The sequence below is a fragment of the Agelaius phoeniceus genome (genome assembly GCF_051311805.1).
Source record: "Agelaius phoeniceus isolate bAgePho1 chromosome W unlocalized genomic scaffold, bAgePho1.hap1 SUPER_W_unloc_2, whole genome shotgun sequence".
Classification (NCBI taxonomy): domain Eukaryota; kingdom Metazoa; phylum Chordata; class Aves; order Passeriformes; family Icteridae; genus Agelaius; species Agelaius phoeniceus.
The window spans coordinates 10,332,962-10,460,827 of NW_027509867.1; the positions used below are offsets into that span (position 1 = coordinate 10,332,962).

The 127,866-nt window shown below is 53.4% G+C and overlaps 2 protein-coding genes across 2 annotated transcripts; both read left to right on the forward strand.

Moving 5' to 3' along the window:
* The first annotated feature begins 7,930 nt into the window (after window positions 1-7,930).
* Window positions 7,931-8,863, forward strand: LOC143692749 (olfactory receptor 14J1-like). Its single transcript, XM_077172991.1, has one exon. It carries the CDS (start codon window positions 7,931-7,933, stop codon window positions 8,861-8,863), a length of 933 nt encoding a protein of 310 aa, XP_077029106.1.
* A 33,616-nt stretch (window positions 8,864-42,479) lies between these two features.
* Window positions 42,480-120,774, forward strand: LOC143692750 (serine/threonine-protein kinase pim-1-like). Its single transcript, XM_077172993.1, has 6 exons — window positions 42,480-42,531; window positions 106,150-106,256; window positions 106,370-106,420; window positions 106,525-106,891; window positions 107,537-107,713; window positions 120,677-120,774. Exons 1-6 carry the CDS (start codon window positions 42,480-42,482, stop codon window positions 120,772-120,774), a joined length of 852 nt encoding a protein of 283 aa, XP_077029108.1.
* Window positions 120,775-127,866: the final 7,092 nt, after the last annotated feature.

The window sequence follows — 127,866 nt, forward strand, 5'->3', positions numbered from 1 at the left end:
CTGGCACATTCTGATAAAAGAAACGTGGAAATTCGGCCCAATACATTGCGATACCTCTTTTATGAAAAGATTATGAAAAGGAAGGGAAAGCTCTGTGTAGATGCCACAAAGGTGACAGGGAAAGAGAAAAAATTATTCTTAGATTTGGCAAAGCCCCCGGCCTGTGAAAGAGAAAAGGGGGGAGAGCAAGGGAGTGACAGGGACAGAGACCTCCCCTGGAGCAGGGCAAGTGTGACATTGTCCCCTGTGTGCGTGGCCTTCCCGGGGTGGGGGTTTTACACCTGAGCCAGTTTGGGTAAGGGGGGTGGTGTTCACCCCCTGAGCAGGGGTTCCCCCACTGTTTCAGGCTGCAATGTAAGATGGAACCAAATGCATGTTTTCAATCCCCATCTTCATCAACTGCTATAAACAGGTGGGGCAGTGTTCTTGATCTCTTCCATGACTCAGCCCTGATAACGCCCTCCAGGGGAGATATCTTCTGGGAATGGGCCATTGAGTGTCACTGCAGGACTGATCAAATTCCATCCTCCCATTGTGGGATGCTCCGCCCAGGGGGAGGATCCAAGCATTCCTACCTGGATATAAGCTGAGCCTTGCAACACCAGGAGCAGCTTGCCTACTGGATTCCCAGAGGACAAGAGCTCCAGAACCACCCCTGGACCTTCAGAGGAAGACCAGACCCTTCTACAGGATCACTGCTTGGACAGAATCACGTTCATCACTCCACAGGACTGCAGCCACCATTTAATGGGACTGCTGCCACCACCCTGAGCAGCAACAGGGTATCAGGTTATATCCTGACTCTGTCAGTTTAAGGCAGTGTTTCTGCATCATTGCCTTGATCTTCATTTTCTTATTAAATTGTAATCCTGGTTTAGACCCTGCCCAGGTTTGCCTTCAAACCAGTACAAAATTCAATGTACTTATCCCTTGTTTTCTTCTCAAAACAGGATTTTCCATCCCATAATCTTGGCCAGATGGAGGAGGAGGCTGTGAGGAAGAAGAAGGTGCCCCAGGAGCCCCGGGCAGGTGAGGAGGAAGTCAATGCCCATTTCCCCCTCTCTCCTGCTCCATCTCCCTGCCCAGCACAGCCCCCGGCTGCAGGACAACCCTGCTGCCAACCCCGTCCTGCTGGGGATGCACTGGGGGGATCTCCTTCCCCTTCCCTCTGGCACGGAGGCAAATCCCATCCTCTCCTTGGCCTTCCTCCCCCAGAGAAGGAGCTGAGGATGGAGACTAGGGAGGGCAAATCCCTGTGGCAGAACCTTATGGAAGAGGCCATTTTAAATGGCTCCACAGTGCAGAATTCCAACGTGGAGGACAAGTCCCAGAGATCCCACAGGAGAAGGGGCTCCAAATCCAGCCCAGGGTGCTCTGAGGAGGAAAGACCCAGCCTGAGGCAGGAGGGTGGACAGAGCTTCAGCCAGAGCTCAGAGCTGGTGGTCCATGGGCAGCTTCATGATGGGGAGAAGCCCCACAAGTGCTTGGAGTGTGGGAAGAGCTTCAGGCAGAGCAGCACCCTGATCAGCCACCAGATGATCCACACTGGGGAATGGCCCTACGAGTGTGGGGAGTGTGGGAAGGGCTTCAGCTGCAGCTCTGCCCTCATCATCCACCAACGCATCCACACTGGGGAGAGGCCCTACGAGTGTCCTGAGTGCCAGAAGAGGTTTCACACCAGCTCCAGTCTCCTCTGCCACGAGCGAATTCACTCAGAGGCGAGGCCCTTCCGCTGCCCTGACTGTGGGAAGGGCTTCAAGCACAACTCCACCCTCCTCACCCACCGGAGCATCCACAATGGGGAGAGGCCCTACGAGTGTCCCCAGTGTGGGAAGAGCTTCACCAGCAGCTCTCATTTGACCAGACACCAACGGAGCCACCAGTAAGGGAAGCCTTGCAAACGCCTCGATTGCAGGAACAACTTCATGAACCAGCTTCATCCCCCATTAGAGGACCCACATTGGGCAGAGTCCTGGGGATCCGTGTTCCCCACGATCCATGCTGGGAAGACACCTTCCCTTTTCCTGCCCATGACATGATGTGGGATTGAAGAACGTGAGGGTCTGGCCATGGCTATGATATTACATTCACTCCCACCTCAGGCCATTGCCAGGGGCAGGAAAGGGACTCTCTCTCTCGCTCTCCCTGAGGAGAAGGGTGTCCTTTCCAGACAGGGGAAATTGTGGATGGGAAGAGACAGTCAGTTGTGTTGTAGTTTTTTCTGTAAACAGTTTTATTTATCCCTTCTGTTATCAATTTTGTTTCTGTTCCATTTTTTCCATATCTCATTGCTGTTCCCAATAAATTGTTCTTATCCCAGCCCGGGATCTTTGCCTTTTGTCCTTTCCATGGGAGGCGGGAGGGCAGCGAGGGCAGCGCGGTTTTAGCGGGAGCAGGAAATTGGGGAATCCCATTCCTGAAGCCCGGCCCGTGGAAACCGAGCATCCCAGCTGGTGCCAGCCCTGATGGCCATGGCAACCACCCTGGCATGGGGTCTCCATGGAGTTGCCAACAGACTGAACACAGCAACAGGGGGCTGGTGATGGTTGCCATGGAAACTGACCATAGCAACAGGCTCTTGGTGATGGTTGCCTGCTAAGGATCAGATTTGTCACAGGCCCTCAGAGGGGCTCCATGGAGACCTCCCAGGGCTTTCTGGGATGGTAAAGAGCCCTGATGTCAGAGGCAGTCACAGGCATTCCATGGTGACGTCCCAGGGCACCTTGGGCTGCAAAGGCACCCATCTGTCACAGGCACTCACGGGGGCTCCACAGTGACATCCCAGGAGTCCCCAGGCTGCCAAAGAGCCGGGATGTCCCAGACACTCACAGGGGTTCCTGTGATGGGCACAGTGGGAGCTTCAGGCAACATTTATTAGAGAAGCTCCTGTTGGGTCACAAGGTGCAAAAAGGATCCCCAATAGGCCCCACATATCCCCAAATGTCACCGTTGAATCAGTGTTCCGTGGTTTCTTTCCAATGGAAAACAACCATCCTTATCCTCCAGGTGTCCATGTCTGAAATTGGGATTCCACCTCCAAAATTCTGGATATCCAAGGGTTGCTCCCAGGCACAATCTGCTGTACCATCAAGCCTGGCTGGCCTTGACCTCTGGTGGCTGCCCCTGCAACACTGGGGCTGGGTCCTTCCCTTCCTATGGAGATCACTGGGACACTGTGGGGACCCCATGGAACCAAGGGGATCATTGTGGCACCACTGGAGCCCATGGAACCAAGGGGCCATGGTGACCCAGCGGGGCTTCATGGAACCCAGAGACCATTATGGCTCTGTGGGGCCTGATGGAACCATGGAGACCATTGGGACCCTTCAGGGCCTGGTGTCACCAAGGGGGCATTATGACACCTCAGGGCCTCTTGGAAGCAAGGGACCATTGGGACACTGTGGGGCCCCATGGAACTGAGGGAACATGGAATAGGTCTGGCTGGCTTGGCCTCCCAGGGGTCCCCTGAGAGGTCTGGCTGATGTTTTGATGTTAAGGGCTGCCTCTCATCAGCTCCTGGAAAACTGGGGCTCTGTGCTTTTCTTGCTATGGAAAAGAACTGTCCCCCTTTTCCGATGCCCATTGCCAAAATTGGAACTCTCCCTAAAGCAATTCCTATATGCAAGGATTTCACTCAGAACAAAATTCTGCTTGCTCTGGCTGGCCTTGGACTCTGGTGGCCACCTCTCATCTGCCCCTGAAACTCTGGGGCTCTGTTCCTTCCTTCCTATGGAAAGGAACCGGCTTTCATGTCCAGGGACCATGGCCAAAGTTAGAATTTGGCCTCTCAATTCTGTTTATCCAAGGACTGATCTCAGACAAAAGTAGCCAGGACAGACAGGTCACCCTTGCCCTGTCCTCTCGTGATTTTCTTAGACCTTGAGCTGAATGTTTTCATTTGAAAACATCTTGGATAGGGCACAGAGATCTCCCAAGGAGGTATTTTGAAACCTCGGGCACATGAGCACTACATATGGACAAAGGAGCTCTGTGCTCTGTGCTGTTGTGGTGGTTTTGCATCACAGAAGTGATGTCCTAAAAGAAGTTGCTAGCAGTTTTCTTCCATGTCTGACAAAAAAACAATCAGTAATTATCTTTGAGAATTGACAATCTGTTAAACCACTAAGGGAACTGTACACGCCTCTGTGAAGACACATGTTAAAGATGGGAAAGCCTGGGAGGGTCTCTTTCCCTTCTGGCTGGCCCAGAGGTAACAAGGCTGACCCGGCCCCGTCTCAGCCAGGCCGGGCCGGGCGGCTCCTGCCGTGGGGCCGGGCCCCTTCCCAGGGACCCCGCCAGGCCCCATCGGCTGCCGGGCAGGGCAGGGGAGGCCGCGGGGCCGAGGCCGGGCCGGGCCATGGCTGCAGTTGGGAACATCTGGGCCCTGCTGAGCCCTGCCCCGCCGCCTGCCCGGGCCCAGCCAGGATCCGCCGGGCCCCAGGAGCAGCCCCGGGCCGGGCCGGCTCGGCCAAGATTCTGCCACCCTTGGGGCTTCAGCCGCAAGCCCCGGGCAGGGGCAGGAGAAGCCATCGGCCCCGGCCGTGCTGCTGCTGTGCTCTGGCCTGGCTGCTGAGATCCTGGCCCTGCCCCAGCGTGGCCCATCCTGACACAGCCCCAGCGCAGCCGCTGCAGAAACCTCCATCGTAAAACAGCTCCGGCCGCAAGCACCGAGCCCGGCCGGGGGCACGGAACCATCTGCAGGCCCCAGGTGAGATATGAACTCTTTCAGTGCTTCCATCCTCCCTCCAGTGAGAGAAAAGGACAAACTGCAGGCACACAGAGGAACAACATGAAGACACCGAGGTCACTGAAGGGGAAGTTGAGCCTCAGATGGGAGGGATGAGGAGATGCCTTGATCTTGCAGCCTGAAATCCTCTTGAAAAGCTATGGAGAAGGATGTAATTAATATGTCAGACTCTCTTTTTCCCTATAACTAATTGAAAATATGGGGAGATGACCTGTTCAGCAAAAACCTCCATGCTAAAGTAGGCAAATGTTGAAGTAGCTGTGATCCCATCAGAAGTTTAAAGAGAGAAAGAGAGAAGAGTGGTGAGATCCTATGCCCTCAGGGAGAGACGAAGAAGATCTCTGTTCTCAGAGATGAAGATGATTTCAGAAATAGATGAAGAGAATCTTTGCTCTTGAACAGCTCATCTTTAAACTAATACCCCATAAGCTGACATGGCCCATAAAAACAGCTGTGGGAAAAGCTGTGAAAAATGGGAGGGACTTCACAATTGCAGATTTTCTGGGCAGCTGCTCTTCGTGGCAATTGAGAGCCACGAGCGAACTTTTTCCTTATGGAGAAGTCTCCATAGCATGAGAGACTCCTCTCCCTAAGCGAACTGAAGAAAGACTGTTCTAGATGGTGTAAAGTGACTGAAACTTTCAGGTTTTGTCTCCTTGCATTGTCAGTAAGAAAGAAAAGGTTGTAGGGAGAGGAGAAGTGTTCAGATTCTTATTAATCTTTCTCCTATTTACTGGTAATAAACTTTTCTATATACCCTTTTAAAATTTTGAGCCTACTTTTCTTTTCTCCTAATCCTATCTCACAGCAGGAAATGAGTAAATATATTCCAGTGAGTGCAATGGTAATTAGCCAACATTGATCCCACTGCACTAATAGATGCATTGGCTGAGAAATCTCAAATTAGCAAACCAAAATCACTCCAGATAGGTTCCTGATAAACTGCATTAGAGCAGAGGGAAATCAAGGCAGAGCCATGGTTTGTCAGGACTTGCTGCATCCTGATGAGCCCTGTGGTGCATTTGGAGCTGAGCCCTGGAACCTCAGGGCCTGAGAGGAGATTGCACAAACCTTTCCAGGAGTCAAAGTCAGAAGAAAACCCCAAAGTGTCTCAAAGCATGAATGGGTCCCACTGAGGTCCATCCCCAACAGAGGCTTCTCATGGACATCTTGGAGGAGAGAATTGGAGGCCAGGATTAACCAAAAACCTCTAAGAGTCTCAATATGGAAAGGAAATTCCAAACTACCTTTAAAATTTTGAGCATCTCAAAGCATTAATGAGCCCCACTGAGTGGCAGTGCAAAGCTCTCAAGGGACTCGTTAAAGCCGTTAATTGGGGCCATGATTGCACAAACCTCTCACAGAGTCTGTATCAAAAGGGAAACACCAAGTACCTTCAAATAACTGGAGTACCTTGAAGCATTAATGAGCCCCACTAAGTGTTGTTAATGACAAAGCCTCTCCAGGGACTAATTACAGCAGATAATTGGAGCCATGATTGCACAAACCTCTCAGAGACTCCAAGGCAAAAGCCAAAGCCAAAGTCCTTTGAAAAACCTGCAGCCCCTGCAGGGAGCATGAAGGAGCCCCCAGGGCCATTGCTGAGCAAGGCTCCCCAGGGACTCCTTGCAGCAGATCCTTGAGGCCACTGAGATGTGGGCTAGGGGGGGATGCTGAGGGCAGCACAAGGGGCTGCCAGTGCCCAGCCTGGCTGGGGCTGTGCCAGGAGGCCCCAGGGCCTCAGGACAAGGTGTCTCCTCCCAGCCCTTGCTGGCACAGACCCTGCTGTGCCCCAGGGCACCAAGACTTGGCTTCTCTTTGTCCCCACCTGTCATCACTGCCTGCAGTTCTCTGCTCTGCCTGGGGTCTGGGGACACTTGCTCAGTCGTGTCCCTCTCTGGGACCCATTAAAAGTCCAAGAAACTTTGGAGTTGGATTCTGCCTTGGAGTTCTGGAGAGGTTTCTTCAGCTCCCTCTCAGGGACTGATGTTCAGGGCCTGAGCACAAAGCCCCAGAGGCTGATTAAAGTCCTTGTGCTGTGTCTGTGCTGCTGAGCTGGGCTGGGCTCCTGGCACAGAGGCAGCTCCTGGTCACCAAGAAGAGCTTCAAAAGCAAATTTCTCTTGATGAGCAGCTCTTGTGCCAGCCCAGCAGGGCTGGGGCACTGCCTGCAGCCAGCCCGGGCACAGCCCAGAGGCACAGAGAGCTTCAATCAGTCAGGGCTGGGAAGGGACTGAGAAGTGCCTGGGGCACAATCACTGCCAGCCCTTGGCACAGGAACCTCTGGCTGCAGGACAATGCAGCTGCAGCTCCTGGAGCCATCTCCTCAAGCTGGAACATCCCAATGCCTGCAGGGCCTGTGAGTACATTCTCTGCTTGTCTCTTGTGCAGAGCAGCCAGGGGTGCCCAGGGCTGTCCTGCAGAGCAGGGTCCTGCAGCCCAGGGCGCTGTGCTGGGGCAGGGACTCTGCTGCCTGCCAGGGACAGCTCTCAGCCAGCCCTGGCAGCTGCTGCCAGCACTGGGGGACAAGATCTGGCTGGGAGGAGACAGATGGTGAGGCTTGGGAGTGTTCTCCTTGTGTGGGGAGGATGCTGCATTGTTCAGGAGTGCTTCCAGCATGGCATTTAACTGCAGAACATTTTCAGGTAGATTATACAGGGAGCACAGTAAGGCAGGGGCTGCATAAAAGGGAAAATCCTGCTTTTTATTTTACTGCTGTGGGTTGCCTGGATGGGAAACTGCACATAGATATTCATTGCTGAGTTCAGGTGGAAAAAAAAAATAATTTCTCTCTGATCTGAATAAAGCAGGCAATGACAGAAATCAGAACAGAGCCCCTTTAGAGGCTGCATCAGTGTCACTTTTCCAGCCTCCTCAGGTTTCCTCTGACGTTGCCATCAGAGCCTGCAGAGCCAGAGCTGCCCCTGGGCAGTGCCTGAGCTGGGAGGGCTCTGCAGGGCAGAGCTGAGCCCCCAGGGCTGGGCTGGGCTCTGGCAGCACTGGCAGGGCCCAGCCCTGGGCACAGGGAAGCAGCTGCTGGCAGGGACAGCTCCAGGCAGCAGAGCCCTGGGCAGGCAGTGGGGGGAAAGTGCCCCCAGCCTCTGCTGGGATATTTAAATTCTTTTCCAAGCCAAACTATTTTATGATTACTTTTCTAACATATCCCCATGCCAAGACAGAAGAAATGTCCAACAGCAGCTGCATCAGGCACTTCCTCCTGCTGGCATTGGCAGACACGCGGCAGCTGCAGCTCCTGCACTTCTGCCTCTTGCTGGGCATCTCCCTGGCTGCCCTCCTGGGCAACGGCCTCATCATCAGCGCCGTAGCCTGCGGCCACCACCTGCACACGCCCATGTTCTTCTTCCTGCTCAACCTGGCCCTCGCTGACCTGGGCTCCATCTGCACCACTGTCCCCAAAGCCATGCACAATTCCCTCTGGGACACCAGCAACATCTCCTACACAGGATGTGCTCCTCAGCTCTTTTTCTTTATGTTCTTCATCTCAGCAGAGCTTTTCCTCCTGACCATCATGTGCTACGACCGCTACGTGTCCATCTGCAAACCCCTGCACTACGGGACCCTCCTGGGCAGCAGAGCTTGTGCCCACATGGCAGCAGCTGCCTGGGCCAGTGCCTTTCTCAATGCTCTCATGCACACGGCCAATACATTTTCCCTGCCCCTGTGCCATGCCAATGCCCTGGGCCAGTTCTTCTGTGAAATCCCTCAGATCCTCAAGCTCTCCTGCTCACACTCAAACCTCAGGGAACTGGGGCTCATTGCTGTCAGTGTCTCTTTAGGTTTGGTCTGTTTTGTGTTCATTGTTTTCTCCTATGTGCAGATCTTCAGAGCCGTGCTGAGGATCCCCTCTGAGCAGGGACGGCACAGAGCCTTTTCCACCTGCCTCCCTCACCTGGCCGTGCTCTCCCTGTTCCTCAGCACTATTATCTTTGCTCACCTAAAGCCCCCCTCTATCTCCTCTCCATCCCTGGATCTAGCCCTGTCAGTTTTGTATTCGGTGGTGCCTCCAGCCCTGAACCCCCTCATCTACAGCCTGAGGAACCAGGAGCTCAAGGCTGCAGTATTGAGTCTGATGACTGGATGGTTTCAGAAACATTAAACTGCTGGCCAATTTCTGTAAATCACTTGTAATAAAAGGCATCTTGGATACTTCTTCTCGGCTTCATTTTGGAGGTTCTTTTTCTTTATTTTACTTTTTTTTAAATGTTGTCCACCAGGTATGTCAGTGTTTGTGCCATTTCTCATTTTGTTTCTCTCCACCTTCCCTGTGGCCAGAGACTGCGTCAATGAGGGGCTGCGCTCTTGGTGCCTTTAAAGGAGCTAAAGGATCTCCCAGCAGAGTTTTCTGCAGAGATGCCCTTTTGTTCTCTTCTGTAGAGCTGCAGCAGCAATGTCTGTGTGCAGAGCTGGGGCAGATCAGTGCTGGCCCAGCAGCTGTGCCCAGCAGCAGCAGCAGCAGCAGCACTTGGTGTTGCCAGTGCTGCTGCCGTGGCCCTGCCCCGCTGCCCTGGTGGCCCTGGTGTTGCTGCAGGGCCTGAGTGCTCTCGGGGCCGGGCACAGCCCTGCGGGTGGCAGTGCCGGGGCTGCAGCAGGGACAGGCCATGGGCACTGCTGGGGCAGCGCTGACGCCTCAGGCCAGGCCCTGGGGGCTCCAGGCTCCTTGCCCAGGCTCTCTCAAGAACACGGCCAGGCCAATGCTCAGCACAGAAACCCCCGTCAGCAGCCCCAGGCTGGCCGTGGGCGGGCTGGGGGCAAACAGCATGGCTGGGGCTCTGCACGGGCCCTGGGCCAGACGGCAAGGAGCAGCAGAGCAGGGGCTGATCCATGCCCAGTGCGCTGCACAGCCCAGGGCAGCGTCCCAGAGCGTCCTCATGCAGCTGCCAACAACATCCCCCCTCTGCAGCCCTGGCCTCTCCCCCAGCTCACACAGGTGCCCCATCCTTGCAGGCACAGGCACGGCAGCACTGCCTCAGCAGCCCCTGTTTGCATTGCACACAGCAGGGCCAGCACCCCCATGCTGTTGCTGTGGGGACATGAGCCTGAGGGAGCACAAATGCCATCAGCCCCTGGGGCCAACAAGGCCTGCGGGACACCAGGGAAACCACTCAGCTTTGTCCTGGCCTCTGCACTCAGCCAGAAAGTTTGTTCCCATCAGCTGGGAGTTTCCTGTGCCACTGCAGACGCTGTTGCTCAGAGCCAGGGCTGCCTGGCAGCCACCCCCAAACTGCCCTGACCATTTCCTTGGCTTCTCTTTGCTTTCTTTACTATTCACTTGTACAAATTTCTTCTTCCTTCCCAGCCCTGTTCCCTGCCCTGCAAACAGCCCATCCCTGTTTGCCCTTTCCTCTCTGGCCCCACTCCCCATTGCAGTTCCTGACTTGGCCCCATGGGAACGTCCCTTGGGCAGCAGGATCATCCTACAAGTGCTGCAGGAATTGTCTGCAGGCTCCTGCAGTGCCTGCTGCTGCTCCCTTGCCAGAGGCACCCCAGGCCAGCGGGGCACATCTGGGCTGCTGTGTCTGGCTCTGGGGCTCCCTGTTCTGGGCAATGAGGAGGAGCTGCAGAGGCTCTGCAGGACTGACAGGATGGGCTTTGGGGCTGCCAGGAGAAGCTGAGGGACCTGGGCTGCTGTAGCTGCTGAAGAGGAGGCCCAGGGCTCATCCTGCAACTGCTCCAAGGGTGCTTTCAGAGAATTCAGAATCAGCAAGGCTGGAAAAGACCTTGGAGATCATCAAGTCCAACCTGTGCCCTGACACTGCCTTGTCTCCCCTGAGCCTCCTCTTCTCCAGGATAAACAACCCCAGCTCCCTCAGCCACTCCTCACAGGACTTGTGTTCCAGACCCCTCCCCAGCCTTGTTGCCCTTCTCTGGACACACTCCAGCCCCTCCATGTCCTTCCAAAATCGGGGTGCCCAGAACTGGACACAGCACTCGAGGTGCTGCCCAATCATTGCCGAGCAGAGGGGAAGAATCCCTGCCCTGCTCCTGCTGGCCGCACCATTCCTGAGGCAGGCCAGGAGCCATTGGCCTTCTTGCCCACCTGGGCACGCTGCTGCCTCATGTCCAGCCTGCTGTCCATCAGTCCCTGCAGGTCCCTTTCTGCCTGGCTGCTCTCCAGCCACTCTGTCCCCAGCCTGTAGAGCTGCAGGGGTTGTTGTGGCCAAAGTGCAGGCCCCAGTACTTGGACTGGTTAAACCTCATCTTGTTTGGATTTGGGCCCTGGATCCAGCCTGTCCAGGGCCCTGTGCAGAGCCCTCCTACCCTCCAGCAGATGCACACTCCCAGACAACTTGGTGTCACCCCGGTTCCATGAGGCCCCAGAGTGTCCCAATGCTCTCCATGATTCCATGAGGCCTGCCAGTGTCACAATGTCCCTTTGGTTCCATGAGACCCCTTGGAGTCACAAAGTCCCTTGGATCCTTGGGCCCTGCAGTGTCACAGTGGATCCTTGGTTCCATGATGTCTGGCAGTGCGGCAATGCTCTCCTTGGTTCCACAGTGTCCCAATGGCCTCTTGGTCCCAAGGGCCACCATGGTGTCAAACATGTTTCCTTCATTCCAGGAGTCCCTGAGGAGCAGCCCTGGCCCCTTGGTTCCATGGGGCCCTGCAGTGTCACAATGGCCCCATCATGACACCAGGTCCTGCTCTGTCACAATGCTCTGCATGGTTCCACAGGGCCCTGCAGGGTCACAGTGGCCTCTGTGGTTCCATGAGGCCTCAGAGTGCCCCAATGAATTCCTTGGTGCTGCAGTGTCACAATGGAGCCCTGGTGACACAAGATCCTGCAGTGTCACCAGGGACCCTTGGTTCCATCAGGCTCCACAGTGTCACAATTGTTCCCTCCTTTCCCGGAGTCCTTGCAATGGAGCAATGGCCCCTTGATTCCATTGTCCCCAGGCTCTCCCAAGGCTCTCCTTGGTTCCGCAGAGGCACAATGGCCCCTTGGTTCCACAAGGCCCTGCAGTGTCACAGTGGCCTCTGTGGTTCCACTTGGACCCAGACTCACCATGGACTCCTTGCTTCCATTCAGCCCCACAGTGTCACAGTGGCCCCTTGGCTCTGTGCTACCGTGTCATACACAGTGTCACCATGGTCCTCTTAGATCAGCCAGACCTGTCAGGTGATCCCTGGGAGACCAAGGCAGCCATACCTATTTTGTGTTCCCTTGCTTCCAAAGGGCCCTGCAGTGTCACAATGGCTCCTTGCTCCCATGATGTCCTAATGTGTCATAATGTCCGCTTGGTTACACAAGTCCTTAAGGATCTTAATGATCTCCATGGTTCCACAAGGCCCCACAGTGTCCTAATGGTCTTTGGGTTCCATGAAGCTTCGCTGTGTCACCATGGCCCCTTGGTTCCATATGGGTCCAGTAGTGCAACAATGATCCCCTTGTTTCCAGAAATTCCCGTAGTGTCACAATGTCTCCTTGCTTCCATGAGGCCCTGCAGGGTCACAATGTTCCTTTGGTTCTGTGGGGCCCCACAGTGTCACAGTGGTCTCCATGATTCCATGGGGCCTTGCACTGCCACAATGCTCTCCATGGATCCATGGTGCCCCGCAGGATCACAACGGCCATTTCGCTCCACGAGGCCCTGAAATGCAGCAATGGCCTCTTGGTTCCACAAAGCCCTGCTGCTTCACACTGGCCCCTTGGGACCATGTGGCCCAACAGAACCACAATGATGACCTTGGTTCCACGAGGCCCCACAGTGTCAGAGTGGCCCCTTAGATCCATGGTACCCTGCAGGGTCACAATGGTTGCATGAGGCCCTGAAGTGTCACCATGGTTCCACAGAAAGGAAAGCACGGAGCCCCAGTGTTTCAGGGGCTGATGAACAGCAGCCACCAGAGGCCAAGACCAGCCAGATCTGTCTGTCCTGGCAGCTTTCATCTAGGAGCAACATAACAATAAATATCTTGGATACCGTATCTTGGATATACAAATTTTGGGGGCACAATCCCGATTTTAGCCATGATCATCTGGATGAGACATCCAGTTCTTTCCCATAGGATGGAAAACACAGAGCCCCAGTGTTTCCAGGGCAGATTAGAGGCGGCCACCAGAGGCCAAGGTGAGCCAGGCCTGTCTGTCCTGGCAGCTTTTGTCTGGGAGAAACTCTTGCATACAGGGTATTTTTGTGAAGTACCAATTTTGGCCATGGGTGCCTGGGCAGGACAGATGGTTCTTTTCTATCTGAATGAAATCTCAGAGCCCCAGTGTTTTGGGGACACATGAGAAGTGACCTTCAACATGTTCAGGTCAGTTAAGCTAGTCTGGCTAGGCGAACCAAACCTGTTACCTGTTCCCTTGGATCCACAAGGCCCCTCAGTGTCATAATGGTGGTGTCATATTGGATCCTTGGTACCATGAGGCTCCACTGTATCACACTGGCCCCTTGTTTCCATGGGGCCCTGCAGTGTCAAAATGGTTTCCTTGTTTCCATGGAGCTGCACAATGACACAATGGCCCCCTTGGTTCCATGAGGCTGCAGAGTGTCTCAATGGCCTCTTGATTCTTTTGCGGTCCTCAGGATCCCAGGGGCCCCTTGGCTGCAGGAGGCCCAGCTGTGTCACACTGGCCCCTTGCTTCCATTGGGCCCCAAAGCATCACAATTGTCCCACTTTTGCTTCCATAAGACCTCACCGTGTCACAGGGGTCTCCTTGGTACCACAATATCACAATGGACCCTTGGTTCAACAAGACCCTGCAGTGTCAAAATTATTTCCTTGGTTCCACTTGGTCCTGCAGAGCCCCTTGGTTCAATGAGGCCTTGAAGTGTCACAATGGGCTTCAGTATTCCATGAGGCCCTGCAATGTCACAATGAAATTTTGGTTCCATGGGGTCCTGCACTGTTCCATGAATCCTTAGTTCCATTGGGCCCTGTAGTGTCACAATGGACTCCTCGTTCCATAGTGCCACACAGTTTGACAACTGCCCCTTGGCCTGCCAAGACTCCACATTGCCACAATGGTTCCTTGCTTCAATGAGGTCTTGTAGTGTCACAATGGACTCCTTGGTTCCATGGGGACACAAAGTGCCACGATGGCTCTTTGGCTTCATAAGGCCTCAAAGTAAAAATGGCCCCCATGGTTTCACAATGCCATGCTGTTTCACAATGGACCCTCCACTCCATGATGCCCCAGAGTGTCACAACAGCCTCCTTGGTTCTGCACTTTAAGAATGCCCCCTTGTTCCCTTGGAGCCCCACAGTGTCACTATTGTGCCCTTGGTTCCATGAGGCCCTGCAGTGCCACAATGGTCCTTTGGTTCCACGAGGTCGCATGTGACACAATGGTCTCCTTGGTTCCATGATGCCCCGGGGATAGCATAGCAGTGGTCTCCTTGGTTCCATGAGACCTTGCAGTGCCATGATGGTTCTTTGGTTCCATGGGCCCCCATGTGTCATAATGGCCTCCTTGGTTCCATGATGCCCCGTAGCACAGCAATGATCTCCTTGGTTCCATGATGTCCTGTAGCACAGCAATGGCCTCCTTGATTCCACGGTGTCAGATTGGCCCCTTTGTTCCATGGAGCCCCACAGTGTCACTGTGGTCCCCTTGGTTCCATGAGGCCCTGCCGTGCTACAATGGCCCCTTGGTTACAATGGGTTCCAAAGGGTCATAATGTTCTCCGTGGTTCCATGAGAGCCTGCAATATGCATATAGACCCTTGGTTCCAAGGGGGCCCGCAGTGTCACAAGGCTGCCTTAGTTTGACGAGGCCCTGCAGTGTCGTAGTGGCCCCTTGGTTCCATGAGGCAAAGCAGAATCAGAATGGCCCCTTGGTTCCATGGAGCACCACAGTGTCACCATGGTCCCTTGGTTCCATGGAGCACTATGGTGTCACCATGGTCCCACTGGTTCCACAGGGCCCCACAGTGTAACAATGGACCTTTGGTTCCATGAGGTTCCAATGCAACACAATAGACTTTGGTTCCATGAGGTTCCTCAGTGTCTCAGTGGCCCCTTGGCTCCATGTGGCCCCGCTTGTCACAGTGGCAGGTGGTTCCATGAGGCCTCACAGCATCAAAATGGTCTCCTTGGTTCTGTGAAACCTTACAGAACCTCAGTGAACCCTTGGTTCCAAGCAGCCCTGCTGTGCCACAATGGAATTTGATTCCATGAGCTTTCACATTGTCAACAATGATCTGAGTTCCCCAATGTTACCATGGACCCCTTGTTCCATGAGGTTCCAAGTGTCACAGCTGGATCCTTGGTTCTGTCAGCCTCTGCTGTCACCAAATGGCCAAAATATCAGAATAAGACTCCTTAGCACTAACTTTGTGTTTGAGAGAAAATCATTTATTCAGGCCTGAGGTCCAGTGAGTGGACACATGATTCTACAAGTGTATAGCTTATATAGAGTCACTATGTGTATATTAAAATGTACCCATTTCCATAAAACCCACCCCAAGTTTCCAGATTCAGCTCTTGCTTTTTCTATCACTGCATTCTTGAGCCAGATGTCTTCATCTTCTCTTCCACCCATTCTTGCTGGGAAAGCAGCCCCTGCATGCCTGGTTTCTCTGTGAAAGTTCACAGGCACAGTAAAAATTGAATTAACCCTTTTGATATTAAGGCCAAGGCTTTGTGTGGGCAGGCAGAGGCAGGCAGGAGGCAGAGCTGTCAGCAAAGGAAGGGCCCAGCCAGGTGGGGCAGCCGGGGGATGCCGACAGCCTGCAGGGACAGAGGTGCAGGGCATGGACACCGTAGGACAGCCTGGGCTGCACAGGGCACAGGGATGGGTAGCAGCTGCAAGACAGCCCTGCCAGAGCCAACTTGGGCAGCACTTTGGCCATGGCAGACACAAAGAGCACCAAAGCCCCAGAGGGTCATTACAGTCCTCATGCTGTGTCTGTGCTGCCGAGCTGGGGCGGGCTCCTGGCCCAGAGGCAGCTCCTGGCAAGGGCAGCAGAGCTGCAGAGAGACAGCTCTGGCCAGGAGCAGCTCCTGTGCACAGCCCAGCAGGGCTGAGGCACTACCAGGGCCCCTCAGGGACAGCAGCAGGGCACAGACAGAGCTCCCAGGGGCTCAGCACTGGCAGGGGCTGTGGCATGTCCCAGAGGGGGCTGTGTCACAGCAGCTCCTCTGTGGCTGTGTCATGGAGGCACAGAGCAGCTGTGATGTCAGCAAGGGGCTGTGTGACAGCACAGAGTGGGCTGTGTGAGGTCACAGATTGGGCTATGACATGACAGAGTTTGTTGTGTGTGGTCATTGAGCAGCTATGGCATCATAGAGGGGATTCTGTGACATCACAGAGCAGGCTGTGACATCATGGCATGGCTGTATGATATCATAGAGCTAGCTGTGAGGTCAAAGTGTGTACTGTGACCTTACAAAGTGGCAATATGACATCACAGAGAGGGTTTTGTGACATCACTGAGAGGGTTGTGACATCACACAGCTGTCTGTGACATCATAGTGTAGGGTGTGAGGCCATAGAGCAGATCCTGCATTCATAGAGGGTGGCTCTGTGACATCAGAGAGAGGGTTGTGACATCACTGGCTGGCTGTGTAACATCATAGAGCAGGCTATGACATCACAGAACAGATTGTGGAATCACAGGGTGACTTTCTGACATCACAGAGTCTTCTGTGACATCACAGTGCAGCTGCATGACATTCCAGGGTGATATCCCAGAGTTGGCTCTGTGACATCAAAGGTTGCTGTGTGACGTCACAGATGGCTGTGTGACATCACAGTAGCTATGTGATATCACAGGGGCTGTGTGACATCACAGGGGCTGTGTGAGGTCACTGGGGAAGTCACTCTGCCCCGGCCCCCCTCACAGTTCCCCCAGAGCAGTCCAACCCTGCTCGTGCACAGCGGGGTCCCCTGTCCCCCCGGGTCCCCCCGCCCCCGGCGCCGCAGCCTCCCCCAGAGGATGTTCCACGAGATCGACCCCAGAGCCTGACACGGGGACGGGGGCTGGGGCCTGGGAGTGACACAGGGGGACAGGGACCCCCCGGCAGCGTCCCCGTGTCCCCCAGGGCCAGAGCCTGGGCCAGGGCTCCTTCACCCTGGTACCAACGAGGCCTTGAGAGCGCTGAAAAAATCCCCAGCAAGGGATCAGCAAAAACCAGATTGAATATTAAGGGATTGCCCCACAAAGTTCCTTGGCAAGAGTCCCTCTGCTCCTGACTGGACGCTTCAGGCACACCAAGGAAACAAAGCAACAACAAAACCAAACAAAATCCAGGCAATCAAACCAGAAATGAACAGAGAACTGTCCCTCTGTGTTTGTGTATGACAAAAGGAGAGTGAGGGCAAGGATAAAAGGAATACGGTTTAAAAGCTTAAAAGAGCTCAAACTCAACAGGACTTAACTGATACTTTAACCTTAACTGATACCTTCAACTTCACAATTTAGCCAATGAACAGCACTTAACAGTACTTAACCTAACTTACAACCTATGACTTAATGATTTAACAGTGGAATAATACGTAACAACATTTTACTTAGCCAATAACTTTTATTAAACATAACAGCTTAGCAAAGGAAAAACTCTTAGCAGCATTTAACTTCGCTTAGACCTCATGACTTAATCTCACTTACAGGCCTGACTGTCTCAGCTGTCCAAGGCACTCAAAGCCCTCAGAGAGCAGCATTTCTGCCACATTTCCCCAGCACAGGCACTCCTGTGTGCACACAGACACAAAGAGTCAGTGCAAGGCACCTGGGAGAAATTCCCCTCAGGGCAGGAAATGCTCCCTGTGGATCCTTTGGCATCTCCCCAGCGGGTGAAGGGTTGAGCATGGAGGAGTGGGGGGATCAGCCCAGGCTCCGTCGTTGTTGGGGATCCCCGAGTGCAGCAAACGGGAGAGTTCCCGGCTGGGAGAGGCCCCACTCAGAGGGAGTCGCTGGCCCAGGAGAGCTCCAAGGGCTCCTTTTGGAGCGCTGTTTGCAGGGCCCCAAGAGAGGGGCTTCAGTCCCAGCAATGGTTCATCCTGGCCACACTTGGCACCAACAGCTTTCTTTGGCAGTGTGAGAACAGGGATGTTGTGCCACTGAGGGAACAAAACCAGTTCCCAGGGCTGCTCCTCCAGAAAGCAGGAGCTGGTTGGGCAGCAGCAGTGCCTGGAGCAGACAGTGTTTGTGATGAGCTGCAGAGGAGCTGAGCCCAGGGGCTGTTGGCCAAGGCCGAGCCCCAAGGAGCATTTCTCATCTGGCAGGGTGGCCTGAGAAGGGGAGGGGGGAATGCAGCAGCACAGGGCCCATGGAACCAAGGGAGCATTGTGACACTGTGGGGCCCTGTGAGACCAAGGGACCATTGTGACACTGTGGGGCCTCATGGAATCATGGAGAGCACTGTGACATTGCTGGGCCTCATGGAACCAAGGGGGCCGTACTGACGCTGTGGGGCTCAAAGGAATGTAGGGATCATTGTGACACTGAGAGGCCCCATCAAACCAAGGGTCCATTGTGACACTGTGAGACCCCATGGTCTCATAATGGGGCCAAAGGTCCATTGTGTCATTGCAAGGCCTCATGGAACCATGGAGACACCATCAGGACAATTTACAGCCTCATGGAACCAGTGAGACCATTGTGACCCTGGGGGTCCCCACACAACCAAGAGGACCATTGTGATACTCTGGGTCCTCATGAAACCAAAATGCCTTTGTGACACTGCAGGGCTGCATGGTACCAGAGGTCCATTGTGACATTGTGGAACCTCGTGTCATCAGGGGTCCATTGTGACACTGTAGAGGCAAAGGAGACCATTGTGACATGGCAAGGCTGCATGGAAACTTGGGACCATGGTGACATTGTGGAACCCCATTCAACCAAGGGTTCATTGTGACACTGCAGGGCTACATGAAACCAAAGCTCCAGGGTGACACAGAGGGGCCTCCAGTCATCAATGGTCCATTGTGACACTGGGGACCATTGTCACAACGGACACAAACCCCCAGGGTCCAAAGGTCCATTGTGACCTTGCAGGGCTCATGGAACAGAGGAATCCCATGTCGTTGTGGGGCCTGTGGAACTGTGGAGACCATTGTGACACTGCAAGGTGTTGTGGAATAAGTGGGACCATTGTGAAACTGCAGAGTCTTATGGAACCTTGGGGCCACTGTGACATTGTGGGACCCCATCAAACCAAGGGTCCATTGTGATATTGCAGGACTTTGCCATTGTGACACTGCCGGACACTGGACCCCATAGAAACCAGTCACCATTGTGGCACTGTGGGGCCCACAAAACCAAGGGAGCACAGAACAGGTGTGGCTGGTTTGGCCTCCCATGGGCTGCCTGACTGGTCCAGCTGACCTTGGCATGTTGAGGGTCTCTTCTCATCTGCTGTTGAAGCACTGGGGCTCCGTGCTTTCCTTCCTATGGAAAAGAGCTGTCCTTCTCCTCCAGGCACCCTGGCCAGATTTGGGATTTCACTTCCAAATTCCCTTATATCCAGGGACTATTCCAATAGGAATATTGTCTGGACAGGTCTGGCTGGCAATGGTTTCACAAGGGTCACCTCTCATCTGTCCCCAAAAACACTGGGGAAGGCTCCGTGCTTTCCTTCCTATGGGAAAGAACTGTCCTGCTTCTCCAGGTGCCCATGGCTGAGACTGAGTTTCCACCTTCAAAATTCCCTTAATTGAAAGACTGGTCCAATACAAAATCTGCAATTCTTCAGAAGTCTGCCTGGCCATGGCCTACTTAGGCTCTCACCTGCCTTCCAAACACTGGGGCTCTGTGCTTTCCTTCCTATGGAAAAGAACTGTCCTTCTTGTCCCAGTGCCCGTGGCCAGAATGGAATTCCACCTCCAACATTGCCTTATTGTGAGAGACTGGAGGAGACTGTTGGCTCAAAACATTTTATGTGTAGGGGAGGAAGGGGTAGGTTCAGCCTTGCCCTGCCCTGGAACCCCAGCCCTGCCCTGCCCTGGAAACCCAATCCCCCCAGAGCCTCTATCCCAGCCCAGCAGTGGCTGCCAGTCCCTGGCACAGCACAGGCAATGCTCCACAGCCACCTCTGCAGCCCCAGCCCAGCTCCTGAGGGACCAAATGAGCCCAAGCCCCACCTGGGGGAAGGGCCCAGGAAGACCAAGGGGTATTGAAGGCTGACCACAAGGCAAGCACACATCTTGCCCCTACCTCCTCTTGGAATTTCCATTGGAACACTGCTGGAATCCAGGAGTTGGAAGCTCTGTGTGTGCTTCTCTGAATCTTATTTGTCTTTTTCTTATTCCCTCTTCTTGCAAAACTTGAGTAACTTAAAATAGAACAGGCTTAGAGTTTGTGAAGTTGAATAAGCAAAGTTAATGTTTTGAGAAGTGTTTCTTGTTGATTGAATGTTGTATTAAACCTTTGGCCAAAGTTTCTCTGATTTTCTAAAGTTGCCAGTAAAGTTCCTATTTTGTTGTTTTGGGCACCTGAGAATCTCTTGCTGATATTTCTCCAGTGCGTCCAACTCAGTGTACACAAACAATTGTAATTCCTTTTAAATGTCTTGTTGAGAGAGTGTTTTAGTGGATGTGGGTCAGGGCTTGTGTGTGCTGCTTGGCCCAGCCCAGGCAGGGCTTTCCCAGCCACATTCCACACTCCATTGCCCAGCTGGAGCCGCTGGTGCCTCTGAGTTGTGCTGCCCCAGCCCCAGGGACGCTCTCCTTGTCTGCCCATTCCCCCACGGTCTCTGGGCAGGGATGGCCTCACTGGGGGCTGCTGACATCCTCAGCAACTTGGAGGCTGCTGCTGCATTTCCCTGCTCCAGAGGCTTGTTCAGCCTTCAGCTCTTCAGTGCAGGAATTCAGTGTCCCAGGGCTCATTAACATTCAGAACATCTTAACAAGCCAAGCCTCTGGGAATCATTTAAGTGTTCAAATCTTTTGTGGTTAATTTGACAGACTTCAGTTGTGTGTTCAAAGTTAATGCAATATATTTAAAAAGACAGTGAGAAAACATTTTTTAGGTCCTGTTTAGGATTTTTTCCTGTTCATAAATTGATATGTGCGACCTCCAATTGACACGGAATCCAAGTACCTCCTCATGCAGTTTGAATGGATATGCAAATCAAGACCCTTCATGGCTGACAATCAATCAGACTCTGTCCCTACCCCCAGCCCACCATTTCCCCCATCCAAGCCCTGGCACTCAGAGCAGCCTTGTGCAAATCTCAGCTCCCTCCAGCCCAGGCTGCACCTGCAGCTTTCAGCCCCTTGGCTCCCACTCCCACCTGCTTTCCTTGCAGAAGAAGCTGCCCAAGACACAGAGGGATGTTCATTTCTTGTCAGCCAGCAAAGCCAAGGGAAGGCACAGCTCCATCAAATGCAAAAGTCATTCCTCTGCTGGATATTAAATCCACTTTGCACAGCAGACAGTCTCAGAGCAATGGAAAACACCTTCTGTGCCTAGCACAGATCCCAAGGTCCCCCAAACTCTCCCTGCCCCCATTCTGCCCAGATTTGCTCTTTGCACACACGAGTCACAGGCTGAAGTCAGGAGCTCCCTCCATACCCAGAGGGAGGAAAAGAGAGAAAGGGGATGAAGAGCTCTCCTGTGCAGAGCCAAGGTCCAAGTGCAGCCCCTGCAGTGGGAACCACAACTCATCAGGTTTGTGTCCTTTGGGCTCAGGGCCTGGTGACACTCAGAGGCACAGAAAGGTTTCTTGCTGACAAACACAAGTTGAACATTTGAACAGTTTAAGAACCATCGCAGCAATTCCCTCAGCTCCCTGGGATGTCTCAGCAGCATCTGACATGTCCACCATCCCCAACAGCCTTCTGAACAGGAATAGTTTTTAAGCAAATACATAAGAAATGGAAATTCTGTGATAGGTACAACCACAGTGAGATACTCAATTAATATTTTTTTTTTAACATCAGAAAGATTGGGCCACTTGGTGAAGTTCAAAGTGTGAAAGCAGTCAGTGGAGAGGCACTCAAATGACCAGAGAGCATCTGGAGGAGGAAATCTGAGAGTAGCAGGGAGGACATAGATCCAGCTGATCCAGTGAAGGGATGTCCTTAGACACGGCCATTTAAACAGGAGAGCTGGAAACACCTCAAGGAAGGGGATCATTAAATATTAGAGTGAATGTCAGTGGCAAAGGTAGAGGGGAAGATCAGTATTTCTTCCCTTGCCATCAGTAGGAGAATCCAGTAGATCAAGGAAATTCCTGTTCCTGGTGAGAAAACATTGCCATTTCTTAAAATACTCAAGTGACCCAGATAATAAAGATTTGCTTGTATATTTTAAACTAACAGACATTAAAACCTGTGCCCCTTTCCAGGCAGACATCAGCTGTGTGCCCATGAACAGGCAGTGCCACTTGTTCCCTGAGGTGCCCAGCTGGGATTGGATCTCTCCTAGAGCACCTGAGGGAGAGCAGAGCACCTTGCAAGCTGCAGGTCCCTGACAGCCTCGCAGAGCTCCTGTCCCATCAACATCTGCTCTGCTCCAGTCTGAAACAGGGCCCAGCATGGTGCTGGGATCATCAGAGAGCTGAGGTGTGTGCTGGAATTCAATGGCCTCCCCATCCCACAGCAGCCCTGCATTTCCCTGCTGCAGCCTTGGTCTCCAGCCCAGCCATGGAGGCTCTTTGGGCTCTGGAGTGTTGCTGCAGCCCCCAAGGGCAGCTGAGCTCTGCCTTTGGCACAGTCAGGCCTGGGCAGAGCAGGCCATGCTCAGCAATTGCTTGTGTGTGCCTGGCCTTGCTGTCAGCCCCGGCAGCGTCTGCGTGGCCCCTTTGTGGCCCTGTGCTGGCCCAGCCATGGTGGCCCAGCCCCTGTGCAGGCCCAGCCCAGGCCAGGAGCATTGCGGCTGGGAACGGCCCCTGTGCCGTGGTGCCCACAGCAGCCTTGGGGCTCTGTGCCCCATGGCCTCCCTGCTGGGCAGCCTCTGCCAGCTCCTGCAGAGCCCGTGGCACCTGTGGGGCTGCACAGACAGCCCTGCCCCGGGCTCTGCCGGCCTCTGGGCCAGCAGAGAGGCAGCCAGGGCTGGCCATGGCCGGGAACAGGCCCTGAGCCCCGCTGGAGGATGGAGCTGGGCCACAGCCAAACTCAGCCCAGGCCAAAGCTGGGCTCAGCAGCCAGGGCTGCCAACGCATGGGCACAGAGGCTGGCACTGACAAATGTCCTGGGCCCCCTCCCTGCTCTGTCCCTGCCACCAAGGGCACAGAGAAGCCTCCTCTCTGGGCCACTTGCCTGTTTGCAATGCCTTGCACAGGCGCTGGCCCTGCCCCACAAGGCCTGGCCTGAGTCCTGTCCCTGCACGCTCAGCCAGGCTGAGATGGACACTGATGGTTCCTGGGCCAGGCTCTTGGAGCCCAGCCCAGCTCCCTGCAAGCTCTGCCAGCTGCCCTGAGCTCTGGGCAGCACCAAGGGCCTCTCTGAGCCCAGCCCAGCCCAGCCGGCTCTGGCCCCACAGCTCTGCTCAGGCCAGGCTGCTCTGGCCACTGGCCCCACGGCCTCAGCCCCTGCCAAGGGCACAGCAGCAGCTGCAGCTGCCACAGGACTCAGCCCCAGCCATGGGGGAAGGTGCTTGGCCAAGGCCAAAGGAGGCTCCCTGGCTGCCCTGCTCCCCTGGGGCTGAGGTGCTGAGAGCTCTGCAGCCCCTGCTGCCATCCCATCTGCCCAGGGCAGCACAAGAGCCCCGGCCTTGGGGCCCTCAAGAGCTGCTCCTGCTCCAGGCCCAGGGCCCATGCCAAAGCTGGGACAGCAGCCACAAAGCTGTGCCCATTTCTGTTCATTGCTGCTCTCATGGGGATGGATCCTCAGCCACTTGGAGGTTGCTAATGAATTTTATTACTCCAGAGGCCTCTTCTTTCTTCAGCTCTACAGTTCAGGAATTCAGTGGGAAAAGCTCATAAATATTTGTTCGAAACCCCCAAACAAGAAAATCCCATGGGAATAATTGAAGTTTTCAATTCTTCCTTCGTTAATTAGACATATTTCAGAAGTGTATTCAAAGTGAATATACTATATTGAAAACAATGCGGAGAGAATTGTTTTCCCCGTTTAAGTTTTCTTTTCCTGTTTATAGCAATGGACATCAGCAATGTCCACTTGATAGTGACCACCAGCACCTCCTCATGCACTCTGAACAGATTTGAAAATCAAGACCCTTCATGGCTGACAATCAATCACACTTTGTCCCTTCCCACACCCCACCATTTCCCTCATCCAGCCCCTGGAACTCAGAGCAGCTGAGGAATGGAGTCACATCCAGGGGTGTCCCCAGGGCTCAGGATTGGGGACAGATCAATTCAATCTCTTTATTGCTGATCTGGATGAGGCCTTCAAGGGCACCCTCAGTCAGTTCCCAGGTGAGTCCAGGCTGGGTGGGAGTGTGGTTGTGCTGGAGGGCAGGAAGCTCTGCAGAGGGATCTGGACAGGCTGGAGCCATGGGCCCAGGACAATTGGATGATATTCACCAAGGCCAAGGGCCAGGTCCTGTCCTGGGCTCACAACAACCCCAAATCCCTGACTGTGCTCTGCCCCTGATCCCCTTAGCCTGTCCTGTTTCCTTCATCTCTACATTGCCAGGGACTCTCTGGTACAAGGGAGCTCTGCTCTGGGGATGGAGGGAGGTGCAAGTGCAGCCTCTGGATTGGGAACCACAACTCATCAGGTTTGTGTCCTTTGGGGGTCAGGAACTGGTGAGACTCAGGGGCACAGAAAGTTTCTCCTCATGGCCAACAGACCATGGTTGAACAGGACACAATTTAATAACAATCTCGCTCTTCCCTGAGCTAGGTGCAATGTCCCAGCAGCATCTGAGGAGTCCACCATTGACAAGTGATTTCCATACTAAAATTAATTTCAGACAAAAGTGATTCTGTGATAGATATAAACACAATTAAGTTCTTGTATCAGGATGCTCATCCTGGAGTGGGGGCAAAAGAGCTCCAACAATTCCTGATTTGCAAAGCTGTCAGTGGTGGATGGAGAAGGGAGGTCAGGCTGCTCTTGGTGTTGAGGAAATGCTGAAACCAGCCTGACTCATTTCATCTCCTCCTGTCCTGGCTGATCTCCCCTCTTTCCCCTTCCACCCATTGGCTTTTGTCTCCCACCAGGCCCCCGGTGAAGAGCCTGGCTCTGTGTTCTCCATCCCCTCCTCGCTGGCACTGCCAGGCTGGGATGAGGAGCCCCTCAGCCTTCCCTGCTCTGGGCTGGACAAGCCCAGCTCCCTCAGCCTCTGCTCACAGCCCAAGGGCTCCAGCCCCACCTTGGAGGCCCTTCCCAGACCCTGCTCCAGCTGCCAGACATCTTTCCTGCCCTGGGCAACCCAACCCAGGCCACAGTGACCTGGGTAATGCCCGTCCTTGATGTCCTGGTGACACAGCCCTGGCCCCTTGTCCCCATGTCAGGCTCTGGGGTGGATCCTGTGGAACATCCTTTGGTGGAGGCTGTGGCTCCAGGTGGGCCGGGGGGATCCCGGGGGACAGGGACCCTGCTGGGCATGGACAGCATTGGACTTGTTGGGAGAAACTGTGAGGGGGAGCTGGGGCCGAGTGACCAACCCAGTGACCTGACACAGCCCTGCTGGGATGGCACACAGCCCCTCTGGGATGTCACACAGCCCCTCTGGGATGTCACAGCCCATTCTCTAATGTCACACAGCTGGTCTCTGATGTCACAGCCAACTCAGTGATGTCATAGTCTGCTCTGTGATGTCAAACATCTGCCCTGTGATGTCACAGCTGGCTCTGGGATATCACAGAGGCAGTCTGTGATGTCATTGGTGATCAATGACCTCACATGACCCACTCTGTGATGTCATAGCCCACTCTGTGACCTCATGTTACCAGATGATCAATTGCCTACACCAGGTGAGCTCACACCTGGAGCTTGTTCTCCATATCCCCAGGCCTATGGAAACCACACAAGGCCCATTGTGTGAGAAGGGGAACTGGAAGTTCAGCAGCCTCAGGGTCCTGCCAGCTCAGCCAGGCCCACTGGAACATTGGGGTCCATGACCACCAGGGACCACCAGAGAGACCCCCAGGACAGAAGAACACATGGGTAAAGGGGAGGGGGAATATGCTAATGATTTTGGGGAAATGATTATCAGATGTGTGTTTAGTCCAGGACAATCAATGAACATGTGTGCAAAATACAGAAAATAAAAAGAAACTTTCCTGTACTCAGCCTGCACAGCTTTGGGAGGAGCTCTCCCCCATGCATCCAGCTGAATAAAGAATGCTGCTTCTTAATGCTACACTGGGGTTTAAAAGAGTTTTCTGTTTTACTGAATTTTTGCTAAAACTCCCACTGCCAAGGAAAGCTCTGTCTGCTGCTGTTCACAGACAGAGAAGGGCTGGGGGCAGATGTGGGGCTCAGAGGCTGCCTGGGGCACAGTGACCATGAAATAATCAAGTTTTCAATGTTCTGTGAAAGAAGGAGGGGCAGCAACAAAACCTCTACACTGGAATTAGGAAGGGCAGACTTTGGCCTGTTCAGGATGCTGATTTGGGGAATATAAAATCAGGTACTGATTTTTTTAAAGAGAAGCAGCCCTTTAAATCAAAGGGGTCCAAGAAGGATGGACACATTTCAAGAAAGTAATCTTAAGGGGGAAGAGCAGCCTGTCCCAGTGTGGCAAAAGATGAGCTGGTGATGAAAGTGACTGGCCTGGCTGCCCATGGAGCTTTTGTGGGAAGTCAAGGGAAGGAAGAGTGAGCATCACCTTTGGACAAAAAGTCAGGAAACTTAGGCAGTGTTTAAGGATGTTATTAGGTTATGCAGAAAGAAAAGGAAATACTTCAAAGCTCAGTTACAGCTTAACCTGTGCACTTGTGTGAAAAGTAATAGAAAATGTGTCTATAAATAAATTAATAGCGAAACATGGGATAAGGAGAACCTCTACTCTTTATTGGATAAAGTGGAGAATAGAGTAACTAAAGATAAAGAAAAGGCTGAGCTACTTAACACCTTGTTTGTCTCAATTTTCAATATTGGGACAGGTTTCCTTTCAGGACAAGTGTTCTCCTGAGCTGGTAGATGGGCACAGGGAGCAGAACAGCCCCCTGGAATCCAGGAGGAAGCAGCTGGGGACCTGCTGAGCCACTCAGGTGCTCACAGGTGTATGGGATCAGATGGGATCCATCCCAGGGGGATGAGGGAGCTGTGGATGAGCTCCCCAAGCTGCTCTCCATCATTTACCATCAGTCCTGGCTCAGCAGGGAGGTCCCAGAGCACTGGAGGTGCCAGTGTGAGCCCATCCCCAGGAAGGGCTGGAAGGAGGAGCTGGGGAACTCCAGGCCTGTCAGCCTGACCTGGGTGCCCGTCAAGGTTCTGGAACAGATCACCTTGAGTGCCATCACAGGGCACCCACAGGATGGCCCAGGGATCAGAGCCAGCCAGCATGGATTTCGGGGTGGCAGGTCCTGCCTGACCAACCTGGTCTCCTTTTATGCCCAGGTGACCCACCTGTGGATGGGGGAAAGGCTGTGGATGTTGTGTGCCTGGACTCCAGCAGAGCCTTTGACTCTGTCTCTGACAGCATTCCCTGGAAAAGCTGCAGCCCACGGCTTGGGCAGGTTCCCTCCTGGCTGGGAGATTTAAGAGCTGGCTGGAGGCTGGGCCCAGAGAGTGGTGGGGATGGTGCTGCACCCAGCTGGTGTCCAGGCACTGGTGCTGTCCCCAGGGATCTGTGCTGGGCCCAGTCCTGTTTAATATCTTCACTGATGGTCTGGGTGAGGGGATCGAGTCCAGCATTCACAAACTGCAGATGGCACCAAGCTGGGTGTGAGTGTGGATCTGCTGGAGGGCAGGACAAGAAGACCCAGCCTTAAGGTGCACCAGGGGAGGCTCAGGCTGGACAATAGGAAGGAGTTCTTCACAGAAAGGGTGAGTGGAAACTGGAATGGGCTGGCCAGGGGGAAGGTGGCAGAGTCACTGTCCCTCTGCAGTGGCACTCAGTGGCATGGTCTGGGTGACAAGGCAGTATTAGGGCATTGGTTGGACTTGATGATCCCAAAGTTCTTTTCCAGCCTATTTGATTCTGTCATTCTCTGACGATTGGGACACTCTGGGGCCATTGTGACAATGCAGGGCCTCGTGGAACTAAGAGGACCATGGTGACACCGTGCATCCCCACAGAACCAGGTGTCCATGGTGGTGCTGTGGGGCCAAATGGACCCAGGGAGTGCCCCGTGACACTCTGGGCCCTCGTGGAACCACAGAATCCATTGTGACACTGCAGGGCCTCGTGTAACCAAGGGGTTTCACCATTTTGACACTGCAAAACCAAGGAGACCATTGGGAGACTGCAGGGCCCAGTGGAACCAAGGGGCCGTTCTGACACTGCAGGGCCTCATGGCACTAAGGGGACATTGTGACACTGCAGGATCCTGTGTAACCAAGGGGCCACTGTCACATGATGGGGCCTCAAGGGATCTGGAAGAACGTTGTGACACTTTGTGGCCTTGTGGAAACAAGGAGTCCATTGTGACACTGAGGGGACTTGTGGAACCACAGGGACCATGGTGACAGTGTGGGACCTCATGAGACCATGGGGCCATTGTGACACCCTGGGGTCACATGGAACCAAGGGGCAACTGTGGAACTGCAGCACCAATGAGAACATCGTGACACTGTGAAGTCCCACAGAACCAAGGGGACAATTGTCACATTTTGAGGCCCCATGGAACCAAGGAGACCAGTGTGACACTGCAGGGCCTGGAGTAACCAAGAGGCCATTGTGACACTGAGGGGCCCCATGGAACCAAGGACTTCTTTGCAGATGACACCAAGCTGGATGTGATTGTGGATCTAAGGGGACATAGGAGTGGTCTGCACAGGAACCTTGATAGGCTGGATCCAGAGGATGAATCCAACAAGGTGAGGTTTAACAAATCCAAATGCCAGACCCTGATATTTGGCCCCAGTGCTACAGGCTGGGGACAGAGTGTCTGGAGAGCAGCCAGGCAGAAAGGGACCTGCAGGGACTAAAGGATAGCAGGCTGGACATGAGCCAGGAGTGTGCCCAGGTGGCCAAGAAGGCCAATGTCTCCTGGCCTGGATCAGGAATGGTGTGGCCAGCAGGAGCAGAGCTGCTGTGCCAGCACTGATCTGCCCCCAGCTCTGCACACAGACATTGCTGCTGCTGCTCCAGAGAAGGGAACACAAGGGGATCTCTGCAGAAAACTCTGCTGGGAGATCCTTTAGTTCATTTCAATGCACCAAGAGCGCAGACCCTCATTGACACAGTCTGTGGCCACAGGGAAGGTGAAGAGAAACAAAATGAGAAATGGCACAAGGAGTGACATTTCTTTGTGGACAATATGAAATAACTAAAACAAAGGAAAAAAATCTCCAAAATGAAACCAACAAGAAGTATCAAAAGTAGTTTTATTACAAGTAGTTTGCAGAAATTCTCCAGCAGTTTAATATTCCTGAAAGCTTCCAGTCATCAGTCTTCTCACTGCAGCCTTGAGCTCCTGGTTCCTCAGGCTGTAGATGAGGGGGTTGAGCGCTGGAGGCACCACCGAGTACAGAACTGACAGGGCCAGATCCAGGGATGGGGAGGACATGGAGGGGGGCTTCAGGTAGGAAAATGTGCCAGCGGTGACAAACAGGGAGAGCACAGCCAGGTGAGGGAGGCAGGTGGAAAAGGCTTTGTGCCGTCCCTGCTCAGAGGGGATCCTCAGCACAGCCCTGAAGATCTGCACATAGGAGAAAACAATGAACACAAAACAGCCAAATAGCAAGCAGGCACTAACGGCAATTAGCCCATGGTCCCTGAGGTAGGATTTGGAGCAGGAGAGCTTGAGGACCTGGGGGATTTCACAGAAGAACTGGCCCAGGGCATTGGCATGGCACAAGGGCAGGGAAAATGTATTTGCTGTGTGCAGCAGTGAAAAGAGAAAGGCACTGGCCCAGGCAGCTGCTGCCATGTGGGCACAAGCTCTGCTGCCCAGGAGGGTCCCGTAGTGCAGGGGTTTGCAGATGGACACGTAGCGGTCGTAGCACATCATGGTCAGGAGGAAAAGCTCTGCTGAGATGAAGAAGAGAAAGAAAAAGAGCTGAGAAGCACATCCAGTGTAGGAGATGTTGCTGGTGTCCCAGAGGGAATTGTGCATGGCTTTGGGGACAGTGGTGCAGATGGAGCCCAGGTCAGCGAGGGCCAGGTTGAGCAGGAAGAAGAACATGGGCGTGTGCAGGTGGTGGCCGCAGGCTACGGCGCTGATGATGAGGCCGTTGCCCAGGAGGGCAGCCAGGGAGATGCCCAGCAAGAGGCAGAAGTGCAGGAGCTGCAGCTGCCACGTGTCTGCCAATGCCAGCAGGAGGAAGTGCCTGATGGAGCTGCTGTTGGACATTTGCTGTGCCTTGGCATGTGGATCTGTAAGAAAAGTAATCTTGGAATAGTTGGGTTTGGCGAGGACTTGAAATATCCCAGCACAGCGTGGGGGCACTTTCCCCCCACTGCCTGCCCAGGGCTCTGCTGCCTGGAGCTGTCCCTGCCAGCAGCTGCTTCCCTGTGCCCAGGGCTGGGCCCTGCCAGGGCTGCCAGAGCCCAGCCCAGCCCTGGGGGCTCAGCTCTGCCCTGCAGAGCCCTCCCAGCTCAGGCACTGCCCAGGGGCAGCTCTGGCTCTGCAGGCTCTGTCAGAGCAATGTCAGAGCAACCCTGAGGAGGCTGGAAAAGCAACACTGATGCTGCCTCTAAGGGGCCCTGTGCTGATTTGCTTAAGTGCCTGGTTTACTAACATCTGAGAGAAAATATTTTTATTTTTCTCAACATGATCTGAGAGATGAATATCTATGTGCAATATCCCATCCAGGCAACCCAGAGCAGTAGATTAAGAAAACAGGATTTTCCCTTTTATGCAGCCCCTGCCTTGCTGTGCTCCCTGTATAATCTACTTGGAAATGTTCTGCAGTTCAATGCCATGCTGGGAGCAGTCCTGAACAATGCAGCATCCTCCCCACACAAGGAGAACACTTCCAAGCCTCACCAGCTGTCTCCTCTCAGTCAGATCTTGTCCCCCAGTGCTGGGAGCAGCTGCCAGGGCTGGCTGAGAGCTGTCCCTGGCAGGCAGCAGAGTCCCTGCCCCAGCACAGCGCCCTGGGCTGCAGGACCCTGCTCTGCAGGACAGCCCTGGGCACCCCTGGCTGCTCTGCACAAGAGACAAGCAGAGAATGTACTCACAGGCTCTGCAGGCATTGGCATGTTCCAGCTTGAGGAGATGGCTCCAGGAGCTGCAGCTGCATTGTCCTGCAGCCAGAGGTTCCTGTGCCAAGGGCTGGCAGTGATTGTGCCCCAGGCACTTCTCAGCCCCTTCCCAGCCCTGACTGATTGAAGCTCTCTGTGCCTCTGTGCTGTGCCCGGGCTGGCTGCAGGCAGTGCCCCAGCCCTGCTGGGCTGGCACAAGAGCTGCTCATCCAGAGAAATGTGCTTTTGAAGCTCTTCTTGGTCACCAGGAGCTGCCTCTGGGCCAGCAGCCCAGCCCAGCTCAGCAGCACAGACACAGCACAAGGACTTTAATCAGCCTCTGGGCCTTTGTGCTCAGGCCCTGAACATCAGTCCCTGAGAGGGAGCTGAAGAAACCTCTCGGGAACTCCAAGGCAGAATCCAACTCCAAAGTTTCTTGGACTTTTAATGGGTCCCACTGAGGGACACGACTGAGCAAGTGTCCCCAGGCCCCAGGCAGAGCAGAGAACTGCAGGCAATGATGACAGGTGGGGACAAAGAGAAGCCAAGTCTTGGTGCCCTGGGGCACAGCAGGGTCTGTGCCAGCAAGGGCTGGGAGGAGACACCTTGTCCTGAGGCCCTGGGGCCTCCTGGCACAGCCCCAGCCAGGCTGGGCACTGTCAGCCCCTTGTGCTGCCCTCAGCATCCCCCCCTAGCCCACATCCCAGTGGCCTCAAGGATCTGCTGCAAGGAGTCCCTGGGGAGCCTTGCTCAGCAATGGCCCTGGGGGCTCCTTCATGCTCCCTGCAGGGACTGCAGCTTTTTCAAAGGACTTTGGCTTTGGCTTTTGCCTTGGAGTCTCTGAGAGGTTTGTGCAATCCTGGCCTCCAATTATCTGCTGTAATTAGTCCCTGGAGAGGCTTTATCAGTAACAACACTCAGTGGGACTCATTAATACTTCAGGGTACTTCAGTTATTTTAAGGTACTTGGTGTTTCCCTTTTGATACAGACTCTGTGAGAGGTTTGTGCAATCATGGCCCCAATTATCTGCTTTAACGAGTCCCTGGAGAGCTCTGTACTGACAGTCAGTGGGGCTCATTAATGCCTTGAGATACTCAAGGATTTTTAGGTATTTTATGGATTTAAGAATACTTTTAGGTACTTTCAAGGATTTTCCTTCCCACACTGAGTCTCTGAGAGGTTTTTGTGCCATCCTTGCTTCCAATTCTCTCTTCCAGGGACTCCATGAGGAGCCTGTGTTGGTTATCTTCCCCCTTTCTGTTTTAACACAAAGATGGAACTGAAAGTATTTTGTAAGACATTCTAAAAGCATCCAAACAAACATGGGACAATTAACAATACAACAACAACCTCTAAGATAATTATAGTCCTGTTTCAGCTCGGCATCATCCAACCCTTTAGTCCCTTGGACTGGAAGAGTTTATTGAACCAGTCTTTGTTTTCCTCTTGAAGCTTCTTGCACCCTTCCTTCAGTACCTGAATGCTCTTGTGGATTGACTCGCTGTGGCTGGAGAGGTTCATGCAGCACATGCCCTCAGAGTCTACACAGCCATGCCCATGTGCCCAGAGTAAAAACTCTATCGCTGTTCTGCAAGGTGGCGTGTCTGATGGTCTCTGTGTCTGAGAGCAGCCACTCAATGTGAGGGAGGCAGCATTGGTTTGCTTACTCAACAGGCACCCAGGATGGTCTGATTGTCCTAAAGCTTTAGCTGCAGCCACCCAAGGCAGTCCAAATTGGGGGTGCTACCATCCAATACCTGGATTCAAGCTTTCAAAGCCATCTCTTTGATATCATCCAATACTTCTCTGGGGATACCTGCTGCTTGATCATCTGGTAGCCTGTGTTGTCCTTCTCCAGCTAGATGGTTGGTTGTCAATTCCACCCTTGCCTCATTATTAGCATAGTCTGCTATTAATTGATTTAGTAAACACTTCCATCCCCCTTCCCACAGGGTGTATTCTGTACATGACAACCACCTGGTCATGATATATTTTAAATCATAGGGGGTTAAAGCATGAGCTGTAAACATGGCCCTCATTAGGCCATTAAAACAAGGTAAGTCCTTCCTATGGTCTTTATCTGCCCTACACAGATCCTTGATTTCCCCATAAACCAATGGCTGATACCTGGGATTCTGCCCCCTACTTTCATACCATCCCAGGCAATGTGGAGTTTCAAGACTATTTGCCAGTCTCCTTCCTTAACTGCTTCTTTCTGGATCCTTTCCTAGGGATCTTTTGGGGCTGAGGGGAGAGGTGGCTCTGAGGAATCCAAACTGTCTTCTGGGGAGGAAGAATAACTTGGAGCAGAAACATTTGGATCAGAAATAGTGTGACAGTTGGGCGTAGTATCTGTGATTATGGGGTTATATTGTTGCAAGAGGGTGAGGCAAAGGGCACTGCCATTTTTTCAGGCGCTCCGGGCCTTGATTTAGGATGGCGGACTTCCGGGGTGGAGTTCTGGAGGCATGGCCCAGGGTGGAGGTGGAATGATTGACAGTGGGGGCGTGACCCACAGTCATGGGGGTGGAGTCTGGAAGTTCATTCAGGGCGGAAGAGAAGGTTGTGGTAGCAGGAAATGGAGGAGCCAAGATGGAGGGAGGATGGTCGAGCTCCCGAGCCACATTCCGGCTCCTTTCGTCCTGAGTCTCCAGGGCATGATGCTCCAAGACAACGTGGCCATTGCCATCTTGGACCACCATGGAAGGTCTGAGAAAGGCAGGTTTGAGGGGAGGTCCGAGTTAGGAGTGACCAACGGATTGAGTTTTCAACCCACTGCTTGCTGGTGAATGGTGGTGTGGAAGATGGGGAGCATGTGGGATGCAATGGGGTCCATTTTGATCAAAATGTTGTGTATTTTAACTCCCACTGAGTCCCAAAATTCAGTGGTATGGATTTCATGAGCAGAGGCATATGGAAAATTTTTAATGATCCACCTCATGATTGATTTTAATTTCTTCTTTGAAAATATTTGGTCATGATCAGTGAGAATTAAAGCACCTATATATGCTCCTTTTTACTTTGGACATCTGGCTGCCCATTTTTCTCTTTCTCTGCCTTATGGGGAAGAGCCACCGGAGGACCCCAAGTCAATTATGGGACGTGGGTGCATGTTGTAAAAACACAGTGGCAAAATGGGCAATAAATGTCTTGCATTTCCCCAAACCCACCTGCAATCCTGTGCAGGTGAAGCTGTCGCTGTCCCTGCTGATCCTGTGCAAGGTCCCTCAAAGCAACAATGAATCCACTGAGCCGGGCACAATCCAAAATCCCAGGGAGCGCTGGCCTATCCATCAGCCAACCCCAGCTGACGTGACTGACACAGGGAGCCCTGAGTGTCATGGTCCCTGTTTGGCCACCAAAGGTCACAATGAGGGAGGCTGTGACAAACCTCTCTGGTTCCCTGACTTCAGGGCAAGGGTGGGGAAAATGAAAAGGTGTGGGTTCGATGGAGTTGCCCAAAAAGAACTTTAATAACAGGGTGAAAAACAATAAACATGGAGAAATTGAGCACAGTACAAGGGGCAGGATCCGAAGACCTGAGAAAAAGGGGAAGCAACAACATAGACACTTGGGGGTAGCACACTCTGGAACAATCCTTGTTTCCATATAAGGGAAACAAGTAACCAATAGGAGAATAGAACTTGGACGAGTTAGCATAGAAACACCAAAGGCTTATTGGGGAACTCTCAAGCTCACCCTAAGTTAAACAAATGATTCCCAGGGCTTGAAACTCACGCCCAGTTCTTCCGGGGTAAAATCTGGCTGACTGAGTTACAGCTGGGCTAACTCCCACATTGCTGCTTTGCTCTGGCCCCTTGGTTCCATTGCAGTCCAGTAGTGCAACAATGATTCCCTTGGTTCCACAAGTTCCCATAGTGTCACAATGGCCCCTTCCCTCCATGAGGCCCCACAGTGTCACAATGGTCTCCGTGATTCCATGGGGCCTTGCAATGCCACAATGCTCTCCATGGATCCACAGTGCCCTGCAGGATCACAACGGCCCTTTGGCTCCACGAGGCCCTGAAATGCAGCAATGGCCTCTTGGTTCCACAAAGCCCTGCTGCTTCACACTGGCCCCTTGGGACCATGCGGCCCAACAGAGCCACAGTGATGTCCTTGGTTCCATGAGGCCCCACAGTGTCACAGTGGCCCCTTGGATCCATGGTACCCAAAGTGTCACAATGATCCCCTTGGTTCCACAAGTTCCTACAGTGTCACAGGTTCCACAAGGGCCTGCAGTGTCACCATGGCCCATTGGTTCCACAATGCCCTGCAGTGTCACAATGGTCTCCATAGGAAGGAAACAAGTGAGCCCCAGTGGTGCAGGGGCAGATGAGAGGCAGTCACCAGAGGCCAAGGCTGGCCAGACTTGACTGTACGGGCAGATTTTGTCTGGGAGTAACCCTTGGATATAGGGAATTTTAGATGCAGAATCCCAATTTTGGCCATGGGTGCCTAGACAAGAAAGACAGTTCTTTCCCATAGGAATAAAAGCACAGAGCCCCAGTGCTTCACGGTCAGATGGGAAGTGGCCCTTGACATGTCAAATTCAGTGGGACCTGTCAGACAGCCCCCAGGAAGCCAAACGAGGAATTTTAGAAGTCCAGGGGTCCTGCAGGGGTTTGAGGATCCATGGTGGCTGTTGGGTGTCATTTCTCCATCTTATGTCTCAGCAGGAGTTTCTCCAAAAAAGAAATAAAGCTTTTTCCTGAAGCTCCCACTGTGCCTATGACAGGAACCCCTGTGAGTGTCTGGGACATCCCGGCTCTTTGGCAGCCTGGGGACTCCTGGGATGTCACCATGGAGCCCCCGTGAGTGCCTGTGACAGATGGGTGCCTTTGCAGCCCAAGGTGCCCTGGGATGTCACCATGGAATGGCTGTGACTGCCTCTGACCACAGAGCCTTTACCATCCCCAGAAAGCCCTGGGAGGTCTCCATGGAGGCCCTGTCCATGCCTGTGACATTCCAGCTCTGGAACAGCCTGGAGACTCTTGGAAAGTCCCCATGGAACCCCTCTGAGGGCCTGTGACAAATCTGATCCTGAGCAGTCAACCATCCCCAGCCCCCTGTTGCTATGGTCAGTTTCCATGGCAACCATCCCCAGCCCCCTGTTGCTATGGTCAGTTTCCATGGCAACCATCACCAGCCCTCTGTTGCTATGCTCAGTCCCTTGGCAGCTCCATGGATACCCCATGCCAGGGGTGGTTGCCATGGACACCAGCTCAGGCCTGCAGCCAGAGCCCGTTGCCATGGCAACCATCGGCGGCCCCATCCCCAGGCTGATGGGATCCCAGAAGCACAGAATTGGCTGAGCTGGGAGGGACCCATCAGGATCCTCCAGTCCAACTGCTGGCCCTGCACAGGACACCCCAACAATGCCAGCCTGGGCCCGGCAGCGCTGGCCAAACGCTGCTGCAGCTCAGAGAGCCCTGGAGCTGGGACCCTGCCCTGGGGAGCCTGGCCAGGGCCCCAGCAGCCTCTGGCCAAAAACCTTGTCCTGACATCCAAGCTGAGCCTGCCCCGACTCAGCTGCAGCCGCTCCCTCCACTCCTGTCCCTGGGCACCAGAGGGAAGAGGTTCCCACAGCCCCAGCCAGGGACCCGCTCCCAAGGCTGCTGCCATGGCCACCAGGGCTGGCACCAGCTGGGATGCTCGGTTTCCACGGGCCGGGCTTCAGGAATGGGATTCCCCAATTTCCTGCTCCCGCTAAAACCGCGCTGCCCTCGCTGCCCTCCCGCCTCCCATGGAAAGCACAAAAGGCAAAGATCCCGGGCTGGGATAAGAACAATTTATTGGGAACAGGAATGAGATAAAGAAGAAACAGGAACAGAAACAATATTGATAACAGAAGGGAAAAATAAAACTGTTTACAGGGAAAACTACAACACAACTCACAGGGTCTGCCTGGCTACAATATTTCCTGCCTGGAAAGGACACCCTTCTCCTCAGGGAGAGAGAGAGAGAGAGAGAGAGTCCCTTTCCTGTCCCAGGCAATGACCTGTGGTGGGAGTGAATGTAATGACAGGGCCATGGCCAGCCCCTCATATTTTTCAAAGCCACATCATGTCACTGGGAGGGGCAGGAAAAGGGACAGGTGTCTTCCTCACATGGATCACAGGGAGTATGGATCACCAGGGCTCTTCCCAATGTGGGACCTCCAATGGAGGACCGAATTTGGAGCAGTGAACGAAGCTCCTCCTGAAACTGGGGAATTTGCAGGGCTTCTCTTACCGCTGACTCTGTTTGTGTCTTGTCAAGTTAGAGCTGAAAGTGAAGCTCTTCCCATACTGGGGACACTCGTAGGGCCTCTCCCCAGTGTGGATGCGCTGGTGGGTGTTGAGTTGGGATGTGCAGCTGAAGCCCTTCCCACACTCCCCACACTCATAGGGCCATTCCCCAGTGTGGATCATCTGGTGGCTGATCAGGGTGCTGCTCTGCCTGAAGCTCTTCCCACACTCCAAGCACTTGTGGGGCTTCTCCCCATCGTGAAGCTTCCCATGGACCAGCAGCTCTGAGCTCTGGCTGAAGCTCTGTCCACCTTCCCGGCTCAGGGTGGGTCTTTCCTCCTCAGAGCACCCGGAGCTGGGTTTGCAAACCCTCCTCCTGCAGGATCTATGAAGATTTTCCTCCCCATTGGAGTTCTGCACTGTGGAGCCACTCAAAACTGCCTCTTCCACGAGGTCCTGCCAAGGAGATTTGTCCTCCCTGGTCTCCATCCTGACCTCCTTCCCTGGGGGAGGAAGGACGAGGATAGGTTGGGATTTGCCTCCGTGCCAGAGGGAAGGGGAAGGAGATCCCCCCAGTGCATCTCTGGCAGGACGGGGTTGGCAGCAGGGTTGTCCTGCAGCCGGGGGCTGTGCTGGGCTGGGAGATGGAGCAGGAGAGAAGGGGAAAGGGGCACTGACTTCCTCCTCACCTGCCTGGGGCTCCTGGGCCATCTTCCTTTTTTGGGCAGCCTCCTCCTCCATCCAATCGAGATTTGGGAATGGGAAATTCTGTTTCAGGGACCAAACAAAGGGTGCACACATTGTCTTTTGTACTGGTTTGAAGGCAAACCTGGGGGAGAGTCTAAGTCAGAATTACAATTTAATAAGAAAATTACAATCAAGGCCATGATGCAGAAACACTGCCTTAAACTGACAGAGTCAGGATATAACCTGACACCCTGCTGGTCAGGGTGGTGGCAGCAGTCCCATTAAATGGTGGCTGCAGTCCTGTTGGAGTGATGAACGTGATTCTGTCCAAGCAGTGATCCTGTAGAAGGGTCTGGTCTTCCTCTGAAGGTCCAGGGGTGGTTCTGGAGCTCTTGTCCTCTGGGAATCCAGTAGGCAAGCTGCTCCTGGTGTTGCAAGGCTCAGCTTATATCCAGGTAGGAATGCTTGGATCCTCCCCCTGGGCGGAGCATCCCACAATGGGAGGATGGAATTTGATCAGTCCTGCAGTGACACTCAATGGCCCATTCCCAGAAGATATCTCCCCTGGAGGGCGTTATCAGGGCTGAGTCATGGAAGAGATCAAGAACACTGCCCCACCTGTTTATAGCAGTTGATGAAGATGGGGATTGAAAACATGCATTTGGTTCCATCTTACATTGCAGCCTGAAACAGTGGGGGAATCCCTGCTCAGGGGATGAACACCACCCCCCTTACCCAAACTGGCTCAGGTGTGAAACCCCCACCCCGGGAAGGCCACACACACAGGGGACAATGTCACACTTGCCCTGCCCCAGAGGAGGTCTCTGTCCCTGTCACTCCGTGGCTGTCATCCCTTTTCTCTTTCACAGGCCGGGGGCTTTGCCAAATCTAAGAATAAGTTTTTTCTCTTTCCCTGTCACCTTTGTGACAGCTACACAGAGCTTTCCCTTCATTTTCATAACAGAGGTATTGCAATGTGTTGGGCTGAATTTCCACTTTTCTTTTATCAGAATGTGCCAGCAGCTGAGCTGGAGCTGGGCAGGACCAATGGATTTTGGAATTGCCACAGAATTGCTTCTACTGTCAGTTTATTAAATTTTGGGATTTGTTTGGGTTTTCACCACAAGTGACTTGTGGGAAGAGCAAATTCAAGGCATTTTCTGTAGGGTTAAGTTTGATTTTTTTCAAGAAACAACTTTACTTTGTCCGGTGCCCAGGGGATGCTCAAGGGGTCACTGAGCCTCTCACACTGGGGGATGCTTGGGAGGGGCTTGGGAGGATTGTGCCTGTCCCTGTCACCCCAGGCCATTCCCCAGGGGTGTCCCTGTCCCTGTCATCCCAGGCCATTCCCCAGGGGTGTCCCTGTCCCTGTCACCCCAGGCCATTCCCCAGGGGTCTCCATCATTCTCACCCAGGGAATGCCTGGGGGGTCTCCCTCCCTCTCTCCCCTGTGCCAGGGGGTGCTCGGGGCAGTCTCTGTCCCTCTCAGCCCAGGGGATGCTCGGGGCTCTCTGTCCCCTGGCCCTGGGGGATGCTCGGGGGGTCTCCATCCCTCTGGCCTCAGGCAATGCCTGTGCAGGGCTGGGCACCAGGGGCTCTGTGTCCCTCTCAGCGCTGAGGCTGCTCGGGGCTGGGGGGGCTCTGCCACCTTCTCACCCCTGGGGAGGCCGGGGGGGTCTCTGTCCCTCTCAGCCCTGCTGGGACCCCACCCAAACATCATCGGGGTCACAGGGACAGAGACACCCCCAAAGCCCCAGAAGGGCTGAACCTGGGATTTGGGTTGGGGCTGAGGATTTAGGAAGGGGCTGGAATTGGGGCTGGGCTTGGAGATGGGGCTGAGATTTGGATTAGAGCTGGGATTGGGGCTAAGGCTAGACATGGGATTGGCTTTAGGGCTGGGTTTGGGATTGGGTCTGGGGCTAGACGAGTCTGGGACTAGGATGTGATTGAATACAGAACTGTGAGTGTGTCTAAACGTGGAGTGAGATTGAGAGCAGGATCAGGGTCAGGTTTGGGACTGAGCTCACCCAGAGCAGGACAGGGGGGATGTCACTGTGGGAAGGTTTGGGGAAAACCCTGGATTGGGGAAAAACAAGGTGTGAATGCCTTTGGTTGGGGATTCCTCCCACCCAAGTCCATTTCTAGAAGTCACCTGATGTCCAAAAATCAAGAGTGAATAAAAGAAGTTCAGCAGGAGTTTCCCATATCCAGTCTCATCCCTATCGGGTTCTGGGGGTCCCCCGTCTCAGGGCTGGAGGGGATCCCATATGTCCTGGGGATCCCCCCTCTCCAGGGTCCTGCTTTTGGATTCTGGGAGGTTTTGGAGTCCCTTGGTCCCCCTCTCCAGCCTCCCCTCAATCCAGCCACTTGGGGTTCCCCCTTCTTTCCACCGCCCTGTCCTGCTTTAGGGCAAATTTGGTTGAAAACCTCCAAAAGGAGTTTCCTCTAGAATGCAGATTCAGCAGCCCCACCCTCAGCCAGTTCGGGAAAATATTTCCTTGGAGAAAAGTGGAAAAAAATGCTTTATTAAACAGGCAAAGCATTCACCAGCACAAAAATTGAACAATATTAAGTAATAAACCTCCAGCTGCTCCAAAATAGATGAGAAACTCTGAAAGTCCTTCCTTGGGCTGTAGCTCGGCTCACTCAGTGTCTTATCAGTCTCTTATCAGTCTCTTATCAGTCCCTCCAGCGCTGGAAATGCCACTTCCAGCGGCCCAGGCTCAGCCTGGTGGGCCACAGGTGGGAGCTGCTGGTGGTGTTCTGGGTGTTCAGTGCAGAGCAGGTTTAAACAGCTCCAAAGAAAAAGAAAAACCACAGTCCAGGGAACTTCTCTGCCTCAGAGAGCTAAAAACTAACTAAAAGCAAAGGAGAGCTCTGTCCCGCCCTCTGTCCATCCAGGAGCCGGAATGTGGAGGAGTGAGTGCAGTGCCTGAAAACAAACTGCAGCTTCTTCCTCCTCCCCTTGGCTCTCAGAACCAGCCTTAAAGGTGCAGAACTCATTTCTGGGCTAAACGGACCGATGGGGCATGAGCATCATGAAGTCACCCCAGGACGCGCCCCTGTCAGGGTCAGGGGGTCCCGTCCCCGCCTCATCTCCGGGCTGCCGGGGGTGCCCCCGCTCCGGTATCGCCCCTTCCCCTCTCCCCGCCCCGGGGGTCCCCCGTTCCACAGCCCCGGCTCTCACGGGGATCCCCAAAACCAATGTCCCGCCCCGTCGGTACCGGGCCATCCCCACGTGGAACCCCCGGGACCCTCCCGAGGGGCGATTGCGGCTCCTCTGCCCCCGAAAAAGCTCCTCTTAGGGAGCCCGGAGATATCCGGGGCTCGAGTCTGGGATCTGCCGGCTCCCAACACTCTCCAAAAAAATCCTCCCGGACACCCCTGGCTGGAGTTATTTGGGAATTGAGCTACTAGAGCTGGGCTTCTTTTGGGACTTTCAGCAGCCTTGTTTTCCTCACCCTGGAGTAAATGAACCTTATCAGTCTCGCTGGTATCATTTGCTCACTCTCCTCCAGTGATTTTAAGAAACTTTTCAAGGAAGGACAACAAAATATTTTCTTTTTCACTGGCCACCAACAACAGCCATTTTCCTCATCAGTTCTCCCATAAGTTCCCCGGGAGGAAGGAGGGACTGTTTCCAAGTTTCCAAGAGATCCCCCAGAGAGAACCACAACCTCCTCAGAGTAGGGAACCGTGCTGTTGTCAAAGGCACTTGGGGTCAGACAGCAGTGCCTAAACTCACAATGCCCGAAAAATGTTGCCATCTGGTTAAGAAAATTGTTACAGAGATGCCTCTGCCCCAATTAAAGTGCCAACGAAATCAAATCCATTGTGGATGTTATTGAACAGTAAATGTGAGGTAGAGAGAGAGTTGGAAAGAATGGGAAGAGGGGGGCGGGCAAGGGAGTGACAGGGACAGAGACCTCCCCTGGGGCAGGGCAAGTGTGACATTGTCCCCTATGTGTGTGGCCTGCCCAGGGTGGGGGTTTTACACCTGAGCCAGTTTGGGTAAGGGGGGTGGTGTTCACCCCCTGAGCAGGGATTCCCCCACTGTTTCAGGCTGCAGTGTAAGATGGAACCAAATGCATGTTTTCAATGCCCATCTTCATCAACTGCTATAAATGGGTGGGGCAGTGTTCTTGATCTCTTCCATGACTCAGCCCTGATAACGCCCTCCAGGGGAGAGATCTTCTGGGAATGGGCCATTGAGTGTCACTGCAGGACTGATAAAATTCCATCATCCCATTGTGGCATGCTCCGCCCAGGGGGAGGATCCAAGCATTCCTACCTGGATATAAGCTGAGCCTTGCAACACCAGGAGCAGCTTGCCTACTGGATTCCCAGAGGACAAGAGCTCCAGAACCACCCCTGGACCTTCAGAGGAAGACCAGACCCTTCTACAGGATCACTGCTTGGACAGAATCACGTTCATCACTCCAACACGACTGCAGCCACCATTTAATGGGACTGCTGCCACCTGCCTGACCAGCAACAGGGTATCAGGTTATATCCTGACTCTGTCAGTTTAAGGCAGTGTTTCTGCAGCATTGCCTTGATCTTCTTTTCTTATTTAATTGTAAATTCTGGTTTAGACTCTCCCCCAGGTTTGCCTTGAAACCAGTACAAAATTCAATGCGCTCATCCCTTGCTTTCCTCCCAAAACAGGATTTTACATCCCCAAACCTGTGCCAGATGGAGGAGGAGCCTGCAAGGAATAGGAAGGAGCCCCGGGACATGCAGGAAGGTGAGGAGGAAGTCAGTGCCCCTTTCCTCCTCTCTCCTGCTCCATCTCCCAGCCCAGCACGGCCCCCGGCTGCAGGACAACCCTGCTGCCAACCCCGTCCTGCCGGGGATGCACTGGGGGGATCTCCTTCCCCTTCCCTGTGGCATGGAGGCAAATCCCATCCTCTCCTTGTCCTTCCTCCCCCCAGGAAGGACCTGAGCATGGAGACCAGAAAGAAGAAATCCCCACAGCAGAAACTCATGGATGAGGCCATTATGAGTGACTCCAGGGCACAGGAATCCAATGGGGAGGAAAATCCCCAGAGATTTTACAGGAAGAGGGGCTCCAAACCCAGCCCAGGGTGCTCTGAGGAGGAAAGACCCACCCTGAGCCAGGAAGGTGGACAGAGCTTCAGCCAGAGCTCAGAGCTGGTGGACCATGGGCAGCTTCACAATGGGGAGAAGCCCCACAAATGCTTGGAGTGTGGGAAGAGCTTCAGGCAGAGCAGCACCCTGATCAGCCACCAGATGATCCACACTGGGGAATGGCCCTACGAGTGTGGGGAGTGTGGGAAGGGCTTCAGCTGCAGCTCTGCTGTCATAAGGCACCAATGCATCCACACTGGGGAGAGGCCCTTCGAGTGTCCCCAGTGTCAGAAGAGGTTTCAGACCAGCTCTGATCTCTGCAAGCACCGCCGGATTCACACAGAGGAGAGGCCCTTCCGCTGCCCTGACTGTGGGAGGGACTTCAAGCGCAACTCCACCCTCATCACCCACCAGCGCATCCACACTGGGGAGAGGGAGAGGCCCTACGAGTGTCCCCAGTGTCAGAAGAGGTTTTACACCAGCTCTGATCTCCTCCTGCATGAGCGGATTCACACGGATGAGAGGCCCTTCCACTGCCCTGACTGTGGGATGGGCTTCAAGCGCAACTCCCACCTCATCAGGCACCAGAGGATGCACACCGGGGAGAAGCCCTACGAGTGTGGGAAATGTGGGATGAGCTTCAGCCAGAACTCTAACCTGATCTCCCACCACAAGACCCACACCAGGGAACGACCCTATGAATGTGGGGAATGTGGGAAGAGCTTTAGGCAGAAGTCTCTCTTGATCTGCCACCAGAGGATCCACACTGGGGAAAGGCCATACAACTGTGGGGAATGTGGAATGACCTTTAGTAGGAAGCCCCAAATGATCATCCACCAAATGATCCACACAGGGGAGCGGCCCTACAAGTGCCCCGATTGTGGGAAGAGGTTTCACACCAACTCTCAGCTCCTCCAGCACCAGCGAATTCACACGGATGAGAGGCCCTTCCTCTGCCCTGACTGCGGGAAGGGCTTCAAGCAGAACTCCACACTCGTCACCCACCGGCGCATCCACACTGGGGAGAGGCCCTACGAGTGTCCCCAGTGTGGGAAGAGCTTCACCAGCAGCTCTCACTTGACCAGACACCAACAGAGGCACCAGTAAATGAAGCCCTGCAAGTGCCTCAACTTCAGGAAGAGCTTCCTGCACTGCTCCAGCTTCATCCCCCATTGGAGATCCCACGTTGGTCAGAGCCCTGGTGATCCATGTTCCCTGTAATCCATGCTGGGAAGACAATTGTACCTTTGGTTGCCCCACCAATGACTTTATGTGGGATTGGAGAACATGAGGGTCTGGCCATGGCCCTGTCATTACATTCACTCCCACCTCAGGTCATTGCCAGGGGCAGGAAAGGGACTCTCTCTCTCTCTCTCCCCAGGGAGAAGGGTGTCCTTTCCAGACAGGAGGAAATACATTGCCAGGAAGACCTAGTTGTTGATGTTGTAGTTTTCTCTGTAAATAGTTTTACTTATCCCTTCTGTTATCAATATTGTTTCTGTTCCTGTTTGTTCCTTATTTCGTTCCTGTTCCCAATAAAATGTTCTTTTCCCAGCCCGGGATCTTTGCCTTTTGTGCTTTCCATGGGAGGCGGGAGGGCAGCGAGGGCAGCGCGGTTTTAGCGGGAGCAGGAAATTGGGGAATCCCATTCCTGAAGCCCGGCCCGTGGAAACCGAGCATCCCAGCTGGTGCCAGCCCTGGTGGCCATGGCAACCACCCCTGGCATGGGGTCTCCATGGAGCTGCCAAGGGACTGAGCATAGCAACAGGGGGCTGGTGATGGTTGCTATGGAAACTGCCCATAGCAACAGTGGACTGGTGATGGTTGCCTACTAAGGATCAGATTTGTCACAGGCCCTCAGAAGGGTTCCATGGGGACATTCCAAGAGTCTCCAGGCTGTTCCAGAGCTGGAATGTCACACACAGAGCCAGGGGCTCCATGGAGACCTCCCAGGGCTTTCTGGGGATGGTAAAGAGCCCTGTGGTCAGAGGCAGTCACAGCCATTCCATGGTGACATCCCAGGAGTCCCCAGGCTGCCAAAGAGCCGGGATGTCCCAGACACTCACATGGGTTCCTGTCATGAGCACAGTGGGAGCTTCAGGCAACATTTATTAGAAAAGCTCCTGTTGGGTCATGAGGTGCAGAAACGATCCCCAATGCTCCCCATAGATCCCCAAATGTCACTGTATCAGTGTTCCGTGCTTTCTTTCCAATGGAAAACAACCATCCTTATCCTCCAGGTGTCCATGTCTGAAATTGGGATTCCACCTCCAAAATTCTGTATATCCAAGGGTTGCTCCCAGGCACAATCTGCCAGTACCATCAAGCCTGGCTGGCCTTGACCTCTGGTGACTGCCCCTGCAACACTGGGGCTGGGTCCTTCCCTTCCCATGGAGATCACTGGGACATTGTGGGGACCTCATGGAACCAAGGGGATCATTGTGGCACCACTCGAGCCCATGGAACCAAGGGGCCATGGTGACCCAGCGGGGCTTTATGGAACCCAGAGACCATTATGGCTCTGTGGGGCCTGATGGAACCATGGAGACCATTGGGACCCTTCAGGGCCTGGTGTCACCAAGGGGGCATTATGACACCTCAGGGCCTCATGGAAGCAAGGGACCATTGGGACACTGTGGGGCCCCATGGAACTGAGGGAACATGGAACAGGCCTGGCTGGCTTGGCCTCCCAGGGGCCACCTGACAGCTCTGGCTGATGTTGCAATGTCAAGGAATGCCTCTCATCAGCTCCTGGAACACTGGGGCTCCGTGCTTTCCTTGCTATAGAAAAGAACCATCCCTTTTTTTAAATGTCCATTGCCAAAATTGGTATTCTCTCTAAAAATTTTCCTATATGCAAGGGTTTCTCTCAGAAAAAAACCTGCCACTTCTGGCTGGCCTTGTCCTCTGGTGGTCACCTCTCTTCTGCCTGGCAAACACTGGGGCTCTGTTCCTTCCTTCCTACAGAAAAGAACCAACCTTCATGTCCATGGTCCATGGCCAAAATTAGAATTTGGCTTCCCAAATTCCATATATCCAAAGATTGCTCCCAGACAAAAGTAGTAAGGCCAGACAGGTCAGGCTGCCCATGTCTGCTGGTGATTTTCTTAGACTCTGAGTTGAATGCTTTCAGTTGAAAAAACCTTGGAAAGGGGCCAGAGATCTCCCAAGAAGGGTTTTTGAGGACTTGGGCACATGACCGATACATATGGACAAAGGAGCTGTTGTGGTGATTTTGCATCACAGAAGTGATGTCCTAAGAGAAGCTGCTAGCAGTTTCATCTGTGTCTGACAAAAAACCAATCAGTAATTAGCTTTGAGATCTGACAATCTGTTAAACCACTAAGGAAACTGTACACGCCTCTGTGAAGACACATGTTAAAGATGGGAAAGCCTGGGAGGGTCTCTTTCCCTTCTGGCTGGCACAGAGGTAACAAGGCTGACCCGGCCCCGTCTCAGCCAGGCCGGGCCGGGCGGCTCCTGCCGTGGGGCCGGGCCCCTTCCCAGGGACCCCGCCAGGCCCCATCGGCTGCCGGGCAGGGCAGGGGAGGCCGCGGGGCCGAGGCCGGGCCGGGCCATGGCTGCAGTTGGGAACATCTGGGCCCTGCTGAGCCCTGCCCCGCCGCCAGCCCGGGCCCAGCCAGGATCTGCCGGGCCCCAGGAGCAGCCCCGGGCTGGGCCGGCTCGGCCAAGCTTCTGCCACCCTTGGGCTTCAGCCGCAAGCCCCGGGCAGGGGCAGGAGAAGCCATCGGCCCCCGGCCGTGCTGCTGCTGCTGTGCTCTGGCCTGGCTGCTGAGATCCTGGCCCTGCCCCAGCGCAGCCCATCCTGACACAGCCCCAGCGCAGCCGCTGCAGAAACCTCCATCGTAAAACAGCTCCGGCCGCAAGCACCGAGCCCGGCCGGGGGCACGGAACCATCTGCAGGCCCCGGGTGAGATATGAACTCTTTCAGTGCTTCCATCCTCCCTCCAGTGAGAGAAAAGGACAAAGTGCAGGCACACAGAGAGGAGCAACATGAAGATACCGAGGTCACTGAATAGGAAGTTGAGTCCCAGATGGAAGGGATGAGGAGATGCCTTGATCTTGGGGCTGAAATCCTCTTGTAAAGCTATGGAGAAGGATGGAATTAATATATCAGACTCTCTTTTCCCTATAACTATTTGAAAATATGGGGAGATGACTTGTTCAGCAAAAAACTCCATGCTAAAGTCGGCAAATGTTGAAGTAGCTGTGATCCTATGAGAAGTTTAAACAGAGAAAGAGAGAAGATCGGTGAGATCCTGTGCCCTCAGGGAGTGAAGAAGAAGATCTCTGTTGTCAGAGATGAAGATGATTTCAGAAATGGATGAAGAGAATCTTTGCTCTTGAACAGCTCATCTTTAAACTCATACCCCATACATTGACATGGCCCATAAAAACAGCTGTGGGAAAAGCTATGAAAAATGGAAGGGACTTCACAATTGCAGATTTTCTGGGCAGCTGCTCTTCGTGGCAATTGAGAGCCACGAGCAAATGTTTTTCTTATGAAGAAGTCTCCATAGCATGAAAGCGAGACTGCTCTCCTTAAGTGAACTGAAGAAAGACTGTTCTAGATGGTGTAAACTGACTGAAACTTTCAGGTTTTGTCTCCTTACGTTGTCAGTAAGAAAGAAAAGGTTGTAGGGAGAGGAGAAGTGTTCAAATTCTTATTACTCTTTCTTCTTTTTACTGGTAATAAACTTTTCTGTATACCCTTTTAAAATTTTGAGCCTACTTGGCCTTTCTCCTAATCCTATCTCACAGCAGGAAATGAGTAAATATATTCCAGTGAATGCAATGGTAATTAGCCAACACTGATCCCACTGCACTAATAGATGCATTGGCTGAGAAATCTCAAATTAGCAAACCAAAAATCACTCCAGATACATTCCTGATAAACTGCATTAGAGCAGAGGGAAATCAAGGCAGAGCCATGGTTTGTCAGGACTTGATGCATCCCAATGAGCCCTGTGGTGCATTTGGAGCTGAGCCCTTGAACCTCAGGGCCTGAGAGGAGATTGCACAAACCTTTCCAGGAGTCAGTCAGAACAAAACCCCAAAGTGTCTCAAAGCATGAATGGGTCTCAGTGAGGTCCATCCCCAACACAGGCTCCTCATGGACTCCTTGGAGGAGAGAATTGGAGGCCAGGATTGACCAAAAACATCTCAGAGACTCAGAGTGGAAAGGAAATTCCAAACTACCTTAAAATTTTTGAGAAGCTCAAAGCATTACTGAGCAGCACTGAGTGTCAGTACAGAGCTCTCAAGGGACTCATTAAAGCAGATAATTGGGGCCATGATTGCACAAACCTCTCACAGAGTCTGTATCAAAAGGGAAACACCAAGTACCTTAAAATAACTGAAGTACCTTGAAGCATTAATGAGCCCACTAAATGTTGTTACTGATAACGGCTCTCCAGGGACTCATTAAGCAGATAATTGGAACCTGTAAATGCACAATCTTTCTCATAGAGTCTGTATCAAAAGGGAAAGAGGAAGTAGCTTAAGAAACTTAAGTACCCTGAAGTATTAATGAGTCCCAATCAATGCTGCAACCGGCAGAGAATCTCCAGGGACTAATTACAGCAGATAATTGGAGGCCATGATTGCACAAACCTCTCAGAGACTCCAAGGCAAAAGCCAAAGCCGAAGTCCATTGAAAAACCTGCAGTCCCTGCAGGGAGCATGAAGGAGCCCCCAGGGCCATTGCTGAGCAAGGCTCCCCAGGGACTCCTTGCAGCAGATCCTTGAGGCCACTGGGATGTGGGCTAGGGGGGGATGCTGAGGGCAGCACAAGGGGCTGACAGTGCCCAGCCTGGCTGGGGCTGTGCCAGGAGGCCCCAGAGCCTCAGGACAAGGTGTCTCCTCCCAGCCCTTGCTGGCACAGACCCTGCTGTGCCCCAGGGCACCAAGACTTGGCTTCTCTTTGTCCCCACCTGTCATCACTGCCTGCAGTTCTCTGCTCTGCCTGGGGACACTTGCTCAGTCGTGTCCCTCAGTGGGACCCATTAAAAGTGCAAGAAACTTTGGAGTTGGATTCTGCCTTGGAGTTCTGGAGAGGTTTCTTCAGCTCCCTCTCAGGGACTGATGTTCAGGGCCTGAGCACAAAGCCCCAGAGGCTGATTAAAATCCTTGTGCTGTGTCTGTGCTGCTGAGCTGGGCTGGGCTGCTGGCCCAGAGGCAGCTCCTGGTGACCAAGAAGAGCTTCAAAAGCACATTTCTCTGGATGAGCAGCTCTTGTGCCAGCCCAGCAGGGCTGGGGCACTGCCTGCAGCCAGCCCGGGCACAGCACAGAGGCACAGAGAGCTTCAATCAGTCAGGGCTGGGAAGGGGCTGAGAAGTGCCTGGGGCACAATCACTGCCAGCCCTTGGCACAGGAACCTCTGGCTGCAGGACAATGCAGCTGCAGCTCCTGGAGCCATCTCCTCAAGCTGGAACATCCCAATGCCTGCAGAGCCTGTGAGTACATTCTCTGCTTGTCTCTTGTGCAGAGCAGCCAGGGGTGCCCAGGGCTGTCCTGCAGAGCAGGGTCCTGCAGCCCAGGGCGCTGTGCTGGGGCAGGGACTCTGCTGCCTGCCAGGGACAGCTCTCAGCCAGCCCTGGCAGCTGCTCCCAGCACTGGGGGACAAGATCTGACTGAGAGGAGACAGCTGGTGAGGCTTGGAAGTGTTCTCCTTGTGTGGGGAGGATGCTGCATTGTTCAGGACTGCTCCCAGCATGGCATTGAACTGCAGAACATTTCCAAGTAGATCATTCAGGGAGCACAGCAAGGCAGGGGCTGCATAAGGGGGATAATCCTGCTTTTTTAATCTACTGCTCTGGGTTGCCTGGAAAAGAAACTGCCCATAGATATTCATCTCTCAGTTAAGGCTGAGAAAAATAAATTTAAAAATTCTCTTAGATCTGAATATACTTTGCAGTTACAGAGATCAACAGAGGGCCCCTGAGCGAAAGCATCAGTGTTGCTTTTTCAGCCTCCTCAGGGTTGCTCTGACATTGCCATCAGAGCCTGCAGAGCCAGAGCTGCCCCTGGGCAGTGCCTGAGCTGGGAGGGCTCTGCAGGGCAGAGCTGAGCCCCCAGGGCTGGGCTGGGCTCTGGCAGCACTGGCAGGGCCCAGCCCTGGGCACAGGGAAGCAGCTGCTGGCAGGGACAGCTCCAGGCAGCAGAGCCCTGGGCAGGCAGTGGGGGGAAAGTGCCCCCAGGCTGTGCTGAGATATTTCAAGTCCTCTCCAAACCCAACTATTCCATGATTACTTTTCTTACAGATCCCTATGTGCAGCCCCAGCAAATGTCCAACAGCAGCTCCATCAGGCACTTCCTCCTGCTGGCATTGGCAGACACGCGGCAGCTGCAGCTCCTGCACTTCTGCCTCTTGCTGGGCATCTCCCTGGCTGCCCTCCTGGGCAACGGCCTCATCATCAGCGCCGTAGCCTGCAGCCACCACCTGCACACGCCCATGTTCTTCTTCCTGCTCAACCTGGCCCTCGCTGACCTGGGCTCCATCTGCACCACTGTCCCCAAAGCCATGCACAATTCCCTCTGCGACACCAGCAACATCTACTACACTGGATGTGCTGCTCAGCTCTTTTTCTTTCTGGTCTTCCTCTCAGCAGAGTATTTCCTCCTGACCATCATGTGCTACGACCGCTACGTGTCCATCTGCAAACCCCTGCACTACGGGACCCTCCTGGGCAGCAGAGCTTGTGCCCACATGGCAGCAGCTGCCTGGGCCAGTGCCTTTCTCACTGCTCTCATGCACACAGCCAATACATTTTCCCTGCCCCTGTGCCATGGCAATGCCCTGGGCCAGTTCTTCTGTGAAATCCCTCAGATCCTCAAGCTCTCCTGCTCTAAATCCTACCTCAGGGAACTTGGTCCTCTTCTGGGTAGTGTTTTTCTGTTTTTTAGCTGTTTTGTGTTCATTGTTTTCTCCTATGTGCGGATCTTCAGGGCTGTGCTGAGGATCCCCTCTGAGCAGGGACGGCACAAAGCCTTTTCCACCTGCCTCCCTCACCTGGCTGTGGTCTCTCTGTTCCTCAGCACTGGCATCTATGCTAACCTGAAGCCCCCCTCCACCTCCACTCCATCCCTTGATGTGGTTGTGTCAGTTCTGTACTCGGTGGTGCCTCCAGCCCTGAACCCCCTCATCTACAGCCTGAGGAACCAGGAGCTCAAGTCTGCAGTGTGGAGACTGATTACTGGATGGTTTCAGAAGTATTAAACTGCTGACCAATTTCTGCAAACCACCTGTAATAAAAATCTTCTTCGATTCTTCTTGTTGGATTGATTATGAATTTTTTCCCCTTTGTTGTAGCTTTTTCATATTGTTCACAAATAATGTCATTGTTTGTGCCATTTCTCATTTTGTTGCTCTCCACCTTCCCTGGGGCCACACACTGTGTCAATGAGGGGCTGCACTCTTGGTGGCATTAAAGGAACTAATGGATCTCCCAGCAGAGTTTTCTGCAGAGATGCCCTTTTGTTGCCTTCTCTGGAGCTGCAGCAGCAATGTCTGTGTGCAGAGCTGGGGCAGATCAGTGCTGGCCCAGCAGCTGTGCCCAGCAGCAGCAGCAGCAGCAGCACTTGGTGTTGCCAGTGCTGCTGCCGGGGCCCTGCCCCGCTGCCCTGGTGGCCCTGGTGTTGCTGCAGGGCCTGAGTGCTCTCGGGGCCGGGCACAGCCCTGGGGGTGGCAGTGCCGGGGCTGCAGCAGGGACAGGCCATGGGCACTGCTGGGGCAGCGCTGAGGCCTCAGGCCAGGCCCTGGGGGCTCCAGGCTCCTTGCCCAGGCTCTCTCAAGAACACGGCCAGGCCAATGCTCAGCACAGAAACCCCCGTCAGCAGCCCCAGGCTGGCCGTGGGCAGGCTGGGGGCAAACAGCATGGCTGGGGCTCTGCAAGGGCCCTGGGGCAGACGGGAAGGAGCAGCAGAGCAGGGGCTGATCCATGCCCAGTGCGCTGCACAGCCCAGGGCAGCGTCCCAGAGCGTCCTCATGCAGCTGCCAACAACATCCCCCCTCTGCAGCCCTGGCCTCTCCCCCAGCTCACACAGGTGCCCCATCCTTGCAGGCACAGACACGGCAGCACTGCCTCAGCAGCCCCTGTTTGCATTGCACACAGCAGGGCCAGCACCCCCATGCTGTTGCTGTGGGGACATGAACCTGAGGGAGCACAAATGCCACCAGCCCCTGGGGCCAGCAAGGCCTGCGGGACACCAGGGAAACTATTCAGCTTTGTCCTGGCCTCTGCACTCAGCCAGAAAGTTTGTTCCCATCAGCTGGGAGTTTCCTGTGCCACTGCAGACGCTGTTGCTCAGAGCCAGGGCTGCCTGGCAGCCACCCCCAAACTGCCCTCAGCATTTCCTTGGCTTCAGCTTTGCTTTCTTTACTCTTTTCTTGAACAAATTTCTTCCTCTTGCCAGGCCCTGTTCCCTGCCCTGCAAACAGCCCATCCCTGTTTGCCCTTTCCTCTCTGGCCCCACTCCCCATTGCAGTTCCTGACTTGGCCCCATGGGAACGTCCCTTGGGCAGCAGGATCATCCTACAAGTGCTGCAGGAATTGTCTGCAGGCTCCTGCAGTGCCTGCTGCTGCTCCCTTGCCAGAGGCACCCCAGGCCAGGGGGGCACATCTGGGCTGCTGTGTCTGCCTCTGGGGCTCCCTGTTCTGGGCAATGAGGAGGAGCTGCAGAGGCTCTGCAGGACTGACAGGATGGGCTTTGGGGCTGCCAGGAGAAGCTGAGGGACCTGGGCTGCTGGAGCTGCTGAAGAGGAGGCCCAGGGCTCATCCTGCAGCTGCTCCAAGGGTGGTTTCAGGGAATCCCAGAATTAGGAAGTTTGGAAAAGGCCTTGGAGATCATCAAGTCCAACCTGTGCCCTGGCGCTGCCTTGTCTCCCCTGAGCCTCCTCTTCTCCAGGATAAACAACCCAATCTCCATCAGCCACTCCTCACAGGACTTGTGTTCCAGATCCCTCCCCAGCCTTGTTGCCCTTCTCTGGACACGCTCCAGCCCCTCCATGGCCTTCCTAAATTGCGGGGGCCAGAACTGGACACAGCACTTGAGGTTATGCCGAACCAGTCCCCAGCACAGGGGAAGAATCCCTGCCCTGCTCCTGCTGGCCACACCATTCTTGATCCAGGCCAGGAGCCATTGGCCTTCTTGCCCACCTGGGCACACTGCTGCCTCATGTCCAGCCTGCTGTCCATCAGTCCCTGCAGGTCCCTTTCTGCCTGGCTGCTCTCCAGCCACTCTGTCCCCAGCCTGTAGTGCTGCAGGGGTTGTTGTGGCCAAAGTGCAGGACCCAGCACTGGGACTTGTTCAACCTCACCTTGTTGGATTTGGGCCCTGGATCCAGCCTGTCCAGCTTGGTATCATCTGCTAATTTGCTGACGATGATGGACTCTATCCCCTCATCCAGATCATCAATGCAGTTCTTGAAATGCATGCTGGCTTTGATCCCTGGGCCATCCTGTGGGTGCCCTGTGATGGCACTCAAGGTGATCTGTTCCATAACTTTGCCAGGCACCCAGGTCAGGCTGACAGGCCTGGAGTTCCCCAGCTCCTCCTTCCAGCCCTTCCTGGGGATGGGCTTACACTGGCACCTCCAGTGCTCTGGGCCCTCCCTGCTGAGCCAGGACTGATGGTAAATGATGGAGAGCAGCTTGGGGAGCTCATCCACAGCTCCCTCATCCCCCTAGGATGGATTCCATCTGATCCCATACACCTGTGAGCATCTGAGTGGCTCAGCAGGTCAGCAGCTGCTTCCTCCTGGATTCCAGGGGGCTGTTCTGCTCCCTGTGCCCATCTACCAGCTCAGGAGAACACTTGTCCTGAGGACAACCTGTCCTAATATTGAAAATTGAGACAAACAAGGTGTTAAGTAGCTCAGCCATTTCCTTGTCTTTAGTTACCATTTTCTCCCCTTTATCCAATAAAGAGTAGAGGTTCTCCTTCTCCCTCCTTTTTGCTATTAAATTTTATATAAAAACTACTTAACATTTTTTTTACAGATGCTGCCAGGTTAATTTCTAATTCAGCTTTCACCTCTCAACTTTTTTTTCTGTATAACCTAACTACATCCTTAAACACTTTCTGAGTTAATGGTCCTTTTATCCTCTGAGTTCCCACAAAAGCTCCATGTGGAGCCAGGACAGTCATTTTCCTCACCAGCTCATCATTTGCCACACTGGGACCGACTGTTCCTTCCCCCTTAAGATTACTTTCTTGAAAGGTGTCCATCCTTCCTGGACCCCTTTTTTTTAATGGCTCTTTCCCTTAAAAGAATCAGTACCTGATTCGGTACTCCCCAAATCAGCATCCTGAACAGGCCAAAGTCTGCCCTTCCTAATTGCAGTGTCAGCAATAAAGAGATTGAACTAACCAGGCCCCAACCCTGAGCCGTGGGGACAACCCTGAATGTGACTCCATTTCTGAGCTGCTCTGAGTGGCAGGGATTGGATGATTGGATGAGGCAAATGGTGGTGTAGGGGTAGGGACAAAGTCTGATTGATTGTAAGCCATGAAGCGTCTGGATTTTCATACCAGTCTGGATTTTCATATCTGTTCAAACTTCATGAGGAGGTGCTAGGGACAAATATCAACTGGACATTGCTGATATCAATCCATAAACCGGAGAAGGTAAAAGGACAGAACAGTTCTCTCTGCATTGTTTTCAATATTTTATTTCACCTTGAATATACTTCTGAAATCTGACTAATTAGCCACAGAAGAATTGAAAACTTAAATTTTTCCCAAGGGCTTTTCTTCTTAAGGCGTTTTGAACAAATGTTTATGAGCTTCTTTCACTGAATTCCTGAACTGAAGAGCTCAAGAAAGACAAGGCCTCTGGAGTAGGAAAATTCTTCAGCAACCTCCAGGTGGCTGCAGATCCATCCCCATCAGAGCAGCAATGAACAGAAATGGGCACAGCTTTGTGGCTGCTGTCCCAGCTTTGGCATGGGCCCTGGGCCTGGAGCAGGAGCAGCTCTTGAGGGTCCCAAGGCCGGGGCTCTTGTGCTGCCCTGGGCAGATGGGATGGCAGCAGGGGCTGCAGAGCTCTCAGCACCTCAGGCCGAGGGGAGCAGGGCAGCCAGGGAGCCTCCTTTGGCCTTGGCCAAGCACCTTCCCCCATGGCTGGGGCTGAGTCCTGTGGCAGCTGCAGCTGCTGCTGTGCCCTTGGCAGGGGCTGAGGCCGTGAGGCCAGTGCCCAGAGCAGCCTGGGCTGAGCAGAGCTGTGGGGCCAGAGCCGGCTGGGCTGGGCTGGGCTCAGAGAGGCCCTTGGTGCTGCCCAGAGCTCAGGGCAGCTGGCAGAGCTTGCAGGGAGCTGGGCTGGGCTCCGAGAGCCTGGCCCAGAAACCATCAGTGTCCATCTCAGCCTGGCTGAGCGTGCAGGGGCAGGACTCAGGCCAGGCCTTGTGGGGCAGGGCCAGCGCCTGTGCAAGGCATTGCAAACAGGCAAGTGGCCCAGAGAGGAGGCTGCTCTGTGCCCTTGGTGGCATGGACAGAGCAGGGAGGGGGCCCAGGACATTTGTCAGCGCCAGCCTCTGTGCCCTTGCGTTGGCAGCCCTGGCTGCTGAGCCCAGCTTTGGCCTGGGCTGAGTTTGGCTGTGGCCCAGCTCCATCCTCCTGCGGGGCTCAGGGCCTGTTCCCGGCCATGGCCAGCCCTGGCTGCCTCTCTGCTGGCCCAGAGGCCGGCAGAGCCCGGGGCAGGGCTGTCTGTGCAGCCCCTCAGGTGCCACGGGCTCTGCAGGAGCTGGCAGAGGCTGCCCAGCAGGGAGGCCATGGGGCACAGAGCCCCAAGGCTGCTGTGGGCACCACGGCACAGGGGCCGTTCCCAGCCGCAATGCTCCTGGCCTGGGCTGGGCCTGCACAGGGGCTGGGCCACCATGGCTGGGCCAGCACAGGGCCACAAAGGGGCCACGCAGCCGCTGCCGGGGCTGACAGCAAGGCCAGGCACACACAAGCAATTGCTGAGCATGGCCTGCGCTGGCCAGGCCTGACTGGGCCAAAGGCAGAGCTCAGCTGCCCTTGGGGGCTGCAGCAACACTCCAGAGCCCAAAGAGCCTCCATGGCTGGGCTGGAGACCAAGGCTGCAGCAGGGAAATGCAGGGCTGCTGCGGGATGGGGAGGGCATTGAATTCCAGCACACACCTCAGCTCTCTGATGATCTCGGCACCATGCTGGGCCCTGTTTCAGACTGGAGCAGAGCAGATGTTGATGGCACAGGAGCCCTGCGGGGCTGTCAGGGACCTGCAGCTTGCAAGGTGCTCTGCTCTCCCCCAGGTGCTCTCGGAGAGATCCAATCCCAGCTCAGCCCCTCAGGGCACAAGTGGGACTGCCTGTTCATGGGCACACAACTGATGTCAGCCTGGAAAGGGGCACAGGTGTCAATGCCTGTTTGTTTCCTAATATACAAGAAAATCGTTATTATGTAGGTAATCTGAGTTCTTTTGAGAAATGCAAAGTTTTCCCATCAGGAACAGGAATTTTCTGGATCTACTGGATTGTTCTACTAATGGCAGGAGAAGAAATGCTGATGATTCCATCTACTTGTGTCACCAATATTCAGTCTATTATTTAATCTCCTTTTTTCATCAGGTGCTTTTAGCTCTCCTGATGAAATGGCCATGTCTAAGTGGCCATCTCTTCACTAGACTGGCTGGATCTATGTCCTTTCCATTTCTCCCAGATTTCGTCCTCCAGATGCTATCTGTCATTCAAGTGCCTCTCAACTGACTGGTTTCATGCTTTAAGCTCTAGGAAGTTGCCCAGTCTTTCTGATGTTAAAATAAATACCATATTAGTCAACATCTTAATTGTGTTTATATCTATCACAGAATTTTGTTTTCTTATGTCCTTGTCTAGAACTTTTCCTTTTCGGAAATGCCTTGGGGACCTGGACATGTCAGATGCTGCTGGGACATCCCAGAGAGCTGAGGGAAGAGCTGTGATGGTTATTAAACTGTTCAAATGTTCAGCTTGTGTTTGCTGGCAAGAAACCTTTCTGTGCCTCTGAGTGTCACCAGTCCCTGAGCCCAAAGGACACAAAACTGATGAGTTGTGGTTCCCACTGCAGGGGCTGCACTTGGACCTTGGCTCTGCACAGGAGAGCTCTTCATGCCCTTTCTCTCTTTTCCTCCCTCTGGGCATGGAGGGAGCTCCTGACTTCAGCCTGTGACTCATGTGTGCAAAGAGCAAATCTGGGCAGAATTGGGGCAGGGAGGGCTTGGGGCGACCTTGGGATCAGTGCTGGGCACAGAAGGTGTTTTCCATTGCTCTGAGACTGTCTGCTGTGCAAAGTGGATTTAATATCCAGCAGAGGAATGACTTTGGCATTTGATGGAGCTGTGCCTTCCCTTGGCTTTGCTGGCTGACAAGAAATGAACATCCCTCTGTGTCTCGAGCAGCTCCTTCTCCAAGGAAAGCAGGTGGGAGTTGGAGCCAAGGAGCTGAAAGCTGCGGGTGCAGCCTGGGCTGGAGGGAGCTGAGATTTGCACAAGGCTGCTCTGAGTGCCAGGGCTTGGATGGGGGAAATGGTGGGGTGGGGGTAGGGACAGGGTCTGATTGATTGTCAGCCATGAAGGGTCTTGATTTTCATATCTATTCAAACTGCATGAGGAGATGCTTGGATTCAATGTCAATTGGAGATTGCACACATCAATGAATTACCAGGAAAAAAACATTAAATTACAGGATCTAAAAATATTTACTTGCTGTCTTTTTAAATATAGTGTATTCACTTTGAATAGTCTTCTTAAATGTGTTGAATTAACCACAAAAGATTTGAACACTTAAATCAAATGATTCCCAGAGGCTTGGCTTGTTCAGGTGTTCTGAATGTTCATGAGCCCTGGGACCCTGAATTCCTGCACTGAAGAGCTGAAGGCTGAACAAGCCTCTGGAGCAGTGAAATTCAGCAGCAGCCTCCAAGTTGCTGAGGATGTCAGCAGCCCCCAGTGAGGCCATCCCTGCCCAGAGACCGTGGGGGAATGGGCAGACAAGGAGAGCGTCCCTGGGGCTGGGGCAGCACAACTCAGAGGCACCAGCGGCTCCAGCTGGGCAATGGAGTGTGGAATGTGGCTGGGAAAGCCCTGCCTGGGCTGGGCCAAGCAGCACACACAAGCCCTGACCCCCATCCACTAAACAACTCTCTCAACAAGACATTTAAAAGGAATTACAATTATTTGTGTCCTCTGAGTTGTATGTACTGGAGAAATACCAACAGGAGATTCTCAGAAGCTGAAAACAACCAAACAGCCTTTACTGGCAACTTTAGAAAATCAGAGAAACTTTGACAAAAGGTTTAATATGATATTCAATCAACAGAAAACACTTCTCAAAGCATTAATTTGTTTCATTCAACTTCACAAACTCTAAGTCTGTTCAATTTTAAGTTGCTCAAAATTTTACAAGAAGTGGGAATAGGAAAGATATAGGGAATCACACACACAGCTACCATCTCCTGGATTCCAGCACTGTTCAGATGGAAATTCCAAGAGGAGGTAGGGTCAAGATGTGTGCTTGCCTTGTGCTCAGCCTTCAATACCCCTTGGTCTCCCTGGGCCCTTCCCCCAGGTGGGGCTTGGGCTCATTTGGTCCCTCAGGAGCTGGGCTGGGGCTGCAGAGGTGGCTGTGGAGCATTGCCTGTGCTGTGCCAGGGACTGGCAGCCACTGCTGGGCTGGGATAGAGGCTCTGGGGGGATTGGGGTTCCAGGGCAGGGCAGGGCTGGGCTTCCAGGGCAGGGCAAGGCTGGACCTTCCTCCCCCAAACACAAACTCCTTTGAGCCACAATCTCCATCAATCTGTCACAACAGGCAGTGTTGGAGGTGAAATCCCAATTCTGGGCATGGGCACCTGGCCAAGAAGGACAGTTCTTTTCCATAGGAAGGAAAGCACTGAGCTCCAGTGTTTGGAAGGCAGGTGAGAGCCTCAGTAGGCCAAGGCCATCCAGACTTGTCAGGAATGACAAATTTTGTCTGGGAGCAGTCTTTGGATGTAGGGAATTATGGAGGTGGAAGTCCAGTCTCAGCCATGGGCACCTGGAGAAGCAGGACAGTTCTTTCCCATGGGAAGGAAAGCTCAGAGCCTTCCCCAATGTTTTGGGGACAGATGGGAGGTGACCCTTGTAATACCACTGCCAGCCAGACTTGTCCTGGCAATAATCCTTTGGGAACAATCCCTGGATATAGGGAAATTTGGAGGTGATATCCCAATTCTGGCCATGGGTACCTGGCGGAGAAGGAGAGTTCTTTTCCATTGGGAAGGAAAGCACAGAGCCCCAGTGTTTCAGCAGCTGATAAGAAGAGACCCCCAACGTGCCAAGGTCAGTTGGACCAGTCAGGCAGTCCATGGGAGGCCAAAAAAGCCAGACCTGTTCCATGTTCCATTGGTTTTATGATGCCCTGCATTATCACTGTGGTCCCCTTGGTTCAATGGGGTCCCAGAGTGTCACAATATCTCCTAGGTTCCAGAAGGCCACCAAGTATCACAAGTGGTTCCCCAGGAACCTACAATGTCACAGGACTCCTCTGTTCCATGAGCCCTGCAATGTCACAATGGACCTTTGGACCCTGGGTGTTTGCAGTGTCACAATGGTCCCCTTTAGCTCCACAGTGTCACAATGGACCATTGGTGAGTGGAGGCTCCTCTGTGTCACCCTGGAGCTTTGGTTCCATGAAGCCCTGCAGTGTCACAATGGTCTCCTTTGGCTCCACAGTGTCACAATGGACCATTGATGACAGGAGGCTCTTCTGTGTCACCCTGGAGCTATAGTTCCATGCAGCCCTGCAGTGTCACAAAGGCCTCTTGGTTTCATGAGGCCCCGCAGAATCACAATGATCCTCTTGGTTCTGTGGGGACCCCCAGGGTCACAATGGTCTCATTGGTTCCATGAGACCTCACAGTGTCACAGTGCTTTGCTTATTCCATGGGACCTCATAGTGTTACAATGGTCTCCATGATCTCACGAGTCCCCTCAGTGTCACAATGGCCCCTTGGTTCCATGAGGCTGTGAAGTGTCTTAATGGTGTCTCCATTGTTCCATGAGGCCTTGCAATGTCACAATGAACCTTTGGCTCCATGGGGTCTCACAGTGTCACAATGGCCCCTTGGTTCCATGACACCTCAAAGCGTCACAATGGTCTCGACAGTTCAATGAGGCCCTGTGGTGTCACAATGGACCCTTGGTTTGATGGGGCCTCCCAGTGTCACAATGATCCCTGCATTCCATGGTGCCAAACAGTGTCAGTACTGTCCCCTTGGTTCCATGAGGCCCAGCAATTTCACAGTGCTCTCCATGATTCCACGAGGCCCCACAGTGTCACAATGGTCCCTTGGTCTCACAGGGCCCCACAGTGTCACAATGGTCCCCGGGTCTCACAGGGCCCCACAGTGTCACAATGCTCCCTTGGTCTCATAGGGCCCCACAGTGTCACAATGCTCCCTTGGTTCCATAGGCCCTGTGCTGCTGCATTCCCCCCTGCCCTTCTCAGGCCGCCCTGCCAGATGAGAAATGCTCCTTGGGGCTCGGCCTTGGCCAACAGCCCCTGGGCTCAGCTCCTCTGCAGCTCATCACAAACACTGTCTGCCCCAGGCACTGCTGCTGCCCAACCAGCTCCTGCTTTCTGTAGGAGCAGCCCTGGGAACTGGTTTTGTTCCCTCAGTGGCACAACATCCCTGTTCTCACCCTGCCAAAGAAAGCTGTTGGTGCCAAGTGCGGCCAGGATGAACCATTGCTGGGACTGAAGCCCCTCTCTTGGGGCCCTGCAAACAGCGCTCCAAAAGGAGCCCTTGGAGCTCTCCTGGGCCAGCGACTCCCTCTGAGTGGGGCCTCTCCCAGCCGGGAACTCTCCCGTTTGCTGCACTCGGGGATCCCCAACAACGACGGAGCCTGGGCCGATCCCCCCACTCCTCCAGGCTCAACCCTTCACCCACTGGGAGATGCCAAAGGATCCCCAGGGAGCATTTCCTGCCCTCAGGGGAATTTCTCCCAGGTGCCTTGCACTGACTCTTTGTGTCTGTGTGCACACAGGAGTGCCTGTGCTGGGGAAATGTGGCAGAAATGCTGCTCTCTGAGGGGTTTGAGAGCCTTGGACAGCTGAGAAACTCAGGCCTGGAAGTGAGGTTAGGTCATGTGGTCTAAGCAAAGTTCAATGCTCCTAAGTGTTGTTCTTTTGCTAAGTTCTTAATATTAATATAAGTTATTAGCTAAGTTGAATATTGGTATGTGTTATTCCACTATTGAATCATTAAGTTATAGGTTAAAAGTTAGGTTAAATAGTGTTAAGTGCTGTTCTTTTGCATAATTGTGAAGTTGAAGGTATCAGTTAAGGTTAAGGTGTAAGTTAAGTCCTGTTAAGTCTGAGCTCTTCTAAGCTTTTATCTCTTTATTCCTTTTATCCTTGTCCTCACTGTTCTTTGTCACACACACAGGGAGAGTTCTCAGTTCATTTCTGGTTTGATTGCCTGGATTTTGTTTCGTTTCGTTGTTGCTTTGTTTCCCTGCTGTGCCTGAAGCGTCCAGTCAGGACCAGAGTGACTCTTGCCAAGGAACTTTGTGCTGCTGTCCCTTAATATTAAATCTGGTTTTTGCTGATCCCTTGCTGGGGATTTTTTCAGTGCTCTCAAGGTCTCATTGGTACCAGGGTGAAGGAGCCCTGGCCCAGGCTCTGGCCCTGGGGGACATGGGGACGCTGCCGGGGGGTCCCTGTCCCCCTGTGCCACTCCCAGGGCCCCGGCCCCCGTCCCCATGTCAGGCTCTGGGGTCGATCTCGTGGAACATCCTCTGGGGGAGGCTGCAGCGCCGGGAGCGGGGGGACCCGGGGGGACAGGGGACCCCGGTGTGCACGAGCAGGGTTGGACTGCTCTGGGGGGAACTGTGAGGGGGGCCGGGGCAGAGTGACCTCCCCAGTGACCTCACACAGCCTCTGGGATGTCACACAGCCCCTCTGATGTCACATACCCCTGTGATGTCACACATCCACCCATAAATGTCAGACACCCCCTTTGATGTCACACAGCCCCCTGTGATGTCACAGTGCACTCTGGCATGTCATACAGCACCCCTGTGATGTCACAGTAATGTGATGTCACTGTGATGTCAGAAAGCCACCCTGTGATGTCACTGTCTGTTCTGTGACATCACAGCCTGCCCTATGATGTTACACAGCCACCCAGTGTTGTCACAACCCACTCTCTGATGTCACAGAGCCACCCTCTATGAACGCCAGATCTACTCTATGGCCTCACACTATGATGTCTCAGACAGCTGTGTGATGTCACAACCCCCTCAGTGATGCCACAAAACCCTCTCTGTGATATCATACTGACACTGTAATGTCACAGCACACACTTTGACCTCACAGCCTGCGCTATGATGTCACACAGCCATGCCATGATGTCACAGCCTGCTCTGTGATGTCACAGAATCCCTGCTATGATGCTGTAGCTGCTTAATGACCTCTCCCCACAAACTCTGTGATGTCATCGCCCAATCTGTGACCTCACACAGCCCACTCTGTGCTGTCACACAGCCCCTTGCTGACATCACAGCTGCTCTGTGCCTCCATGACACAGGCACAGAGGAGCTGCTGTGACACAGCCCCCTCTGGGACATGCCACAGCCCCTGGCAGTGCTGAGCCCCTGGGAGCTCTGTCTGTGCCCTGCTGGTGTCCCTGAGGGGCCCTGGCAGTGCCCCAGCCCTGCTGGGCTGTGCACAGGAGCTGCTCCTGGCCAGAGCTGTCTCTCTGCAGCTCTGCTGCACTTGCCAGGAGCTGCCTCTGGGCCAGGAGCCCGGCCCAGCTCAGCAGCACAGACACAGCACAAGGGCTTTAATGACCCGCTGGGGCTTTGGTGCTCTTTGCATCAGACTCAGTCCCTCAGAGTGTGCTCAAAGAACTTCTCAAGAACTCAAAGTGAGATTGAAACACTGAAGTTTCTCATACAAAAAATAGATCCATCTGAAGGACAGGACTGAGAAAGTGTCCCCAGGTTCCAAGCTGAACAGAACACTGGAGGCAGTGATGACAGCTGGGGACAAGCAAGGCAAAGGTGTCTCTGGTGCTGAGCAAACCTGGGTGTGTTTCAGGATTGCAAAGGGCCAAGGCCTGAGCCCCAGCCCCTGGCAAGGCAGATCCTGTCCCTCCCTCCTTGCTCAGGGCTCTTCCCGGGATGGGCACTGGCATGTGGGGATGGGCAATGCCAAGGGCAGGAGCATGGGGTGGCCCCTGCCAGGCTGCTGAGCAGGGACAAGGAGGCAATGAGGCCCCAGGCCTGCAAGGGTCACTTGTCCCCTCACGGCCTCAGGCCCAGGGCCAGCAGCCATGGCCAAAGTGCTGCCCAAGTTGGCTCTGTCAGGGCTGTCTTGCAGCTGCTGCCCATCTGTGTGCCATGTGCAGCCCAGGCTGTCCTACAGTGTCCCTGCCCTGCGCCTCTGTCCCTGCAGGCTGTGGGCATCCCCCGGCTGCCCACCTGGCTGGGCCCTTCCTTTGCTGCCTCCTGCCTGCCTCTGCCGGCCCACACAAAGCCTTGGGCTGCTCCAGGCTCCTCCTGGGGGATATGCTGCACCACAGCCCTGCCCTGGCAGGGAAATTCCTTTCTCCTGGTGTCCAGCCTGGACCTCCGCAGGTGCCTTTGGAATTAATTCTTTCTTTCTCTGGCTGTTTTCTACTATGTCAAAAGGATACACCATCTCTGAAACCACTCTTCAATCCCTCCCAGGGCTCTCCTCTACTGTCCTCAGTGTCCACCCCACTGAGCACAGAGGTCCTGTGTCCCTATAGAGTGGTCAAGTGCTTGAGGCCAAGAGCACCTGGACAAGAGGGACAGTTCTTTTCTATAGGAAGGAAACCACAGAACCCCAGGGTTTGAAGGCAGATGAGAAGCAGTCACCAGAGGCCAAGGCCAGCGAGACCTATCTGTCCTTGCGGCTTTTGTCTGAAAGCAGCCTTTGGATATATGGGGAGTTTTGGGTGTGGAATTCCATTTCAGCCACGGGTTCCTGGACTGGAATGACAGTTCTCCATAGGAAGGAAAGGAGAGAGCCCCAGTGTTCCAAAGGCTGATTAGAGGCAGCCCCAAGGAGGCCAAGGCAGCCAGATCTGTGGTCAGGGAAGAATCCTTGGAGAGACAGAATTTGGGAGGCCAAACCCCACTTTTGTCTATTGGGCTTTGGACAAGAAGGACAGTTCTTTTCCATAGGAAGGAAAGTGCAGAACCCCAGTGCTTCAAAGGGAGATGAGAGCTGGCCCTTAGGAAGCCGAGGGACCCTAGATAGTCCTGGAAGCTTTTGTTTGGAGCTGTCCTTGGATTTAAGGAGTTCTGGAGGTGAATTTTCGGTTTTGGCCATGGATGCCTGGACTTGAAAGATGTTTTTTTCCATGAGAAGAAAAGCACAGGCCCCCGGTGTTTTGAAGGCAGATGAGAGGTGTCCCCCAAGAGGCCAAGGCCAGCCAGAGCTGTCTGTCCTGACAGGTGACATATGGGAATAATCCTTGGATATAATCAAATTTGGAGGAGGAATCCCAATTTCGGCCATGAACCCCTAGAGGAGAAGGACAGTTCTTTCCCACAGGAAGGAAAGCACAGAACTCCAGGGTTTCAGGGGCTGATGAGAAGCAATCCTCAACATGCCAAGGTCAGCTGGACCAGTCAGGCAGCCCCCAGGAGGCCCAGCCAGCCAGACCTGTTCTATGTTCTTGGATCCTTGGGGTCCTGCAGCATCACAATTGCCTCTTGGTTCCATGAGGCCCTGTAGGATCACAACAGATCTTTGTTTCCATGAGGCTCAGTGATATAACAATGGTCTCCTTGGCTCCACAGTGGCACAATGGCCCCTTGCTTCAATGAGGCCTTGCAGTGTCAAAATGGTTTCCTTGTTTCCATGGGACTGAGAATGCCACAATGGCCCCTTGGTTCCATGAGGATACAGAGTCTCAAAATGGCCCCTTGGTTCTATTGGGTTCCTCAGGGTCACAATGGCCCCTTGTTTCCACCAGGCCTGGATGTGTCAAAATGGTCCCTTGCTTCCATGAGGCTTTGCAGTGTCACAGTGGCTGCTTCAGTTATACGAGACCCTGTGGTGTCACAGTGGCCCCTTGGTTCCAGTGAGGTCCTGAAGTGTCCTAATGGTCTCCATGGTTCAATGAGGCCCCACAATGTCACAATGGACTTTTGGTTCCATGAGCTTTTTTACTGCCAACAACAGTCTCCTTGGTACCACAGTGTCACATTGGACCCTTGGTTCCATGAGGCCCCTGAGTGTCACAATGGTAACCTTGGTTCTATTGGACCCTTCATCCACTGAAGACCCACAGGGATCACTGGAGTCCCCTTGGTTCCATGAGGCCCTGCCATGCTATAATGGCCCTTTGGTTCCAGTGGGTCCCAAAGTGTCAGAACAGTCTCCATTGTTCCATGAGGCCCCACAAAGTCACTGTCATCCCTGTGGTTCCCCTAGACCCCACAGTGTGACAATGGACTCTCGGTTCCATGAGGTTCCTCAGTCATAATGGTCTCCTTGGATCCACAGTTTCACAGTGACCCCTTGGCTCCATGTGGCCACACTGTGTCACAATGGCTCGTGGTTCCATGAGGCCACACAGATTAACAACAGACCCTTGGTTCCACGAGGCCTTGCTGTGTCACAATGCACTTCTGGTTCCATGAGCTTTCACACTGCCCACAGCAGTCTCCTTGGTTCTGCAGGGTCACCATGGACCATTTGTTCCATGAGGTTCCATAGTAGAACACGGTCACCTTGGTTCTGTGAGGTTCTGCAGTGTCACAATGGGCCCATGGTTCCACCAGGCCTTGCTGTGACAGAATGGCCCCGTGTTTTCCAGAGGTTTTTCAGTGTCACAATGGTTTCCTTGGATCTGCAGTTTCACAATGGACCATTCGATCAATGTGGCCCCAATGTGCCAAAATGGATTTTGGTTCCATGGGGTTCCATGGTGCCACAATGGACCATTTGTTCCATGAGTTTGCTCAGTGTCAGCTGACTCCTTGGTTCTGTGAGGCCTTGCCACAATCAAATAGCTGAAATATCAGAACAAGACTCATTAAGACTAAATTGCTGCTTAAGAGGGTATCATTTATTCAGGTCTGAGATCTAGTTGGGGATAACTCCTAACCCTGTGTGGACGTGTAATTCTACCAGCGTCACTAAATGTGTATTACAATTTCCCCATTACCATAAAATCCACCCTAAGTCCCCAGTTTCAGTCCTTCTTTTTTCTGCGACTACATTCCTGAGCCAGATGTCTTCTTGTTTTCCAACCATCCTTGCTCGGAAAGCAGCCCCTGCATGGCTTGTTCCTGTGCTGAAAGTTCACAGGCACAGTAAAAATTGAATGAACCCTTTTGGTCTGTCCTGCTTTGTGTGGGCAGGCAGAGGCAGGCAGGAGGCAGAGCTGTCAGCAAAGGAAGGGCCCAGCCAGGTGGGGCAGCCGGGGGATGCCGACAGCCTGCAGGGACAGAGGCGCAGGACAGGGACACCGTAGGACAGCCTGGGCTGCACAGGGCACAGGGATGGGCAGCAGCTGCAAGACAGCCCTGACAGAGCCAACTTGGGCAGCACTTTGGCCATGGCAGACACAAAGAGCACCAAAGGCCCAGAGGGTCATTAAAGTCCTTGTGCTGTGTCTGTGCTGCTGAGCTGGGCTGGGCTCCTGGCCCAGAGGCAGCTCCTGGTAAGGGCAGCAGAGCTGCAGAGAGACAGCTCTGGCCAGAAGCAGCTCCTGTGCACAGCCCAGCAGGGCTGGGGCACTGCCAGGGCCCCTCAGGGACACCAGCAGGGCACAGACAGAGCTCCCAGGGGCTCAGCACTGGCAGGGGCTGTGGCATGTCCCAGAGGGGGCTGTGTCACAGCATCACCTCTGTGGCTGTGTCATAGAGGCACAGAGCAGCTGTGATGATCAGCAAGGGGCTGTGTGACAGCTGAGCGCGGTCACAGATTGGGCGATGACATCACAGAGTTTGTTGTGTGAGGTCATTGAGCAGCTACAGCAACATAGCGGGGTTCTGTGACATCACAGAGCAGGCTGTGACATCACGGCATGACTGTGTGACATCATAGAGTGATGACAAAGTGTGTGCTGTGACATTCCAGAGTGGCAGTATGACATCACAGAGCGGGTTTTGTGACATCACACAGCTGTCTGTGACATCACAGAGTAGGGTGTGAGACCATAGAGCAGATCCTGCCATCATAGAGGGTGGCTCTGTGACATCATTGAGCAGGCTGTGACATCACAGAACAGACAGTGGCATCACATGGGGGCTGACATCACAGCATCTTCTGTGACATCACAGTGCAGCTGCATGTCATTCTGGGGTGATATCTCAGAGTTGGCTCTGTGACATCACAAGGGTGCTATGTGATGTCACAGGAGGCTTTGTGACATCCCATGGGCTGTGTGAGGTCACTGGGGAGGTCACTCTGCCCCGGCCCCCTCACAGTTCCCCCCAGAGCAGTCCAACCCTGCTCGTGCACAGCGGGGTCCCCTGTCCCCTCGGGCCCCCAGCCCCCGGCGCCGCAGCCTCCCCCAGAGGATGTTCCACGAGATCGACCCCAGAGCCTGACATGGGGACTGGGGCCAGGGCCCTGGGGGTGGCACAGGGGGACAGGGACCCCCCGGCAGCGTCCCTGTGTCCCCCAGGGCCAGAGCCTGGGCCAGGGCTCCTTCACCCTGGTACCAACGAGGCCTTGAGAGCGCTGAAAAAATCCCCAGTAAGGGATCAGCAGAAACCAGATTTAAAATTAAACAACAGCAGCACAAAGTTCCTGGGCAAGAGTCACTCTGCTCCTGACTGGACACTTCAGGCACACCAAGGAAACAAAGCAACAACAAAACTCAACAAAATCCAGACAATCAAACCAGAAATGAACCAAGAACTGTCCCTGTGTGTGTGTGTGACACACGGAGAGTGAGGGCAAGGATAAAAGGAATACAGCCCAAAAGGTTAGCAGAGCTCAAACTTAACAGGACTGAACTTATACCTCAACCTTAACTGCTACCTTCAACTTGACAATTTAGCAAAAGAACAGCACTTAACAGTATTTAACCTAACTTACAACCTATGACTTAATGATTTAACAGTGGAATAACACGTAACAATATTTTACTTAGCCAATAACTTTTATTAAACATAACAGCTTAGAAAAGGAAAAACTCTTAGCAGCATTTAACTTAGCTTAGACCTCATGACTTAACCTCACTTACAGGTCTGACTGACTCAGCTGTCCAAGGCACTCAAGCCCCTCAGAGAGCAGCATTTCTGCCACATTTCCCCAGCACAGGCATTCCTGTGTGCACACAGACACAAAGAGTCAGTGCAAGGCACCTGGGAGAAATTCCCCTGAGGGCAGGAAATGCTCCCTGGGGATCCTTTGGCATCTCCCCAGATGGTGAAGGGTTGAGCCTGGAGGAGTGGGGGGATCGGCCCAGGCTCCGTCGTTGTTGGGGATCCCCGAGTGCAGCAAACGGGAGAGTTCCCGGCTGGGAGAGGCCCCGCTCAGAGGGAGTCGCTGGCCCAGGAGAGCTCCAAGGGCTCCTTTTGGAGCGCTGTTTGTAGGGCCCCAAGAGAGGGGCTTTAGTCCCAGCAATGGTTCATCCTGGCCGCACTGGGCACCAACAGCTTTCTTTGGCAGGGTGAGAACAGGGATGTTGTGCCACTGAGGGATCAAAACCAGTTCCCACGGCTGCTCCTCCAGAAAGCAGGAGCTGGTTGGGCAGCAGCAGTGCCTGGGGCAGACAGTGTTTGTGATGAGCTGCAGAGGAGCTGAGCCCAGGGGCTGTTGGCCAAGGCCGAGCCCCAAGGAGCATTTCTCAGCTGGCAGGGCGGCCTGAGAATGGGAGGGGGGAATGCAGCAGCACAGGGCCCATGGAACCAAGGGAGCATTGTGACACTGTGGGGCCCTGTGAGACCAAGGGAGCATTGTGACACTGTGGGGCCCTGTGAGACCAAGGGACCATTGTGACACTGTGGGGCCCTGTGAGACCAAGGGACCATTGTGACACTGTGAGACCCCATGGTCTCACAATGGTGCCAAAGGTCCATTGTGACATTGCAAGGCCTCATGGAACCATGGAGACACCATCAGGACAATTTACAGCCTCATGGAACTAAGGAGACCATTGTGACACTGTGAAGCCCCATGGAACCAGTGAGACCATTGTGACCCTGGGGGTCCCCACACAACCAAGAGGACCATTGTGATACTCTGGGTCCTCATGAAACCAAAATGCCTTTGTGACAGTGCAGGGCTCCATGGAACCAGAGGTCCATTGTGAACTTGTGGAACCTCGTGTCATCAGGGGTCCATTGTGACACTGTAGAGCCAAAGGAGTCCATTGTGACATGGCAAGGCTGCATGGAAACTTGGGACCATTGTGACATTGTGGAACCCCATTGAACCAAGGGTTCATTGTGACGCTGCAGAGCTTCATGGAACCAAAGCTCCAGGGTGACACAGAGGGACCTCCAGTCATCAATGGTTCATTGTGACACTGTGGAGCCAAATGAGACCATTGTGACGACACAAACCCCCAGGGTCCAAAGGTCCATTGTGACATTGCACAGCTCATGGAACACCGTGTCATTGTGGGGCCTGTGGAACCATGGAGACCATTGTGACACTGCAAGGCCTCATGGAATAAGTGGGACCATTGTGAAACTGCAGGGCCTTATGGAACCAAGGGGCCACTGTGACATTGTGGGACCCCATCAAACCAAGGGTCCATTGTGATACTGCAGGACTTTGCCATTGTGACACTGCTGGACCCCATGGAAACAAGTCACAATTACGGCACTGTGGGGCCTCACGGATCCAAGGCATCATTGTGACACTATGGGGTCCCACAAAACCAATGGAACACAGAACAGGTCTGGCTGGTTTGGCCCCCCAGGGGCAACCTGACTGGTCCAGCTGACCTTGGCATGTTGAGGGTCTCTTCTCATCTGCTGTTGAAGCACTGGGGCTCCATGCTTTCTTTCCTATGGAAAAGAACTGTCCTTCTTCTCCCGGCACCCATGGCTAGACTTGGGATTTCACCTCCAAATTTCCATATATCCAGGGATTGTTCCAATAGGAATATAGCCAGGACAGGTCTGGCTGGCAATGGTTTTACAAGGGTCACCTCTCATCTGTCCACAAAACATTGGGGAAGACTCCATGCTCCCCTTCCTATAGGAAAGAACTGTCCTGCTTCTCCAGGCAGCCATGGGTGAGATTGGGCTTCCACCTCCACAATTCCCTCAATCCAAAGACTCCTCCCAGACAAAATCTGCCATTCCTGACAAGTCTGAATGGCCTTGCCCTACTGAGGCTCTCACCTGCCTTCCAAACACTGGGGCTCTGTGCTTTCCTTCCTATGGAAAAGAACTGCCCTTCTTGTCCAGGTGCCCATGGCCAGAATTGGGATTTCCACCTCCAGCATTCCCTGTTGTGACAGACTGGAGGAGATTGTTGGCTGGAAACATTTCCTGCGTGGGGGAGGAAGGGGCAGGTCCAGCCTTGCCCTGCCCTGGAAGCCCAGCCCTGCCCTGCCCTGGAACCCCAATCCCCCCAGAGCCTCTATCCCAGCCCAGCAGTGGCTGCCAGTCCCTGGCACAGCACAGGCAATGCTCCACAGCCACCTCTGCAGCCCCAGCCCAGCTCCTGAGGGACCAAATGAGCCCAAGCCCCACCTGGGGGAAGGGCCCAGGGAGACCAAGGGGTATTGAAGGCTGACCACAAGGCAAGCACACATCTTGACGTGCCTCCTCTTGGAATTTCCTTCTGAACACTGCTGGAATCCAGGAGTTTGTAGCTGTGTGTGTGCTTCTCTGTATCTTTTTTGTCTTTCTCTCTTTCTGTGTCTTCTTCTTCTGTTTCTGTGCTCCTGCAAATTTTGATTATTATTAAATTGAACAAGCTTAGAGTTTGTGAAGTTGAATGGGCCAAGTCAATGCTTTGAAAAGTGTTTTTTGTTGATTGAATGTCTGTCGTAGTTTGACATGAGAAGAATTTTTAAAAAGTAATACAAAACTTTTTGTGTAACTGACAATCTGTTAAACCACTGAGATACTGAACACGCCTCTGTGAAACACAAATGTTAAAGATTAAAAAATCCAGGAGCCTCCTCTTTCTTTTCCAGTCAACAAAGAAGCAGCGGCCCTGGCCCCGGCCCCATCTCAACCAAACCAAACCAAACCAAACCAAACCAAGCAACCCTGCCATGGGCTGAGCCCCTTCCCCCCTCCCCAGGCTGCCCCCCCACCCCCATCGGCCCCATTCTGACCAAACCAAACCCCAACAACTCCCAAACAGGAAAACAACAGAGGCTACAAAACCCCAACCAGAACAAAGCCAGCCACAGCTGTTAAAATCTCACCATCAAATCCCCTCCCCCCAACACAACTAAAACCAAAAACCCCTAAAACTTACATCCCAAACAAAATAACCCTACAACTAAAATTAAACAAAAAGCCCCCAAAAATGAACCATAAAACCAATCTTAACACAACCCAACCATAACTTCAACCACAAGTTACTGGCAGGTCAGGTGTTAACCCTTTCAATACTTCAATCCTCCATCAAGTAAAAGGGAAAAACAAAATACAAATATAAAAAAATTATAAAACCATCAACGTCAGTAAAGAAGACATGAAATCTCAAATAAAAAAAAAAAGAAAAAGTACCTAAATCTTAAAAATAAAATCCTCTTATAAACTATAAAGAAAAAACTCTTTTTTATAGCACATAAAATTATAAAAAAATAAAAATATTCAAAATATTATCAAACAAAAAACCTGCATCCTAAAACAAACCAAATGTTAAATAACTGTCATTTCATAAAAAGTTAAAACAGGAAAAGATAAAAACATAATCCAGTATCCCCAAGAGAAGATCTCTATTCCCAGAGATAAAAATAATTTTAAAAGTAAATAATAAAAGCTTTTACCTTTAAATGACTCATCTTTAAAACAATACCCCATAAGTTGACATGGCCCATCCACAAGCTATAAAAAAGCTTATGGCAATAAAAACAACTTAACAATACCAAAGTTCCACAGAACTGATATCCTTGACAAAATTAAGAACCACAAAAAACCAATTTTTTCCTTTTGAAAAAAAATCTCCATAACCTTAACAAGAAAAACTTCTCTCCCTAAGTAAAATAAAAAAAGACTATTCTAGAAATAGTAACCTAACTAGAAATTGAATTTTTACTTTCTTTATATTGTCAGTAAAAAGAAAAAGTTATAAAGAAAAATAAAGTGTTCCAAGAATTTAATTCTTACTCCTTTTTTCTTTCTTAATTTACTGTTAATAAAAATTTCTTTATACAGTTTTAAAATTTTGAACCCACTTAACCTTTCTTGTAATCCAATCTCACAACAAAATAAATACATAAATAATTAACCAACACTAAAACCCACAATGCTCATCAAATCATTGGTTAAGAAATCTCAAGATAAGAAAAATCTTAAATTAACAAACCAAAACCACTACAATGTCCTAATAAACCTTTTGCCAAACTTTCCCTGATTTTCTAAAGCTCCCAGTAAAGGCTGTTTTATAGTTTGGAGCTCCCGAGAATCTCTTGTTGGCATTTCTCCAGGGAGTCCAACTCAGGGTACAGAAACAATTTTAATTCCTTTTAAATGTCTCCTTGAGAGAGTTGTTTGAGGGATGGGGGTCAGGGCTTGTCTGTGCTGCTTGGCCCAGCCCAGGCAGGGCTTTCCCAGCCACATTCCACACTCCATTGCCCAGCTGGAGCCGCTGGTGCCTCTGAGTTGTGCTGCCCCAGCCCCAGGGACGCTCTCCTTGTCTGCCCATTCCCCCACGGTCTCTGGGCAGGGATGGCCTCACTGGGGGCTGCTGACATCCTCAGCAACTTGGAGGCTGCTGCTGAATTTCACTGCTCCAGAGGCTTGTTCAGCCTTCAGCTCTTCAGTGCAGGAATTCAGTGTCCCAGGGCTCATGAACATTCAGAACACCTGAACATGCCAAGCCTCTGGGAATCATTTGATTTTAATTTTCAAATCCTTTTTGGTTAAGTAGATCTCAGTAGTGTATTCAAACTGAACACATGACGTTTAAAAAGACAGCGAGGAAAGATTTTTTAGGTCCTGTTTAGTTTTCTTTTCCTGTTAATTCATTGATATGTGCAATCTCCAATTGACACTGAATCCAAGTACCTCCTCATGCAGTTTGAGGGGATATGAAAATCAAGACCCTTCATGGCTGACAATCAATCAGACTCTGTCCCTACCCCCACCCCACCATTTCCCCCATCCAAGCCCTGGCACTCAGAGCAGCCTTGTGCAAATCTGAGCTCCCTCCAGCCCAGGCTGCACCTGCAGCTTTCAGCTCCTTGGCTCCAACTCCCACCTGCTTTCCTTGCAGAAGGAGCTGCCCGAGACACAGAGGGATGTTCATTTCTTGTCAGCCAACAAAGCCAAGGGAAGGCACAGCTCCATCCAATGCAAAAGTCCTGCTTCTCCCTGGCTCTGCCCCTGATCCCCACAGCCTGTCCTGTTTCCTTCATCCCTGCATTGCCAGGGACTCTCTGGGACAAGGGAGCTCTGCTCTGGCTATGGAGGGAGGTGCAAGTGCCACCACTGGAGTGGGAACCACAACTCATCAGGTTTGTGTCCTTTGGGGGTCAGGAACTGATGAGACTCAGAGGCACAGAAAGTTTCTCCTCATGGCCAACAGACCACAGTTGAACAGGACACAATTTAATAACAATCTCACTCTTCCCTGAGCTATGTGCAACATCCCAGCAGCATCTGATGAGTTCCACCATCCACAAGTGATTTACATACTAGAATTAATTTTAGACAAAACATGGTTCTGTGACAGATATAAACAAAATTAAGTTCTTGTATCAGGATGCTCGTCCAGGAGTGGGGGCAAAAGAGCTCCAGCAATTCCTGATTTGCAAAGCTGTCAGTGGTGGATGGAGAAGGGAGGTCAGGCTGCTCTTGGTGTTGAGGAAATGCTGAAACCAGCCTGACTCATTTCATCTCCTCCTGTCCTGGCTGATCTCCCCTCTTTCCCCTTCCACCCATTGGCTTTTGTCTCCCACCAGGCCCCCGGTGAAGAGCCTGGCTCTGTGTTCTCCATCCCCTCCTCGCTGGCACTGCCAGGCTGGGATGAGGAGCCCCTCAGCCTTCCCTGCTCTGGGCTGGACAAGCCCAGCTCCCTCAGCCTCTGCTCACAGCCCAAGGGCTCCAGCCCCACCTTGGAGGCCCTTCCCAGACCCTGCTCCAGCTGCCAGACATCTTTCCTGCCCTGGGCAACCCAACCCAGGCCACAGTGACCTGGATAATCCCCGTCCTTGATGTCCTGGTGACACAGCCCTGGCCCCTTGTCCCCATGTCAGGCTCTGGGGTGGCTCCTGTGGAACATCCTTTGGTGGAGGCTGTGGCTCCAGGTGGGCCGGGGGGATCCCGGGGGACAGGGACCCCACTGGGCATGGACAGCATTGGACTTGTTGGGAGAAACTGTGAGGGGGAGCTGGGGCAGAGTGACCAACCCAGTGACCTGACACAGCCCTGCTGGGATGGCACACAGCCCCTCTGGGATGTCACACAGCCCCTCTGGGATGTCACAGCCCCTTCTCTAATGTCACACAGCTGGTCTCTGATGTCACAGCCAAATCTCTGATGTCATCATCTGCTCTATGATGTCAGAATTCTGCCGTGTGGCGTCACAGATATGGCCTATGATGTCATAGCTTCTCTATGATCTCACATTACCCACTTCGTGATGTCATACCCCACTCTGTCACCTCATGTTACCAGATGATCAATTGTCTACACCAGGTGGGCTGACATCTGGAGCTTGTTCTCCACAACCCCAGGCCTATGGAAACCACACAAGGCCCATTGTGTGAGAAGGGGAACTGGAAGTTCAGCAGCCTCAGGGTCCTGCCAGCTCAGCCAGGCCCACTGGAACTTTGGGGTCCATGACCACCAGGGACCACCAGAGAGACCCCCAGGACAGAAGAACACATGGGTAAAGGGGAGGGGGAATATGCCAATGATTTTGGGGAAATGATTATCATATGCATGTTTAGTCCATGTGTCATGGTTCGACACTGGCACAATGCCAGTGCCCCCATGAAAATACCTTCTCCCTGGTTTCTGCTGTGAGATGTGACCAGGAATAAGCAAAGCAGGCTCCTACTTAGGGAAAAAAGAAAACAAAACTTTATTAACTACACTACAACTACAAAGAAAAAGGAACACACATACACAGGGAAAATGAAAACTTCACAAATGCATTTCCTCCTCCCCCCACCAAATTTCCAGCTCAATACATTTGTTCCTCAAATCACCAACTCTCAGTCCTGCACCACCCTTCAAACAATCAATCCTCAATTCATCAAGAGGAGAGGAGTCCTTCTTGTGCCATGGGCTTCCCCTGGAAACACAGCTGAAGCCTCGTGTGTTTCCGTGTCACTCGTGGCACCGCCCGGAGTACATCTGCCGTCGTGACTTCTTCCTTTTCATGTCCAGTGCTCTCACCACTGAACACGGACCAGAACTGCTTCTAGGGTTGTCTTTTAAGGATGCTCTGTCCCGATCCAAAAAAGGCACAGTCTCTCCTTTGGGACACCTGTCCCCCCCATATTTTTTCACCCCCTGGGGCCAAGGGGCATCAACACTGAACCCTCTTGTCTCTGAGGCCATTGCCTCCCCCTAGAATGCAGTCTCTGTGTCACAAGGAACATGGTTCTGTCCATGGCTATACAAAAAGAGTCCAGCAAAAGCCACTCCATCATCTCTTCCCACTAGGATTCTTCTCTACTCTTCTACTACCTCTCACTCGCCCAGACCTCTCTCACACTGGCCCATTTCCTTTTTCATCTTCCACTCTATCTTCTAGGAAAGGTCAATGTTCTGTAAAGTTCTCATTTTCCAAAAAGGGGTTAAAAGCTCCTACAAGCGGCCGGCTGAACCCCCCCTTCTTCTCCGTCCCAGCCGTGCTGCCGGCACAGGCCCATGTTTATCAAGCTTCAAGGTCACAGTCTCAGGCAGCGGCTCTTTCTCTCTCTCTCTCTCTCTGTCTCTCAGGGGGGGCACCTGATGACTCCCGGGTTCTCTCTCTCTTTCTCTCTTCCACCCTTCCACCCCGGGGCTCAGGCCTACCTCTCTCGGCCACATGGCTTTCCCCTCCCCCTGCCCAGCCAGCAGCTGGGCCGGGGCAGAGACCCGAACTCTTTCCCGCCGGAAACCCAAGAGGGCCCTCCCAGGGGAGAGCTCTGCTTTTAACCCCGTGTTCTCAGAGGCGTGTCCATATCCCAGTGGCCAGGTTAAATGCCAATATTAAAGCCTGAATATCCATTGGCCAAAAACACAGCATCCCAAAAAACACATTTCCTGTCAAACCACCACACCATGACAATCAATGAATATGTGTGCAAAATAGAGAATATAAACAGAAACTTTCCTGTACTCAGCATGCACGGCTTTGAGAGGAGCTCTCCCCTGTACATCCAGCTGAATAAAGAATGCTGCTTCTTAATGCTACACTCGAGTTAAGGAGTTTTATATTTTACCAAATTTTTGGTAACACTCCCACTGCCAAGGAAAGCTCTGTCTGCTGCTGTTCACAGACAGATAAGGGCTGGGGGCAGATGTGGGGCTCAGAGGCTGCCTGGGGCACAGTGACCATGAAATAATCAAGTTTTCAGTGTTCTGTGAAAGAAGGAGGGGCAGCAACAAAACTACACTGGAATTAGGCAGGGCATATTTTGGCCTGTTTAGGACGCTGATTTGGGGAGTACTGAATCAGGTACTGATTTTTTAAAGAGAAAGAGCCCTTAAAATCAAAGGGGTCCAGGAAGGATGACACATTTCAAGAAAGTAATCTCAAGGGGGAAGGAGCAGCCTGTCCCAGTGTGGTAAAAGATGAGCTGGTGAGGAAAAGGACTGGCCTGGCTCCACATGGAGCTTTTGTGGGAACTTAAGGGAAAAAAGAGGATGCATCATTTTGAAAAGAGAAACAGGCAACTCAGGAAGTGTTTAAGGATGTTGTTAGGTTATGCAGAAAGAAGAGGAAAGAGGTGAAACCCAATTAGAGCTTAATCTGGCCACTTGTGTGAGAAATAATAGGAAATGTTTCTATAAATAAATTAGTAGCAAAACACCAGATAAAGAGAACCTCTACTCTTTATTGGATGCAGTGGGGAAGACAGTAACTAAAGAAACGTCTGAACAGTTTAACACCTTGTCTGTCTCAATTTTCAATATTAGGACAGGTTGTCCTCAGGACAAGTGTTCTCCTGAGCTGGTAGATGGGCACAGGGAGCAGAACAGCCCCCTGGAATCCAGGAGGAAGCAGCTGGGGACCTGCTGAGCCACTCAGGTGCTCACAGGTGTATGGGATCAGATGGGATCCATCCTAGGGGGATGAGGGAGCTGTGGATGAGCTCCCCAAGCTGCTCTCCATCATTTACCATCAGTCCTGGCTCAGCAGGGAGGGCCCAGAGCACTGGAGGTGCCAGTGTGAGCCCATCCCCAGGAAGGGCTGGAAGGAGGAGCTGGGGAACTCCAGGCCTGTCAGCCTGACCTGGGTGCCCAGCAAGGTTATGGAACAGATCACCTTGAGTGCCATCAAAGGGCACCCACAGGATGGCCCAGGGATCAGAGCCAGCCAGCGTGGATTTAGGGCTGGCAGGTCCTGCCTGACCAACCTGGTCTCCTTTTATGCCCAGGTGACCCACCTGTGGATGTGGGAAAGGCTGTGGATGTTGTGTGCCTGGACTCCAGCAGAGCCTTTGACTCTGTCTCTGACAGCATTCCCTGGAAAAGCTGCAGCCCACGGCTTGGGCAGGTTCCCTCCTGGCTGGGAGATTTAAGAGCTGGCTGGAGGCTGGGCCCAGAGAGTGGTGGGGATGGTGCTGCACCCAGCTGGTGTCCAGGCACTGGTGCTGTCCCCAGGGATCTGTGCTGGGCCCAGTCCTGTTTAATATCTTCACTGATGATCTGGGTGAGGGGATCGAGTGCAGCATTCACAAATTGCAGATGGCACCAAGCTGGGTGTGAGTGTGGATCTGCTGGAGGGCAGGACAAGAAGACCCAGCCTTAAGCTGCACCAGGGGAGGCTCAGGCTGGACAATAGGAAGGAGTTCTTCACAGAAAGGGTGAGTGGGAACTGGAATGGGCTGGCCAGGGGGGAGGTGGCAGAGTCACTGTCCCTCTGCAGTGGCACTCAGTGGCATGGTCTGGGTGACAAGGCAGTATTAGGGCATGGGTTGGACTTGATGATCCCAAAGGTCTTTTCCAGCCTATTTGATTCTGTCATTCTCTGATGATTGGGACACTCTGGGGCCATTGTGACACTGCAGGGCCTCGTGGAACTAAGAGGACCATGGTGACACCGTGCAGCCCCACAGAACCAGGGGTCCATGGTGGTGCTGTGGGGCCAAATGGAACCAGGGAGTGCCCCGTGACACTCTGGGCCCTCATGGAACCACAGAGGCCATTGTGACACTGTAGGGCCTCGTGTAACCAAGGGGTTTCACCATTTTGACACTGCAAAACCAAGGACACCATTGGGAGACTGCAGGGCCCAGTGGAACCAAGGGGCCGTTCTGACACTGCTGGGCCTCATGGCACCAAGGGGACACTGTGACACTGCAGGATCCTGTGTAACCAAGGGGCCACTGTGACACGATGGGGCCTCAAGGAACCTGGAAGAATGCTGTGACACTGTGTGGCCTTGTGGAAACAAGGAGTCCATTGTGACACTGAGGGGACATGTGGAACGACAGAGACCAAGGTGACAGTGTGGGACCTCATGTGACCATGGGGCCATTGTTACACCCTGGGGCCCCATGGCACCAAGGAGCCACTGTGGAACTGCAGCACCAATGAGAACATTGTGACACTGTGAAGCCCCATGGAACCAAGGGGACGATTGTCACATTTTGGGGCCCCATGGAAGCAAGGAGACCATTGCTGCTCTGCATGGTCTCATGGAACCAAGGAGACCAGTGTGACAGTGCAGGGCCTGGTGTTACCAAGAGGCCATTGTGACACTGAGGGGCCCCATGGAACCAAGGACATCTTTGCAGATGTCACCAAGCTGGATGTGAGCTTTGGTCTGAGGAAACATAGGAGTGGTCTGCACAGGGACCTTGATAGGCTGGATCCAGAGGATGAATCCAACAAGGTGAGGTTTAACAAATCCAAGTGCCAGACCCTGATATTTGGCCCCAGTGCTACAGGCTGGGGACAGAGTGGCTGGAGAGCAGCCAGGCAGAAAGGGACCTGCAGGGACTGATGGACAGCAGGCTGGACATGAGGCAACAGTGTGCCCAGGTGGCCAAGAAGGCCAATGGCTCCTGGCCTGGATCAGGAATGGTGTGGCCAGCAGGACCAGAGCTGCTGGGCCAGCACTGATCTGCCCCAGCTCTGCACACAGACATTGCTGCTGCAGCTCCAGAGAAGGCAACAAAAGGGCATCTCTGCAGAAAATTTTCCTGGGACATCCTTTAGTTCCTTTAAACCCTCCGAGAGCGCAGCCTCTCATTGACACAGTCTATGGCCACAGGATAGGTGGAGGGAAACAAAATGAGAAATGGAACAATAAATGACATTTATTTGTGGACAAGATTAAAACCCTAAAAGAAAAAGTTAAAGAATCTCCAAAATGAAGCCAACAAGGAGTATCAAAGATGATTTTTATTACAAGTCATTTTCAGAAATGTGCGAGCAGTTGAATGTTTCCGAAACCATCCAGTCATCAGTGACCACACTGCAGCCTTGAGCTCCTGGTTCCTCAGGCTGTAGATGAGGGGGTTCAGGGCTGGAGGCACCACCGAGTACAGAACTGACAGGGCCAGATCCAGGGATTGGGAGGACATGGAGGGGGGCTTCAGGTAGGTAAATATGCCAGTACTGACAAGGAGAGAGACCACGGCCAGGTGAGGGAGGCAGGTGGAAAAGGCTTTGTGCCGTCCCTGCTCAGAGGGGATCCTCAGCACAGCCCTGAAGATCTGCACATAGGAGAAAAAAATGAACACACAACAACCAAAACCTAAAGAGGCACTGAGAGCAATGAGTCCCAGTTCCCCGAGGTTTGAGTGTGAGCAGGAGAGTTTGAGGATCTGTGGGATTTCACAGAAGAACTGGCCCAGGCCATTGCCATGGCACAGGGGCAGGGAAAATGTATTGGCTGTGTGGATGAGAGCATTGAGAAAGGCACTGACCCAGGCAGCTGCTGCCATGTGGGCACAAGCTCTGCTGCCCAGGAGGGTCCCGTAGTGCAGGGGTTTGCAGATGGACACGTAGCGGTCATAGCACATGATGGTCAGGAGGGAATACTCTGATCCAAGGAAGAAGAGAAAGAAAAAGAGCTGTGCAGCACATGCAGTGTAGGAGATGTTGCTGGTGTCCCAGAGGGAATTGTGCATGGCTTTGGGGACAGTGGTGCAGATGGAGCCCAGGTCAGCGAGGGCCAGGTTGAGCAGGAAGAAGAACATGGGCGTGTGCAGGTGGTGGCCGCAGGCTACGGCGCTGATGATGAGGCCGTTGCCCAGGAGGGCAGCCAGGGAGATGCCCAGCAAGAGGCAGAAGTGCAGGAGCTGCAGCTGCCGCGTGTCTGCCAATGCCAGCAGGAGGAAGTGACTGATGGAGCTGCTGTTGGACATTTGCTCCGGCTGCACATGGGTACCTGTTCATGGAGAAAGGACAGTGACAAGTCAGCAGAGGCTGCTTTGAGCCAAACCTGGGCCATTCCCTGCAGATTGTCCTGCTGGGACTCACCCAGCCTTGTTCCTGCTCTGGGAAAACCTTCACCCAGGTCCCTGCCTGAGCTCCAGTTGTGCTGGCTGAGTGTGCCAGGAGCAGCCAGGCCTGTGCGTGGGGGCTCTCGAGGAGCCATCCCTGCCCCACTGCCCTGGGTTTGTGGCCATGGGGCAGAGAAACAAGGCTGGATATCCAGGATTTGTCAGGGGAATCACTCCTAATTCAGACAGGCTTGATAGCAACTGAACTCCCACTTTTAAAGGAGGGCAGGAATGGATTTTAGGAATTTTTTTTCCTACCCACACATCATTCCTGGCTCTCTGAGGTTAGAAATCCCCAGCATTTCTGCTTCACTCAGAGTTTTCCACTGAGAGATTTGAGAGGCAAAGGATTCCCCGTGGCTCAGGGAAGGTGAGGGGCTGGATGGGCTTGTTCCCAACTGCCCTGGCTTTGCACCTTTGGCTGCAATCAGAGCCCAATCACACTCCTGGGTCACCCTGGGATAAACCAGACCCTGCCCAGAGCAGAGGGATCCCTGAAGGTCTCACCCTCTCTCAAGGTCTCTGGGCAAGGTCTCAGCACCCCCTTGTGCCAAGGACACTCACGGCTCCCTGGGCAAACCCAGCAGCATTTCCTCAGCTGTGGCAGCTCTGCCCTTCCCCGTGGGACATTCAGGGAACTCCCAGAGGCTCTGGCACAGATTTGCACCCAGGAGAGCAGCTCAGAGCCTGGCAGGGCACAGCAAGGAGATCCCTGGCTGTGCCCATGATGGGATCTCAGGGAGGGGGCTCAGCTCATTCCCCTTTGCCATGGACTGCTTTGCCCACAGCCCCACAGGTGCCAGGCAAGCTTGGACACCCCATTCCCATGGACAGCCCTGGCTGGCAGGAATGCCAAGGGCAGTGCCTGACTCAGCTGCTGCAGATGCCAGAGCCTCCCTGAGAGCAGCAGATAACAGTGCCAATGTCAGGGCAGGGCAGAACCCAGAGCAGATGTTGTGGTGCTGTGCCTGAGAGGGCAGGGCAGAGACAGCCGGGCACTCAGGACAGTGTTCCCGTGCCCAGCTGTGCCCGGCACCTCCCACACACCAACAGTGCCCTCCTGCCCCAGCCCTGCTCTCTTCAGCCCTCTCTGCTTCCCTGAGCATCTCCCTGGGCCTGGACATTCCCTCCTGAGAGGAGCCTTGTCCCTGCCAGCGCTCACAGAGCCCATCCCAGCCTGTGTGCCCTGGCTGGGGCCCTACAGAAACCTGCCTGTGTGCAGGGCCCTGGCTGGGGCAGGCTCTGTGTGCAGCTGGGCAAGGGCAGCTCAGGAGAGCCCTGCTGGGCCCTGCAAAGGTGCTGCTGCTGCTGTGCAGGGCTGAGGAGTGGCTGAGGGCCCTTTGGGAGGCTCCCAGCAGAGACACTGATCAACTTAATTTACAGTTCTGCAGTCCCTGGAAAAGATCAAACATTCCTTTGGTGATCCTGTGTGTCCCTTTCAACTCAGAATGTTCTGTCATTCTGGGATTACAATTCCTGTTCTGCTTCTCTCATCCCCTTTTTTTTTAAAATCAAAAGAGAAAAAAAAAACCCTTGCAACAGTGTTAGAACAGTAAAGTAAAAATCAGATAATAATTGGAATCTTCCAGGTGTCCCAGTGGGGATGGGGCACACCCAGCCCCTGATTTCAGCAATTTATTAAGGTTGATTAATAAGGATATTTAACAGGAACATCCAATAGGAGATTCACTTGCCCCAGTTACACACCCTGGCTCAAACCTTTGGAGTAGGTCCAAGGGCTTCTCTGCCTTCACTTTTTGTAATGACTGCTCATATTCTGGTTAAAAAAAAATGTTCCTATAGGTCCTCTTCCTATAAGACCATACAATATTTCAGGACTATATAAGAGAATAAGACCATACAGTATTTCAGGAGTGTATTTAGACAGTCAGCTTATTGTTCTAAAATCTGAGAGAGGTAAGGAAACATACTAGACTAAATTAAGGATTAGAGTTATATAAGTATATAATAGTACTTTATTAGAGTTAGTTAAGAGTTTAATAGACTTAAGTAAGGATTATAGTTTTATAACTATATAACAGTAATTAACAGAGCTACTAATATATAAAAATATTTAAAAAGCAAAAATCCTTTTCTCATCACCCCAACTTTCCCATCCTTCTTCAAGCAGGAAATGGAAAACACTCTCAGGAAAGCTCGTGATCTTTCCAGCAATCCCAGGCTTACCTTCTTTTGGGAGGTGCCCTGCGGAGCTGTGCCCAGGCTGGTCTGGAGCTGGGAGCAGCCCTGCCCCACCCAGCCCCTCTCAGCAGCAGCCCCTGCCCTGCTCAGGGCGGCTCCTTCCCCCCAGAGCTTCTGCCCAGCGCTGGGAGCAGCTGCCAGGGCTGGCTGAGAGCTGTCCCTGGCAGGCAGCAGAGTCCCTGCCCCAGCACAGCGCCCTGGGCTGCAGGACCCTGCTCTGCAGGACAGCCCTGGGCACCCCTGGCTGCTCTGCACAAGAGACAAGCAGAGAATGTACTCACAGGCTCTGCAGGCATTGGGATGTTGCAGCTTGAGGAGATGGCTCCAGGAGCTGCAGCTGCATTGTCCTGCAGCCAGAGGTTCCTGTGCCAAGGGCTGGCAGTGATTGTGCCCCAGGCACTTCTCAGCCCCTTCCCAGCCCTGACTGATTGAAGCTCTCTGTGCCTCTGTGCTGTGCCCGGGCTGGCTGCAGGCAGTGCCCCAGCCCTGCTGGGCTGGCACAAGAGCTGCTCATCCAGAGAAATGTGCTTATGAAGCTCTTCTTGGTCACCAGGAGCTGCCTCTGTGCCAGGAGCCCAGCCCAGCTCAGCAGCACAGACACAGCACAAGGCCTTTAATCAGCCTCTGGGCCTTTGTGCTCAGGCCCTGAACATCAGTCCCTGAGAGGGAGCTGAAGAAACCTCTCCAGAACTCCAAGGCAGAATCCAATTCCAAAGTTTCTTGGACTTTTAATGGGTCCCAGAGAGGGAAACGACTGAGCAAGTGTCCCTAAACCCCAGGCAGAGCAGAGAACTGCAGGCAGTGATGACAGGTGGGGACAAAGAGAAGCCAAGTCTTGGTGCCCTGGGGCACAGCAGGGTCTGTGCCAGCAAGGGCTGGGAGGAGACACCTTGTGCTGAGGCCCTGGGGCCTCCTGGCACAGCCCCAGCCAGGCTGGGCACTGGCAGCCCCTTGTGCTGCCCTCAGCATCCCCCCCTAGCCCACATCCCAGTGGCCTCAAGGATCTGCTGCAAGGAGTCCCTGGGGAGCCTTGCTCAGCAATGGCCCTGGGGGCTCCTTCATGCTCCCTGCAGGGACTGCAGGTTTTTCAAAGGACTTTGGCTTTGGCTTTTGCCTTGGACTCTCTGAGAGGTTTGTGCAATCATGGCCTCCAATTATCTGCTGTAATTAGTCCCTGGAGAGGCTTTGTCAGTAACAACACTCAGTGGGGCTCATTAATGCTTCAAGGTACTCCAGTTATTTGAAGGTACTTGGTGTTTCCCATTTTGATCCAGACTCTGTGAGAGGTTTGTGCAATCATGGCCCCAATTATCTGCTTTAACGAGTCCCTGGAGAGCTTTGTACTGACACTCAGTGGGGCTCAGTAATGCCTTGAGGTACTTCACATTTTTTAAGGTAGTTTGGAATTTTCTGTCCACACTGAGACTCTGGGAGGTTTTTGGTCAATCCTGGCCTCCAATTGTCTGCTCCAAGGAGTCCATGAGGAGCCTGTGTTGGGGATGGACCTCACTGAGACCCATTCATGCTTTGAGACACTTTGGGGTTTTCTTCTGACTTTGACTCCTGCAAAGGTTTGTGCAATCTCCTCTCTGGCTCTGAGGTTCCACGGCTCAGCTCCAAATGCACCACAGGGCTCATCAGGATGCAGCAAGTCCTGACAAACCATGGCTCTGCCTTGATTTCCCTCTGCTATAATGCAGTTTATCAGGGATGTATCTGGAGTGATTTTGGTTTGTTAATTTGAGATTTCTCAGCCAATGCATCTATTAATGCAGTGGGATCAGTGTTGGCTGATTACCATTGCACTCACTGGAATATATTTACTCATTTCCTGCTGTGAGATAGGATTAGGAGAAAGGCAATGCAGGCTCAAAATTTTAAAAGGGTATATAGAAAAGTTTATTACCAGTAAATAAAAGAAAGAGTAATAAGAATCTGAACACTTCTCCTCTCCCTACAACCTTTTCTTTCTTACTGACAATGTAAGGAGACAAAACCTGAAAGTTTCAGTCAGTTTACACCATCTAGAACAGCCTTTCTTCAGTTCACTTAGGGAGAGGAGTCTCTCTTTCATGCTATGGAGACTTCTCCATAAGAAAAACGTTTGCTCGTGGCTCTCAAATCCCACGAAGAGCAGCTGCCCAGAAAATCTGCAATCGTGAAGTCCTTCCCATTTTTTTTCAGTTTTCCCCACAGTTGTGTTTATGGGCCATGTCAACTTATCGGTTATTAGTTCAAAGATGAGCTGTTCAAGAGCAAAGATTCTCTTCATCTATTTCTGAAATCATCCTCATCTTCGAGAACAGAAATCTTCTTTTCTCTCCCTGAGGGCACAGGATCTCACCACTCTTCTCTCTTTCTCTATTTAAACTTCTCATGGGATCACAGCTACTTCAACATTTGCTTACTTTAGCATGGAGGTTTTTGCTGAACAAGTCATCTACCCATATTTTCAATTACATATTGGGAAAAAGAGAGTCTGACATATTAATTACATCCTTCTCCATAGCTTTACAAGAGGATTTCAGCCCCAAGATCAAGGCATCTCCTCATCCCTCCCATCTGGGCCTCAACTTCCCCTTCAGTGACCTCAGTGTCTTCATGTTGCTCCTCTGTGTGCCTGCACTTTGTCCTTTTCTCTCACTGGAGGGAGGATGGAAGCACTGAAAGAGTTCATATCTCACCCGGGGCCTGCAGATGGTTCCGTGCCCCCGGCCGGGCTCGGTGCTTGCGGCCGGAGCTGTTTTACGATGGAGGTTTCTGCAGCGGCTGCGCTGGGGCTGTGTCAGGATGGGCCGCGCTGGGGCAGGGCCAGGATCTCAGCAGCCAGGCCAGAGCACAGCAGCAGCACGGCCGGGGGCCAATGGCTTCTCCTGCCCCTGCCCGGGGCTTGCGGCTGAAGCCCAAGGGCGGCAGAATCTTGGCCGAGCCGGCCCGGCCCGGGGCTGCTCCTGGGGCCCGGCGGATCCTGGCTGGGCCCGGGCAGGCGGCGGGGCAGGGCTCAGCAGGGCCCAGATGTTCCCAACTGCAGCCATGGCCCGGCCCGGCCTCGGCCCCGTGGCCTCCCCTGCCCTGCCCGGCAGCCGATGGGGCCTGGCGGGGTCCCTGGGAAGGGGCCCGGCCCCACGGCAGGAGCTGCCCGGCCCGGCCTGGCTGAGACGGGGCCGGGTCAGCCTTGTTACCTCTGTGCCAGACAGAAGGGAAAGAGACCCTCCCAGGCTTTCCCATCTTTAACATGTGTCTTCACAGAGCCTTGTACAGTTTCCTTAGTGGTTTAACAGATTGTCAATTCTCAAAGTTAATTACTGATTGGTTTTTTAGTCAGACACGGAGGAAACTGCTAGCAGCTTCTCTTAGAACATCACTTCCATGATGCCAAACCCTCACAACTGCACAGAGCACAGAGTTCCTTTGTCCATATGTAGTAGTCATGTGCCCAAGTCCTCAAAAACTCTTCTTTGGAGATGTCTGGGCCCTTTCCAAGGTTTTTTCAACTGAAAGCATTCAACTCAGAGTCTAAGAAAATCACCAGAAGACGTGGCCAGCCTGACCTGTCTGTCCTTGCTACTTTTTTCTGGGAGCAATCTTTGGATATATGGAATTTGGGAGGCCAAATTCTAATTTTGGCCATGGACCCTGGACATGAAGGTTGGTTCTTTTCCGTAGGAAGGAAGGAACAGAGCCCCAGTGTTTGCCAGGAAGAAGAGAGGTGACCACCAGAGGACAAGGCCAGGCAGAAGTGGCAGGTTTTTTTCTGAGAGAAACCCTTGCAGATAGGAAAATTTTTTGAGAGAATACCAATTTTGGCAATGGACATTTAAAAAGAGGGAGGGTTCTTTTCTATAGCAAGGAAAGCACGGAGCCCCAGTGCTCCAGGAGCTGATGAGAGGCAGCCCTTGACATCCCAACATCAGCCAGAGCTGTCAGGTGGCCCCTGGGAGACCAAACCAGCCAGGCCTGTTCCATGTTCCCTCGGTTCCATGGGGCCCCACAGTGTCCCAATGGTCCTTTGCTTCCCTGAGGCCCTGAGGTGTCATAATGCCCCCTTGGTGACACCAGGCCCTGAAGGGTCCCAATGGTCTCCATGGTTCCATCAGGCCCCACAGAGCCATAATGGTCTCTGGGTTCCATGAAGCCCCGTGGTGTCACCACAGCCCCTTGGTTCCATGGGCTCCAGTGGTGCCACAATGATCCCCATGGTTCCATGAGGTCCCCACAGTTTCCCAGTGTTCTCCATGGGAAGGAAAGAACCCAGCCCCAGTGTGGCAGGGGCAGTCACCAGAGGCCAAGGGCAGCCAGGCTTGCTGGTACGGGCAGATTGTGCCTGGGAGCAACCCTTGGATATACAGAATTTTGGAGGTGGAATCCCAATTTCAGACATGGACACTGGAGGATAAGGATGCTTGTTTTCCATTGGAAAGAAAGCACGGAACACTGATACAACAGTGACATTTGGGGATCTATGGGGAGCATTGGGGATCGTTTCTGCACCTCGTGACCCAACAGGAGCTTCTCTAATAAATGTTGCCTGAAGCTCCCACTGTGCCCATCACAGGAACCCATGTGAGTGTCTGGGACATCCCAGCTCTTTGGCAGCCTGGGCACTCCTGGGATGTCACCATGGAATGGCTGTGACTGCCTCTGACCACAGGGCTCTTTACCATCCTAGAAACCCCTCGGAGGTCTCCATGGAGCCCCTGTCTCTGCCTGTGACATTCCAGCTCTGGAACAGACTCTTGGAAAGATCCCATGGAACCCTTCTGAGGGCCTGTGACAAATCTGATCCTTAGCAGGCAACCATCACCAGCCCCCTGTTGCTATGCTCAGTCCCTTGGCAGCTCCATGGAGACCCCATGCCAGGGGTGGTTGCCATGGCCACCAGGGCTGGCACCAGCTGGGATGCTCGGTTTCCACGATCTGGGCTTCAGGAATGGGATTCCCCAATTTCCTGCTCCCGCAAAAACCGCGCTGCCCTCGCTGACCTCCCGCCTCCCGTGGAAAGCAAAAAAGGCAAAGATCCCAGGCTGGGATAAGAACAATTGATTGGGAACAGCAACGAGATAAAGAACAAACAGGAACAGAAACAATATTGATAACAGAAGGGATAAGTAAAACTATTTACAGAGAAAACTACAACATCAACAACTAGGTCTTCCTGGCAATGTATTTCCTCCTGTCTGGAAAGGACACCCTTCTCCTCAGGGAGAGAGAGAGAGAGAGTCCCTTTCCTGCCCCTGGCAATGACCTGAGGTGGGAGTGAATGTAATGACAAGGCCATGGCCAGACCATCATGTTCTCCAACCCCACATCATGTCATTGGCAGGGGCAGGAAAAGGGACAGGTGTCTTCCCAGCAAGGATCATGGGGAACATAGATCACCAGGACTCTGACCAACGTGGGGTCTCCAATGGGGGATAAAGCTGGAGCAGTGCATTCAACTCTTCCTGCAGTTGGGGCATGTGCAGGGCTTCTTTTACTGGTGCGTCTGTTGGTGTCTGCTCAAGTGAGAGCTGCTGGTGAAGCTCTTCCCACACTGGGGACACTCGTAGGGCCTCTCCCCAGTGTGGATGTGCCGGTGGGTGACGAGGGTGGAGTTGTGCTTGAAGCCCTTCCCGCAGTCAGGGCAGAGGAAGGGCCTCTCATCCGTGTGAATGCGCTGGTGCTGGAGGAGCTGAGAGCTGGTGTGAAACCTCTTCCCACACTCGGGGCTCTGGTAGGGCCTCTCCCCTGTGTGGATCATTTGGTGGATGATCATTTGGGTCTTCCTACTAAAGGTCATCCCACATTCCCCGCAGTTGTATGGCCTTTCCCCAGTGTGGATCCTCTGCTGGCAGATCAAGAGAGACTTCTGCCTAAAGCTCTTCCCACATTCCCCATACTCATAGGGCCGTTCCCTGGTGTGGGTCTTGTGGTGGGAGATCAGGTTAGAGTTCTGGCTGAAGCTCATCACACATTCCCCACACTTGTAGGGCTTCTCCCCGGTGTGGATCCGCTGGTGCCTGATGAGGTGGGAGTTGCGCTTGAAGCCCATCCCACAGTCAGGACAGCGGAAGGGCCTCTCATGCGTGTGAATCCGCTCATGCAGGAGGAGATCAGAGCTGGTGTAAAACCTCTTCTGACACTGGGGACACTTGTAGGGCCTCTCCCTCTCCCCAGCGTGGATGCGCTGGTGGGTGATGAGGGTGGAGTTGCGCTTGAAACCCTTCCCACAGTCAGGGCAGTGGAAGGGCCTCTCCTCTGAGTGAATCTGCTGGTGCTGGAGGAGACTGGAGCTGGTCTGAAACCTCTTCTGACACTGTGGAAACTCGTAGGGCCTCTCCCCAGTGTGGATGTGTTGTTGGTTGATGAGGGCAGAGCTGCAGCTGAAGCCCTTCCCACACTCCCCACACTCGTAGGGCCATTCCCCAGTGTGGATCATCTGGTGGCTGATCAGGGTGCTGCTCTGCCTGAAGCTCTTCCCACACTCCAAGCACTTGTGGGGCTTCTCCCCATCATGAAGCTGCTCATGGGCCACCAGCTCTGAGCTCTGGCTGAAGCTCTGTCCACCTTCCCGGCTCAGGGTGGGTCTTTCCTCCTCAGAGCACCCTGGGCTGGGTTTTGAGCCGCCCCTTCTGTGGGATCTCTGGGGCTTTTCCTCCATGTTGGAATTCTGCACCGTGGAGCCATTTATAATGGCCTCTTCCATGTGGTTCTGCTTTGGGGATTTCTCCTCCCTGGTCTCCATCCTCAGCTCCTTCCCTGGGGGAGGAAGGACAAGGAGAGGATGGGATTTGCCTCCGTGCCAGAGGGAAGGGGAAGGAGATCCCCCCAGTGCATCCCCAGCAGGACGGGGTTGGCCGCAGGGTTGTCCTGCAGCCGGGGGCTGTGCTGGGCTGGGAGATGGAGAAGGAGAGAGGGGGAAAGGGGCACTGACTTCCTCCTCACCTGCCTGGCTGTCCCAGGGCATTGTGTCAGTTTGAAAAGACAGGTGTCTGCTAAGGAAGGCAGGAGACTCCCTTGAAATGGAAAATGTTAATCCCTTCACTTGGAATTATAATTTTCAAAACAAGAGGCTGTCAAGCAAAGTCTATGGGAATAGGAATAACAGTTCTTCAGAAGGAAAATTAAAAATACACATGCAGTAGTACTAAAAACTACTTACAGAGTAAGAATACGTCCTGACACCCTGTGGGTCAGAGTGTTGGTAGCACTCCTGTTAAATGGTGGTTGCAGTGCTCCTGCAGTGACAGGTGTGGTTCTGTTGGAGCAGTGATCCTGTGGAAGGGTGGAGTTTTCCTCTGAAGGTCCAGTTGTGGCGTCGATCGGCCTGGTCTTCCTCTGGGATCCAGTGGAGCTGAAAGCTGCTCTTCTGGGAATCCTGTGGGAGAAGGCTGACTCTGTTGTTCACATTCTCAGATTATATCCAGGTAGGAATGCTTGGCTCCTCCCTCTGGGCAGAGCTTCTCACAATGGGATGATGGAATTTTTATCAGTGACACTCAATGGCCCATTAACAGAAGATATCTCCCTGGAGGGAGGATTCATGTGGAAGAGATAAAGTAAATTGCTCAATCAACAGATGATAATTGCCCCACCTTTAACAAAGGGTGATTGAATACACACCCAGCTAAACCTGAGACACTGTTCCAGCCTTGGAAAGCAGGATTTGGTACCAGGATTCTTTAGGGAATGCAACCCTGATTGAAGGCAGAGATAGAATCTCCAGAGCCTGCAGCCAGAAATGGACAGTTGTGTCATACTCATTTCAACATCTTCTCTTTTGGAATTATTGACTAATGATTATTTGCTTTGCGTACCTAATATTTTTGTAATTTTTTGCAAATTTGCATTATCTAATTACACTTTTCCTTAAGTTAAGTTGGTGTCTGTGTCTTTGGTGCGGGCCCTGCCCACTGGCGAAACAGGGCCCAATCCTGCCTAAGTGTTACCTGGGGAGACAAAACCCTGACTGCAAATGTGCCCCCTTCCTCCTTGTTCCCCACACTTCATGCACTGATCATGATGTCCTATGGTCTGGGGTATCCCTGGGGTCAGCTGGGATCTCCTGTCCTGGCTGTGTCCCCTCCCAAGCTCCCCCACACCCTCAGCCCCTCCCCAGCGTGGCCGAATGAGGGGCAGGACAGGCCTTGGCTCAGTGCAAGCTCAGCAAGAACAAAACCATCTCTGTGTGCTCAGCCCTGTGCTCAGCCCCCGGGCCCGGCATTTCCTCCATTGCCACCCCGGAGCCCCCTTTCCCACCCCTCTGCCCCACGGCCGCCGCAGCACCGGCTGACAATAGAAGCAATTCTGGGGCAATTCCAAGTTTCCTTGGTTCCTGCACAGCTCCAGCTCAGCTGCTGGCAGGTTACAATTAAAGAAAAGTGCAAATTCGGCCCAATACAGATATTATTAAAAGGAAGGGAAAGCTCTGTGTAGCTATCACAAAGGTGACAGGGATGAAGAGAATAATGATTCTCACATTTGGAAAAAACCCAAGCCTGGGAATTCAGTAGTTATTTGGGAATTTAGCTACTTGAGCTGGGCTTCTTGTGGGACTTTTAGCAGCCTTGTGTTCCTCACCATGTGGTGAATGAACCTTGTCAGTCTTGCTGGTATCATTTGCTCCATTTCCTCCAGTGATTTTAACAAACTTTTCAAGTAGGGACAACAAAGTATTTTCTTTACACTCCAGTCCCACAACAGCCATTTTCCTCATCAGTTCTCCCATAGGTCGCTCAGACGAAGCTGCATCCAAGTTTCCAAGAGTTCCTCCAGAGAGACACACAACCTCCTCAGAGGAAGGAACCATGCTGTTGTCAAAGGCAACTGGGGTCAAAGAACAGTTCCCTGAACTCACTGTGCCAAAATAATTTTGCAATCTGGTTAAGAAAATATTAGAGAGATGCCATTTGCCCTGGAGCAGGGCAAGTGTGACATTGTCCCCTGTGTGTGTGGCCTTCCTGGGGTGGGGGTTTTACACCTGAGCCAGTTTGGGTAAGGGGGGTGGTGTTCACCCCCTGAGCAGGGATTCCCCCACTGTTTCAGGTTGCAGTGTAAGATGGAACCCAATGCATGTTTGCAACGCCCATCTTCATCAACTGCTATAAATGGGTGGGGCAGTGTTCTTGATCTCTTCCATGACTCAGCCCTGATAACGCCCTCCAGGGGAGATATCTTCTGGGAATGGGCCATTGAGTGTCACTGCAGGACTGATCAAATTCCATCCTCCCATTGTGGGATGCTCCGCCCAGGGGGAGGATCCAAGCATTCCTACCTGCATATAAGCTGAGCCTTGCAACACCAGGAGCAGCTTGCCTACTGGATTCCCAGAGGACAAGAGCTCCAGAACCACCACTGGACCTTCAGAGGAAGACCAGACCCTTCTACAGGATCACTGCTTGGACAGAATCACGTTCATCTCTCCAACAGGACTGCAGCCACCATTTAATGGGACTGCTGCCACCAGCCTGACCAGCAACAGGGTGTCAGGTTATATCCTGACTCTATCACTTTAAGGAAGTGTTTCTGCATCATTGCCTTGATCTTCATTTCCTTATTAAATTGTAATTCTGGTTTAGACCCTCCCCAGGTTTGCCTTCAAACAAGTACAAAATTCAATGTACTTATCCCTTGTTTTCTTCTCAAAACAGGATTTTCCATCCCTTAAACTTGGCCAGATGGAGGAAGAGGCTGTGAGGAAGAAGAAGGTGCCCCAGGAGCCCCAGGCGGGTGAGGAGGAAGTCAATGCCCCTTTCCCCCTCTCTCCTGCTCCATCTCCCAGCCCAGCACAGCCCCCGGCTCCAGGACAACCCTGCTGCCAACCCCGTCCTGCTGGGGATGCACTGGGGGGATCTCCTTCCCCTTCCCTGTGGCATGGAGGCAAATCCCATCCTCTCCTTGGCCTTCCTCCCCCAGAAAAGGAGCTGAGCATGGAGACCAGAGAGGAGAAATCCCCACAGCAGAAAGTCATGGATGAGGCCATTTTGAGTGATTCCAGGGCACAGGAATCCAATGGGGAGGAAAATTCCCAGAGATCCTACAAGAGGAGGGGCTCCAAACCCAGACCAGGGTGCTCTGAGGAGGAAAGACCCACCCTGAGCCAGGAAGGTGGACAGAGCTTCAGCCAGAGCTCGGAGTTGGTGGTCCATGAGCAGCTTCACGATCGGGAGAAGCCCCACAAGTGCTTGGAGTGTGGGAAGAGGTTCAGGCAGAGCAGCACCCTGATCAGCCACCAGATGATCCACACTGGGGAATGGCCCTACAAGTGTGGGGAGTGTGGGAAGGGCTTCAGCTGCAGCTCTGCCCTCATCACCCACCAGCGCATCCACACTGGGGAGAGGCCCTATGAGTGTCCTGAGTGTCAGAAGAGGTTTCAGACCAGCTCCAGTCTCCTCTGCCACCAGCAGATTCACACTGGGGAGAGGCCCTTCCGCTGCCCCAGCTGTGGGAAGGGCTTCAAGCGCAACTCCACCCTCATCACCCACCAGCGCATCCATGCTGGGGAGAGGGAGAGGCCCTACGAGTGTCCCCAGTGTCAGAAGAGGTTTTACACCAGCTCCGATCTCCTCCTGCATGAGCGGATTCACACGCATGAGAGGCCCTTCCGCTGCCCTGACTGTGGGATGGGCTTCAAGCGCAACTCCCACCTCATCAGGCACCAGCGGATCCACACCGGGGAGAAGCCCTATGAGTGTGGGGAATGTGGGATGAGCTTCAGCCAGAACTCTAACCTGATCTCCCACCAGAAGACCCACACCAGGGAACGGCCCTATGAGTGTGGGGAATGTCAGAAGAGCTTTAGGCAGAAGTCTCTCTTGATCTGCCACCAGAGGATCCACACTGGGGAAAGGCCATACAACTGTGGGGAATGTGGAATGACCTTTAGTAGGAAGACCCAAATGATCATCCACCAAATGATCCACACAGGGGAGAGGTCCTACCAGTGCCCCGATTGTGGGAAGAGGTTTCACACCAGCTCTCAGCTCCTCCAGCACCAGCGAATTCACACGGATGAGAGGCCCTTCCTCTGCCCCGACTGCGGGAAGGGCTTCAAGCACAACTCCACCCTCATCACCCACCGGCGCATCCACACTGGGGAGAGGCCCTACGAGTGTCCCCAGTGTGGGAAGAGCTTCACCAGCAGCTCTCACTTGAGCAGACACCAACGGAGCCACCAGTAAAAGAAGCCCTGCACATGCCCCAACTGCAGGAAGAGTTGAATGCACTGCTCCAGCTTAATCCCCCATTGGAGACACCACGCTGGTCAGAGCCCTGGTGATCCATGTTCCCTGTGATCCATGCTGGGAAGACACCTGTTTCTTTTCCTGCCCCTGCCAGTGACATGATGTGGTATTGGAGAACATGAGGGTCTGGCCATGGCCCTGTCATTGCATTCACTCCCACCTCAGGTCATTGCCAGGGGCAGGAAAGGGACTCTCTCTCTCTCTCTCCCTGAGGAGAAGGGTGTCCTTTCCAGACAGGAGGAAATACATTGCCAGGAAGAACTAGTTGTTGATGTTGTAGTTTTCTCTGTAAATAGTTTTACTTATCCCTTCTGTTATCAATATTGTTTTTGTTCCTGTTTGTTCTTTATCTCATTGCAGTTCCCAATAAATTGTTCTTATCCCAGCCTGGGATCTTTGCCTTTTGTGCTTTCCACGGGAGGCGGGAGGGCAGCGAGGGCAGCACGGTTTTAGCAGGAGCAGGAAATTGGGGAATCCCATTCCTGAAGCCCGGCCCCTGGAAACCGAGCATCCCAGCTGGTGCCAGCCCTGGTGGCCATGTCAACCACCCCTGGCATGGGGTCTCCATGGAGCTGCCAAGGGACTGAGCATAGCAACAGGGGGCTGGTGATGGTTGCCATGGAAACTGGCCATAGCAACAGTGGACTGGTGATGGTTGCCTGCTAAGGATCAGATTTGTCACAGGTCCTCAGAAGGGTTCCATGGGGACTTTCCAAGAATCTCCAGGCTGTTCCAGAGCTGGAATGTCACACACAGAGACAGGGGCTCCATGGAGACCTCCGAGGGGTTTCTAGGATGGTAAAGAGCCCTGTGGTCAGAGGCAGTCACAGCCATCCCATGGTGACATCCCAGGAGTCCCCAGGCTGCCAGACAGCTGGGATGTCCCAGACACTCACAGGGGTTCCTGTGATGGGCACAGTTGGAGCTTCAGGCAACATTTATTAGAGAAGCTCCTGTTGGGTCACTGGGTCCAGAAACAATCCCCAATGCTCCCCATAGATCCCCAAATGTCACTGTTGTATCAGTGTTCCATGGTTTCTTTCCAATGGAAAACAAGCATCCTTATCCTCCAGGTGTCCATGTCTGAAATTGGGATTCCACCTCCAAAATTCTGGATATCCAAAGGTTATTCCCAGGCACAATCTGCCCGTACCATCAAGCCTGGCTGGCCTGGACCTCTGGTGGCAGCCCCTGCAACACTGGGGCTGGGTTCTTCCCTTCCCATGGAGAACACTGGGACACTGTGGGGACCTCATGGAACCAAGGGGATCATTGTGGCACCACTGGAGCCCATGGAACCAAGGGGCCATGGTGACCCAGCGGGGCTTCATGGAACCCAGAGACCATTATGGCTCTGTGGGGCCTGATGGAACCATAGAGACCATCGGGACCCTTCAGGGCCTTGTGTCACCAAGGGGGCATTATGACTCCTCAGGGCCTCAGGGAAGGAAGGGACCATTGGGACACTGTGGGGCCCCATGGAACTGAGGGAACGTGGAATAGGTCTGGCTGGCTTGGCCTCCCAGGGGTCCCCTGACAGGTCTGGCTGATGTTGTGATGTCAAGGGCTGCCTCTCATCAGCTCCTGGAAAACTGGGGCTCTGTGCTTTTTTTGCTATGGAAAAGAACCGTCCCCCTTTTCCGATGCCCATTGCCAAAATTGGAACTCTCCCTAAAACAATTCCTATATGCAAGGATTTCACTCAGAACAAAATTCTGCTTGCTCTGGCTGGCCTTGGCCTCTGGTGGCCACCTCTCATCTGCCTCTGAAACTCTGGGGCTCTGTTCCTTCCTTCCAATGGAAAAGAACCGGCTTTCATGTCCAGGGACCATGGCCAAAGTTAGAATTTGGCCTCTCAATTCTGTTTATCTAAGGACTGATCTCACACAAAAGTAGCCAGGACAGAGAGGTCACCCTTGCCCTGTCCTCTCGTGATTTTCTTAGACCTTGAGCTGAATGTTTTCATTTGAAAACATCTTGGATAGGGCACAGAGATCTCCCAAGGAGGGGTTTTGAGGCCTTGGGCACATGAGCCCTACATATGGACAAAGGAGCTCTGTGCTCTGTGCAGTTGTGGTGGTTTTGCATCACAGAAGTGATGTCCTAAAAGGAGTTGCTAGCAGTTTTCTTCCATGTCTGACAAAAAACCAATCAGTAATTATCTTTGAGAATTGACAATCTGTTAAACCACTAAGGGAACTGTACAAGGCTCTGTGAAGACACATGTTAAAGATGAGAAAGCCTGGGAGGGTCTCTTTCCCTTCTGGCTGGCACAGAGGTAACAAGGCTGACCCGGCCCCGTCTCAGCCAGGCCGGGCCGGGCGGCTCCTGCCGTGGGGCCGGGCCCCTTCCCAGGGACCCCGCCAGGCCCCATCGGCTGCCGGGCAGGGCAGGGGAGGCCGCGGGGCCGAGGCTGGGCCGGGCCATGGCTGCAGTTGGGAACATCTGGGCCCTGCTGAACCCTGCCCCGCCGCCAGCCCGGGCCCAGCCAGGATCCGCCGGGCCCCAGGAGCAGCCCCGGGCCGGGCCGGCTCGGCCAAGATTCTGCCACCCTTGGGCTTCAGCCGCAAGCCCCGGGCAGGGGCAGGAGAAGCCATCGGCCCCCGGCCGTGCTGCTGCTGTGCTCTGGCCTGGCTGCTGAGATCCTGGCCCTGCCCCAGCGCGGCCCATCCTGACACAGCCCCAGCGCAGCCGCTGCAGAAACCTCCATCGTAAAACAGCTCCGGCCGCAAGCACCGAGCCCGGCCGGGGGCACGGAACCATCTGCAGGCCCCGGGTGAGATATGAACTCTTTCAGTGCTTCCATCCTCCCTCCAGTGAGAGAAAAGGACAAACATGAAGACACCCAGGTCACTGAAGGGGAAGCTGAGTCCCAGATGGGAGGAATGAGGAGATGCCTTGATCTTGGGGCTGAAATCCTCTTGTAAAGCTATGGAGAAGGATGTAATTAATATATCAGACTCTCTTTTTCCCTATAACTAATTGAAAATATGGGGAGATGACTTGTTCAGCAAAAACCTCCATGCTAAAGTAAGCAAATGTTGAAGTAGCTGTGATCCCATGAGAAGTTTAAACAGAGAAAGAGAGAAGAGTAATGAGACTCTGTGCCCTCAGGGAGAGAAGAAGAAGATCTCTGTTCTCAGAGATGAAGATGATTTCAGAAATAGATGAAGAGAATCTTTGCTCTTGAACAGCTCATCTTTAAACTCATACCCCATTAGTTGACATGGCCCATAAAACCAGCTGTGGGTTAAGCTGTGAAAAATGGGAGGGACTTCACACTTGCATATTTTCTGGGCACCTGCTCTTCGTGGGATTTGAGAGCCACAAGAGAACTTTTTTCTTATGGAGAAGTCTCCATAGCATGAAAGAGAGTCTCCTCTCCCTAAGTGAACGGAAGAAAGACTGTTCTAGATGGTGTAAACTGACTGAAACTTTCAGGTTTTGTCTCCTTGCATTGTCAGTAAGAAAGAAAAGGTTGTAGGGAGAGGAGAAGTGTTCAGATTCTTATTATTCTTTTTTCTATCTAGTGGTAATAAACTTATCTATATACCCTTTTAAAATTTTGAGCCTACTTTGCCTTTCTCCTAATCCTATCTCACAGCAGGAAATGAGTAAATATATTCCAGTGAGTGCAATGGTAATTAGCCAACACTGATCCCACTGCACTGATAGATGCATTGGCTGAGAAATCTCAAATTAGCAAACCAAAATCACTCCAGATACATTCCTGAAAAAATGCATTAGAGCAGAGGGAAATCAAGGCAGAGCCATGGTTTGTCAGGACTTGCTGCATCCTAATGAGCCCCGCAGTGCATTTGGAGCTGAGCCCTGGAACCTCAGGGCCTGAGAGGAGATGGCACAAACCTTTCCAGGAGTCAAAGTCAGAAGAAAACCCCAAAGTGTCTCAAAGCATGAATGGGTCTCAGTGAGGTCCATGCCCAACACAGGCTCCGCATGGATCCCTTGGAGGAGACAATTGGAGGCCAGGATTTGCCAAAAACATCTCAGAGACTCAGAGTGGAAAGGAAATTCCAAACTACCTTAAAAATTTTGAGTATCTCAAAGCATTAATGAGACCCACTGAGTGTCAGTGCAAAGCTCTCAAGGGACTCGTTAAAGCAGATAATTGGGGCCATGATTGCACAAACCTCTAACAGAGTCTCTATCAAAAGGGAAACACCAAGTACCTTCAAATAACTGGAGTACCTTGAAGCATTAATGAGCCCCACTAAGTGTTGTTAATGACAAAGCCTCTCCGGGGACTAATTACAGCAGATAATTGGAGGCCATGATTGCACAAACCTCTCAGAGATTCCAAGGCAAAAGCCAAACCCAAAGTCCTTTGAAAAATCTGCAGCCCCTGCAGGGAGCATGAAGGAGCCCCCAGGGCCATTGCTGAGCAAGGCTCCCCAGGGACTCCTTGCAGCAGATCCTTGAGGCCACTGGGATGTGGGCTAGGGGGGGATGCTGAGGGCAGCACAAGGGGCTGCCAGTGCCCAGCCTGGCTGGGGCTGTGCCAGGAGGCCCCAGGGCCTCAGCACAAGGTGTCTCCTCCCAGCCCTTGCTGGCACAGACCCTGCTGTGCCCCAGGGCACCAAGACTTGGCTTCTCCTTGTCCCCACCTGTCATCACTGCCTGCAGTTCTCTGCTCTGCCTGGGGCCTGGGGACACTTGCTCAGTCATGTCCCTCTCTGGGACCCATTAAAAGTCCAAGAAAGTTTGGAGTTGGATTCTGCCTTGGAGTTCTGGAGAGGTTTCTTCAGCTCCCTCAGGGCCTGATGTTCAGGGCCTGAGCACAAAGCCCCAGAGGCTGATTAAAGTCCTTGTGCTGTGTCTGTGCTGCTGAGCTGGGCTGGGCTCCTGGCACAGAGGCAGCTCCTGGTCACCAAGAAGAGCTTCAAAAGCACATTTCTCTGGATGAGCAGCTCTTGTGCCAGCCCAGCAGGGCTGGGGCACTGCCTGCAGCCAGCCCAGGCACAGCCCAGAGGCACAGAGAGCTTCAATCAGTCAGGGCTGGGAAGGGGCTGAGAAGTGCCTGGGGCACAATCACTGCCAGCCCTTGGCACAGGAACCTCTGGCTGCAGGACAGTGCAGCTGCAGCTCCTGGAGCCATCTCCTCAAGCTGGAACATGCCAATGCCTGCAGAGCCTGTGAGTCCATTCTCTGCTTGTCTCTTGTGCAGAGCAGCCAGGGGTGCCCAGGGCTGTCCTGCAGAGCAGGGTCCTGCAGCCCAGGGCGCTGTGCTGGGGCAGGGACTCTGCTGCCTGCCAGGGACAGCTCTCAGCCAGCCCTGGCAGCTGCTCCCAGCACTGGGGGACAAGATCTGGCTGGGAGGAGAGAGCTGGTGAGGCTTGGAAGTGTTCTCCTTGTGTGGGGAGGATGCTGCATTGTTCAGGACTGCTCCCAGCATGGCATTTAACTGCAGAAGATTTTCAAGTGGATTATACAGGGAGAACAGCAAGGCAGGGAATGCATAAAAGGTAAAATCCTGCTTTTTATTCTACTGCTCTGGGTTGCCTGGATGGGATTTGTACGTAGATATTCATCTCTCATTTCAGGTCGACAAAAAAAAATTTTCTTTCAGATCTGAATAAAGCAGGCAGTGACAGAAATCAGCACAGGGCCCCTTAGAGGCACCATCAGAGTCACTTTTCCAGCCTCCTCAGGATTGCTCTGACATTGCCATCAGAGCCTGCAGAGCCAGAGCTGCCCCTGGGCAGTGCCTGAGCTGGGAGAGCTCTGCAGGGCAGAGCTGAGCCCCCAGGGCTGGGCTGGGCTCTGGCAGCACTGGCAGGGCCCAGCCCTGGGCACAGGGAAGCAGCTGCTGGCAGGGACAGCTCCAGGCAGCAGAGCCCTGGGCAGGCAGTGGGGGGAAAGTGCCCCCACGCTGTGCTGGGATATTTCAAGTCCTCTCCAAACCCAACTATTCCATGATTACTTTTCTTCCAGATCCCCATGCCAAGGCACAGCAAATGTCCAACAGCAGCTGCATCAAGCACTTCCTGCTGCTGGCATTGGCAGACACGCGGCAGCTGCAGCTCCTGCACTTCTGCCTCTTGCTGGGCATCTCCCTGGCTGCCCTCCTGGGCAACGGCCTCATCATCAGCGCCATAGCCTGCGGCCACCACCTGCACACGCCCATGTTCTTCTTCCTGCTCAACCTGGCCCTCAGCGTCCTGGGCTCCATCTGCACCACTGTCCCCAAAGCCATGCACAATTCCCTCTGGGACACCAGGGAAATCTCCCACAGTGGATGTGCTGCTCAAGTATTTTTCTTTGTGTTCTTCCTGTCAGCAGAGCTTTCCCTCCTGACCATCATGTGCTACGACCGCTACGTGTCCATCTGCAAACCCCTGCACTACGGGACCCTCCTGGGCAGCAGAGCTTGTGCCCACATGGCAGCAGCTGCCTGGGCCAGTGCCTTTCTCTATTCACTGCTGCACACGGCCAATACATTTTCCCTGCCCCTGTGCCATGGCAATGCCCTGGGCCAGTTCTTCTGTGAAATCCCTCAGATCCTCAAGCTCTCCTGCTCACACTCCTACCTCAGGGAACTTGGGCTTCTTACTGTTAGTGTGTGTTTAGCATTTGGTTGTTTTGTGTTCATTGTTTTCTCCTATGTGCAGATCTTCAGGGCTGTGCTGAGGATTCCCTCTGAGCAGGGACGGCACAAAGCCTTTTTCACCTGCCTCCCTCACCTGGCTGTGGTGTTCTTGTATATCAGCACTGGCACATTTGCTCACCTGAAGCCCCCCTCCATCTCGTCCCCATCCCTGGATTTGGCCCTGTCAGTTCTGTACTCGGTGGTGCCTCCAGCCCTGAACCCCCTCATCTACAGCCTGAGGAACCAGGAGCTCAAGGCTGCAGTGTGGACACTGATGACTGGAAAATTTCAGAAGCATTAAATTGCTGGCCAGTGTTTACAAATCACTCGTAATAAAAGTTGTATTTGATACTTCTTGTTGGTTTCATTTTAGAGTTTCTTTACCTTTGCTTTACTTTTTTGTTATTGTCCACAAAGAAATGTCATTGTTTGTGTCTTTGGTAATTTTGTTTCTCTCCACCTTCCCTGTGGCCACACACTTTGTCAGTGAGGGGCTCTGCTCGTGGTGGCTTCAAAGGAACTAAAGGATCTCTCCCAGCAAAGTTTTCTGCAGAGATGCCCTTTTGTTGCCTTCTCTGGAGCTGCAGCAGCCATGTCTGTGTGCAGAGCTGGGGCAGATCAGTGCTGGCCCAGCAGCTGTGCCCAGCAGCAGCAGCAGCAGCACTTGGTGTTGCCAGTGCTGCTGCCGTGGCCCTGCCCCGCTGCCCTGGTGGCCCTGGTGTTGCTGCAGGGCCTGAGTGCTCTCGGGGCTGGGCACAGCCCTGGGGGTGGCAGTGCTGGGGCTGCAGCAGGGACAGGCCATGGGCACTGCTGGGGCAGCGCTGAGGCCTCAGGCCAGGCCCTGGGGGCTCCAGGCTCCTTGCCCAGGCTCTCTCAAGAACACGGCCAGGCCAATGCTCAGCACAGAAACCCCCGTCAGCAGCCCCAGGCTGGCCGTGGGCAGGCTGGGGGCAAACAGCATGGCTGGGGCTCTGCAAGGGCCCTGGGCCAGACGGCAAGGAGCAGCAGAGCAGGGGCTGATCCATGCCCAGTGCGCTGCACAGCCCAGGGCAGCGTCCCAGAGCGTCCTCATGCAGCTGCCAACAACATCCCCCCTCTGCAGCCCTGGCCTCTCCCCCAGCTCACACAGGTGCCCCATCCTTGCAGGCACAGACACGGCAGCACTGCCTCAGCAGCCCCTGTTTGCATTGCACACAGCAGGGCCAGCACCCCCATGCTGTTGCTGTGGGGACATGAACCTGAGGGAGCACAAATGCCATCAGCCCCTGGGGCCAGCAAGGGCTGGGGGACACCAGGGAAACCACTCAGCCTTGTCCTGGCCTCTGCACTCAGCCAGAAAGTTTGTTCCCATCAGCTGGGAGTTTCCTGTGCCACTGCAGACGCTGTTGCTCAGAGCCAGGGCTGCCTGGCAGCCACCCCCAAACTGCCCTCAGCATTTCCTTGGCTGCACCTTTGCTTTCTTATTCTTCCTGCTACAAATCTCTTCCTCTTGCCCACTCCTGTTCCCTGCCCTGCCAACAGCCCATCCCTATTTGCCCTTTCCTCTATGGCCCCACTCCCCATTGCAGTTCCTGACTTGGCACCATGGGAACGTCCCTTGGGCAGCAGGATCATCCTACAAGTGCTGCAGGAATTGTCTGCACGCTCCTGCAGTGCCTGCTGCTGCTCCCTTGCCAGAGGCACCCCAGGCCAGGGGGGCACATCTGGGCTGCTGTGTCTGCCTCTGGGGCTCCCTGTTCTGGGCAATGAGGAGGAGCTGCAGAGGCTCTGCAGGACTGACAGGATGGGCTTTGGGGCTGGCAGGAGAAGCTGAGGGACCTGGGCTGCTGGAGCTGCTGAAGAGGAGGCCCAGGGCTCACCCTGCAGCTGCTCCAAGGGTGGTTTCAGAGAATCCCAGAATCAGCAAGGGTGCAACAGGCCATAGAGATCATCAAGTCCAACCTGTGCCCTGACACTGCCTTGTCTCCCCTGGGCCTCCTCTTCTCCAGGATAAACAACCCCAGCTCCCTCAGCTGCTCCTCACAGCTCTTGTGCTCCAGACCCCTCACCAGCCTTGTTGCCCTTCTCAGGACATGCTCCAGCCCCTCCATGTCCTTCCTAAACTGGGGGCCAGGAACTGGACACAGCACTCGAGGTGCTGCCCAAGCAGTGCTGAGCACAGGGGAAGAATCCCTGCCCTGCTCCTGCTGGCCACACTCAGGCCACATTCCTGATCCAGGTCAGGAGCCATTGGCCTTCTTGGCCACCTGGGCACACTGCTGCCTCATGTCCAGCCTGCTGTCCATCAGTCCCTGCAGGTCCCTTTCTGCCTGGCTGCTCTCCAGCCCCTCTGGCACCTTGTTGAGGGAGAAAAGGGAAGGGTGGGGAACGGGTCCAGATCCAATCCTTCCGGAAATGTGGTGTTTGCTGGCATTGCCAGTTCCCAGATCTTGATATTTCCCTATTCTAGCACAGCCCAAATCCAGCAATTTGCTGGCACAGAAAGCCAAAACCAGGCAAATACCTGGTACCTACAGCAACCCAATCTCGTGTTTGCTGACACCACCAGTGCCCATATCCGGAATTTTTCAGATGCCTGCACAGCACAATTCCAGCAATATACTGGAACAGAAAGATCACATTTGGCAATTTCCTGGTGCCTGCACATTCCCCACCCAGATCTGGTGTGTGCTGGCACTGCCAGTGCCCACATTGGCAATTTCCTGGTGCCAGCACAACCCAAATGCAGCAATTTTCTGGCAAAGAAAGCCAAAACCAGGCTCCACCCAGATCTGGTGTGTTGGGGTTGGTTAAAAGAAGAAGGAGACCTTGGCTTAAGGCTGTGGGAAAACCCTCTGTAGTTGGGGTCAGCAGGAGCTCCCGCCCCTAATCCTCTTGTTCAGGTTTGCAGATTGTTACTAGAAAGTTCTGAGTTCTCTTTGCTACCATTGGTTACATTTTACTGCAAAAATTTCAATATTCATAATCCTTCCTTCCTCTTGGATCCTTCCCTCAGATCCCACCTTAACCCCTCCCCATAAATAAATGGATAAATATCCCTGCTAGACCCTGGACCCAGGCTTTTTTCTGCTTTGCTCTCTCTACTGTGCACGCCGTCCTGTTTGTTGTGTTTGCCTTCATTAAAGTTCTGTTTCCAGAGCACCAGATGAAAGCAGTCTCTGTCTGTAAAGTGGCCAGAGCTGGTTCTCAGGGAAACCACTGGTCAACGGTCCGGACGAGGGCCAGAAGGTTTCACTGGTGTTTGCTGGCACTGCCAGTGCCCAGAGCTGGAAATTTCCCTATTCTGACACAGCCCAAGTGCAGCAGCAATTTACTGGCACAGAAATCCAAAACCCGGCAACTTTCTGCTACTGGCTCTGACACCGCCCACATCTTGTGTTTGCTGCACCAGTGCCCAGATTTGGAAATTTCCCGGTGCCAGCAGAGCCCAAATCCGGCAGATTTCTGTCGCTGGCAATGACACCACGCAGATCTGGTGTTTGCTGGCAGTGCCAGCGCCCAGATCTGAAAACTTCCTGGTGCCAGCACAGCCCAAGTCCAGTGATTTGCTGGCACAGAAAGCCAAAATTTGGAAATTTCCAGGTTCTGGCTCCAGCACCATCCAGATCTGGTGTTTGCTGGGACCGCCAGTGCCCAGATTTGGAAATTTCCCGATGCCTTCACAGCCCAGGTCCAGCAATTTGGTTTTAGCTAGCTTAGGCAGAGAAGTTCCTGGGACTGTGACTTTCCTTTCTCTTGGAACTGTTTAAACCTGCTCTGGACTGAAAACCCAGAAAAACACCGGCAGCTCACACCTGTGGCCCACCAAGGTCTGGGACGCTGCATTCCAGCACCAGAGGGACTTAGAAGAGACCGAGTGAGCCAACTACAACCCACAAAAAGGACTTTCTGAATTTGCCATCTCTTCAGCACTGACAGAGGTTTCATTTAATATTATTCATTTTTCATGCTTCTGAATACTTTACTTGTTAAATAAACTGGGGTTTTTTCACTTTTCTCGAGGGAAGTCTTTTCCTGAACTAGTAGGGGGAGGGGCCGCTTGAACTTGCTTTCTAGACTGATCCCTTTTGGAGGTTTCCTCCCCAAATTTGCCCTAAGCCAGCACAAACAGTCATCATGAAAATTTCACCAGTGGCATAATTTCCTGCTGGCAAATCTTGGGACAGAAGCTTGACCTTGTTCTCCATGAGACATTCTTGGGAAGAGCAGACAGGAGAAGATTCCTGGAAAACTGAAACGGCTTTCCAGAAGTGAAATGAAAATGAAACAATCCAAGATCTTTTCCTCTATTTATTTCTATGCTCCCCTTTTCCATGTTGCACTACTTCTCCATCCCAGGAATTCCAGATGCACCGCACCTCTAAGATCGGTGACTTAGTGATTTTTAGACACTCGAAAGTACCATGAGCCACACACAGTTTTCCTTCCCCTGGTTTTACTGGAAGGCAACACTGGAGATGTAAGTGCAGTGCTGGGGTCAGGTAGGAATCCTACAGCAAGGGAAGGTGGCCCGACAGTGTTTGACCCTCAGCCAGGCCAATGCAGAGCAGCAAGCGAGGGGATTGCTGTGCCAGTGTGCAGGAGTCAGGGCTCTGCACCTGGGCTCACCGCTGCAAAGTTCCCGTGTTTGGACAGACTCAGGGGCTGTGCCCGGGGCGCGCGGGGCTCGAACGTGGGGCTCGTGGGGCGAGCGGAGAACGGACACGGGGACGAACGGCCCCGGTGCTTCAGTTGCAGCGGCGGCAGCGGCGGCGGCAGCAGCAGCAGCAGCAGCGACAGCAGCAGCAGCAACAGCAGCAGAACAGATATTTTAGATCACTCTTTCTTTCTTTCTTTCTTTCTCTTTCTCTTTTTCCTTCTCTTTCTCTTTTTCCTTCTGTTTTTCTTTCTCTCCCCTTCCCGCGGTCGGGCACCCTTCTCTCGAGGTCCCTTGCCCGGCGTCCCTCTCCTCTCCCCGCCTCCCTCTCCCCTGCCTGGCCGGGCCATGCCCCGGGCGGGGCTGCCCCGTGCCCGGCCCCGGCCGTCCCGCCGCGCTCTCGCCTCCGCCCGGCTCTGGCCGTACTGGCGGTGGCGCTGCTGGGCGGGCATCAGTGCCTGGTGCGGGGGCGGCATCGCCGCCCTTCGGCTCCGCCTGGCCCGAGCCCGGCGCCGGCCCCGACGCAGGCTCCAGCCCCGAGCCCGGCCCCGGCCCCGGCCCCGGCCCCGGCTCCTCCCGGGCCCCGCGGAGGACACAGGCGGCGCGGCCGCTCCCGCCGCCTCCGCTGGGGCTTCCCCGGCCCGAGCTCCGCCGCTCGGCAGCGCGGCCGCCGGCCCCGAGGCTCCCGTGCCGCGTTCCAAAGAGCGAACGCCTGGGCATGGCCGGCCCGGGGCGGCTGAGGGGCGCTCGGGGGCCGTTGCTGGCCCCGGGCCGAGCGCTGACAGCCGCGTCTCGCCCGCAGGGAAGGCGCAGGAGGCCCTGCAGGAGCGGTACTGCCTGGGTTCGCTGCTGGGGCGCGGCGGCTTCGGCAGCGTCTTCGCGGCCACGCGGCTCTCGGACGGCGCCCCGGTGAGCGGCGGGGCCGGCGGCGGGCGCAGGAGGAGGGGGCGGAGGAGGAGGAGGAGGATGGGGCTGGGCACGGCGGGCGGCGAGCTGAGCCCGCTGCTGTCCTTGGCTTGCAGGTGGCCATCAAAAGGGTGCCACGGAACCGCGTCCGGCACTGGGGCGAGCTGGTGAGTGAGCGGGGCCAGCGGCAGCAGCCGGGGCTGCTGGGCGGGGATGAGCCGAGGCCCGGCACGGCATCAGCCCCACTGAGGGCATCGTGCTCCTCCCGCAGCCCGACGGCAGCAGGGCCCCTCTGGAGATCGTGCTGCAGGCCAAGGTGTCCACTGGCTTCCCTGGTGTGGTGCAGCTGCTGGAGTGGCTCGAGCTCCCCGAACACATCGTGATGGTGCTGGAGCGGCCAGAGCGGTGTCAGGACCTGCAGCGTTTCATTGGGGCACGGCGGTTCCTGCCCGAGGAGGTGGCGCGGGCGCTGTTCCGCCAGGTGCTGGAGGCTGTGCGGCACTGCACCAGCTGCGGGGTCCTGCACCGCGACATCAAGCCCGAGAACATCCTGCTTGACCTGCACACCGGGAAGGCCAAACTGATCGACTTTGGCTGTGGCACCTACCTGCAAGACACAGCTTACACCCACTTTGCAGGTGAGCCCGTGTAAGGGTGTACTCCTGGTCCCGGGATCTCATGGCCCAACATCTCCCAGCCCAAGCTGGCTGTGGCAGCGGGGATTCTCCCTTTTGCTGCCAGTCAGGGGACTGAGTCTTCAGCTGAGTTGCTTTAGAGCGGGGCTGGGTGGGAAGCCATCTTCCAGCCCTGCTGGCAGCCTTTGCCAGCCACTCTGCCCAGGACTGGGGCTGGGCTGGGGCAGCCAGCCCGACCAAAACCCCCATGGGTGGGGGTAGCAGAGATGGGGGCGGAACCTGTGCCCCAGCCAGTTTGGTGTGCAGGCAAGAGGAAGGGCTTGGACTGATCCACTCTCCCTGTTTGCCTTGGCTTCCTAATATTTTTGGGGCAATGCAGGCAGGGAGGATAAGGGCATGTTTTCCCCAGCATGGAGAGGGTTTTTCCTTTACAGGTCAGGGTCAGGCTTAGCCAGGGCTTCCTCTGCCCTCTTCTGACACCAGTGGCTTCTTTTCCAAGCCTAAGTTCGTGCACAAGTCCCGGGTGCTGGCGAGAGGGCAGTGGTCACCCTGTGTGCCACTGCTGCAGCCCCCGCAGGCCCAGGGATGCTGGGGCCAGGCTGTGGGAGCAGCAGCATCCCCCTGCTGAACTCCATCTGTATTCTACAGGAACACTGTCCTACAGCCCCCCGGAATGGAACGACTTTGGCTGGTACCATGGCGAGGCAGCAACGATCTGGTCCCTGGGCATCCTGCTGCACCAGATGGTCTGTGGGGAGCACCCGTTCAGGAGGGGCCGGAACCTCAGCTGGGGCCAGCTCCCGCTGCCACAAGGGCTCTCTCAAGGTGGATCCTCTTCTCTGGGCATGGGGGGAATCCCAGTGCTGGGAGCCAGCAGCGGGCTCGTGAGCATCCCGCTCTGGCAGCTGCTGAGGAGGTGGCACAGGTCCTGCTCTCCTCCAAAACAGGGAATTGATGGGAAAGTTTAGGCCCAACCCTGAGCGCATCCAGAATGGCCTGGCCATGGGAATAGTGGGGCAAAGCAGACAGGAGCCTTCTCTGGCTGACCGGCAGTTTCTGCTTTGTCTCCCCAGAGTGCAAAGATCTGATCAGGTGGTGTTTATCCGTGAACTCCTTGGACAGACCCACATTAGAAGACCTGGTCTGTGATCCTTGGGTGCAGGATATTCCTCTGCCATAGAAGAAGGGAGAGAGCCACAGGCACACTTTGATCCAGGGCCCTGGTAAGTTGCAGCTCCACACATGCCGTGGCAATGAGAAGCAGAGGAAGCCAGACCTTTTTGTGCTGCCTGTGTCACTGCACCGGGGCCATGGGATGGGCACACGCAGCCCTTGTGCTGGAGCTGAGCTGCTCTGCCCAGCACTGGTGGCCGCCATCCAAGCTGGTTTTGCTTGTGCTGGTTCCCTGACAGCTGGGGCCCTGGGCAGAGCCCTGAGAGCCTGGTCTCCCCCCAGGGAAGGAGCAGGAGCCCCTGCAGAAGCTGTACCGGGTGTGGATGCTGCTGCTGCTGCTGCTGCTGCTGCTGCTGCTGCTGCTGCTGCTGCTGCTGCTGGGGACAGCCAGGATGACATCAAGGATGACAAGCTCTTCCTCAGCCTGGCCACTGGAGGCTGAAGGTGATGGACTTTGATTCTGGCACCTTCTTCAAAGCCAAACTCCACAGGGAATTTGCAGATGAGTCCCCACCTGGGGGAATTCTGCCAGATTTGGGCATGGCCCAGCCTGGCTGGGAAGCAAAGGTTCCCCCTTTGCTGGGGCAGATGCAACTCATCCTTCAGTCCCTGCCCAGCTGCTTTTTGGCATGGCTGGGGGGATGGGCTGGGCTGGGTACGAAATGGGAGTGGGCTCCTGGCCCTGCCAACAGCCCCCAGCACCCACCGTGCCCCGGGCTGGGGCTGGGGCTGGGGCAGCCAGCCTGACACAAACAAAGCCCCATGGTGGGAGCAGAGGTGGGACTCCAGAACCTGTGCAGGGGCTGCTTTGCTGTGCAGGCAGGGAAGGGCTTGGGCTGCCCCACTGCCCTTGTTTGCTTTGGCATCACCGTGATTTTGGGGAGCAGTGCAGGGGGAATAGAGAAAGTGTGGGCTTCCCTAAGCCATGGCTGGGTTTTTCCCTACCATGGAGGAGTTGGGCCTTCCTCAAGGCCCTGACAGAGATAAGAGTTTTTACCATTTTTCTTGTTTTCCCTTTTTGCATCTAATCTCTTTTCAAGAATGTGTTGTTTGTTTTTCCAGAGGAAGCGTTCTAGGTGGTCCAGTGTGGATGGGGAAGTGCTTGGGAGCAGCTGTGGCGTGGATGGGCGGTGGCCTTGGAGAAGGCTGAGGCCATGGTTTGGGAGCAGCTTTTCTTGCAGCCGTGGCTGGCGTGAGGTGGGTCCCTGTGTGCTTGGCAGGGTGGGATCAGAGCTTTTGGGAGATGGCAGCGAGCACAGGAGCATCCTGCTCTGGGCAGCTGCTGAGGGCTGGATGTGCCGTGGCTGGCTGCAGGCTGGGCACATGTCCTGCCCTCCTGCTCTGCTGCCAAAGGCAGCAGGGATGGGCAGCTCTGGGCACAGCTCTGGGCACAGCCAGCACGGCCTGGGCCCTGCAGGCCTTGGCACAAGGGCACAGGAGCCCTCAGCTGACGGGCGGTTTCTGCTTTCTCTCCTTGCAGCCGGGCTCTGCGGCTGCTGAGGCTGCTCTGGGCTCTGCCAGGGCTCTGCTGGGCTCAGCCCTGGGCCCAGCTGGGCTGGCTCTGCCCTCACATTGCTCTCACAGCTCTGCATCAGACGAGCCCATTGCGAGCACAGCGCCTGAGCTTTCTGCTTTGGCAGCTGAGTGAGACTCTGCTGCAGGCCCAGAGATTGCAGCTGGGGACACACATCCAATTGGCAAGGACCCAAACTCTCCACAGTCCCAGCTGAATGCCTGGATCTGTACAGGCTGTTTTGTCTGTCCCATTCTTCCTTCTTGATTGGCTGGAATTGTGCAGTTGCACTTTCTTCCTCCTCTAGCAGTGCCACGAGTGGGCCAAAGCTGGCGAGTGGGCCGTGCTCCTGAGGCAGTGCAGTCTGGAGCTGGTGGATGGAGAATTGCCCTTCTGCACTGCCAAACCAGAGCAAAAAGCCCTAATTGGGACTTTGTGTCTTTAAGAAACCCCTGACAGTTTCAAAGGGAATGCGCAGCTCATTCACAGGATGAGAAGGAAGGGCATCTTCTAAAGGATTTGGGGCTTGACAGAGTTTCCATTCCCAGTCCTGCTTGGAGCTTGAAGGGCACAAAGCAATTTCCTCTTGCTTCACAACAATTTCACAACATTTGGGAAAAAACAATGTTGGAAACAAAGCCCAAAATCTTTTTTAAAAAGATTACTGAAGCCAGTATCATGCATCAATGCCATCAGCACATTTATAAAGTAAATACCTGAGTTCCCTGTTTCAAAATATCAGTTACCTCTTAATTCAGAGTTACAGAAGATTTTTCACTGCACACTAGGGTTTTGTTTTTATCTTTCCCATTTTATAGAGGTTTTCTTCTTTGCTTTTTCCTTTCTTTTTTCCTTAAAACAGAAAGCATGCTGTAAAAAAGGAATGTCCTTTGCTCCTGGTTCCTGTGTGGAGCAGCTCCCTCCCTGCTGGCTGAGCTGCTCAGGCAGAGCCCGGCAGCTCCTGGCCCTGCAGGGCTGAGGCTTTTCCCCGTTGCTGGGCACAGACTGATGGAGCAGCACTGTTGAACACGGGCACACAGAGGGACCAGCAGCAGCTGCCTTTGCCCACCTGAGGCTCCAGGGCCCAAACTCTGAGCAGCCAGGGCTGGAAGAGACTGGCAGGATCTGATCCCTGACTCTGGGCCAGGGCTGCACAAGTGACCCCACAGCAGCAGCAGCAGCAGCAGCAGCAGCAGCAGCAGCAGCAGATGGAGCTGACTTTCAGCACAGCCCCTGCCCCTGTTCCCTCCCGTGTGCAGCGGTGTCACAGCAGCCTGAGGCACCTGGGAGTCCCCAGTGCCAGCAGGGACTTGAGATGGCAGCCCTGGGCTCCTGGAGGCTGTGCAGGGAACACAGCTGGGCACTCCCTGTCCATGGGGAGCTTGCAGATGGAAAAGGCTGCTGTGCCCAGGCAGCTGCAAGGGCACAGAAAGGAGGCTCTGGAGCACTGGATCTGTGCCAGTGCCACAGTCCTGGGCAGCAGCCAGCCAGCCCTGGGGGAACAGAGGACACAGCATGAGGGACAGAAGCAGGCAAGGGCAGAGACTGGAGAGAGCCAGAGCCAGGAGCAGGAACAGCTGCTCCATTGCACTCTTGGAGAAAGCTCTTGGCTGGTTCCAAGCGCTGAAAGGCGTGAAGGGCAGAGAGGAGGCCACAGCAAACAATGCTCCTGTTTGCACAGCCTCCCCTCTCCGTGTCCCAGAAGGAATTGCATGGACTGTGCTCTTCTCTCCGAGTCGTCTCGTTCAGCATGAGCAGCTCAGCACCAGGAGCTGAAGGAGCTGAAGCCTCAGGCCACAGGAGGTGGGCAAGAGGAGACTTTCTGAGCAAATGAATGCTGCTAACATGGACCCAGCTGAATGCAGTGGATAGAATCATGGAATCACAGAATCCTTTCTCTTGGAAAAGCCCTCTGAGCTCACCCAGTGCAGCCACTCACCCAGCAGTGCCAAGCCCAGCACTAAACCACGTCCCTGAAGTGCCAAGGCCTGGACAGCAGCCCTGAGTGAGGCCTGAACAGCAGGCCCTGAGCCCAAGGTGGCCTCTGGAGGAACCTTCCAACCAAAGGTTATCTTTGTATCTGCTCCCTGATGAAATGTGCATGGTCATTAGCACTGTGATAGATGTAGCCACTCATTAGTGAAACATGTATTGACCTTTGTGTATTTAGAAGCCAGACAAGGCCATGAAATCTGACATCTGGCCTTGTTTGGGGCTGAATGGTCAAAGTCACCTCCCTTGGTTCCTCCTGGGGCCCTGGCCAGGCTTTGGGAGGGAGCCAAGAGGAGGATGAAACCAGATGTTGTCACACTAGCAGTGCTGTCAGTTTGTCCATTCAGCACTGTCAGAGCTGGGCCCTCTCCCAGCGGGGTTGGAGCCTCAGCTGTGGCTGGAGGCACCTGCAGGAATTGCCAGTGCCCAGGAGTGGCTCTGCAGCCCTTGGCTGTGACAGTTTCCCCAGCTGCTGTGTGGGTCTGGGGGATGGTAAAGGCTGAGGGTAACTGGGGCTGGATCTTTCTCAATCACTGCAGGCAATCTTTGGTGGGGATGGTTGGGTGCATTGCTGAGCTGCTCCTGTTGTGATTCTTTGCTGCTTTGAGCTGCAGGAAATGACACTGATTCCTTCAGTTGGAGTCTGTGTCTTTGGTGCTGACCCTGCCCACTGGTAAAACAAAACTGGCCCAGTCTGGCCAGATCCCAACAAAATGTCACTTGTTCAGTGTAAATGTGAGAAATCAGTGCCATCAGAAATTCCCAGATGGGAAGCCCTTCCCTGGAGTTCCCTGGCTCTGGAGTGGGCTGAGGTCGGAGCCCCATGGGAGCAGTGGGGCAGTCGGGTAAAAGAGGCTGAACCCCTGGATGGCTTCAAATGCATCCAAAAATTGCACATGGAAAAGGAAAAGACCTTGTGGGTTTGGGCAGACAAAGATGAATTTGTTAAGAGTCCATTGGAAACAGCAGCTTCAGAAGGAACAATTATTGTTGGAATGCTCCCACATGGAGCAAGAGAAGAAGGTTTTAATCTTGAGCTCAGATGCATTGGTGCAAGTGAAATATCAAAATAATAAATAACTATATATGTATTTATAGTATAATAAGATCCTCATATATATATTTTGATATATTTTTATATGTATGTCTAGGTCTGTCTATCTATATCAATATGTATACTACATATAAAATTATAATAATGTGAAGTAGTGCTGACAATACTAATTTGGTAGCTTTGGCTGCTCAGGGATGTAACACTAAATACCCTACAGAACAGGATTGGCCAGGTCCCTAATGTCAGTGGTCAACTTTGTGAGACTGTATACAGTGAAAAAAGGAGGAAGGGAGGAAATTGGCTGTTTTTACAGGGTTTGCTGATACTGTGATGCAGAGTGCTTTGTCTGTTACTGTGAAAAATTCAGTGATGAAGCCTGCAGGGATTTTCATGTACCAGACTATGCACAAGCTGCAGGATTGGTTGAATGGGTGAAGGGGTTGTTAAAAGAGCAGCTGAAAAAATGAGATGGGAACCTTTGCCCATGGAGAACCCATCTCCCAGATGTGCTCCATGCCCTTAACAATGGCCCACTGGGGAAATGGAAACCCCCTGGCTGTGCACGGCTGCCCCCAGTTTGCAAATCCAACCATGGGCAGTGAGACTTGGGCTGGCTGGGAAATTGTTCTGGCTGTGATGGCCCCTGGCAGGGCCAGCCCAGAGGCTGCAGGGCTGGGCCTTCATGCACTGGAATTAGTTTGGATAAATTCAAAGCAAATGAGAGCTATCAATACTGAAACAGGAATTCAGATTCCTCCAGGACACTTTGCTTTGATAACTGCTCACCTGAGCTTGGCCTTGCAAAGTGTTCCTGTCATGGCAGGAGGAATTGATGCAGATATCCAGGAGAAATTAAAGGAATTGTGTTAAACAATAGTGACCAGGATTGGATTAGTCAACCCCATGACAGGGTAGAACAATTATCAATATTGCAATGTTAAGAAGGATTGTGAAAAAAGGATATCCACCTGCAATCAGCACCATTTGTGGAGATAAAGGGTTTGGATCCAGTGGCCCTAATAATGGAGCCAGAGTGTGGGTCCAGAGGCCAAATGGCCCTCCCGAGGCAGCTGAAGGAGCAGCTCCTGGGAAAGACAACTCTGAGTCCTGAAACCTGGGCAGGAACAATGGGAATGTGTCCCTGCAGCCAAGTGTTCTGTGTGAGAACAAGGAGATCTGACAGGATATTGTTTTACACATCCTGCCAGACCAAATCTCCCTGTTTGCCCCAAGGGCCCCTTTGGGAAATGCTCTGATCCACAGGGCTCCATGTGAAGGCTGCTGTGACACTGAGGGACTTGCACAGGAATTGCATCCAGGAGCCCGGGTGCCCCTCAGGGACTGGGACCCGGCCCCTTCCAGCCAGAGGGGAAAGGGCCCCCCCAGGCCTTGTTAGCCACAGACAGCATGGTAAAGCTGAACAGCAAAGGGCTGGGGGCATTATTCTGGAATTAACATGGTGCCAGCTCCATGGACAACAGAATTCTTGTTCCTAACTCAAATGAGTTTGAGAAAAATGAATGAAGAATGGTCTCACCAAAGTACTACTGGTGTCTGTAAGGTGTATCTTGATAGTCAGCCAGAATCTTTGTCTGCCACAAACACCTCTAGTGTTTGACCAAGGGGTTAGTCATCAAAATGTAATGATGAGTTCTGATGGATTGCTGAGCTACTTTTGTAATTCTTTGCTAATGATGATGTGCTTTGCTGAGCTTATCCTTTTGTAATTCTTTGCAGCTGTGCATGATATAAATGACACAATTCCTTCAGCTGGTGTCTGTGTCTTTGGTAGTGACCCTGCCCACTGGAGAAACAGGGCCCCCTCTTGCCTAAGTGTTACCTGGCAAGGCAGAAACCCTCCCTCCAAAATTCCCCCTTCCTCCTTGTTCCCCCCCTTCATACCCTGAGCATGATGTGCTCTGGTCTGGGCTGTGCCCGGGGTCAGTTGGGGTCACCTGTCCTGGCTGTGTCCCCTGCCCAGCTCCCCCGCAGCCCCAGCCCCTCCCCAGTGTGGCTGGACGAGGGGCAGGACAGGCCTTGGCTGTGCTGCAGCTCAGCAAGAACAAAACCATCTCTGCGTGCTCAGCGCTGTGCCCAGCACCCGGCCCAGCAGTGTCTCAGTGCCAGGGGCTGTGCCCCCAGTGCCTGCCAGGGGTTTCCATGGCAACTGCCAGGCCAGGTGACCCAGGTGTCCCCCCCAGTGCCAGTTGCCATGGAAACAGTGCCCAGCGCTGCCCCTTTCTGTCTGGCTGACCTGGCCTTTGGCCCTGGCAGTGCCCTTGGCTGCTGGTTCCTGGTGCCCGAGCGGCCAGCGCAGCACAGGGCAGGTGGCCATGGCACAGCCCCCAGCAAGGGATCCCCTCTGGCTCTGGGCACTGACACCAGCCCTGAGCAAGGTCCGGCTCCGGGCATTGGTTGCCATGGCACCAAACCAAGGAACGGGTCCCTGTGGCCGTTGCCATGGCACCTGGTGGCACCAACGAGTGTCACTGCAATTGTACCTGGAACAGCCCTGGCACCACTTTGTCCTCAGGGTTGCCATGGCAGCCCAGGGCAGCAACAGCTCTGCAGGCAAGGGGCCATGGAGCCTGGCTGCAGAAATGGCTCCTTGGGCTGGTTTCCAAGGAAACCTGAACTGATGGGGGTTGCCATGGCACCCAAAGCCAGCAGTGGGGTCCCTGCAGTGTCCATGGCAACAGTCCCTTGCAATGGCCCAGTGCAGGTTGGGATGATGATCCACCCTCACAGCTGGCCCAGAGCAGGTCTGCAAGTGCCCTTCCCACAGCCTGTTTGCACAGGGATCTCTGCATTTCCCTTCCCTCACTCTCAGGTCACTCACACACCTCCCAGCCACCCGCTTGGTGCTTTGAGCTGCAAGGAGTTCAAAGCTGCTCTGTCCTTCAGGAGCTGGTCTAATTCTACCTTCAGCCAAGTTTGGATTAATGTTTATATTAGAACTTCCTTTGTGTCTGTGCTAGATGAGTAATATGATGATTGTCTGTCACAATTAATGGACTAATATTATGTGTATATGGAAATATAATATAATATAATATTATATTATATTATATTATATATAATGTATATATAAGAAAAGTTTTATAGATTTATAGTTGTACCTGCTCACATGGTTATCAAGGGACAATGGGAGTTGGGACATCTGGGAGGGCTGGCTTGTCACTATGGCGACATCTGACCTCTAATCAGGATTTCTCACAATTTTCGGGGGCTCTCCTGGGATAGACACCTCTCCCCGGTGGTGCTAGGAGTTTGCAAAAAGAAGTGCACCCACGCCACAAATTTGGTGGAGTCTTCAGATACTTCTGGGGCCACCGGTGGTTGCAGGCTGAAGCTCAGAGACAGCAGGAGGCTGGATGAAGAAAAGAGAAAAGGGGTGAGCACTATTTTTTAGCCAGATAATTACTCTGTAATTCCGGTATAGGAAAGCAAACTCCAGACAGTACTCCATACCAAACCCGTCCTGGTCCATTGGAGTTTTAGGATGCTGGGCAGTTGGAGGAAATGGCAGGAATCATTATAAAGAGGAAAGCAGAGGTGTTTTTCCTCTGTGGACGGCGGGACACGTAGGACAGAGAAGTTTGAGAAGGGTTTTGTGGCACCGAGCCAGTGGTGGTCTCGGGGAGGCACAGCCAGCGCTGGGCTATTCTGGTAGGGAATGGCAGCACACGTGGTGGAGAGGAAAGCGGGGATTTTCCCCCGTGGCCAGTGGGACACATGAGATGGGTTTGTGTAGGGTTTTGCACACCGAGCCAGTGGCGGTGTCGGGGGAGGCACGGCCAGGGCTGTGGTATCCCAGGCTGGCTGAGCAGCGATAGCCGGCGGCAGTTTTGGGGGAAGCGCCAGCAGCCGGGCACTGGTGGCACTGGCAGTGGCCGAGCTCGGTGGGGATGGCTCTTGGGCAAAACCAGCTCCAGGGTTCCTGGAGCCAGCTGAGATCGGGCTGGAAACAGGACAACCGCCGAGAGGTTTGCTGAGGTGGGGTTACCCTGTAGTAGGCGTAACACTTCACATGCCATGGCGAGTCGGGGCGGAGCTGCCGAGCCAGGGTGGGCTGGGGACGGAAGCCCCTGGACCACAGAGTTTTTTTCGGAGGAGAGGTAAAGCTTTTTTCTAGTTTTTTCTCTTCCCCTTTTCTTCCTCTCTCCCCTTTTTCCTCTCTCTCTTCTCTTCCCTTCTCCTTCCTCCTTTCCAGGTTTCCTTTTTTTTCCCCTCTCCCTTCTTAGGGAGCTGGGCTCAGTTGGGAGGGCCTGTGCTTGGAAAGGCAGGCTCTGTTGGGGGCAGACCTGTTATAGGCTGGTCATGATGGGATCATGGGTGAGTAGCGAATCCCCAAAGGAAGACGCAGAGATTGAAGAGGAACCAAGGGGCATCCCTCCAGACAGCCCACTAGGAAGGAAGCTAGCCCGGTGGAAATATGACCCCAACACCAAAGATAAGGACGAGAGCAAAATGGTTCAGTACTGCGTATTGGAATGGACCAGAAGGGAAATCAGGAGAGATCATGTCTACTGGCCGAGATATGGATCAGACAAAGGATGGATATGCCGAGCATTAAACATGATGTAAGAGCTAAGGAACCACTCAATCAGGAGGAGAGTGACTGTGCTGCTTGCTGGGAAGGGGAAACCTCCCCCTCGAAGGTGAGCATGTTTAAGGTAGCAGAACATACAGAGTGGGACCCGTTAGACCTGTTCCCCCTCCCACTTCCAGCAGTCCCAACTGCACCTCCCCTACGCCCTGATGGGCCTAACCAGAACACCAGGAGCAGGGTAGCACAAAGAGAGGAAAGCAGATCAGAGGATGGGAGCCAAGCATTGGGACTGTACCCCCTGAGGGAGGAACCCCTGGGGGGATATGGGAATGAATTGGATTTGTAACTGTACCTCTCAGTTCTTCTGACATGAGAATGTTCAAGAAATAATTGAAAGGATTACTAGAGGACCTCACTGGATTAGTGGAACAGTTAGATCAATTTCTGGGGCCCAATACTGATATGTGGGAAGAGATGCAATCATTAATGATTATGTTGTTCACACCAGAAGAAAGACAGATGATCCGAGCAGCTGAGATATGGATATGGGAAAGGAAGCCTGTGCAAGGACCTCCTGGGGATCTGAAGATGCCCATAGTGCGCCCCACCAGGGACCGCAACAGCACTGGGGGAAGGCAAGACATGGAAGAATAGAGAACGTTGATTACAAAAGTCATCAAAGAAGCAGCTCCATGTAACCAAAATGCCTGTAAGGCTTTCAATGAGCAGCAAAAGAGGGAAGAAACCCCAACAGAGCGGTTAGAAAGCTGAGGAAAAATATAAGGCAATATTCAGGAGTTGACCCTGACACAGTGACTGGACTGATCTTACTGCACAGATAAATTTTGTCATTCATGCCTGGCCAGATATATGGAGAAAATTAGAAAAGTTAAATGGTTGGCAAGAAAAGAGGTTGGAAGATCTCTTAAGGGAAGCACAGAAGGTGCATGTAAAAAGGGATGCAGAGAAGGCCAAGACAAAAGCCAAGGTAATGGCAACTGCCATTAGGGAAGGGAACCAGCATGCAAAGAACAACCCAGGTAAGGGAGGGGGATTCCAAGTATGGGAAGATAGAGGGGAGATGCATCTCCTTGGGACTGGGCAGAAAAAGAAGAGTTTGGGAAACAGGGGAACTTAGGACCAGTCTGCTTTTACTGTAAAGAGAGTGGGAATATTAGAAGGAATTGCCCCCAGAAGGAAAAGGATCTGAGGGTCTATGAGACTGAGCAAAAAGAAGTAGATCAGCAGTGTCAAGGGCTCTACCTCCTGGGGACAGAATACCATCAAGAGCCCTTGATAACTTTAAAAATAGATCCCCAGGAGGAAGAATTTGAATTCTTAGTAGACAAGGGGTCTGAAAGAACTTGTGTTTGTAGAATCCCAAAGGGGTGCAAAAAGGGTCAAGATACCATGCAGGTAGTAGGTGCAAAAGGGGAGGGGTGCAAGGTCTCAGTTATAAAGGAAGTAAAGTTTGAAGGGGCAAATAATGTAGGAATTGGAGATGTTCTATTAGTTCAAGAAGCAGGATGCAATCTATTAGACTGAGATTTACAAGTGCAGTTAAGCATTCGAGTACTCCCAGAGGAAGGAAAAATGGTGGTTAAACTTCTTGAATTAGGGGAAGAGGATGAGGGCAAAATTCATGAGATGGTGTGGGCAAAACCAAAAAATTGAGGCAAATTGAACATGAAACCTATAGTAATAAAATTAATTGATGACAGCTCTCCAGTCCAGGTACGACAATATCCACTTTCCCTGGAGGGGAGACGAGGACTGCAGCCACTGATCCAGGACCTACTTGAGGACAGGACCTTAGAACCATGTATGTCCCCCCATAATACACCCATATTGCCAGTAAAGAAGTCAGATGGGACTTACAGGCTTGTCCAAGATTTGAGAGAAGTGAACAAAAGAGCAGTGAATCGGTACCCAGTAGTGCTTAACCCCTCAACACGACTGAGTAATGTCCCCCCAGCACACCACTGGTTTATTGTCATACACCTAAAAGATATTTTTTGGGCATGTCCACTGGCAGGGGAAAGTAGGGATATATTTACTTTTGAATGGGAGGACCCTGATTCTGGGAGGAAGCAACAGCTTTAGTGGACTGGGTTACCCCAAGGGTTTTCCGAATCCCCCAACCTCTTCAGTCAAACCCTAGGAGAAGTAACACAACTCTTCTCCATCAAACCTGAGATAAAGATTATCCAATATGTAAATTATTTCCTTTTCTCAGGACAGGAAGAAAAAGAAGTTTGGGAATCCACCATAGTGTTGTTAAACTTTCTGGGGGACCAAGGACTTCAGGTATCAAAAGGGAAATTCCAATTTGTAGAGAGAGAAGTAAAATACCAAGGACATGTGATTTGTCAAGGGAGCTGGCGGCTGAACCCTGAGAGAATTACAGGGATTGTTTCACTCCCACTGCCAAAAACTAAGAGGGAAGTCAGAAGGTTTTTAGGCCTGTTGGGATATTGTAGGCTATGGATTGAAGGATACATGCAGGCCATCCAGTTCTTGTATGAAAAGTTAGCAGAAGAAGAGATTAGGTGGGAAAAAGACGATGAACAGAAGTTTGAAGCTTTAAAGCAAAAATTAGTCAGTGCATTGGCACAGAGTCTTCCTGCCTTAGACAAACCCTTCTATCTGTTTGTGGATCTAGAAAAAGGGATAACACATGGAGTGTTAGCCCAGGACTGGGGAGGATCCAGGAAACCAGTGGCCTATTTATCAAAACTGCCAGACCCTGTCAGCCGGAGGTGGCCAACCTGCATTCAGGCTGTGGCAGTGACCGCCCTACTCATAGCAGAAAGCAAAACATTAACCATTTGGGTGAAAATTGAAGATGTACATCCCAAACTCCGTGAGGAGTATCCTGAGCCAAAAGGCTGAGAAATGGCTCACTGATTCCCAAGTGCTAAAGAATGAAGCCATCTTAAGAGATAATGGTTTAGAGCTGATTGTGAGTAACCAACTCAACCCTGCCCAGTTTTTGTATGGAGAACCAAGTGAGGAACTAATACATAATTGCCTAGAGGTTATAAACTATCAAACTAAAGGAAGAGAGGACCTAACAGATCAACCACTCCAAGGTGGAAAATGATTGTACATTGATGGGTCTTCATGGGTAATAAAGGGGCACAGGGTATCGGGGTACGCTATAGTGCATGAAGGGTTGGTGGCCACAGAAAAGAGAAAGTTACCTTCCAACTGGTCAGCCCAAGCGTGTGAGTTGTATGCCCTAAAACAATCTCTGGAAATATTGGCACAGAAAAGGGGAACAATAGATTCAGACTCAAAATAGACTTTTGGAGTAGCGCATACCTTTGGAAAAATTTGGGAAGAAAGTGTGTTATTAAATTCAAAGGGAAAGGGACTGATTAATGAAAAATTTGTCTTAGAAGAGTCAGAAACCTTACAATTACCAGAGGAAGTAGCAGTGGTGTATGTTAAAGGACATCAAAAAGGGATGACTCAGGAGGTGCGTGTTGCCTTCTTGGGAAGGCAGCGGCGACCTGGTTTCGGAGTCCAGCACGGCGATCCCCTCCTGGGATCCCTCGGGGCCAGCAACGGACGCTAACACCAATGTGGTGGATGGTTAAAGGCGTTTATTGAGGGGTCTCAAGGGTATTTATGGACTAAGGGGTTTCTCTACGTCAGAAAGGGGTTTGGCTATACTTTCTAGGGTTAGTATGGAGTGGAAAGTTACTGGCATCCATAGGTTAGGGGGGCTACCTGTTTGGCTACATTCCAAGAGTGATCCTTATCTATGGGGAGAGGTGCAGAAGGAGTCCTGTAATTTTCCGTCACAGCCCGAAATCTTCCGAACACCTGTCCCTTACCTACCACACTTCCCCCCCCTCTTTTACAAATGAACGAGGTAGTCCTATACATAGGCACTGAAATGAGGTAGGAGGTTGAGATCTGACTAGGGAAAAGGGTCTTGGGAAACCTGAGTAAGTTTCTGCCAGGCAAGTCTCTCGTGACTGGCAGTGTTCCCTGTTGAATTCACAGGAATTGTTGCTGTCCCACGAACAGGATGCTAGCCCGTTCTAGGCGGGCCTGAACGAATGAGACTAGCTTGTTCAGCAGGCATGGCCCGAAGGTAATAGCTAAAAGCAGCGTTGCCAATGGACCTATTAGGGTAGAAATTAGGGTGGTTAGCCATGGTGATCGATTGAACCAGGATTCGAACCAGCCCTGTTGGGCTTCCCTGTCTTTCTGTCTCTGAGCCAGTCTGTTTCGGAGTTCTGCCATGGAGTCTCTAACGACTCCTGTGTGGTCAGCATAGAAACAGCATTCCTCTTTCAAGGCGGCACACAGGCCCCCTTGCTGCATGAACAGGAGATCCAGTCCTCGCCTGTTCTGCAGGACCACTTCTGAGAGCGAGGAGACTGACTTTTCTAGAAAGGAAATGGATTTCTCGATCCTCTGCAGGTCCTCATCGATGGTCATCTGCAGCTGGGACAGTCCTTGGTGTTGAGTTGCTAGGGCTGAGACACCTGTTGCCGTTCCAGCCGCCCCTAGGCCGAGCAGCATTGCGATAGTTATACCTGTTAATATTTCTCTCTTGTGGAGCCGGTTGTTATTTTCGGAAAGGTGATACACCTCTCCGTCTGAGTGGTACAGGACCCTAGGGACGATCAGAACTTGAACACAAAAGTCGTTAGAGTTACCGAATTTGGCAAGAAACACGCAGGGACTCACTCCAGATCTCTGGCAAACCCACATCCCAGATACGGATGGGACTACCCACTTATTATTCTTCCTGTCGGGCTCAACTACTTCGGTGCAGACGTCGCCTTTCCGCTTAGCTAGGTTTGCATTGCCGAAGCATCTGCCCTGACCTGTGACTTGACTCAGGGTAATTCCTTTGCGGGGTGTGTCCCATCTGCACTGGCGAGGGGCATCGGCTGTGGAATAGCTGAAGGGGGTATCTAAAGCGACTCCTTCGTAAAAGGGGGGTTTAACATCGTAGCAAAGCCAGCAGGAATCGGTTATGTTAGGGTTAGATTCATTCAGGGATAGAAAGGTAGCTTCTAACATGCGAAGGATTGGGTTCGAGCCTGACCTGGCTGATTGGCCTATCTGGAAGGCTTCCTCATCGCCAGTCGGGACATCGGTGACCCTTGTGGGCAAGGCTTTGGGGTAGGTCATGTTTCTCCCTTTCTGTGTGCTTTTGATCATTTTGTTGGGCCCAACTGCTCTGGGTGCTGACGGTTGGAGTCTGGTAATTCGCACATTCACCCACTTTTCTGACCCTTGAAGGACTACTGTCCATGCTTTGCCCACAGCCCAGCTAGGGTGATTCGGCTGCAAAACTGTCATGTTATAGTGAGTGCATTTCTGGAATTTGGGGACTTTATGGTGGTTTCGATAGAAACTTCCCTGGAGGAAGACGGGTGTTTTGCAGCCTGCGGGTGCCCAGGTGAACTGTAGGAATCTGTCGGGCTCTTGTGGGTCCCACCCAGGTCCTGACGGCCTGGTGTCTGTAAATATTGTTTCACAGCCCCAGTGCCCACAGTATCCCCACCCTGGGCGATTGCAATAACCTTTTCCTGGGTTTGAGGCTGGGCACCAGTAGGATAGGTACATGTGTGTGGCGTGTGAAGAATAGGGGTCTACCTTTGGTTGTCCCGGAAACAGGTCGGTGACGCGAAGCACAAAGGACGGGGCGTTCGGCGTGGTGATGTCTCTGAGCATCTTGTCACCAGTAAGATGTTGCATGACCCACCTGAAGGGCTGATGAGGGTAGTAGTCTGGGCTGGCTTGCCCTCTGGTGACAAGCCCCAACAGCAAAATCACACAGAAACACCGTTGTTGCTTTAATTTTGATGGCACGAGCTTCTCAGGAGATGTCGGGTTGCTCGTTGGCCTCTCTCTCTTTCCCAGTAGTGGGGAATATGAGTTTCGGGGACGTCCAATGATCCAGTCCTGCAAACAAAGTCTCACAATTCTCATGAGTTTCCCTATGAAGGTCTGGTTTGATAGATTTGAGTGGACACCATTTAATGTCCCCGTCCTTTTTAACGGCCGCATATCCCCGCCCCGTGAGCACCAATCTCCAACCCTGTTCCCACTCCCCTAGTTCATTTTTGATCACCACCCGTGGGCCTTCCTCTAGTGCCCGAGTGGCCCAGTGTCTCTGAGCAGGACTGTTTATTTCGTCCCCCCTAGGGAATTGATTTAATGCTAGCAGCGCAGCTGCCAGCATGCGCGCCTGGTCACCCGGGGGAATGGCATTGGTGAAGCCTTCTGCCTTTGCTAGCACTTCCAGCTTAGTTTTCAGAGTCTGGTTTGCTCTCTCGACGATGGCTTGCCCAGTGCTGTTGTATGGGATGCCATGCACCAAGGTGATGTTCCATTTCGAGGCGAATGCTTGGACTACCTTTGAGATGAAGTTTGGGCCGTTATCTGTTTTGATCTGTTTTGGAACTCCAAGCCATGCCATGGCTGTTAGCCAATGTTGGATGGTCGCTTTGGAATCGGTCTTGAGATGCTGTGTGGCCACAATCATGCCGCTGTACGTATCTACGGTAACCGCGAGCCACGCTCGGGGTTTCAACAGCTGGCATTGTGTAAAGTCTGTTTGCCATATTTCTGAGGCTTTGAGGCCTCTGGGGTTGACGCCACTCGACCACAGTGGCGACTTCTGGCAGTGGGGGTACGTAGCGATGACGTGCTTTGCGTCCACGGTAGAAATCCCGCACCTTTTCGCAAGCGCTTTAGCTCCGATGTGAAGGGATTCGTGCAACTGATGAGCTTCTTTCAGTGTCCATACGCCCTTTGCGGCAGCGTCAGCCTTGTCGTTGCCTATTTGGTAGAATCCTTTGACCGGGTCGTGGCTGTTGATGTGGATGACTGATATGGTGCCTTTCTGTGAATAGAGTGCTTCCTCCAGCATCGTTGCCACTGTGGACACTGACACACCTGGTCCGGACATGGCTAGGCAGAGATTGGCCACAAATATGGAATCAGTCACAATGTTAAGGTGTTCTTCTGGGAACAGTCCGCACGCTAGCACTACAGCTGCTGCTTCAAGCTGTTGGACCGAAAGCGTGGGGTCGGTTGCCTTGACACATTGCCACTGTTCTCCTGACTGCCATACTGCCGCCGCGGTGGAGGTCTGCGATGATGCGTCTGTGAAGATGGTTGGTCCCGCCCGTGGTTGGTCAAGTACTTTTGGTGGGAGGTCAATATCGATGACCGTGAGCAGCCGAGTCCAAGGGGGTTTTTCCGCGTAGCAAATCTCTCCTCCAAAGCCTGTAAGGGCCATGGCTAGATATTCCGATATTGTTGTTGACTGCGCAGAGAGCTGTTTGCGGAGAGGCAAGCTTATCCTGGAAGGTTCGATGCCCAGATGTCTTAGGGCGAGTTTCCTGCCTTTCATGATGAGGCTGCAGAGGCACTCGACTCCCGGGGAAAAGGCACGCGACGGTTTCCCCAAGACCACCCATAGTATTGGTTGGGCCTTGTCGGGGGGTCCTTGGGCTAAGGCTCTCACTCCCCCCTTTTTTGTAAAGTGGACATACAGATCGACTGGAGCACTTGAGTCCCATCTGGTGAGCATGCTCTCTGACATCTGACGTTCGATGAAGTTGAGCGAGCATACCGCTTCCGGTGTCAGGGTTTTTTGCTCCCATGGGTTCTTCCCTTTCAAGAGGTCATTCAGAGGGTCCATGACCTCGGGAGGAATCAGGACGATGTTGCGGAGCCACTGTAAGGACCCTACCAGCTGTTGCATGTCGTGGAGCGTCTTGATGTCTCAGCGGATTTTCATCTGGGGAGGAGTTATGTAGGAGCTTGTGATTCTCACTCCTAGGAAGGTCACGCATGGTCCCTTTTTTATTTTTGCACTCGCTACCTCAAAGCCATTTGTCCTTAAGGTCTCGGAGATGGTAGACACCAGCTGGTCCACTTGTCTCGTGGATGGTGCGGCGATCAGGATGTCGTCCATGTACTGCACGATGGTTACAGTCGGATTGCTCTGCCGGACTGGTGCTAGCGCTCGGTCCATGGTGATCTGGCAGATAGTTGGGGAGTTGAGCATTCCTTGTGGAAGCATCCTCCATTGGAAGCGTAGGTTGGGCCGCTGGCTGTTTGGGAAGACAATGGAGAAGGCGAAACACTCCTTGTCGTCTTCGTGCAGGGGAATAGAAAAGAAGCAGTCTTTGATGTCGAGCACTGCACAGGGTTGTCCTTTTGGTATCACAGAGTTCATGGGCAGCGAAGTTTGCACAGGGCCCATAGGCTGGATTCTCTTGTTCACTTCTCGCAAGTCGTGCAGGAGACGAAAGCCTTCACCAGACCGCTTAGGTATTACAAAGATCGGAGTGTTCCATGGACTCGTGGAGGGTTCTATATGATTCTTGTGTAATTCACGGCTAACTAACTCAATGAGGGCAGTCATTCGAGGCGTTGACAAGGGCCACTGTTCGACCCACACTGGGTTGGCTGATTTCCAAGTCAGCTTGATGGACAATGGCGGGTACGCGACAGTGGCCCTTAGAATAAATTTGTCACCCTAACATCCAGCAGGGCTAGGGCATCCCTCCCTAGCAAGGGTGGGCAGTCCGACATCACATATGCAGTGAGGGTGATAGTTCTTCCCGGTCCTCTCTCGGTGCAGAGGGTTATTGCCACTGGTTGGGTGCTCTTGTGGGCTCGGGACAGCCCTCCAACTCCGCCCACCATGGGGGCTACTTCTAGCTTCCATGGTCGAGGCCAATGTATGTCTGGGATGACGGTGACATCTGACCCTGTGTCCGCCCAAAAGGGAAGGCAGATGGCCGAGTCGTCGGAGCTGTTGTGGAGACGACACACTGCCCACACGATCAGTGGGTGTTTCCCCACCTTCGCGGCGAAGGCCACCCATGGGTCCCGTTCCCATGCTTTCATGGCCAAAGCCACCCAGGGGCCTCGGCCCCAGGGAGCGGTTCTTGGTATTCCTGAGGTGCAGATGGGTTCGATTGAGCCATTGGCTGGGCGACAAAGTTGGTCATTCCCTGAGAGGGTGGAGGTGGTGGGCATGAGAGCCGTGTGCCCCATTGGAGGTTGCTGTAGCTGGGCCGCTGCATGTTCCAGGTGGGAGGAGGCTGGATACGGCCCGGCTGCCCCCTCCCTCTCCCGTTTCCCTGATGCCTGGATCTGCATTCCTTAGCTAAATGCCCTTTCTTTCCACATGCCCAGCATGGTCCCCTAGGTCTCCCGTGGCGTGGTAGAGCAGCTGCTGGTGGGTGCCCTGACTGGGGGCAGTTTGTTGCCACGTGCCCAGCTTGGCCACACTTAAAGCATGCCATGACACTCGTTATTGCAGTGTGAACTGCTGCTTGAATGGGAGCTAGGTGTTCTTCCTTTGCAACGTGTCTGATCATGGCAGCTAGATTAGACCCTTGCGGCAGTGATCTTAAAATGTCTTTGGTGGCTGAGTTGCATTGCTGGCGCAGGCACTCTGCCAGCACAGGACCCTTTGCCTCTGAGGGTAATGTTGAGGAGTCCAAGGCAGCCTGTAAACGATCCACAAACTGAGTGAAGCTTTCACTCTCACTCTGCTTTATTGTGGACCAAGGCGACGGTTTGGCTATTACTTTGGAAGCAACACGGATGGCTTCTCGGGCAGCACGGGTTGTTGTCATAACCTCATGTGCCCGCAAGCCCTCAGCCTGTGCCTGGGGGGTGATCATTGTAGGGTCTGTGCCCATTAGCCTCTGTATGCTGGAGCCGTGCAGTGGATGGTCTGCCCCTGTTACCAGGGCCAGCTGCTTAATACAGTTATCCTCCCATTCCTGCTTAAAAACGATCATCCCTGCCCCATCAAAAATCATTCTGCAAGTCTGCTTAATATCAAAAGGTAACATGTCATCCCCTCCAAAAACGCTGTCAATGAGTGTGGAAACCATGGCAGAATTAATTCCCCTATCTGCAATTGCTTTAATAATTGCCTGCACGTCTTTCGGGTTTACCGGAGAATAGGTCCTTTGATTCCCGCCGGCTCCCCCCACCCGAACGGGGAACACCAGTTTTGCTGACGGAGTCCATTCAGCACACGCTATTTTTATTTTCCGCCAGTCTGTAAGCGGAGTTCGATCTTTCTCCGATATCCCCTTCACCCATGCAGGAGCGCTGTGGCTAGTGACCTTGTATGCCGCTGCTCTCCTTCTGTTAAAACCCGAATCCGAGTCGGAACTCCCCGTTCCCCTCTGGAGCTCGGAGCTCGAGTCCGAGTCGGAGCCGGAAGTCGACTGCCTGGACGTTTCCGGGCTACTCTTCCTTTTTCCCGGGCTCCGACCCCGCCCCTTCTTGCGGGGGTCGGGCCGTTCCCTCCCCCTGGGGTCCCCCCGCCTCCTGCTGGGGGAGGTCCTTGCCCTATAAGGACCTAAAGTGAACTGAGCGCTCTGATTGGCCTTACGCTCCTCCGCGGGGGCCGCCCTGTCCCCCCGCTCGCCCGCGCATGCGTTGTTAAGCAGGCTGACTGCATTTCCGCCCCCCGTGTTCTCCTTTCCGCCCTGAACACGCGGTTCGGCGCCATTTTCAAACGCATACGGAGGGGTTGCGCTTTTATCCACCCCTTTGGGGTCCGGCAATTTCGCCGCCTCCTGCGCTTCCTCCGTTAACCCCCGCCAAAACGCCCGCGCGCGTTCCCCCCCTCTGATGGTGAAGCGGTCTGCTCGGGGGAATCCAGCGCTCGCGGTTCC

What these genes read in the sequence shown, in the direction of transcription:
- LOC143692749 (XM_077172991.1), top strand. Translation starts at nt 7,931, where the DNA reads ATGTCCAACAGCAGCTGCATCAGGCACTTCCTCCTGCTGGCATTGGCA.
- LOC143692750 (XM_077172993.1), top strand. Translation starts at nt 42,480, where the DNA reads ATGGAGGAGGAGCCTGCAAGGAATAGGAAGGAGCCCCGGGACATGCAG. An exon ending in GCCCCGGGACATGCAGGAAG is followed by an intron (nt 42,532 to 106,149) that starts GTGAGGAGGAAG and finishes TCTCGCCCGCAG; the next exon opens with GGAAGGCGCAGGAGGCCCTG. An exon ending in GCCACAAGGGCTCTCTCAAG is followed by an intron (nt 107,714 to 120,676) that starts GTGGATCCTCTT and finishes CTTCTTGGGAAG; the next exon opens with GCAGCGGCGACCTGGTTTCG.